The 110,784-nt window shown below is 62.1% G+C and overlaps 10 protein-coding genes across 19 annotated transcripts; 2 read left to right on the forward strand and 8 right to left on the reverse strand.

Annotated features, from left to right (window-relative positions):
• Nucleotides 1–14,261: 14,261 nt before the first annotated feature.
• Nucleotides 14,262–17,304, reverse strand: Arc (activity regulated cytoskeleton associated protein). 2 transcript variants are annotated; one of them, XM_042699963.1, is made up of 3 exons: nt 15,526–17,304; nt 15,198–15,322; nt 14,262–14,980 (listed from the first exon to the last, which is right to left on the reverse strand). In XM_042699963.1, exon 1 carries the CDS (start codon nt 17,302–17,304, stop codon nt 16,114–16,116), a length of 1,191 nt encoding a protein of 396 aa, XP_042555897.1. In that variant the 3' UTR covers nt 14,262–14,980; nt 15,198–15,322; nt 15,526–16,113. The 2 variants fall into 2 exon arrangements, with proteins under 2 accessions (XP_042555897.1, XP_042555896.1); XM_042699962.1 differs by having other exon boundaries at nt 15,526–16,115.
• A 20,549-nt stretch (nt 17,305–37,853) lies between these two features.
• Jrk (Jrk helix-turn-helix protein) lies at nt 37,854–44,896 on the reverse strand. Of its 5 annotated transcripts, XM_042700006.1 has the most exons (6): nt 44,849–44,896; nt 41,366–43,678; nt 41,089–41,198; nt 39,854–40,133; nt 39,055–39,198; nt 37,854–38,198 (listed from the first exon to the last, which is right to left on the reverse strand). In XM_042700006.1, the coding sequence occupies exon 2, from the start codon at nt 43,313–43,315 to the stop codon at nt 41,618–41,620; it is 1,698 nt and encodes a 565-aa protein (XP_042555940.1). In that variant the 5' UTR covers nt 43,316–43,678; nt 44,849–44,896; the 3' UTR covers nt 37,854–38,198; nt 39,055–39,198; nt 39,854–40,133; nt 41,089–41,198; nt 41,366–41,617. The 5 variants fall into 5 exon arrangements, with proteins under 5 accessions (XP_042555940.1, XP_042555939.1, XP_042555938.1 ...); XM_042700005.1 differs by lacking the exon at nt 44,849–44,896 and having other exon boundaries at nt 39,055–39,156; nt 41,366–43,849; XM_042700004.1 differs by lacking the exon at nt 44,849–44,896 and having other exon boundaries at nt 39,854–40,465; nt 41,366–43,849.
• Nucleotides 43,994–53,148, forward strand: Psca (prostate stem cell antigen). Of its 2 annotated transcripts, none has more exons than XM_042700011.1 (3): nt 43,994–44,085; nt 51,566–51,673; nt 52,596–53,148. In XM_042700011.1, the coding sequence occupies exons 1-3, from the start codon at nt 44,082–44,084 to the stop codon at nt 52,805–52,807; spliced, it is 324 nt and encodes a 107-aa protein (XP_042555945.1). In that variant the 5' UTR covers nt 43,994–44,081; the 3' UTR covers nt 52,808–53,148. The 2 variants fall into 2 exon arrangements, with proteins under 2 accessions (XP_042555945.1, XP_042555944.1); XM_042700010.1 differs by lacking the exon at nt 43,994–44,085 and adding an exon at nt 50,594–50,693.
• A 3,108-nt stretch (nt 53,149–56,256) lies between these two features.
• Them6 (thioesterase superfamily member 6) lies at nt 56,257–58,849 on the forward strand. Of its 2 annotated transcripts, none has more exons than XM_042699945.1 (2): nt 56,257–56,784; nt 58,095–58,849. In XM_042699945.1, exons 1-2 carry the CDS (start codon nt 56,272–56,274, stop codon nt 58,206–58,208), a joined length of 627 nt encoding a protein of 208 aa, XP_042555879.1. In that variant the 5' UTR covers nt 56,257–56,271; the 3' UTR covers nt 58,209–58,849. The 2 variants fall into 2 exon arrangements, with proteins under 2 accessions (XP_042555879.1, XP_042555880.1); XM_042699946.1 differs by having other exon boundaries at nt 56,257–56,625.
• A 1,859-nt stretch (nt 58,850–60,708) lies between these two features.
• On the reverse strand, nt 60,709–61,695 carry Slurp1 (secreted LY6/PLAUR domain containing 1). The gene is made up of 3 exons (XM_042699938.1): nt 61,638–61,695; nt 61,214–61,333; nt 60,709–60,908 (listed from the first exon to the last, which is right to left on the reverse strand). Exons 1-3 carry the CDS (start codon nt 61,693–61,695, stop codon nt 60,709–60,711), a joined length of 378 nt encoding a protein of 125 aa, XP_042555872.1.
• A 6,398-nt stretch (nt 61,696–68,093) lies between these two features.
• Lypd2 (LY6/PLAUR domain containing 2) lies at nt 68,094–69,778 on the reverse strand. The gene is made up of 3 exons (XM_042700020.1): nt 69,703–69,778; nt 68,584–68,703; nt 68,094–68,287 (listed from the first exon to the last, which is right to left on the reverse strand). Exons 1-3 carry the CDS (start codon nt 69,776–69,778, stop codon nt 68,094–68,096), a joined length of 390 nt encoding a protein of 129 aa, XP_042555954.1.
• Nucleotides 69,779–77,915: 8,137 nt separating this feature from the next.
• Nucleotides 77,916–81,441, reverse strand: LOC122125305 (secreted Ly-6/uPAR domain-containing protein 2-like). The gene is made up of 3 exons (XM_042699903.1): nt 81,390–81,441; nt 78,223–78,327; nt 77,916–78,052 (listed from the first exon to the last, which is right to left on the reverse strand). The coding sequence occupies exons 1-3, from the start codon at nt 81,439–81,441 to the stop codon at nt 77,916–77,918; spliced, it is 294 nt and encodes a 97-aa protein (XP_042555837.1).
• Nucleotides 81,442–85,026: 3,585 nt separating this feature from the next.
• Nucleotides 85,027–87,430, reverse strand: Lynx1 (Ly6/neurotoxin 1). Of its 2 annotated transcripts, XM_042699974.1 has the most exons (5): nt 87,352–87,430; nt 86,734–86,736; nt 86,409–86,598; nt 86,137–86,238; nt 85,027–86,013 (listed from the first exon to the last, which is right to left on the reverse strand). In XM_042699974.1, the coding sequence occupies exons 3-5, from the start codon at nt 86,458–86,460 to the stop codon at nt 85,817–85,819; spliced, it is 351 nt and encodes a 116-aa protein (XP_042555908.1). In that variant the 5' UTR covers nt 86,461–86,598; nt 86,734–86,736; nt 87,352–87,430; the 3' UTR covers nt 85,027–85,816. The 2 variants fall into 2 exon arrangements, with proteins under 2 accessions (XP_042555908.1, XP_042555907.1); XM_042699973.1 differs by lacking the exon at nt 86,734–86,736 and having other exon boundaries at nt 87,352–87,404.
• Nucleotides 87,431–92,243: 4,813 nt separating this feature from the next.
• On the reverse strand, nt 92,244–93,782 carry Ly6d (lymphocyte antigen 6 family member D). 2 transcript variants are annotated; one of them, XM_042699976.1, is made up of 3 exons: nt 93,679–93,782; nt 92,940–93,038; nt 92,244–92,743 (listed from the first exon to the last, which is right to left on the reverse strand). In XM_042699976.1, exons 1-3 carry the CDS (start codon nt 93,728–93,730, stop codon nt 92,520–92,522), a joined length of 375 nt encoding a protein of 124 aa, XP_042555910.1. In that variant the 5' UTR covers nt 93,731–93,782; the 3' UTR covers nt 92,244–92,519. The 2 variants fall into 2 exon arrangements, with proteins under 2 accessions (XP_042555910.1, XP_042555909.1); XM_042699975.1 differs by lacking the exon at nt 93,679–93,782 and adding an exon at nt 93,416–93,497.
• A 7,301-nt stretch (nt 93,783–101,083) lies between these two features.
• On the reverse strand, nt 101,084–106,897 carry LOC122125331 (lymphocyte antigen 6E-like). Its single transcript, XM_042699939.1, has 3 exons — nt 106,846–106,897; nt 103,612–103,710; nt 101,084–101,295 (listed from the first exon to the last, which is right to left on the reverse strand). The coding sequence occupies exons 1-3, from the start codon at nt 106,895–106,897 to the stop codon at nt 101,084–101,086; spliced, it is 363 nt and encodes a 120-aa protein (XP_042555873.1).
• Nucleotides 106,898–110,784: the final 3,887 nt, after the last annotated feature.

Consider the following 110,784-nt stretch of genomic DNA (forward strand, 5'->3'; position numbering starts at 1 on the left):
GGCCCCCGGCTGCCCCTGTCACGGGACTGCAGGAGTGAGCCTGGGCCTGCGACATGGCCGGCTTGGGGAGGAGGGGGTCTCCCTGTGCTTCAGAGCCCTGTTCGAATGCTGCAGATGTTCATTCATGACCAGCTGTCATCTGCTGACTTTCTAGTGTTTTCTCCTGAGGGACTTGCTTGCCAGACCTCCCCTCTCCCCCACATACACACCACACACCAAGAGCTCTGCTGGGGCAGGGTCTCTTAGGAAGGCGGATGAGCCAAGCTATGGCTCTTCTTATCTCCAGGCAGAGAAAAGCCAGGGTCGGTGAACTGGATAAGCTCCGATGCAGAGCTGTCCCCGGAGAGCAAGGCCAGCCCCTTCCCTGGCCAAGGCTGGGCCAGGCCGGGGCTGGTGGAGGGGTGCCAGAAGAAGAAGTCACTGTGAAGGCTGGGAGCATGGAACGGCCCCTCAAGAAGGCCGTTGGTGGGGTCTCTACTCCCCCAATATCCTCCTCCAAGAAACAGGCCCAGGGTCTGAAGAGAACTGGAGTCTGGGAGTTGAGGGCTTGGGCCCTAAGGAAGTCCTAACAGGAGGACCTGGGCAGCTGGCGTCACTACCCCAGCTCACCGCAAGGGGCCTCTACTCTTGGTGTACTCTAAGGTAATTATGACCTCTACAGAGCAAGATAAGGCATCGAGGCATGGTTAAAGGTGACCAAAAAAATTTTTATTTACACCAGAAAGGAGGCCTGTGACTTCCTTGTCCTGGGCTGGATACCCAGAACCAAGAGCAGCTTCAACCACAAACCTCCAAGCCTCCAATAGGCAACCCTGACTATTAGTTGGTCTTCAAACCTCCAAACCTCAGACCTCCAAAGCTCCAAAGCTCCAAAGTTCCAAAGCTCCAAGTGCCAAGGGGAAGGCTTTTCCTTCTCTTCCCTTCCTCCTTCTCTGCAGCCTCTCCACTCTCCACAGGCCTGCCCTGCTCTGCCCCAGGAGACAACTCTCCACAGGCCTCTCTAGAGGAAGGTCCCAAATGGCCTCTGGAGGAGGCCCCAAATGACCTCTGTCTCTGTCTCTGTCTCTCTCCTCCCCCAGGACTCGGAACTCATAGCCTATATATATAGGCTGCGCCCCTCCCCCACTCCAACAGGACTAATGGTTTCATCTGCCTAATGGTTTCCAACTTCCAACCAACATTCATGACCCTCCCCCAAGCTGCCCACTGTCCAATCACTTCTTGACAGCTCTCCATGGAGCGCAGCACACCCGATGGCATGCCCTGCCCCTCCGGCAGGGCAGCACACCCCATGGGGCAGAGATGCCAGCCTCTCAACACCCCGCCCCCTCTGGTGGCCGGGTGTGCCCAGTGGTGCGGCCAGGCCACGGCCACGCTGGTTATCGGGGCCCCACTGGTTATTACAAGGTCTGCCCCAGAACATGTAGGCCCTGTGCAGATGCCTCCCTACCTCTTGGCTAAGTTTCCGCCCAGTATCTGTTACCTAGGTAACTGGCAGACCTGGGAGCAGTCATCTTCTCCTCTGCTAGGTCACATCCTGGGCCACCTCTGGTCATCCCTCTCATCTGACCCTAGGAGGGTCCCAGACCCTGAGGTCACATCTGGATCCAGTGTGGCCACACCTTTCCCCTGGTCACACCTCTTCCTGTCCCTGGCCTAGATCAGTCCTGGCCCAGGGGTGGGTCGCCCCTTTTCCTTTTCAGCCATGCCTCTCCCCCATGCACGGCAGGGGCAGCAGTTTGGTAAATAAACTTCTTTTCCTTCCTGAATACCACATGGTGTTCTCTTCACCGGCTGCCTAATGAAGCCTACCTATTTAACAAAGTTTATATATGGTGCTGTGACTTGGATGGTGTTTTGGAGCTGGAAATGTTAGGATTTCCTGACCACCCCTTTTCTGCGAACCGAGCTACCTTGAGCCAGACGTGGCGCCACGCCAGAGAGCTCCTACGGCCTTTAGCTGAAAGGCTGGTCATCTCCGAAGGCGAGGACGCTTGGTTTTGGGGGCGTGGCCATTTCTCTCTAGAGGGCTCTGGGGGAAGTGGGGACATCGCTTCTGCCTGGTCAGGTCTCCTTCACTCACCAGACTGACTCTCCTACACATTTAATGGGGTGCTGCGAGTCATGCCCAAGCCGTGAAACCCCTTTGAAATGCCTCCTATGCTCCCTGGATAGCCAGAGCGCCTCATTTTTATGCCATTCTCAGATGTAGACAGTTTTTGCCACTGCAATGGTAAATGGTCAGAAGTCTGTTTACTTTCAGGCTCTCTGTCTGTCTGTCTGTCTGTCTCTGTCTGTCTCTGTCTCTGTCTCTGTCTCTCTCTCTCTCTCTCTCTCTCTGTTTCTGCCAATCATTCCAACTTTCCCTTTCTCTCCATCTTTCTTTTCTCCAACATTTTGACTTGTGCCCTGAAGAGCGCGACTCAGGCTGGTTTCTGGGGACCCTGTCTAGATTCCCTCCCAAAAGCTAGCCACTTTAGGTTTGAAAGTTGTCAGAGTTTCCATATGTTGAGATTTTTTTGCCTAACCACCTCTGCCTCCCAGCCATCTCCTCTAGAAAGGTAACTTTCCTGGTCTTATAGTTCAATCTCTTTTTTTCTATCTTTCCTTCAGAGCACCACACTCTTGTTAGAGGGTGCCCCTTCCTTCCTGCTTCTGTGTCTGCTTGTCTGCTTGCTTGCTTACTCAATAAACCAAGTTTTCTTCCATCATGACTTTTTCAGAAATTCGCCATCTTGGTCACATGGTGGATGAAGGGTTTAGTCTCATCTGACCCTTACCCTTCCATCAAGCTTACTACTCCTCCACCCATTTATTCTAAGGTGCTTTGCTAACAAGTAGCTGCTTCTTTTCACAGGCCCTGGAAACTGAGGCCCAGCTATCTGATGTGCTTTGTTAGCAAAGATGTCTAAACATATTGTCAAAAATTCTGGGTTTTGAGTTTTGTCTTTTTTGCTTGGTGTTGCCTATTCTAGCACTGGCCACATGGTTCTAAAATATTGGGCAAAATAATGTAACCTTACTGCTGGAATTCCAAGAGTCTACGGCCCACTTTGCGTGCTGTAAAACTTAATGTGCACAGTGTGTGTGTGTGTGTGTGTGTGCACAAACGCCTATGTGTGAATGTCTGTATCTATGTAAACTTGTTAGCTGGCCTTGTAATCAAGTTATTTGACTTAAATGGTCTGAGATTCCTGAAGTTTGTTGAGTTTGGACTCGCAGTTCAGTGCCAGCCATCTCTTCCTGTCTAGACCAGCCTGACCACCTCCACCATGGTAAAAGTAGACTGTACGCCACCTTAACTCCATCACATACAGCTGATTCCTGGTGAAGGATCGCTTTGGATTTGCAAAAGCTAAGACTGCGTGACATTCTTTCTGTAATATTAGATTTGGAATCTTACCCAGCCTGACCTGGAAAAGACTGGCTATGTTTTTATGCTAGTGAAACAAGTGTAGGCCAGGAGAGCCTCTTGTGAACTTTGGTTAACTTAGGCATCGCTAGGGTCACCAGAAATCAACACATATCTGTGCTAAAACTCTCATCACATCTAATGAGTTTTGTCATTGCAGAATATTTGTTGGTCAATTCTTGATAAGGAGCAGGTACACTCTACTTATTTCTACTTGGTCTCCTTATTGCTTTAATTGGAAATAATAAAGGGTTTTTGTGGCAAAGCTTGCAGTTCAAAGCGAGCCCGGGCTGAAAAATCCCTGAGACTCCATCTCCTAACTAACCAGCAAAGAGCCAGGCAGGAAGCATTGCTCAAGAGACACTTATCTCTAATTAACCAGCCAAACACCTGAAGTGGTACTGTGATTCAAAGTGGTAGAGCACTAGCCTTGAGCAGAAGTGCTCAGGGACAGTGCCCAGGCCTTGAGTTCAAACCTCCATGAATACCAACTGGGACAAGCCATCCCAGCAACGAGCACCTAGACTCATCCAGTCTGGGGAACAAGGGAACATGGAGAGGAGTAAGAGGAGATGATGTCACATCAGCTACTTTGTGCCTGCCCTTTCAAAATTAACCAGAGCCGGGAGGTCAATAGAAGCTAGACGCCAGCCCATCTAATGTCCATACCTGTCTACCTTTTAACTGGACAGGAATTTATATTCTTGCCTTTGTCACCTGACACTCTTCCCTACCGGATGTCAGAAGTAGCTAGGGATATTTTCCATCAACTCCAGGACAGCCTGGAATGCAGGGGATAAAAACTAGCCATTCTAGCCAAGTCATCCAATTTTTAATTTTCAGCACCAAACCCTTCCTCTTGCCCATTGTTTGCTCTCTGGTTTGTTTGTTTGTTTGTTGCCCAGCCCCTCTCTGCCTCTTGAGGCTTCTTCCAGACTTCATTCAAGGACTACCATGCAGGGACAGCTGCTGCCTGCTGCCTTCTCCCAGAGGGAACCACATCTCAGCCTTTTACCCATACTGTCGACGCCCCTTGCCAGAAAGAATCTTTACCCTTTTTCATAATTATCAAAAGCTGGAATGTAAGGTCTGCACTGGGAGATCTCCCTCCCTCTTGGCTAAGTTTCCGCCCAGTATCTGTTACCTAGGTAACTAGCAGACCTGGGAGCAGTCACCTTCCAGTCCTGCTAGGTCACAACCTGGACCACCTCTGGTCACATGCCTCCCCTCTGACCTTAGGAGGGTCCCAGACCCTGAGGTCACACGTGGATCCAGTGTGGCCACACCTTTCCCCCACCTGGCCATACCTCTTCCTGTCCCTGGTCTGGATCAGTCCTGACCCAGGGGTGGGTCGCCTCTCTACCATGCACCGCCGGAGCAGCAATTAGGTAAATAAACTTCTCAGCTTGTGGTGATCTCTTCACTGGCTAACTAATGAAACCTACCTATTTAATATCCCTTCCAGGGAGTGGGGCTCCCGAGCAGCCTGCCCTCCAACTGCCTCTTCTGGGTGTGGTGAGGACGCTCAAAGCCCTTCCCTCGGTCAGGAGGGAGCCCTGTGGCCTGCAGATTCTTCTTACTCAGGACCACTGGCAAATCTCCCCAACAGTCCTGCAGGGAATTGTATTCATCAGCCAATGGACAAAGAGGGGGAGCTCTGCTGTGTTGTCCTCCTGTCATAGCTTTGGGAGCCTGGGCTGGTAAAAGATTTTATCAAGACAGGAGAATAGACGGGGCTTATTAAGACTCCATTAAACAATGGGAATACATGGTGGGCAGCTAAACAGGAGTATGACCTTGAGGTACGCCCCGAGGCTGCAGCTGGCTTCCCTGTGCAGAGTGCCCACACTGCCACCAAAAAGTCACACCTTTCAGGGCTGTGAGTTGGTAAAAAGAATTTGCTGAAGGAGGGGGAAAACAAAGGAGGAGGCAACAATGCTTGCTAAGAAATGTACTTGTTACCATGCTCATGTAACTGTAACCCCTCTGTACGGTATTTTCGCAATAAAAAACTTCTTAAAAGAAATTTGCGGAAGGAGAAGAGGAAGAGAAGCAGAAGCAGAGGTGTGTGGGAGCTGCCAGGGAGAGACACAGGCCGCCAGACTCAGACGTAGCGGGACAGCGTGCGTGCAGGAGGCTGGGTGTGGGACTGTCTCCGGGGCTGGCACTTTCAGGTGGCTGTGACCTTTTGTGTCCTGATTAATTGATTGTCTTCCTCAGATGGTGAGAAAAATAGTGTCCCTATCTTGTCATCAGTCACCATTGTGTACTGGTATTTCCTGGAACTACTTGCATCTTAACTTCAGAACTATGAACTACCATCCGTGTGGCCAGCTGGGTCAGGGATGCCAGTCCTTATACTGGAGTTAAAGTTGAGGACACTGGCACCCCAGGCCTTGAGTGGGAACTTTCCACTGATGCTTGGAGTGTGTCCTGACTTCCTTAGGTCACCCCTAACGCAGGGAGCCAGGGTAATTGGAATGTGAGCCTGACTCATAAACAGGAGAAGGGACAGCACTGCTTCTGGAGTTTGATAAAAACGGAGCGGCCTGCCCTGCCCAGTGAGCCTGCCTGGCTCTGGGAGAGTGGCTGCCACCCTCTGAGCAGAAGTGATCGCCCTGGTGAGATCTCCTTGTCTGTCCCTCATCTGTCTGTCCTGACACAGGAGGGCCATTTGTTCCCAACAAGCTGGTGGGCTGTGGGAAGGGATTTCTGGGATTTTTTCCATCTCAATTTGGTCAGATCTGACATGGTGCTGGTGGAGGCATCGATCAGGAGCTCAGGTTACGCACAGTGTCAACATGGCAGCACTAGAACCTGAGGGCGTTGGTCCACCGCCTATCAGCAGGTGCCAGCCAAGATGGGCAGCCAAAAGCCCAAGCAAGCAGCTCTGTGAGCACACAGAGCCAGCTGGACAAGCAGTTGGTGATTTGGGCGTCCAGAGGGTGGCAGCCCCGCCGCCCAGCCGAGACGGAGGGCCCACTCAGCCCTGCCCCTACCCTGAGCTTCCTTGCCGGGCCTGGGGCACGATGGGACAGGCTGGGAAACAGAGGAAGGCTGTGCGGCATACAGCAGGTGCTCACTGAGTGTGGAGCAGTCCGCAGCCCCGCTGAGCCGAGGACGGGGGCAAGGCTGCAGACAACTGTAAGCTGCGACCAGGCATGCTGCGTCAGAGGTGCCAGGACCTGTGCCTCCCCCGGCACAGAACTGGTGGAGGCCGGGGTGGGCGGGGGGGGGGGGGCCGGAGCCAGCCCTGGCTCCACAGCCCACCCCTCCCCAGTAAGTGCACCCACCCCCCAGCACAGGCACGGAAGCCGCAAGCCCGGGGCCAGGGCTCTGCACCGCCTAACACATGGCCCTCTAGAAGAGGGAAGCATCTGCCCACGGCTACCCAAAGGTGAGTGGAGGATACAGGTGGGAATCTGGACCCCTTTCCTAGAGGGGTCCTGGTCCTGGGGTCCCAGGGTTGGGGTTGGGTGCCGCAGCCCGCGGTTCTGGGACCCGCATTCTGCAGGGGTGCGGATCCTTCTGCCCCACGGGAGTGGCTGCTCTGCCCACTTCTGCTCTGGGGCTCTGGCTGCGCACAGTGTGGCAGCCCCTGCGCTCCCAGGCCCAGCAGACCACTCACCTCTCCGGAAGACAGCTGCAGTCCACACTGCCTGCCCCGGGAGGTGCGGCCTGTTTCTGTGGTGCGCCTCCCGCTGGCGCCAAAACTGAACAGAGGGAACACAAAGGAGCTGGCCCGTGTGGGCCACGGTGCTTTCCTGGCCGCCGCCTCCCAGAGTGGCCCTGCCCTGCAGGTGGGCCGAGGTTGGGTGGGGGCCTGACTGGGCTCAGTCTTCTGTGTCGACAGGCCCTGGTTGCTATTCAGGGTCAGTGCTGGCCGTGAGCTGTCTGTACAGCAGAGGACGGACTGGACACATCAAGCTCCAGAGTCAGGTGGAACATTCTGGAAGGAGGGCCCCACTGCACCAGTGCCTTAGGGCTTGGGAACCATTCTGGCCATCTGGGGAGCCGGAGGCTGTCTGAGCAGAGCCTTTTCCAGGACGTCGGGGTGGGCCGGGGCCGGGGGAGAGCTGCTTGGACCAGAGGTCAGAAAGTAGCAGCTGGGTGTGCCCAGGACCACTCAGAAAGCCAGGGAGGCCCAGTGTCCAGAGGCCCTCCTGGACCCCATCCAGGGCCTGTGTGTGGGCAGGAGGGCCGGCTCCCATGGCACCCGCCACCAGCCCCGGGTGTCTCAGACTAGGATGAGTGAGTCACTGGCATGACTTAGCATTTTCTAGTGGCCACAGCGAAGGATGTGAAGAGGTGAGATGAATTTCATCACACACTTGATAGAAGCCAGTGCACCATCCCCCCGCTCCCCCTCCCCCCCAGCATTGTGTGTGACCAAGATGGCCCCCCTGGCCCGAGATAGCTGGGGGTGAGAGGCAGCTGGACCTGCCTGAGGGGAGAGGCCCGGCTCCAGCTGGTAGACACAGGACCCTGTCTGCGATGCGACCTGTCCACTTCCTCCCTCCAGCCCCTCTCCACAGACAGCGCCCAGTCCTTCGGCCCCTCCCATGCCGCTGGCCAGGCTGGGAGAGGCAAAGCGGAAGGCTGGCCACAGGAGCCCCCTTCTCCCGGATTCCAGGCACGGAGCCCCAGGGGTGGTGGCGGCGACCAGCAGGGCAGCTGTCAGCAGGAGATGGAGCTCCAGGCTGAGGCACAGAGCCGCTGGCCACGCCCTTCCCTTCGCTTACCTGCAGGGGCCCAGACCATGGACTGGAGAACCCAAAGGCTGTGGGACTTGACCATGGCCCAAATGCCACCACTGCAGAAATGGGGAAATTAAGGCAGGAGGAGGACATGCCAAGGGAATGGTGAGGATTCACCTGAAGGGTCCTCAGGGGCCTGGCCGTCCTCACTGCTCGGGGCTTGTGTGCGGCCATGGCTGGCAGCTCTTACCATCCATTTTATTCCTGGGGGGGCAAAGGCCCAGCAGGGAGAAGCGGCTGAGTAGCCACAGAGGTCAAAGGTCATGCAGTGGGGAGGGAGTTGAGGTCACTGCAGGTGGTGGCCTTGTACAGTGACAGCTGTGAAGGGGCTCACAGCACTGACAGCTGGCATGGCTGTGAGGAAGGGCACCCCGCAGGGACGCTAAGATGCCAGTCTCAGGGCCCATCTCCACCCCAAGCCCCCGGCCCACAGGTGCAGCTACACACACGCACACACACACACACATCCCCGCGGGGGACTGAGGCCATCCACCAGGGATGCCATGGGTACCCCAGCCTGGTTCCCATAGCAACGCCTGGGTGTGGGGGAGGGGAGGAGGTGGAAACACAGAGCTAACCAGTGAAGACTATAGCTTCAGAAATGAGCAATGGGGTGTAGTCACCATAAAGCCATAGGCTGACAATTACGCCCCCCCCCCCGCCTCCCCCACCCGCCGCCTCACCATAGCACACAACCCAGAACAGCCCAGCACAGGCCAGCATGAGGCAGCACAGGTGGGCACAGGCTGGCGCAGGCCAGCACAGGGCAGCATATGTCAGCCTGAGCAGCACAGACCAGCCCAAGCCAGCATGGCCAGTGTTGGCTAGCACGCCACTCATGCAGGGTCTGGGCCTGGGCCCAGTCTCGAGCATCCCCAACTGGCTCCAGGCACATCCTCACTCGCCCAGGGGCTACAGGGTCACCGCCCCAGATGGGTGGGCCTTGCTCTGTCCTCGCCCCCTCTTGCTGCCTCCCTCAGCCCGGGCCTGAGCCAGGTTCGGACATCAGGCCACCTAGACGGTCCACTCTCAAAGTCAGCCACAGCAATGAAACCTCTCTTTTATTATCGTCTTTAAGTATACACTCCCTGAGGCTGCATATGTGTTCAGATATATTTGTAATTTAGATCTGACCATTTCCCCACAAATAATGACATATTATTCTTTCTTCCTGATGGATACACAAAATTCATATATACATATTCTTGATTCATTCATCTACTGCAGGACCTCTGGACTGTCGGTAGAATGTGGCTACGGTGAAGAAGGTAGCAGTGGACACGTATCTTTACTGCCTCGTGACTTGTAATCTTTTGGATTAAGTGGCCCAGAGTGGTATTGGTGACCAGACATCTGATGCTGAACGCCATGCTTGGCAGCCTCCCTCCCCCCCCCCCGCTCCCCTCCCCCCGCTCCCCTCCCCCCCCCCCCCCCCCCCCCCCCCGCCCAGACCCTGCAGGAAGCACCACAACCATGGGCTACGCCTGCCAGACCGTGACCAGAGCAAGTCTTCCCTCCTGTTGTTGCTCTCTTGGGTGTTTTTATTTATTTATTTTTGGTCACAGCTATACAAAGGTAACCCACAGAGCTCCTTACCCAGTCAGGGCTCCTGAGCTTTGTAGGGGTCTGCGGGAACTCTGCCCCTTGCTTTGTGGCAGGATCAAAGTGTTTCTGCTCCCTGAGGTCAGACTTGTCTCAAGAGCCTGGGGAGAAAGGTCCCCAGCCACCCTCCCTCCCTCTGGCCTTCGTGGAGTGAGACCCCATGTCCGGAAGTGGAAAGAAGAGTCCAGAGACAGAGGATGCCCCCACCCCTCACCCACAGCAGCCCTGAGTGCTGAGGGACAGACTGGCATTTTCCAGGAGGACCAGGTGCCAGGGCCAGAGACAAGATAATTACAGGGGATAGCAGAAGCTAAAAATAGGCTTCCTTCGTCTCAGCTGTCTCCGGCAGAAGACACCAGACAAACCAGCCCCGGGGAGGCCCACCTTGCACAGGCTGAATCTGCTTCAGGGTGCTGCCAGCGGAGAGGGGCTCTGGGTCCTGAGAGACAAACGCCAAGTCCAGGGGAAGTGGGGCAGTCCACGGCCCAGGTGGGAGCCTGGCAGGGCAGGGGTGGGGGAGGGGGGATCCTGAGAGGGGAGGGAGGCGCACGGGAGGCTGCACAGGGTGCAGGTCCCCCCAAGAAGTAGGGGGCATCAGGGGCAGCCCTGGGGTCCCCTACTGGCAGGGTCTCGGGATGCCCTTGGGCACGGAGACCAGGTACCCCTGTGCCAGAAGCCAGTCCTGAGGAGCCAGGGCCTGGCCCCTCCCCACCTAGCTCCACAGCCTGAACCTACCAGCCCAGGACACCACCCCGCATCCATGCGGACACCCATACTGGGCCCCTGGCACCGCTGGGTAATGGGCCTGGGGCCTGGCTGCCCCTCGACCCTGGCGTCAGCCTCAGAGGGCAGCGTCCTGCTCCACTCCCAGAAGCTGCCTCCTGTCCCTGGGGACCCCGCCTTCCAGGGACCCCTGTGGTCCTCAATGACAAGTCACTTCACACCCCTGTCTCCATCCTGACAGAGGCACACTGTGTGTGCGCGCGCGGGCGGCGGGGGGGGGGGGGGGGATGCTCCTGGGGCATCTCCCATGGTCCCTGGGGTGGGGTGGGGCAGGGCCTCTCCCATGGTCCCTGGGGTGGGGTGGGGCAGGGCCTCTCCCATGGTCCCTGGGGTGGAGCTGGCTGCCCTTCCCGGCCTGGAGTCCTATGTCCTAGAAGTGCTCAGAGACTGTGGTGAGCCTTTCTTGCCTGACCCACGTCCCGCCCCCGGTTGCCTCCCTCCAGGTGCTGCCCCTGCAGAGGCTTAGCCTTCCTCCTGCGTGGACAGGGCAGGAGGGGTGCTGCATTTGCAATGGCTCTGCTGAGGGCCAGAGGTGGGTCCCAACGGGGCAAAGGTGGAACTCCGCCTGAGACGCCCCTCTTCCTGCTGGCCTTCACCACCCACAGGGCTGTCCTTGGGTGACCCCCTGCTTCCGGCAGTCACTGTGTCCCGACCCCTGGATTGGCCACTCTGGACTCCTCATTCCCGGGGAAGCGCACGGAGGCTCCCGTATGCCTCCCTGCCTTCCGGTGTCCCTGGCTCCCCCAGGCTCTCCCACGCCTGCGTGGAGCTCCCAGCTTGTGTCCCATTTTCTCTTGCACTGGGGCGGCATACATTAGCCCACTTCCTCCAGGAAGGAGGCCAGGTACCTCTTGGCTCCAGGGGCCAGATCCATGCATGGCAGCCATGGGACGGGGGCTGCGCGGCTGACCGCCCGCAGGGGCTGCGCGGCTGACCGCCCGCAGGGGTGTCCAGGAATGGCCACGCCTGTGTGGATGGGGAAACTGAAGCCCAAGAGAGGCAGAAAGTCTCCAGTTGAGCCAGATGCTCTTCTTTGCCATCTGCCAGTCTCTTCTTATCAGTCTGCCTTGCACAACCCAGACTGGCAGCCTCCCTACCCCCTGTGCCTATTCCCACCTGACCCTTAGGCACAGGTACACAGGCTACCTGGGTGTGACCCTGGTGACTTCCTGCAGACCTTGGTAGGGGTGTCCTGACCTGAGGGTGTGGCAGACCCTGGACCGGGGGGTTCCTAGTGGACTCTCCATTAGCTGAACTCCGGTGGAGCCGTGTCCACCAGCCCCACCTAAGGGAGGCTCCACTGAGCTCTCTGCCCCTTCCAGACAGTGCACCGGTGCCAGGACACTTCCATCTTGACTGCCTGGGGAGATGGGGCCAGGCTTGCTCTAGCTTCTCTGCTGTATGGAGCCTGGTCCTGAGTAATGCCATCTTACAGAGCAACAGGGTGACCCAGCTATGGTGCCCTGTGCCCAAGGGCCACGGGAGAAGGACTTCTTGCTTTGTTTAGACAGATCCACAGCCACCTGCCAGCGCTCCTGAAAGCAGCTCATTTATTGATGCTGATAAAGGATTGTACCTGAGATGTGACGGATCACCTTAGACACCCAGGCAGGCTGGGAGCTCCGCCATCAGACGCCGCCCCTCAGCTGGGCTGAGGTGAGGCAGGCACACTGGCCGCCACCTCCCCACGGGCCTTGCCCAGGATTGCCACAGCAAAGGACGCCCACCGTTCTCTGCCTCAGTTCAGGACAATTTGACTGTGACACACAGCCTGCTGCAAACTCTTGAACCGTCCCCCTCAGATCCGCTTTTCACAGCTGTGAAGAGGCTTCCGTGGCATGTGAAGCAGCCCTGCCTGGCCTTCCGCGTGGCCGCGTAGTCCTCCGGCATCTTTTGACTTTTTTAATTTAAATTTTGGTAGTTGTACTAGGGATTAAATTTAGGGCCTTGCACGTGCTTTTGCCTGGCCCTTGGTCTTCCTAGCTCTGCCTCTGGAGTTCTTGGGATTACAGCTGTGCACTGCTGGGCGCCCTCACCCCCCCCCCCCCCACACTCCCCTTAACCCTTTCTTAGCCTCTCTGTAACCTACATACTGTTGTGTGACGTGTAATGTGTGATCTAAGAATTATTGATGTTCCTGATACGATTAGAAGGCCATGACTTCCAGGTGACCTGTGACGCCTGGATGGGCAGGTGTGGCCAGGCTGTTAAGGCCCGCTGTGCGAGGTGTTCTGCAACCAGGCTGTAGGAGCTGGGAGGCCTGGGCTGCTCCACATCCTTCCCCTACACAGCCCCCTGCCTGTTTGCCCGGGATCAGAGACACACAGCTGAGCCCCAAATCTCTTGTGATCAAAGAGCTTGTCAATCACAGCAACATTGAAAGAGAAACAATGTCCGGGCCCCCAGCTTGGTGAGCAGCCGGTATGTGTGCCCGCTGGGCTCCCCGCCCTCCCCCCTCCCCCCCCCCCCCCCCCCCCCCCGCCGCTTGTCAGCTTGTCATTCTTGTCAGCAGTTTCCTTAGTTAAAAGAGACAAAGGGGAGGAAGGAGCAGAGCAGCTTTTCATTGGAGAGTATGGCACTCGCTGGGGCACCCCCGGCCTTGGAGGGTGAGGAGCTTCCTGGCGGCAGGTGGCTCCCTCCACTCCATCTGTGTCCTGCTCCCCGCTCTCCCTCCCCTGGGCAGGTGCAGCACTGCTGTGTCACCAGCAGGTGCAGCTCTGGCTCGGCCCCCCACAGCCATTGCTGCTCCATCCAGGACCCCGCAACCGCAGAACAGCCCCATCAGAGCCCCGTGGGCAGTGGAGGAGCCAGCCCTGCAGCTGGGAGGGATGGGTGTGAGGGTCAGTCAGTCATCCACTCAAATCCTAACTGTGCTGCTTGACACTGCTTTGGAAGTGTGCTGCAAGTCCAGAGTCAGCTGATGGGGAGGATCGCCTTGGGCTGTGTGCATAGGTTGAAGGCTGAGTGCAGGGGTGAGCTCCCCCGCCACACACACACTGGGGGGACACCAATTTTGGCTCAGATCAGGAGTTCCGGCTGCCTCATGGGCCAGGCCTGGCTACAGCAGCCCCATCATTGGGACAACTCCCATGATCTGGCACTCAGTCTCTGCTGCTGCTGCTTCGCCTTGCTGGAAGAGCCCCGTGCAGGCTGCCATGGCCTCCCCCTGGGAACCCAGCAGGAGAAAGGAATTCTGATTTCCCATGGGGCAGCAAATGCCCCTGGCACCTAAGTCCTCCGGCCAGTGCATGTCTAGAGCTAACGCTGGCTCATCTCCTTGGGCAGATGGGGACATAGGCTCAGAGACCAAGCTGGCCTCTGAAGCCAGGACAGACAGGCTGGCTTGAGCAGGCTGAGCAGCCCCAGCCCCAGCAATGGATATTGGCTGGCTCCCCCAAGACCCCTGTCCAGCAGGAGCTATCCTAGGAGATAGGCCCTGGCTCAGTGCAAGCCCCCCCCCAGACTGAGCCAGGCTTGGGGCTGTGGTAATATCCCCTGAGTGAGGGGCTCCAGGGCCCCCAGAACCGCAGCTCAGGTTCCTCTGGGAGGTGACGTGCACCTCACTGTGCCCACAGGTCCTCACCCTCGGGATAGGGGTCCCCCCGCAGCCCCCCCTCAGAGAAACAGCAGGGATGCTCAGAGAAGTTTCAGTGCTTTATTAACAAAATCCTATTTTTAAAAAAGAATCTGAGGTGGCAGGGGCGTGGCAGGGTACACAGTCCGGTCGGGGAGGGAGGGGACAGTGGGCACCTGTGGTCTCGACCCCAGGCCCCCTGCACCTGTGCCAGTTAATGAAGAGGGGTATGGCTTCTGCAAAAATAAATCTGTGGGGCTGGCAGGGGCACAGGGGAGCGTCTGTATGGGTGTCTGCAGAATAAATCCCCAGATTCCAGAGTTCCAGTGGGCAAGGCCTGCTGAGCTGCAGGCATGAGCGGCTTCCAGCCCCCAGGACTGGTGCTGGGGATGGACAGGGCCTGAATGGAGCCTAGCCTGGGCAACAGCAGGGCAGGGCAGGATGCCTGGAACAACCCAGCAGGAGAGACCTGGGGGCCTGCTGGGCTGGGCTGGGACGGCGGGGAAGGGGCAGCGGCCTCAGGGCTGCTGGAGGGCTCTGGCAGGAAGTGAGGACCACACAGCGAGCCGGGGCTCGGGGCCGGGCGGCCAGGCAGGGAACCCCGCTCAGCTGTGGTGGCTCTGGGGGCAAGCATCTGGTGGCCAGCGGGGCCAGCGTGGCAAAAGCCCGGGCCCTCACGCTGGCCTGTCCACTGCCAGCTCTCGGGCTGAGCTGGGTGCTGCCCTCTGCCAGGCCACTGCTTCTCTGCAGCCACACTCTCTCTGCTGCTCCAGGACGTGTGCAGGGAGCTCAGAGAGAGAAGAGGGGACAGCGCCAGGCACAGCAGCAAAGACTCCTCGGAAGCCTTGAGACCTGGGGAGAAGCAGAAGCAGCAGGTCAGTGCAGCCACGTGCCAGCCTCACTCAAACTATCTATCAGGGACGGGTGGACAGGTGGATGGGCTGCCTTCCCCAGGCTGGAGTGCCCGACGCTGGCCGAGCCTCCCAGCTCACCTGGAGGTCAGGGGAGTGGGCCTCATGAGGACAGTGGGCAAGGGGTAGCGTTGGGCAGGAGGGACGGGCTCCATTACCTGGTGTCATTCTCCTGGCTCCGAAAGTGCAGTTTCTTGCCTCAGCCAGCCCTTCTGGGACCCTCTGCCGCTGTGGCTGAGTCATCCGAGCCGATTTCGTCTCCAAACTGCCGTGAATCACTATGCTGGGGCGAGAAAGCACAGGGTCTCTGTGAGCTTGCTCAGCAACCTCCCCCGGCCCAGCCCCCAGCCCAGCCCCTTCTTGAGTCCCTGGAGTATCTGTGTTCCCAGGAGGCCATTTCCACCCTGTCCCTCAGCGGCTCCTCCTGAAAACGAACCTGCTCCCCCTCCCCCCCGCAGCTCTAAGATGTCACTGAGCAGGGCTCACCTGAGGGCCAGGAGACACCGGGACATCAGGTCTACTGCTGAAGCTGCTGGAGCTGTGGTCTCAGCTCGCCCCTGCCAGGGGCGCCATGCTGCCTGAAGCTGGCCGGCTTGTCCCCGGGAGGACACGAGGGTGGCCGCCGGCTCTACTGTGTCTGCCAGGAGCAGGCGGTGTCCCCAGAAGCCGAAGTTCCCTGGGCACTGGTTCTCTGGAGCTTCTGCCCTGGGGTACCCGTGAGCTGGGGAGCCCATTGGCTCTTGCTGTCCGGACCAGAGGGCCGGGGCTTTGGAGCAGAATGAGGAAGCTGGGGGTCTTCTGCAGTGGCCTGAGTGTGAGGACGATGGGACCACTGGCCATGGGGGAGAGGGGACAGGAAGACAGACGAGGGAGGGGCAGGCAGGAGCCTTGCAGGAGAGTAACTCCTTTGCTGTTTTGGTTGCTTGTGTCTGCATCAGGCCAGGGGGCGTGTGGGGGCCCAGCTGGCCAGAGCTCCCCCCGGAGTGGGGGGGAATCAGCCCCAGCTCAAGTCCTGGTTGGCAAAAGCCACAGGCTAGGTGTGGCAGGCAGGCTGGGGGGGCCCTGGGCTGGGCTCTATTCTGTCTGTGTCCGGTCACTCGCCATGGACTCGCTGGTGAGGGCTGGAGTGATGGTCTCGGCCTCATCCTCGGCAGGCAGAGGGGGGCCAGCCGGCTCGGAGGCCTGCTCCAGGCCGTCCTGCACCTCCATGCCCCTCTGGATGAGCTGCTCCAGTGTCTTGGGCAGCGGATGCCTCAGGAAGCGCTTGAGCTTGGGCTGCAGCGTGCCCACCACATACTGGATGATCTCCTCCTCATCGGCGTCCACGTACAGGGTCTGGTACAGGTCGCGCTTGCGCCACAGGAACTGGTCCAGGGGCTCGCCCTGCTTCTGCGGCAGGTCCAGCTCACGCTGGATGGCCTCCCGGGACAGTGTGCCCTCGCTGTACTGCAGGAACTCTTTCTTGAACTCCACCCAGTTCTTGACCGAGCCCTGCTTGAACTCCCACCACTTCTTGGCTGGCCCGTTCATGTGGTTCTGGATCTGAGACAGCCAATACTCCTCAGAACCGCCCACCTGCCGCAGGTACTCCTCCAGGTGGCTCAGGAACTCCCGGGGGTCCTCAAAGATCTGCGTGTCCACGCCCGGGCTGGGCTGCCCGTCCTCGCCTGGCCCCCAGGGCTGGTACGGCTGGGCCTCGGCAGGCTCCTGCCCCGGCAGCTCGCCGGTGGCGGGGGGCGGGGTGATGGCATAGGGGCTGACGGTGTAGTCATAGCCGTCGGCCTCCTGGCAGTAGCCCTCGGGACCCCCCACGCCCACGGAGACGGTGTGGCGGACGGGCTCGCTGCCCACGGGGTACTTGCCGCCCATGGACTCCAGGCGGTCGGCCCACCGCTCCAGGCGGTAGAAGACCTCCCGCCACACGTGCATCTCGCGCTTCACCCAGCGCTCCAGGTTGGCGATGGTCTCCTGGCAGCGGCACAGGCAGGCTTTGATGGACTTCTTCCAGCGCTGCGAGTCGCTGGTGGGCACGTAGCCGTCCAGGTTGCTCTCCAGCTTGCCCACGGACCTGTGCAGCCCCTTCAGCTCGCGCTCCACCTGCTTGGACACCTCGGCCAGCAGGTGCCGGTGGGTCCTGCGCACGTGCTCCAGCATCTCGGCCCGGCACTTACCGATCTGCAGGATCACGTTGGGCTTGGCCGCCGGCCCGCCCCGCGGCCCGGGGTAGGCGTGGAGGCCGCCGGTGGTCATGCGGTCCAGCTCCATCTGCGGCAGGTGGTGGCTCGGGCTCGGGTCGGGCGGGAGGCCGGAGAACTCCTCTGGGTCAGGCGCGGGGCGCGGGGCGCGGGGCGCGGGGCGCGGGGCGCGGGGCGCGGGGCCGGCAGCGGCGGGGCGCGGGGCGCTGCGGTGGGTCGGCCGGGGCAGGCGGGCGCCGCGGCGCGGATCGGCGGATCGGCTGCTCCCTGCAGCTGAGCCCGGGAAAGGCGGCCACCAGCTCTGCGCCGAGCCTCCGCCGCGGGCTCTTTATGCCGCCGGGGCCCGTGGGCGGCCCCTCGCCGAGCGCCGGCTCCCATTGGCCCCGCGCAGGCCCCGCCCGCCGGCGCCCACCCGCGCCCGGGCCCGCGCCGAGGACCCGCCCCCCGCACACCCGGCCTGCGGGAGGTGACTAATGCGCCCCGCGCCGCCCACCCGCTGCGGGGGACCTCGGGGCGCGCGGGGCCGCGGGGGACAGCGGGCCGCGGGACACCTGCCATCCGCCCCGGCCAGGAGGACGTCCTCAGGTCCTCAGCAGCGGCTGGTGCAGTGTGTACACGAGTGTGCCCACACATAAGTGCACAATATATACCTCCACGCCTGTGCGCGCACACACCAGCGCCTGCTAGCCAGGTGCGGCCTGGGCCTGCCCGGGGCCTGGGGGGGGGGGGGGGTGAGCCCAGTGTCATGATTAGATCGGCCCTGGGGAGGTGCAGGCTTCACTTAGGTCTCCGGGGAATCTGGAAGCTGCTGTGTGGGGACCCGTGTGGGGACCCGTGTGGGGACTTGTGTGGAGGGCGAGGAGGGACGCAGGGCCCTGAACACTGCAGGGTGCAGGGCAGAGCCTCTGGCCAGGAGCTCCCAGAGGAGACGGGAGGCTGAAGCTGGGAGGGAGGAGGAAGAGAGGGGAGGAGAGCTGGGAGGGAGGGAGGAAAAGGAGGAAGGAGGAGAAGGTGCTGGCAGCACTCGGCAGCCAGAAGAGGCAGAGGAAAGCAAGGCACCATATAAGGAATGGGGCTCCGGAAGCTGAGATTCCCGCAGAAGGGAGGCCCCTTCCGCTTCCCTGGCAACCGCAGTGGTGCATGGGGGGAGGGGAGGATGCCCTTCTGGACCTCTGAGGCTGGCTGGGCCTGGGTCCAGTCTCCATCCTCTGGTGCTCCCTGGGGGACCGGTGGGTGACACACCACCACCCACTGCAGAGGCCCACAGACGGCATGACAGCAGGGACACGGGACCCCTCTGCCAACGCCCTCTGCCTCTGGCTGGCCACGGGCGTTGTACACTCATATTACCCCACTCGCAGCCATATATACCTATGCCCCCACTCACTCTGCACACTCATGCCCAGCCCTCCTCTGGCTTGTTCAGTCATCCTGGCGCCCTCGCTCCCTGCCCACCCCTCGGAGCCCTCCCCGGTGCTCTGGAGGAGCCTGGGTCCTCTCGGGGCCAGCCTGTCTCTGGTGCTACCCCTGGGCTTCCACCCCTGGGGGAAATGTCTTTCTGGCAAAAAGAAACTCCCCAGAAAGGGCTTTCTTGGCATTTCTAATTAAAGGAGAGTGGGCGGACACAGAAGGGAGGGCCGAGGGGCACCCTTGGGGAGGGGAGCCAGGCAGAGAAGCTACTAGAACAGAGACCAACGGGAGCTTTCCCATGGAGGAATCCCTGGCACCGGAGGCTGCCGGCTGTGTCTGAGCCTTGAGATGCCTGGCTGTCACCAAATGTCTATGCCGTGGGGTCCAGCTGATGAGCCTGTGTGCCAGAGAGGAGCCAGCCCCAGTGGTTTACAGGCCAGCCCTAGGTTCCTGGAGCCCACTCACAGGACAGGCTCTCTGGCCGCTGCCCGCAGGCATGGGAGGCTGTGTGGATGAGTAGGCAAAGGCTGGAGCCGGTGTGGGGCGGTGGACTGGACGGAGGCCAGCATCCTCACCTCTGTCGGGGAGCTAGACCTGGCCAGTTGAGACCCTAACCAGCTGGCAGGGCAAGCGCACCTTAAACCTGTCCCTATGGTGAGGCCCCGAGCCCCCAGCCTGCCACAGCCTGGGCATGGCGGACCCCTCCTCACCCCTGTCTGTCCCAGCTCTCCAGCTGAAGAGCAGAATGAAGGTCGATCCAGCCGGAGGGAAGGGCAGAGAGCATGGGGCGGGGGATGGGGGCTGACACACAGATCCCACCTGCCTTCCGCCCTGCAGGGTCTTGCAGGGCCTGGTGACAGGTGACAGGCCACAGCCACTGCTGCAGCTCTGGGAACATTTAATCGCTGCCCAATTATCGCCCCAGAAGTCCTCAGCAACCCCCGCACTGGAGCCTGGGGCTCTATTCTTCCACCTCTGGAAAAGAGGCCGGGCTGGCTCCCCCTCCCATCAGCAGGCGGGGGGGGGGGGGGGGGGGGGGAGGGGGGAGGGAGGACTGTGCTCCTCCTGCTCCCCCGCCCCCGCCCTCCTCCAGCCTCAGGCAGGTTTAGAGGGGCTAATCCAGGCTGGGGGCTGCAACAGAACAGAGGGGACCACTGCCCGTTTCTTGAAGCCTGGCTGCACCAGAGGGGCTGTGGCGGGGAGGGGGTAGGCCAGGGTGAGCATGGGGTCCGTGCAGCCTTGGACTCAAGCAGCTCCCCCCATCTGGCCTCTGCCCCATGGCCCCAGTCTCCAGTCCCCAAGTCCCCAGGTTTTAGGCAGCTTTTGGAATGTCAGGAGCCCCAAAGCCAGAGGCCCCCCCCACCATGTCCTAGCCCCAGCCCAGGCCCCTCCCCCCCACACCTTGCCTCTGACAGGACTGACAACTGTGAGCCCCCACATGGGGGCTCCTATTCAGCAAGCAGGGGTGGCCCTTCCCCTGCCTCTGCCTTCCATTGCAGGGACACAGCTGTCCCTGCCTCTCTGTAAGGGAGGGGTCCCCCTAGTGGGTCCTCAGTGGGGCACAGCCCCCGCACCCACCTTTGTGCTCTGCCAGCTACTGGGCATATTTTCACAGGCTTGGTTCTGGCCAGTCCCACCTGCTCCTATCCTAGCTCAGCCGGTTCTCCCTGGTGACCTCCCAGGCGGGCAGTCAGCACGGCTCGGCAGAGAGGCTGCAATGTCTCACACACACACACACACACACACACACACACACACACACACTTGCAGGCATGTGCACACACTATGCACCTACACACCCACAAACGTGTGCACACAATGCACAAGCGTGTCTGTGCATCCACGATGCACATGTGTATGCACACATGCACAAACACACTGAGCACTTGTTCCACAGCCCCCGGGGCCCCTTGGGTCTAGGCTGAGCTGGGCTGGGCTGGCATCCAGACGCCAGGGCAGAAGGGGAGGGGCAGTGATCTGGCCCCTTCCGCTCTCACCTGCTGAGGTCCCGCCATCTTTGAGGGTGCACGGGATGGGGGCATAGGCTTCCTGGCCACTGCTGTGGCTGAGCTGTAGGGTTCTTGCCTGGGACCCCTCCGTCCCCACTCCTTGGCCAGCTCGCTGGTGGCCAGCTTCCTGCCCCCTCCCTTTGCATGGGATGTCCTTTGCTGCCCAGGTGCAGGGGTTGCAGCCACACAGCCAGAGACTCAGTCCCTGCTGGCCATGACCTACAGTGACCCACAGCCTGCTCCCCACGCGGGGCTTCCCAAGTGCCCTCCTGGGCCTGTGGCTGACAGAGCAAGGGGTTGAAGAAGGACAAAAGGGTGGACCGCTCCGGCGCTGCTTCAGTCAGGAGTGAGTAGCAGGCTGCTCACCCGAGCCTGCTCTCTCTTGTGTCCCAGAGAGTGAGCAGGCCAGGGCCAGGCTGGGACTGCAGGGAGCCACCTGGAAGAGTTGAGGCAGGGCTGTCTTGCTGGACGCCTTGCATGGGGTCGAGTGTCTAGGACTGTGTCTGGGAGGAGGGGAGGTAGGGGCAAGCTCTGATGCCTCAGGAGAGGGCTCGAGGGGGTTCCTCTCCCGACAAGAGGTGAGGCACTACAGAAGGGGCGGGGGACACCTGGCCTGTCCACCCGCCCCCACACAGAGCCGCCGAGGCCCCCACTGCAGTGCTGGCTAAGATGGGGAAGGACAGCAGGGGAGAAAGAGTCCAGAAGCTGTGAACCAAGGACGGGCCAGGGGGAACACAGAGGGAGGGACAGCAAGACCAAAGAGGATGAAGGAGACCATGAGGACAAGGGGGAGGCAGAGAAAGATGGAGAAGCAGAGCTGCAGCTGCCCCAGCTTTCTCAGGAAGTCATCCTTGCCCAGTTTCCACAGGGGGGGTCTTGAGAGGGGAGAGACCTGCCCAGCCTGCGGACCCAGCAACCAGACTGAGCTTCAGGGCGGAGAGGGAGAGGGGCGGGGGGGGGGGGTGAGAGAGGCAGGGTGATGGACCTGGAGGGGCTCCCAGCTCCCTCCCCTGTAGCCACACCCCTCCCCTAGCGGCAGGAACATTTTCTCCCTCCCTCCCTCCCCCGTTCCTTTCTTTCCTTCCTTCCTTCCTTCCTTCCCCTCCTGGCTTGTGCTGTGTGCTGTATCCTTGTCCCCAGAACAGGCAGCCTGTGCATTTGGAGGGGGGGGGCACCAGACCCTCCTCCCTCCCCCACCTCCTTCCTGCCTCCTCCCTGCAGCTTCCACAGCTCCGGTCCAGCCTCCAAGGGAAGCTTTGTATTTTTCCATGGATCCTGCACAGCCTGTTACCCAGCGAACCCCACACCCCCTTGCGGCCCTGAGGCACAAGAAGCCCAGACCGTGTCCATCTGGCCAGGGTCAAGGACCCACAGGGTTGAGGGCCCAGGGAGTATGAGAGTCCATCTCAAGGGTCATCTGTTCCTCACCAATGCCACCTCCCAGCCATTATTCAGAAGGGGAAACTGAGAGGGTCCGTAACTTGCCTGTCACCAGCAAGGAAGGCCAGGGCGCTGGTAGAGGAGGGCAGGGTGTCTGGGAAGACCTGTGGACATGTTCCCACCCTGCATGGCTGTGGGTAACTCAGACACAGCCCCTTCCCTGGCCTCAGTTTCTCCATGGTAGTCCTCACTCACTTTTGCTCACTGCCTGACCACACCCTCTGCATCCCACCTGCACCCAGGTGACCCTTGCCTGGGCAAAGATGCTTGGGGTTGTGAGCATGCCGGGGGTGAGGAGGGGGCCGGGACTGGCGGGGGCCATCGCTGTCACAGCCAGGCTGCCAGCCAAGAGCCTGGAGTGGTACTGGGGCACGGGGACCTGAGGGAGGTATGGGGACAGGGAAGGGCAGGCAGGGTCTTGGGGGTGGCTATGTTCCACTGGGTGAGACACCCCAGCCATGGGGAGAAGGCTGGGTGTGAGGGCTGCTGTGGGCAGTGAGGTGGGGGGGGTCCCCGGATGGCTGTGTCCAGGGGCCAGTGCAGAGCTAAAGAGCATCCGGCATTGTGGGGAGGGGAGGGGTGTGAGGACGGCTTGCCAAGACGGCTGGGAGCTGGAGTCCCAGGGCCTGGCCCCATCTCTGCCCCACTGGGACCCTAGCCAGGAGAAGCGCCCCAGCAGCCTCCCAGGACTCCCACCCGGGCAGGATCGTGCGGCGGGAGCCCGGGGCGGGGGGCGGGGGGAGGGCTGGCAGGACGGGGGTTTCGCTGCCAGATGGCCGGCGCAGACGCCCCCAGAACAGCAGGTTCTGGCCGCCCGTGCCAGGGATGGGGTGGAGTCCAGGACGTCCCGCCCCCAGCCCCGGCCCCCACCGCGGCGGCTGCCTGGCCTGCCATTCTTGGCAACTCATTTAAATGTCTCAGCGCCAGCCCGGCAGCCTGCTCACTTCCGGAGCCATAAAAGGAGACAGGCTGAGAATAGCTCAGCCCTGACGTGGCCAGGAGCTCCACGCAGGCAGATCCGCAGCACCGCCCAGAGCCTGCCAGCGCCACCCCCCCCCCACCTCGGGCCTGTCCCCACCCTGCCAGAAGTGGGCAACCAGAGGCCTGGGCAGAAAGGCCAGAGGATGGGCACCTTCCAGGCCTCAGCTGCTGTGTGACTGCGGCAGATCCTGCCCTTGGCACCCATCCACGTTCATCCCAAGCTGCTGAACCCTGGGAGGGACTGCCCTGCAGGGTGTGGGGACGCTGCCCCTCCCTGCTCAGAGCCTCCACCCTGCACACCTCCTGGGTCCTGCCGCAGGCTGAGGAACGTGGGGTCTGCGCTGGGCGTGACAAAGGTCAGCACAAGTGTGCCAGGTTGGCACACTCCTCTTTCCCCCCCCCCACTGCTTGTGGGTCACCCATAGGGTGGGAGAGGAGGCACAGAGGCCACAGGAATGGAGCCACAGCCCCAGAAGGCCCCATGTGGGCTTCAAGGCCCAGGAAGATGTCCTGGAGGAGGGTCTGGGGGGCTACTGAGGAGGGCATATGCCAGTCCACAGGAAAAGCCAATTGTATCTCCTCCGGTGTCTCCCCCACCTCCATCCCCACACCAGTCCCCCTGTGCCATGGCCACCTGAGCTGAGGCCTTGGGTTCCAACCCAGGTGTCCTGTGGCTGTCAGCTGCCATGATGCTCCAGGCTTCTTGGAGGACGCCTCCCTGCCCACTGTGTCCACTCAGCCCTGATGCCACACCTGAGCCGCAATCCCCTCCCTCACCCAGAGGACGCGAGCCTCAGACCCGTGGCCGCCAGGTCTGAGCCACCTGGGTCCCCAGGTCCTAGCCCAACCACCACAGGGGCCCAGGGTGTCTTGGTGGTATCTGTCCTGGGGTAGATTGGTCAACCCCCCTTCCTCCCCTGTAGGACCTCCCTCCTCCCCCTCAGGGCTCCCTCCTCCCCCTCAGGGCTCCCTCATCCTGGGTCCTTCTTCTGCCCTCACAGGGCGCTGCTAGATGGAGGCCTGGAGGTCACAGGCTGAGCCCAGAGCAGCTTAATAATGTCCCGGGGGGTGGTGCTCTTCTGGAGAAAAGGCTATGGTTAGCGTCATGCTGGACCCAGTGCCCACACCATCATGACCAGCGCCCTCCTAGCTGCCAGCCCCCCTCCCTCAACGGCCACCGCTGTGATCACGGTCACCACGACAATCACCCTCAGCCAGCTCTCCACAACCCTGTCTCCTCCTGGCCACCGTGAGGGCCTCCGAGGAGCACAGGTCCCAACTGAGAGCCTGGGGGAGCTCTGGAGGGCACCCTGCCCTGGCTCCATGGGCAGCTCCTGGACACACAGCTGGGCATGGAGGACTGGACCATGGATGGGTGTGGAGGAAGTGGTCATGTTCAGCCTCACCCTGGCAGGAGAAAGCACAGCCCTGCTTCTGCACCAAGCTGGGAGGACATTTTGTCACAGAGGAAGACGCTTCTCTCAGGAGCGGCCTCACAAAAGGTGCCGGTGAACTTTGAAGCTTTTCCAGCAACATCTGTGCAGTGTTCTGGGCGTCTGCTCTTTGATCCTTCCCCGCCTGCCCCCCCCCCCCCCCCCCCCCCCCCGTGAACAGCTCAACAGCAAGAAAGAAGCTGACAGCGCTGCCGTCGTCAGGAGCCAGTGCTCGCCCGAGGGTCGGTTCACCAGGCAGCGGCCGGGGAGAAACCCCGCTGGGCACAGGGCACCGGCTCTGTCATCAGGGTGTGGAGCAATGAGGGGCACATGGGGGCTGGGACCACCTCCCTTCCTGGGGTCACTTCTGACTTCCAACAGCTGTCCCTGTGGGGACCTGTGACACAGGGTGCCCCCCACCCTGGACTCTTGTCCCTGACACACCGCCCCCCGGCCAGCTGTCCAGCCATGAAGTGCCTTTCCATCCTGCCTGAGTGGCTGGCGCTGGGAAATGCCCCACGAACGTGGGGAGTCATTTGCTGCCTCCTCCGGAGGCGGTGCAGGTGTCAGGTGCCCGCACTCCCAAGCCCCCACCAGGGCCTCGGTGGCAGATGCCTGCCTCCTTCCAGGATGCTCGCCCTGGCCCATGCCCGGGACCATGGGTGAGCCCCAGACGCCGACCCAGGGCCGCTCCAGCCTCCTGGCTCTCTGATTGGCAAGGGAGCCCGAGAAGGCGGGGCAGCAGGTGGGCAGCAGGTGGGCAGCAGGCGGCGGCAGCCCCACCTCGTGAGGTCCATGCTTCCATGCTTCCTAAGCTGCCCAGGGATGCTTCTTTGTAGTTCATGTTTCCAATTAAAAAGAATTAGTCAGTAGAGTGACACGTCTATGGGGAGTGCCAAGTGGCACTGTAGCCCTGCTTTATTAATAAAGAAGAGGGGGCCAGATTCCCACGCTGCTGGGAACTAGGGCGGCACCAAAGCCAAGCTTGCCTAAATTAACTGATTCCTCACTGGACTTTTCTCTGGCTCCTTCTCTTTCTCCTCCCCTCCCACCTTCTCCTTTTTTTAAAAAAAAAATCTTTGTTGGGCCAGGCTCCCCTCAAAAAAAAAACTAGCACTGTGTGTGAGCACTGGGTTTGATCCCTGTGTATGATCACTGTGTGTGATCATGGTGTGTGAGCACTGTGCATGAGCATTGTGTGTGAGCACTGTGTGTGAGCACTGTGTATGATCCCTGTGTGTGAGCACTGTGTGTGAGCACTGTTTGTGATCCCTGTGCGTGATCATGTGTGTGAGCACTGTGCATGAGCACTGTGTGTGAACACTGTGTATGATCCCTGTGTGTGAGCACTGTGTGTGAGCACTGTTTGTGATCCCTGTGCGTGATCATGTGTGTGAGCACTGTGTGTGAGCACTGTGTATGATCCCTGTGTGTGAGCACTGTGTGTGAGCACTGTGTATGATCCCTGTGTATGAGCACTGTGTGTGATAGCTGTATGTGAGTGCTGTGTATGAGCATTGTGTATGAGCACTGTGTGTGAGCACTGTGTATGAGCACTGTGTGTGAGCACTGTGTATGAGCACTGTGTGTGAGCACTATGTATGAGCACTGTGTATGAGCAGGAGAGGTAGAACCTCTGCCTCTCCTGTCCAGGACAGAGGAGAGGGGGCCCACAGAGTCTAAGGCAGAACTGGACCCGGACCCAGGAGGGGCTGCCACACAGGCAGGCTCAGCCCTTCCTCCCCCCAGCCCTCGTAATGGGAGCATTTACCCACCATGTCTTTCCTACCCTCTCACTGGCCATCTGCCTAGGGGAAGGCAGAGGACATGGTGGACACACAGGAGCAGGACGGAAGCCTCCACCTCCACCTCCACCTCCACCTTCACCTCCACCTCCACCTCTACCTCTACCTCTATCTCCTCCATCTCCATCTCCATCTCCATCTCCACCTACATCTCCATCTCCACCTCCACCTCTGCCTCCACCTTCACCTCCACCTCCACCTCTACCTCTATCTCCTCCATCTCCATCTCCATCTCCACCTCCACCTCCACTTCCACCTCTACCTCTACCTCCTCCTCCTCCTCCATCTCCATCTCCATCTCCATCTCCACCTCCACCTCCACCTCCACCCCACCTCCACCTCCACCTCCACCTTCACCTCCACCTCCACCTCTACCTCTATCTCCTCCATCTCCATCTCCATCTCCACCTACATCTCCATCTCCACCTCCACCTCCACCTCCATCTCCATCTCCACCTCCACTTCCACCTCTACCTCTACCTTCTCCTCCTCCTCCATCTCCATCTCTACTTCCACCTCTATCTCTACCTCCTCCTCCATCTCCATCTTCACCTCTACCTCCACCTCCCCCTCTAACTCTACCCCTTCCTCCTCCATCTCCATCTCCACCTCTATCTCTACCTCCTCCTTCTCCATCTCCATCTTCACCTCCATCTCCACTTCCACCTCCACCTCCACTTCCATCTCCACTTCCACCTCCATCTCCACCTCCACCTCCATCTCCACCTCCACCTCCACCTCCATCTCAACCTCCACCTCCATCTCCACCTCCATCTCCACCTCCATCTCCACTTCCACCTCCATCTCCATCTCCATCTCCACCTCCACCTCCATCTCCACCTCCATCTCCACTTCCACCTCCACCTCCATCTCCATCTCCATCTCCACCTCCACCTCCATCTCCACCTCCATCTCCACCTCCATCTCCATCTCCACCTCCACCTCCATCTCCACTTCCACCTCCATCTCCACTTCCACCTCCATCTCCATCTCCATCTCCATCTCCACCTCCACCTCCATCTCCACCTCCATCTCCACCTCCATCTCCATCTCCACCTCCACCTCCATCTCCACCTCCACCTCCATCTCCACCTCCACCTCCACCTCCACCTCCATCTCCATCTCCACTTCCACCTCCATCTCCATCTCTACCTCCATCTCCATCTCCATCTCCACCTCCATCTCCATCTCCATCTCCACCTCCACCTCCATCTCCACTTCCACCTCCATCTCCATCTCCATCTCCACTTCCACCTCCATCTCCACCTCCATCTCCATCTCCATCTCCATCTCCACCTCCACCTCCATCTCCACTTCCACCTCCATCTCCACTTCCACCTCCATCTCCATCTCCATCTCCATCTCCATCTCCACCTCCACCTCCATCTCCACCTCCATCTCCATCTCCATCTCCATCTCCACCTCCACCTCCATCTCCACCTCCACCTCCATCTCCACCTCCACCTCCATCTCCACCTCCACCTCCATCTCCATCTCCACTTCCACCTCCATCTCCATCTCTACCTCCATCTCCATCTCCACCTCCATCTCCATCTCCATCTCCACCTCCACCTCCATCTCCACTTCCACCTCCATCTCCACCTCCATCTCCACCTCCACCTCTACCTCCACCTCTACCTCCTCTATGTCCATCTCCATCTCCACCTCCACCTCTACCTCCACCTCTACCTCCTCTATGTCCATCTCCATCTCCATCTCCACCACCACCTCCACCTCCACCTCCACCTCCACTTCCATCTCCATCTCCATCTCCATTTCCACCTCCATCTCCACCTCCATCTCCACCTCTACCTCCAGCTCCATCTCTATTTCCACAGTTGCTCTGGGAGGAAGGCAGCAGCACTCTCCTCCAAAATTCCAGGAACAGCAGTGGGGAAGGGATGGAAACCATTTATCCTTGCAGCCCATGCCTGGAATGTGGGCTTGGAGGGCAGGCATCATCCATGCCTGGCTATAGACAGCTGCACCAGTTCTGTCTGGACAGCCCCATTCCACTTAGGACCTCAAAGCCAAACAGTCCACCACCACTGTCATCACCACCACCACCACCATCACCACTGTCATCACCACCACCATCATCAGTAATATCACTACCATCATCAGCATTACCATGATCATTACCACCACCATCATTGACAATAGTACCATCATCACAGTCATCACCACCACCATCCTCATCTAAAGAACACCATGGTGAATATTATTGTCACCATCGCCTCCATTACTGTCATTTATTATGTAACCATTATCACTGCCATTAACAATGCCCCCTGAGTCCTTGAAACCATCACCACCACCACAACCACCACCTCCTCCTTTTCCTCCTCCTTCCCTTCCTCCTCCTCCTCTTCCTCCTTCACCACTGCCATGATCACTTTCCCACCTCCCCTGCATGAACATCAAACTTTTCCATCATATATTTCCTTCACATGGTTATCATACACTACTCTAATCACAATGCTTTGATACTCTCCCATCATGGCTGGACTTGCCATCTGTACAACTTTAACCACATGATCAGGACAATTATTCTCCATCCCCTCAGCTAGTCTACCCTAAGCTAGCCAGCCCCTGCCCAGCCCATCCCCTCACGCACCCACCCTTTGAGGGCAAGAATGGATAGGATGAACTCCAGTCTCCACTGGGCCCTCCATGGCTCCCAAAGTGTGCTCAGGTCTCTAGGCCGGAGGAGGAGCCCATGCTCCTGGGTCTCAGGGGCTATGTCTGGGTGTCAGCTGCAGATGAATGGTATATGGCCGAGCAGGGCCAGCTGTGTGAGGCCAGGAGACTTTGACCATGGAGTGCCTTCCCTGTGCTGGCCAGGGGTAAGAAATGCTGCAGGAAGGACACGGGCACGAGAGCAGAGGCGGGAAGACAGAGATGCCAGGAGTGGAGGTGCCTTACTCAGATCCTTGGCCACAGGTCCAGATTATTTATGGAACGTAGGGGAGACCCACAATGGCATTCACACTCTCTCCAGGGCAGCAGTCACTAGCTGGACATCACCAACCCCAGGACACTGTCACACACGGACCTGGTGCCTCAACAGAGTGGCAACATGACAGAGATCAGGAGTAAGCCAGGGACAGCAGTGGTCGCTGTGGGAGAGTGGCAGGGGGACAGCTCTGGGCCTCTCTGGGTTAGGAACAAAACACAAAGGATGGCCTCTCAGCCCATCAGGGATATCCCAAGATCAGCATCAAGGATCAATGTGGGACAGGGTCAGAGCTTAGTGTGTGAGCAGGGTCAGAGTTCAGGGTGTGAGCAGGGTCAGGACTCAGTGTGAGCAGGGTCAGGCCTTAGAGTGTGAGCAGGATTAGGACTCAGTGTGTGAGCAGGGTCAGGGCTCAGTGTAAGCAGGGTCTGGACTCAGTTTAAGCAGGGTTAGGGCTCAATGTGAGCAGGGTCAGGACTCAGTTTAAGCAGGGCCGGGGCTCAGTGTGAGTAGGGTCAGAGTTCAGTGTGTGAGCAGGGTCAGGACTGTCAGCAGAGTCAGGACTCAGTGTGAGCAGGGGTTAGGGCTCAGTGTGCAAAGAGGGTCAGGATTCAGTGTGACAGTCAGGACTCAGTGTGAGCAGGGTCAGGACTCAGATAGTGAACAGGGTCAGGACTCAGAGTGTGAGCAGGATCAGGTGTCGGCGTGTGAACAGGGTTAGATTTCAGGTTTTGATCAGGGTCAGGGCTCAGTGTGAACAGGTTCAGGACTCAGTGTGTGAGCAGGGTCAGGAATCAGTGTGAGCAGGGTCAGGGCTCCATGTGTGAGCAGGGTCAGGGCTGTTTGAGCAGGGTCAGGACTCATTGTAAGCAGAGTCAGGCCTCAGTGTGTGAGCAGGGTCAGGACTCAAGATGAGCAGGGTCAGAGTTCAGTGTGAGCAGTCAAGACTCAGTGTGTGATCAGGGTCAGGACTCAGAGTGTTAGCAGGGTCAGGGCTCAGTGTTTGAGCAGGTTCAGGACTCATAGTGTGAGGAGTGTAAGGACTCAGTGTGTGAGCAAGATCAATACTCAGTGTGAACAGGGTCAGAACTCAGTGTGTGAGCAAGGTCAGGCCTCAGTGTTAGGGTCAGGGCTCAGTGTGTGAACAGTGGTCAGAGCTCATTGTGTGAGCAGTGTCAGGACACAGAGTATGAGCAAGGTTAGGACTCTGTGTGTGAGCAAGGTCAGGACTCAGTGTGTGAGCATGGTCAGAGCTCAGTGTGAGCAGGGTCAGGGCTCAGTGTGAACAGGGTCAGGGCTCAGTGTGTGAGCATGGTCAGAGCTCAGTGTGAACAGGTGAGCACTCAGTGAGTGAGAAGGGTCAGAGCTCAGTGTGAGCAGGGTCAGGGCTCAGTGTGAACAGGGTCAGGACTCAGTGTGAGCAGGGTCAGGGCTCAGTGTGAACAGGGTCAGGACTCAGTGTGAGCAGGGTCAGAACTCAGTGTGAGCAGGGTCAGGGCTCAGTGTGAACAGGGTCAGAGCTCAGTGTGAGCAGGGTCAGGGCTCAGTGTGAACAGGGTCAGGACTCAGTGTGAGCAGGGTCAGGGCTCAGTGTGAACAGGGTCAGGACTCAGTGTGAGCAGGGTCAGGGCTCAGTGTGAGCTGGGTCAGGGCTCAGTGTGAACAGGGTCAGGGCTCAGTGTGAGCAGGGTCAGGACTCAGTGTGAGCAGGGGTCAGGGCTTAGTGTGAGCAGGGTCAGGACTCAGTGTGTGAGCATGGTCAGAGCTCAGTGTGAGCAGGGTCAGGACTCAGTGTGTGAGCATGGTCAGAGCTCAGTGTGAGCAGGGTCAGGACTCAGAGTGTGAACAGGGTCAGGGCTCAGTGTGAGCAGTGTCAGGCCTCAGTGTGAGCAGGGGTCAGGGCTTAGTGTGTGAGCAGGGTCAGGACTCAGTGTGTGAGCAGTGTCAAGGCTCAGGGTTTGAGCAGGGTCAGGGCTCAGCTCAGTGTGTGAGCAGGGTCAGGTCTCTGAGTGTGAGCAGGGTCAGTGCTCAATATGAGTAGGTCAGGGCTCAGTGTGTGGCTGGGACTGTGTGTCTGGAGCCAGAATCTAGTCTGGTCTGGGACTGGTTTGATCTGAGTCTGCAGCACTCTGTGCTGACAGCATGGACTCTCATGTCATGGCTCCTTATATTTCCAGTGGCCCACACCTGTCTTGATCCCATAGCCAATGCTGGGCCTCTCCTGTTGATGGAGCCCCCATGATCCTCGATGGTCTGACAGAGGGCAACTGCTGCCCATAGTAGGAAGCCCCTTGGTGGGTGAGGAGAAAGGGTGCCACCACCCACAGTGGGTGAACCCAACACCACTACCCTGATCCCCAGAAGAGAAATCTGCCTTGGAGACAGCATCCAGGTGGTGGCGGCCTGTGACCTCAGCCTGGACGGCATGCAGTGAACCCAGATACCCGGAGCTGCCACACTGCTTTCTTCTGTGAGAACTTGAGGGGTGGGAAGCCCCACCCCATGCTGACATCACCGCCACAAGCCACAAGATGGATGTCAAAGGGCAGTTTGGGGGACAGGCCACCAGATATAGTGAGGAGGGGATTCCAGGGAGAGGATATAGAAAGGAAGGTACCGCAAGAGCCACGGGGCAAGGAAGCACTTCCCAGAATGGAGGAATGACTGGGCCGGCATTGGGAGACCTAGGACCACAGAGGGGCCTGAGGAGACCTTGGCCAGGAGAGAGGCCTGAGTGGGAAGGCCCACACAGAGCCGAGAGACCTGCGGAAAAGCCTGTGAAGTGTGGAGAAGCCTGTGAAGAGCCAAGAGGTCTGCGGAAATCACAGAGGCCTGTGGAGAGTTGGAGAGGCCCCTGGAGAGCAGAGAGGCCTGTGGAGACTGGAGAGACCTGTGGAAAGCGGAGAGGCGGCCATGGAAAGGTGGAGAGGCCTGTGGAAAGCGGAGAGGCCTGTGGAGAGGTGGAGAGGCCTGTGGAAAGCGGAGAGGCCTGTGGAGAGGTGGAGAGGCCTGTGGAGAGTAGAGAGGCCTGCAGAGAAGCCCAGAGGCCTGAGGAGAGTGAGAGGCCTGTGGAGAGGCACACAGAGATTTGAGAGACCCAGAGAGAGGTAGAGATTCCTGCGGAGATCAGAGAGGCCTGTGGAGAGGTGGAGAGGTCCATGGAGAGCAGAGAGCCAGAGGCCTGAGGAGAGCAAGAGGCCTGCGGAGAGGTTCACAGAGATCTGAGAGGCCCGCGGAGATCAGAGAAGAACAGAGAGGCCTGCAGAAAGCAGAGAAGCCTGTAGGAAGGAGGAAAAAGTGGGGGAAAAGCTTGCCCCTTGGAGGTTGCAGCTGCTCCTAGTTCTGAGGTAACCCAGGACAGGATTGCAGACTGACTAATAAAACTCCTTTGTCACCTTTAACAATGCCTCTGTGGATTTCTCACTCACAGGTTATCACACTGCCAATGAACCCAGACAGCAGGAGCCACCGCACTGCTTCCTTTGACTGACTGTGCCTCTGCCAACTCCTTTCCCTCTCCCCTCAGTGGAGCTGGCCCTCAGAGAGACTTGTGCCCACAGGGGTCACACCCAACCCCATCGCAGCCTTGCCTAGCAATGGGAACCACTTCTTCTCCCGGGCAGGGCTTGGCAGGGTCCCTGCAGCACTGGCTCTGCCATTGACAGGGAGGAGCTGTAAAAGAGGAAGGCCATGAATGGGAGTGAGGAGTGAATGAAGGAGGAAGGACATGAGAAAGGAGGAGGGAAGGAGGAAGGGGAGGAAATGAATGAATTATGGACAGGGAATAAATGATGGTGGGAATGAATGAATGATAAATGAACAGGGGAATGAGTGATTGATGAATGAACAAGGAAATGGATGAACAGGGAATGAGGGAATCAACAAGGAGGGAAGGGATGAATGAGGAGGGCTCAGCCCTGCAGCCCAGCTCCTTTCCTCCACCTTTTTCTCCTTCTCCCTCCTTCTCTCCCTCCCCCCATTCTTGGTCTTCTCTCGATTTCCTCCCATCCCTCTCTCGCCTCCACCTCGCTCTCTGTACCACACAGGCTCGGCGCTGCCTGCTTCTCTCCACAGGTGCAGCGGCACTGACGCAGGCAGGCAGGCAGTTACTCACCGCCCTCTGCTGACTCACCTCCCAGGTATCCAGGCCTCCTCAGCAGCGGAAAGAGGCTTTTGTGTCTGGGAACCTTGGCGTCAGCCAGAGCAAGAGCAAGAGGCATCCAAACGGAGCCCAGGGACACAGAGCTGCACGCGGGCGTGTGCCCTGAGCCCTTCCCAGGTGTCACAGCTCAGCTGCCTCCTCCACCACCTCTGTGAGCCCCGCCAAGGGCTCTGGGAGGGAGGGAGGAAGTGAATGGGGGCAAGGGAGGGCCAGTGCCAGGCGTACCCAGGACCTCCGGGGCCTGGGAGACAGGTCTGCTGTGGCAAACGAGGCATGCCCAGCAGAGACTGGAGTAAGGTCTCTCTGAGACTCAGCTGCTACCACACCCTCTGCGTCCCCTTTCCCCCTGGAGTACTGGAGAGCAGACCAATACCCCACACCCCATGGCCTGTGAGTCCATCACCAGGCACCACGGTCACCTGGTAAGTTCCAACCAGGACTGAAGGGAGCCAGCCTCAGGCTCCCCAACTGGTTATATGTCCTCCTTCACAGAGCTTTGCTCCTGCTCTGCTTGGGTTGATTCTTGTTAGGCTTCCCCCTCCCCCCGCAGCCCTGTGGCCTTGGGCCACATGTGTTCGGGACCACTCTAAGCCCTGATGGGCACAGCCATGGTTCCAGGAAGCCCCGTCACCAGCAGTTCCCCTTCAGAGGGAGAGGAGAGCAGCCAGAGCCCAGGCGCCACTTCCTCTACCGTGTGGGGAGGCAGGAGGCAAGCGGTGCCGGTGTGGAGAGATGAGCAGACTGCCCAGCCCTTCCTCCCGGGGCCTGTATGTGTCAGGACCTGCTTCAGGCCCTGAAGCAAAGGCAGCAGTAAAATAAACCCTTCCTGGGGAGGCTTTGAGCCCACTGCACGCTGCTTCTCCCTGGGACATTTGTGAAGTCCTTTACTGCCCATCCTGAAGATCCTTCTTTCTTCCTGTGTGAGTCGTTTGGCGGGAGACGGGCCAGTCTGCTGGAAAGCCAGCCTACCGAGCCTGTGGCTAGGGCCTCTGCTTCCCACCATCTAGACCTCTAGGTTCCCACAAGGTGGGAGAAACTCCTAAATAAGGTGGTCCAGCTTGGGGACCAGGGAGCAGGCAGGCACGTCACTTGCTGAGCACACATCCAGGGGACCGTGTCCCGTGCACGCGGCCAAGAGCCCCTGAAGGGTGCCAGTATATGCGGTACACGCTCTATAAATGTTGAGGGTAGAAGTGGAGGGAAACAACGCAGATGGGAGACACCAGGCCCCATCCCCCACGAGGGGTACAGACCGCTGAGCTCTGCAGAGAGGGACCAGAGAACCCGGCAGGAGAGGGCAGGGGAGCGGCAGGGGACCTATCCCCCACGTGTGGTGGCCTTGGGGTGCTAGAATAACAGCAGTGCCCTCAGGGGTCACCGAAGCTCCCCGGGCAGCACTTGGGCACAAAATCCAAGGCGTGAGGACACCAGGATGGAAAGACACCTCCAGGCACCTGTAGAGTGTTCTAGGGGAAGCAAGCAGATGAGCAGGAGCCACGCCAGGAGCCAGGGTGGGCATGTGGCTGGCACCTGGTGCTTTCCTCACTAAAAATCCACCTTCTCTGCTGACTCCAAGGGGCAGTGATGGGCCACAGCGTGACTTGGGAGGCGGGAGCCGGGGTGAGCGGCGTGCCTGCCACAGCCCCTCCTGGCCTCGGGGCCCCGTCTGTGAAGTGGGCTGAGTGAGCTCACTCATAGGCCGCAGTGAGCCCCACACAACCTGTGCCCAGGAGAGCAGCCACATTCCAACAGAGGAACAGGGCTCAGCTTGCCTCCTCCCCTCCACCCCCTTCCAGCCACTCACTTTCCCTCCCGGGGCCTCTGACTACCATCTCTAAGGTGGGAATACCTAGCAGAGGAGTCATGGAATCAGTGGGTGGGGAAGATTCTGGTTCTAAGCATGGAAAGACCTGGCCTCCACAGTCCTCAAGAAGGAAAGAGACCTCATCCAGGAAGCCCCAGGGGGAAACAGTGAGGTGGCTCTGTCCGAAGGACTGACAGATGAAGTGATGGATGGATGGATGGATGGATGGATGGATGGATGGATGGATGGATGGATGGATGGATGGATGGATGGATGGGTGGATGGATGGATGGATGGATGGATGGATGGATGGGTGGGTGGGTGGATGGATGGATGGATGGATGGATGGATGGATGGATGGATGGATGATGGGTGGGTGGGTGGGTGGATGATGGATGGAAGAGGGGATGAGTAGCTGTGTGAATGAGTAGACAGGGAGGGAGGGAGAGAAGTATTTGTAGTGGGAAAGTGATCAGATGATGGATGGATGGGTGGATGGAAGGCTGTGTAGAAGGTTGGGGGGATAGGTGACAGATGGAAAGACAGATGGGTGGATGGGCAGATGGGTGGATGGAGAGGTGGCAGTGAATGAATGAGTGATGTGTGAGGGTGGCCTCACCGGCTGAGCCCAGTGATGTGGACGTGCTGCGGTGTATTTTTAATTTCCTTTCACAGATTCCAGCGGCCTCCCATCTGTGACGAGATAGGACAGAGCCAGCTCCAGCAACGCCGCAGCAATACAGAAGCCGAAGCCTGAGAACTCAGACTCGGTGTTATGGTTTGGATGTGAAGCTCGTGGGTTGAAGGCAGATCCAATCACCCAGAGATGACGATGGAGAGCGCTCAGATCGAACGTGGATCTATGGATTAAATTATGGTACATTTGGAAGGAAACAGGTCACTGAGGACAAGGTCTTAGGGTTAAGACTGTCTCTGTGTCTTTCTCTCCTTCCTAGCCAACACAAGGCGAGCAGTCACCGTGGCCTCCAACCTCTGAAACTATGACCCAAACGAATCTCCCCTGCTGTAAGTTGTTTGTAGCAGGTACTTTGTCACAGTAAGGAAAAGCTGACTGACACACAGACCCCTGCCACCTCTGACCAGCCTGGTCCTGAGCACCATGTCCTTGGCCCTGTCCTCACTCATGGCTGAGACCTATCTTCTGCCGAGCCTGGACCTCTGAGCTCATGGCAAACATGCCAGTGTTAAAGTCCTCTCCTCATTTGCCTCCTTCTGCTCTGGGACACTGTCCCCCGGGCCTGGTTTCTGGGGTTTTCATATAGCAGGTGCTTGATGGGAGGAAGGAAGGGCACTAGGGGGCAGAGTTACCCCTGGGTAGGGTGGCCATCAGCAGGCCTGGGCTGCACAGCATCCTGGAGCCTGGGACTGCACTCCTGGCTCACTGCCCGCTGTGTCCCCGCTGGGCCAAGGACTCTAGGGCTCTGTTGTACCCTGTGGCCCCTTCCTGGTTTTTCCAGACATAAACTCATCCCATGGACTGGCATCCGAGTTTGGCGCACCTAGCCCACCCCACGTGCCCAGTGAACCTTTGCGGATAGCACAACTTAGTCAAAGAGGTCAGTGTCCCCCACCCGGTCCCACCCTCACCCTCCTGCCGGCCCCCCGGGGGGCACCGCCTCTGCTCTTCTAGGAAGGTCCTAGGTCCCAGAGTGACTCGGCCCTGGGCTGCTGAGGGTGCTGCTGGCTCGGGGTGGCTCCAGCCTCTCCTCCTTGAGGACGGGGCTTCCCTGTCCTCACCTCGGAGCTCCAGAGCCCACTCACCATCCGCCCCCCAGGTCAGGCTGCTGGTGGCCTTGGTTCCAATCAGGGAGCTGTGCAGCCACCACCCCCTTCTCCCCAGCAGGCACTGTCCCATGAAACACAGACCCACGCGGGCAGGGCGCCCACGCTGTGCTTTCTCCTCCCCCCCCACCCCGAGTTTTCTGATTTGAGGAACTTCACTGATGTGTGACTCGGTATCACTTCCTCCCGTGGCTGGCTTGTTTCAGTAAGCAGCAACCCCTTTGGGTTCAGCGTGCAAATGGTCTGTGGACACCCTAAGGGAGCTCACAGTGCATGGGGAGAGGAGAGGACGCGGTGCAGGGCAGGTGAGGGCGGTGAGGGAGAGGGCGGCGAGGGGGTCAGCCGTGGGGCAGTGGAGCAGGCCGGCAGGAAGGGGGTGGGTAGAGGTCGTCAGCTGCTGCCGAGACTGGCACAGGATCAAGTACTGGTTGCTGGGGGGTGGGGGACGCAGAGCTTTTAAAAACTCACAGTGACATTTTGATCCCATTTGCCAGCTAGGAAGCGGCCTGTCAGCTCACAGCACACTTAATGTCTGCAAATAAAATCCAATCAATTAGAAACCCAGAAGCCCTCGGTCACAGCAAGGTGTCTGAGGGGGGCTGGCTCCCCTCGAGAGGCAGCACTTAGCAGAATGTGCCCTGGTTGGCCGAGGCAAAGGGCAGAGCCTGGCATTTGTTTTTTTTTTTTTTAATTGTGGGGCTTGAACTCTGGGCCTGGGCGCTGTCCCTCAGCTCTTCAGCTCAAGGTGAGCGCTCTACCACTTGAGCCACAGCGCCCCTTCTGGCTTTTTCTGTGTATGTGGTGCTGAGGAATCGAATCCAGGGCCTCATGCGTGCGAGGCAATCGCTCTGCCACTGAGCCACCTTCCCAGCCCCAGAGCCTGGCACTTGGGTGGCACGGGGTGTGGCGACGCCAGCGTGGGCCATGAGGATGGTACCCAGGGGCCACAGGGGTCCTTCGTCCAGGGGTATTTACTGAGCACCCACTGGGGAGGAGCCCAGGACAGGCAGAGGCTGGGCGGGGTCTGGCAGCCGAGCGGGGGAGTGGGGTGGTCAGATGAGGCTGGCCATCACCAGCACCACGTGAGGTCATCAGTGTCTGGGGACCAGATGGTCCAAGGCTTTCAGGTAGTTTCCAGGATTCTCAGGTTTTCTATTAACTCTGCCAAAACAAAGAAGGGGACACCAGTGCTCATGCCCCTGGCACAAGCCTACTAGGCCTTCAGGAAAGCAGCCCTGGATCCTTTCTAGGGGAGCAGGGTAGATGGCTCAGGCAGGGGTCTGGCCAGGCTGGAGGGGCTGGCGGGAGGGAAGGGTCGCCAGGCTTGGGGCTGGTGGGGTCCTGCAGCCTCCTAGCACACACGTGTACACACATACACTGTCATCTGCATGTGGTCAGCAGCACACACAGGGTTCTGTGGAAGGGCCACTCAGAACCACCAGCACCCATGTGCTCAGAATCACTGCAGGTAAGGAAGGGTCTCCCCCGGGGCGGAATGGCCACCCCAAGGGCTACTGGCCTCGTGTGTGGTGAAAGTGGGGTCCCACGTGTGGACAGCCCTCCCCCAGCAGCCATCTTTCCATTCACCCCACACTCTTTCCCCGCTTGGGGCACCTGTGAAGGCTGACGTGGTTCAGGCCTGCCAAGCTCCACCACACAAAACCACAGCCCAGGCCTCACCGTGACCTGCTGCCCAGGGGGCCTGAGACCGGGGGCACCCAACAGGGAGCCTGTACCCAAGCGCACTGCCTCTCAACACCTCCTGCTGGGGCAAGCCTTCAGCACTTGGGTGACACTTCTGATCTGTGGCCCTGCCACAGACAAGCTGCGTGCGTCACACTCACGCGCGTGCACGCGCGCGCATATACACACACACACACACACACACACACCCATGATCCAATGAGTGAGAGTCCCCAGGATCCAGGCCCAGCACTCATCCCCTCTGCCTGGGCCAGGGGGCAGCGGGATCTGCCCTGACGACCAGTGTCCTTGGGATGGGGCATGTTGTCCTCACCCTGAGCCTGGCCCGTGTCCTTAGGAAGACCAATGGAAGGGTTCTTCTTCTGGTCTGGTTCAGTTTTCAGTCCATATTCGGCTGGCTTCATGGCTCTTAGGCCTGTGGCAAGGCAGAAGCATCCCAAGCATCCTGGTGGAAGGGCTGCTCACCCATGGCAGCCAGGAAGCAGAAAGGAAGCCGAAGGGGCTGGGACAAGGCATTCCCCTCAGAGGCTGTCAGATGACCTCTTTCCTCCAACCCACCAGGTTCATTCAGCTGTGAACTCCTGTGCACATCCCCAAAGGCCCGGCTCCTGAGAGCTGTCAAGGGCAAAAGGATGCACGCAGGCATGCAGGTGTGCAGCACACCCTACCCCCAAGGGACTCCCAGGCCACACTGCTCACAGCTCTGAAGGCACTAAGCCACAAAGGTATGGCAAGAGGGTCCTGTTTGGCCCAGAAGTGCCTGAGCCTCCAAGCCACCCCAGAGAACAGGCTGTCCTTCCAATAAGAAAACTGAGGCTCACCCAAGGATGACCCCACCCACATGCCCCGGGTGGGGCTGATTCCAGAGCCAGCCTGGGCCCCGAAGTGGGCCACGCCGAGCTGGGCAAGGCTCTCGACTCTGGGCCAGCTTCCCCCACTGTCAGGCAGCCCAGCGATCCTGAGCGAGGTGGCACAGGGTCAGGGGGGGGTGGGGAGCGGCTCTCCCTCAGCCAGCCCAGCACAGCCAGCGGCCTCCAAGGACCTGGTCCTGCAACCTCTTCCTGTCTATCCGTCCCTCCCACTACCTGCTAACCCACCCACCAGCCACGGACCTGGGCTGCTGCCTGGGAAGAGCGCGTCTTTGAAAACACGGCAGGCACGTCTGCTCCTCCACGCCAGGCCCTCCTGGGCAGGGTCACCCTTCTCCAGCCAGATGCTGGCCACAGGGGTCTTCCCGCTCTGAAGAGCCTGCACGAGGCCGGCAGTGCAGACCGGGACTGACTGCCTGGCCTCTGCCAGGCGCCGGGGCTGGGATCCTCAGAGCAGTCTTAGAAGACCAAGGAAGCTGCACCTGGAAGCCCCGGTTCCCCGCGTCCAGCAGTACCGTGCGCCCTGACAGTGGACAGAACGTGACTGCAGGCGGGGGGCCTGCCCTCCTCACCCAGACCCTCGGGAAGCAGGGTAAGGGTTGCCAGTCACCTAGGAAGCAGCCTGCAGGGCCCTGAGAGGCGCAGGAGCAGTCCTGGGGCGGGGGAGGGATGGGAGTCAAGCCCGGAGGACAGGCCCTGCCGGTGGGAGGGACCGCCGGGGGGTCCGTGGGAGGACACAGAAGCTGGCCAGCTCAGTGCAGGGGGAGGAGTCGGGTGTTGTGGCACAGCTTGTGATCACGGCATTCAGGAGGCAGAGGCAGGGCTGCGAGCCTGGCTATTCAGCAAACCCCATTACTAAAAAAAGGGGGGGTCAGAGGTGACACTGCTCCCCAGAACCTCAAGAGTCACAGGGGAAGGGAAAGAGAGGTGGCCGCCCAGCACTGTGAGTCGGCCTCAGACTGAGAAGGACAGGCTAACGAGGCTGGTGTGCCCAGAGGCCGCTGGGGGTCCTGGGGGGCACTCAGGATGCAGCGGGGAGGCTGAGGGCTCAGCCAGCCCCCAGCCCGACACTCAGGGCTGAGCAGAGGCTCCGGGCCTCCACAGACCATGCGCACTGAGTCCCCTCTCCACACCTCTGGTGCAGGCCCCGAGGGCTGCCAGCGCTCTGCGGGGAGGAAGGCCGCACAGCCTGGCTTCCTGCTCCTCCCAAGCCCCTCAAGGGCCAAGCTGAAGGCTGTCCACGGCCGCTGGCTTTGCAAAGTGCCAAGCCAGACATCCCAGCATGGCCGGGACAGGAAGGAGCAAGCCATGAGGTCAGTGAGGGCTGGTTTGAGAGTCTGATGAGTATGGACCTGCAGGGGCTCCTCCATGCCCCACCCCCACCCCAGAGGGACCCATCCTCCCCCGGTGTCCCGCACTGATGCTGCCGGCAAAAGGGCAACACCTGACCTCTGACCTCCCGCAGTGCCTCAACCTACCGCAAGTGAACAGTCTCCTTAGTGATCCAGAACTGGCAGGAAGCACAGACGCAGAAGTGGGATGACAGCAATATGCCATGAGCCCCGGGTCCCAAAGAAGCAACACGGGGCTTTTGAAAAATGCCAGGATTTTATCACCTGCACACATGCACTAAGCGAACCCCCCCCCCCCACCACACACACACACAACGCGGGGCTGTGCTGGCAGTGATGCCCTCCGTGCCTGGGCGGGCAGAATGCCAACTGCGCCCAAGACCCCTCCCCCCCCAGCTCTCACCTGGCCCCAGGTCCCCGGTGAGGAGCTGGCAAACCGGGGAATGAGAAGCGCTGCCTCCGCTGCCATGCGGAAGCCCAGCGAGCCGCGGCCGACCAGAAGCACCTGCTTCCCAGAGGCCCCACCTCTGCGGGCCAAGGCCATCCGAGCGTGCCAACCTCCCACCAGCAGGGGGCAGGTAACACAGCAGAAGCTACACTGGCTAGAACACCTGGTGTGACAATTCTAGGAGCCCCACAACTGCGCCCTCTACAGTCACAGAGCCGCGGGGACCGAGGCCAGGTGGGTGCCGGGACGGCCTCCTTTGTCACCGGCTGCGGACGAGCAGGGCAAGGGCGAGTGGGCCGTGGGTGTGCCCGCACCAGGGCGCTCCTGGAAGGCCTCAGGCTTGACCCCGGCCTGGAGAGCGGCCTGCTGCCGCCTCAGCTGCCGCCGCTGGCAGAAGGCTGAGTGCAGCGCCCGCAGCTGCTCCGCCTCCTGCTCAGTGAAGCACGGCTGCTGCTCTGCAAAGCACAGCACGGCCTCAAAGGAGGCAGCCGCCTGCTCCCAGGCGGCCTCGTCCTCCCCGCCGTCCCTCTCAGCCTGCTCTGCCGGCCCAGTGGCCTCGGGCACGGCCTCCCTCCGGGCGCCCCGCCCCCAGGCCTCGCTGTCCTGAGGCCTGCTGCCCCGGCAGGGCGGGCCTGCCTTCAGCCCAAGGATGTGGGCAAAGGCCTTGTGGTGAGGCTTGGCATTGTGGCACTCTGTCACCATCGCCACCACCTCTTCCGAGGAGCTTGTGGCCAGCGCGACCGCCGGCCACAGCTTCCTCCAGGCCCGTCTGAAGACCTGGCTGGGCACGGCCTCCCAGGCGCAGGCCACGCTGAAGATGGTGTCGTTGGCGCTGTGGCGGGCGTGGAAGCCGTGCAGGGTGAGGGGCGGGCTCACGAAGTGCCGCATGAAGTCCCTCCGAATGCCCTGTTCCATGGGCTGCAGCAGGGAGGCCACGCCGGCGGGCAGGAAGATGGTGAAGATGTTGTCAGACACCAGCTCCGACTCAGCTGGGTGGGCCCGGGAGCTGTCCAGCAGGAGGACGGCCTTGCTGCCCGCGGGCAGCCCTATGGTCCGGAAGTGCTCTCTCACGGACGGCACGAAGACGTGGTGGAACCAGTCAGAGAAGATCTCCTTGTCCACCCAGGCGCTGGCCTGGGCCCTGTGGGCCACGGGCAGGTGTTGGATGCCCCTGAAGGCTCTAGGGCCACCCCCCTTCCCGATGGCCAAGGGCTTGATTCTGTGCGAGCCGGTGGCATTGGCACACAACAGGACGGTCAGCCGGTCCTTGCCCGGCTTGAGGCTGGGTACCGTCCCGCCATCTGGGCCGGGGCTGGGCAAACGCCGCCAGAAAAGGCCGGTCTCGTCGGCATTATAAACCTGCTCTGGGGACAGCCTGTGCTCCGCGGCCAAGCTCCTGAAGAAACCGCAGAACTGCTCAGCCACCTGGTGGTCAGTGCCCTGCTTCTCACTGGACGCATCCAACTTCTTAATGCCATGTCTGGCCTTAAAGCGCCAGAGCCACCCTCCAGAGAACACACAGGGCTCGGCCGGCTGCATCTGCTCGTACAAGTCCTTGGCCTTCTCGATGAGCATGGGGCCGGACACCGGCACGCCCTCGGCACGTTTCACCAAAAACCACTCGTACAGCACCCGGTCCAGGTGCTCCAGCTTGGGCGTGTGCAGGGTGCGCCGCTGCTCCAGAGCCTGGTTGGAGTCGGAGTTGGCAAAGAACCGGAGCAGCTGGGCCTTGTGGGCCTTGATGTCATACAGGGTGGACATGCCCACGTTGTACTCCTGCATCAGCGCCTTCCGGCTCTCGCCGCGCTCCAGCCGAGTGCAGATGTCGATCTTCTCCCTCAGTGTCAGCACCACCCGCTTGCGTTTCTCCCCCCTGCCCTGCGCCGCAGCCTGCTTGGAGGCCATGGGGAGGGTGGCCTGACCCACGCCGTGGCCTCCGCTCCCCTCTGCCGTGCCTCCTTATCCTCACAGTCTGCTGAGCCCGGGCGGAGCCCAGAGCCCAGGCGGAGCCCAGCCTCTCCGCCGCCTGCTTCAGCTCCCCGTGATGTCCCCAGCAGTGCACTTGCTGCCCGTCCTCTCTTAGGGGAGATGGCCAGTGTTGACCTGCCCAGGTCTGCTTGGTACGCTGGACCCTCTGGCCTTCTTCGTACTATGCTGGCAGGCTTCTCTCAGACAGGCCTGGGGTTGTGAGTTAATGAAGGGTTGGTGGTATGAGACGGGGTGTTCTCCGAGGCCTACAATGGCGTCTCTCCCACCGCACTTCAGGAACTGCATAGCAGAGGAGAAAACAGACAGTTGCATGGGACATTGCTTAGACTCACCAGAAACTTCTCCTGAAACAAGACTGCTGCTCAGCTTGGATTTGCCACTCCTCAATCCCCTCACTGCTCAGCCTTCAGCCCCCTCTACGCCTTCCCCTGCAGGACAAAGGCCAGAGGCCAAGGCACCACAATCCCATGCTGCAGGAAAAGGCACACAGCCCTCATGACTGATCCCACCCACCTGCCTCCCTCCCAAACCCCACTTCCTCTTGTAACCTTGCACAGCAGGGGAAGGCTACTTAACCTGAGCGGCCTAAAAATGGAACCAAGATGGCCAAACAAGACAAGACATTTATTCCAACGTGGCAGGCACGTTTGAAGATCACACCAGGCTTGTCAGCGGCTGGATCATGGGTGAGCCTGTTCTCAGAGCCTGAGGTGCTGGCCAGGGAGCCAAGGCTACCCTGGAGGGGATCTTCAGTAGGAAGCTGAGGGGCTGGCAAGCTTCCTAGCAGGGGCTTGGAACCCGAAATGGGCTCCATGGCTGTTTCGTGATGCCGAAAACCCTTCCTTCAGAAACGATTATTTTTTCCTTTGTGTGTGTGTGTGTGGGGGGGGGATTTCGGTTGAACTCTGGGCCTGGGCGCTGACCCACTTGAGCCACAGCGCCATTTCCGGCTTTTCTGCATGGTTTATTGGAGATAAGAGTCTCAAGGACTTTCCTGCCTGGGCTGGCTTCGAACCGCGATCCTCAAGTCTCAGCCTCCCGGGCGGCTAGGAGACAGGCGTGGGCCACCGGCGCCGCCTTGCAATGGGGGGCAGGGGAGCGGGCGAGGGTCCCGTGCGGGGCCGGGCGCGCCGCGCCGGGGAGCGGAGCGGGCCGCGGGCCTGCGGGCCCCGATCGGGGCGCAGGGCTCCGGCAGGGGACCCGCGGGGTCCCGGAGGCCGGCGGCCCCGCCGAGGCCTGGCCCCGCCCCGGAGCCGGTCCCGGGACGGCGCTGGCTGGGGGCCGGGGCCGGCGAGTGGTGGGCCCGAGAGGAGCGGCGGCTGCCGGGGTCGCGAGGCAGCGACGGCCGGGCGGGGCCCGCGCTCGCCGCGCTCACCGCGCTCACCGCCGGACGCCCCGCCCCGCCCCGCCCCGCCCCGCCCGCGATCGCGGCCGCCCGGACCCACTCACCGCGGACCCGGAGCCGCCGCCGCCGGCCGGAAGTGCCGGGCCAGCCGCTCCGCTCCGCAGCGCCTCCCCTGGCCACTTCCGGGCCGCTCTGGGCCGGCGGAGGACCCGGCCTCGGTCTCGGTGGCCGCTGGGAGGCCGCGGGGCGCTGATTGACCGCGGGGGCGGGGGCTGACCCTGGAGCGGTACGGGGGCTGACCCTGGGGGCGGGGGCTGACTCTGGGGGCGGGGCGGGGGCTGACTCTGGGGGCGGGGCGCTGGCTGCCTGGGGGCGGGGGCTGACTCTGGGGGCGGAGACTGACTCTGAGGGCGGAGACTGACTCTGAGGGCGGAGACTGACTCTGGGGACGGAGACTGACTCTGAGGGCGGAGACTGACTCTGGGGGCGGAGACTGACTCTGAGGGCGGAGACTGACTCTGAGGGCGGAGACTGACTCTGGGGGCGGAGACTGACTCTGAGGGCGGAGACTGACTCTGAGGGCGGAGACTGACTCTGGGGACGGAGACTGACTCTGAGGGCGGAGACTGACTCTGGGGGCGGAGACTGACTCTGAGGGCGGAGACTGACTCTGAGGGCGGAGACTGACTCTGGGGGCGGAGACTGACTCTGAGGGCGGAGACTGACTCTGGGGGCGGAGACTGACTCTGGGGGCGGAGACTGACTCTGGGGGCGGAGACTGACTCTGGGGGCGGGGCGCTGGCTGCCTGGGGGCGGGGGCTGACCCTGGGGGCGGGGCGCTGGGTGCCTGGGGGCGGGGCTGGTCCTGGGGGCGGGGCGCTGGCTGCCTGGGGGCGGGGCTGACTCTGGGGGCGGGGCGCTGGCTGATGGGGGCGCTGGCTGCCTGGGGGCGGGGCTGACTCTGGGGGCGGGGCGCTGGCTGATGGGGGCGCTGGCTGCCTGGGGGCGGGGCTGACTCTGGGGGCGGGGCGCTGGCTGATGGGGGCGCTGGCTGCCTGGGGGCGGGGCTGACTCTGGGGGCGGGGCGCTGGCTGATGGGGGCGCTGGCTGATGGGGGCGCTGGCTAGCCCGGGGGCGGGGCGCTGGCTGGCCCGGGGGCGAGGCCGACCCCCACCGCCCTGGGGGCCTCTGAGATCTGGGCCCGGCCGAGCCCCCTCTGGGTGGCCGTCAGCGCTCCTCCTGTGGGGCCCGCAGCCCTGGGCGTGGGTCTCACCCCGCTGCAACCGCGGGGCGCCCCCCGCTCCAACCCGGGTTCCGCCGCCCCCCGACAGCGGGGCGGCCTGGTCGGCTCTGGCGCGGCGAGCGCCCCTTCCTGGCCGCGTGCTGGGCCTCGAGGGGGAGAGTCCAAGAGGGAGGTGGACGCGGCCGGAGACTGCAGACTCAGCTTCCATCGGGGCTGCTCTGTCTCACCCGCACCTTAGCGCCAATTCCTGCCGCTTTCTGCAGCTGAGTCCTTGCTCATCCCCGCCCCTTGCTCCCGTCCCCCCCTTGCTCCCGTCCCCGCCTTGCTCCCGTCCCCGCCTTGCTCCCGTCCCCGCCTTGCTCCCGTCCCCCCTTACTACCATCCCCCCTTGCTCCCGTCCTCCCCCCTTGCTCCCGTCCCCCCTTACTACCATCCCTCCTTGCTCCCGTCCTCCCCCTTGCTCCCGTCCTCCCCCTTGCTCCCGTCCCCCCTTACTACCATCCCCCCTTGCTCCCGTCCTCCCCCTTGCTCCCGTCCCTCCCCTTGCTCCCGTCCCCCCCTTGCTCCTGTCCTCTGTGGCCAATGGCACCCGTCTTCCGGCTCACACAGGCCAAATCAGACATCCAGCTGACCGGGAGCTCTGACGGCTTGCCCACAAAGCCCCGGCCTGTCTCCTCTCCACCCGACTGTCGTCGGGAGCCTGGGAGGGAAGCCACTCCAGCTCTCAGTGGCTGGACGATGCTGCGTGTCAGGAGTTGCATGTCAGAGTTGCATGTGTTTGGCCGAGGGAACAGCATACCTGGTCGGCTTGGGACTGATTTCCGGACACAGCCAGGTTCCTTGGGATGGCCCAGCTCAGCCCTGGGCCTGGCTCTCTGCTGCCACCTTGTGGACACACGGTCGCTCCTCCCACATGGGAGTGGGTGCTAGCAGGAGCCCGGCCTGGCATGAAGTGGAGCATTTCTCCAGGACCCTTGGGTCTCCTCAAGGGTCCAGTTCACTCTGGCAGTAGAGAAGGAATTAGAAAGAGAGAACGAAGCCAGGTGCCAGTGGCTCACACCTGTCATCCTAGCTACTCAGGAGGCTGAGAGCTGAGGATTGTGGTTCAAAGCCTGTCCAGGCAGGAAAGTCTGTGAGTTTCTTATCTCTAAGAAACCACCAGAAAACCAGAAGTGGTGCTGTGGCTTAAGTGGTAGTGTGCTTGTCTTGGGCTGAAGAGCTGAGGGACAGCGCCCAGGCCCAGAATTCAAACCCCACGGCCGAGAAGAAAGAAAGAAAGAGAAAGAAAGAAAGAAAGAAAGAGAAAGAGAGAGAGAGGGAGAGAGAGAGAGAAAGGAAGGAAGGAAGGAAGGAAGGAAGGAAGGAAGGAAGGAAAGAAGAGAAAGGAAGGAAGTAGAAGGAAAGAGAGGGAGAGAGAAAGAGACAGAGAAATCTCGAGAGAGAGAGAAAGAAGGAAAGAAAGAAAGAGAGAGAGAAAGGAAGGAAGGAGAGAGAGGGAGAGAGAGACAGAGACAGAGAGAGAGAGAGAGAGAGAGAGAGAAAGAAACAAACAAACAAAGAAATGAATACTGACGTTCCCTGGGGCCTGGCACTGTCTACAGGGTCAAGGCCTTCAAACCACACCTGGCCTGGCCTGGGGCAGAAGCCTCCTCCAGATGGGCCTTGATAGCTTCACTTGGTCAGCGTGGCCGTGGAAAGGGTCAGTCTGGGTTGCCCACTCCCCTCCTGAGTCCGCTCCATCCTGAGCCCCCCATGGTCATGCAGGCTGCTCCGCCCGCTGCCCAGAGCGGCTTATGGGTCTCAGTTCACAGCACTCACACTTGCACAATGCTCACATACAGCACGTGCCCACCTCCTGCGCTGACACTCCCTCATGCACACACAAGCTCCTACATCACACACGTTTCCACACCATCACACCTAGCACGCACACAGCCTGCCTGGGGCGTCTGGCTGCCCAGTGGCCTGGCTGAGCTCGGGGCATGTCCGAGACCTACGGGAGCCTGTCTCCAAAGGACACAACCTGCAGTGGTATAAACAGAAGCTTGTTGTGATTTTTCTGTTCACATACTGTCTTCCATTTCAAAAACTTGCTCTGTGTGAAATGAAAAGCTCACGCCCAGGTGATGTGTGGTCAAGCGGGGACAGTGTGTCCGCTCCGGGGGAAGCCGGAGTCTCTTGGCGAGGCTTCCCCGAGCGTGACCGGCGCCCAGGAGAACAGCTCCTCTGCTATGTGAACGGGCAGGCTTGGGTGCGCAGGCAGGAGCCCCGGGGGGAACAGGAAAAGCTGGAGTCTCAGGAAGTGGCTCAGGCTAAGGGTGAGGCATACCAAGGCCGCACCCGGGGCGCACGCAGGCAGCCACTCCCCTCCGGGATAGACCTCTCCGGGGAGCAGGACCCCCAGAGAACCCAGGCCCTGTCTAGGCTCTGCCTCTGTTCAGTGCATGGTCCAGGCATGAACAGTGAAGGTCGTGGGTCAGGCTGTGATCAAGGTCAGGCCTCACAGTGTTGTCGGAATCAGGGTTCAGGGTATGTCCAGGGGTTGGGGCTTAGCATGTGACCAGGACTCAGCCTGACATCAGGATTAAGACTCAGGGTGTGAGCGGGGTCACGGCCTACATGGGGATCGGGGTCAGAGTTAAGTCTGAGAGAATCTGGACTCCGTGTTGGAGTCCGTGTGTGGCAGGGGTGAGGGCCGTCAGGAAGTCACAGTTGTGGTTTTCCACCCTTGAACTGTGGTCACTAGACGATCTCGGCCATCTTTAGACCTGACCTCCCACCTGGGCACTGCTGGCATTCGGGGCCAGAGGCTCTACAGAGGATGCCCTGTGCACTGCAGGTGTTGTGCAGACCCTGGGCCTGGGCTTACTGCACCCAGCGCCATCAGCACCCCCAAGTGGGGACAGCCCAGCTGCACATCCACCCCCCCCCCCCATGGCTGCGTTTGAGAGCCACTGCCTTAGACAGCTCACTTCATATCAAAGCAATCGGCAAACATTTCCCCACCTGCAAATATTTGGAGAATGAGTGTTCCAGGCCGGTGCTGGGCGCCTGGTGCCTCCAGTGTACAAGCAGATAAGAACGGTTCCTGCCCAGCAGCGACCCGGCTCCTGTGGGCTGGTGGGAGGGTGGGCACCGGCAGGCAGTCACGTGGAAACACCTGCGCCCCAGGCACCTCCATCACCTGAGTGCCACACCCCCTGGCCGTCAAGCCAGGGCTGGAGGGGTTTTCAGAGAACATTCCAGCGGGCAGAAGGGCAGGAAGGCATTCTGGGGAGGCTACACACACACTTAAGCAAGGCCCTGCCCCTCGGAAGCCAAGCTCCTCACCGAACTTCCACGACAAACCCATCAACCAACCAGGGGTGCCAGGGAGCCGGGCAGGGGAGACCTCCAGGGCCGAAGGCAGCGATGCTCACTCCTGGCGGAAGCCCCCGCCGGTGTGTGGGCTCTGCAGGGGGTGGAGCGTCCTGAGCCCCGGGTCATTCTGGCCTTCTGGTGCTGTCTCCCCTCAGGACCTCAGGGCACACCTGCAGCTGGTGTGGGCTGGCTCCACCAGGCTCTCCTTTGCAGCCCTGGAAAGCCAGGGTGCTTCTCAGGAGACAGCCAGTCAGGCACCCTGACCCGAGTGGCAGGTAAGAAGGGGTTCTCGGCCAGCAGGCCCCTAGCTAGAGCCAGAGCTGCCCAGGGGTCACAGGGAGAGCCTGGCGAGGTTGAGACCAACGGAGACCACAAATCCCCCCCCCCCACACACACACACACATGCCAATAATGGCAGGAAGCCCTGAGATCCTCAGAGACAAACCGCAGCCTCAGTGACCAAGGCTGGCAATGGAGGGCTGACCCACAGGGCTTGGGGACTCTGCTAGAGACAGGCAGCCAGGGACATCACACCCAACAGTCAAGGAGCCAGAGGGAAAGGTGGCCTGACCCTTGGCCTGACCTCTGTCCCTCCATTCTGCCCAGGAAGGCCATATTGGTCAGTCAGGACCCAGGGTGGGTTACAGAGCAGGTCCAGTGTGCTGTGAGCTACATATTTCCTGACTCCCTTGCAGCTAAGGTTCCAAGGGTGGAGGGGGAGGGAGGTAAGGGGCTTAAATAAGATCTTGAGGGTAAAGCCCGGGACCCAGGGCCCAGCACACTCTGGAGGAAAGGCCCGGGACCCAGGGCCCAGCCTGTAGCGATCCAAGCTCTGACTGACCTCCAGGTCCCTCCCTCAGGGAAGGCAGTCCCCTGCATGGCCCCTGTCTGCTGACACTCTAGTGATGGGATACTCGGGTCAGCACCCATCACCCCAAGGACCACAGAGCCCAGGGAGGCAGCACTGCTTCTATACAGAGCACAGGGCCCTAGGATGTGCCCTTGTCCCTAACCAGAAGATCTAGGGCACGGGTGGCCTCCCCGTTCTGGCCTTCCCCTGTGGGGGGCTTGGTGGGGATGCCTGGGAACTCCATCCAGGTCCTCCTGCAGGGAGCACGGTCTCGCCCTGGGGCCCCACCCTCCAGGGGCTGAAGGCAAGGCGTGGGGAGTGGGAGGGGCCGCTGGGAGGACCGGAGATGGAAATCACCGGCCCAGGCCCTCGCGGGCCCAGGGAGCCTCCCCTGCCAGCTCTGGTCATATAAGGCTTCCTGCAGCCTGCTCCCCAGTCCTCACCATGAAGGCTGTCCTCCTCGTTCTGGTGGCCGCTGGCGTGGCTCTGCAGCCAGGTGAGACTTTAGGCCACCACAGGGGAAGAGCCAGTGAGGGAGGCTAGAAGGGACCAGAGGAACAGAGCAGGGAGGAGGCAGGGGGCGGAGGAGGACGGGGAAGGATTGGGGCCAGAGGAGGAAGGGAGCTTCTGGCTTCCTAGAACAAGGCCCCCGCTGCTAACCTAGCCTGTGAGAGGCAGACGTGGAAGGCAGATGAGGCCACTGTGCCTGGCTCCCAGAGAGGCAGGCAGACGCACTGACGGACAGCCTGCCGCCAATGCCCTTGGAAGCCCAGGGCAAAAAAACACAAGGTAAGAAGCGGAGAAGGAAGGCATGAGGACAGCGGGGTGTTCTGAGAGAGGACCCCAGCCCTGGGTTGCTGCCCCCGCAGGGCGGGGCGGGGCGCTGCAGGGTCCTGCCCCAAGTGCTCCTGGGAGTTCACCCTCTCAGAGCCTCAGTTTCTGTTTCAGGTTAGTGGGGTTCCACCAGAGAATCAAACAGGGCAGTGTTTGGGGTACCAGTGTGGGGCTGGGGTGTGCTTGGCACCCAGCTCGGTTGCTCTATGGGGAGACTTCGTCCAGACGCCCTAGGAGCTGGGGCCCTCAGCCCAGACAGCAGAACACAGCCCAGGGGCCCGCAGTGGACACCAGGGAGACCCGGTTGGGGCAGAGGGGCGGGCTGACCTTCGACCAGGACCTGGGTCCCTGTGCCCAGGGGCACAGGGGAGTCAGGGAGGGGTCTCCCTGCCACCTGCACCCCTGCAGCCTCCTCTGCTCTGGGTGTGGGGGGAGGCCCGAGAGCCTGCCCGGTGCCTCCTCCCTGCGCCTGCTGCCCGGTGTCTTTCGGCACACACAGGCTGGGCAGCCTCTGAGTCCCTGCCTTGCCCACAGGTGCTGCCCTACAGTGCTACTCATGCACGGCCCAGGTGAGCAACCAGGACTGCTTGAATGTGAAGAACTGCACCCAGGGCCAGACCCAATGCTGGACGTCCCGCGTGCGTGAGTGCCCGGCGCCACCTCCCCTCCCCCTTCAGCAGAGACCAGAGACCCAGGCTCCCCCAGCAGAGACCTGAGACCCAGGCTCCCCCCCAGCAGAGACTAGAGACCCAGGCTCCCCCAGCAGAGACCTGAGACCCAGGCTCCCCCAGCAGAGACCTGAGACCCAGGCTCCCCCCTCCCCGAACAGAGACCTGAGACCCCGACTCCCCCACCCCACCCCTGGCCAGCAGGGACCCAAGACCCTAGCTCCCCCTCGCCAGCAGAGACCCGAGACTCCGGCTCCCCCCCCCCAGCAGAGACCTGAGACCCCAGCTCCCCCTCCAGCAGAGACCTGAGACCCTGGCTCCCCCCCCCCAGCAGAGACCTGAGACCCCGACTCCCCCCCAGCAGAGACCAGAGACCCTGATTTCCCCCCCCCAGCAGAGACCTGAGACCCTGGCTCCCCCCCCCAGCAGAGACCTGAGACTCTGGCTCCCTCCCTAGCAGAGACCAGAGACCCTGGCTTCCCCCCCCCAGCAGAGACCTGAGACCCCCAACTCCTCCCCCAGCAGAGACCCGAGACCCCAGCTCCCCTCCCCAGCAGAGACCTGAGACCCCAGCTCCCCCCCCCCAGCAGAGACCTGAGACCCCGGCTCCCCCCCAGCAGAGACCTGAGACCCCGACTCCCTCACCCCACCCCTGGCCAGCAGGGACGCGAGACCCCAGACTTTGGTCCCTCCTTCTGTTCTTGCTCTGTCCATCTATCCACACTGACCTCAGCCTCCCACCCATCCGCCCATAACCACGCATCCCCACCAGACACCCAGCTGTGCTCGCTCACACTCTGAGCACTTCTGGAGGGCCCCAGCCTAGGTCTCCCACTCTCCCGGGACAGTGGGCCGGGCAGGGGGCAGGCGGTTAGCGTGTCCCCGCGTCCCGCCAGGTGCCATCGGGCTGGTGACGCTCATCAGCAAGGGCTGCACCTCCGAATGTGTGGACGATGCGGAAAACTACTACGTGGGCAAGAAGAACATCACCTGCTGTTCCACCGACCTGTGCAACACCAGCGGGGCCCACGCTCTGCAGCCGGCCACCGCACTGGCGCTGCTCACCATGCTGGGCAGCCTGCTGCTGTGCGGCACGGGCCGGCTGTAGGCTCTGGGGCCCCCGCTGCGGCCCATACGTACTGGGCGAGGAGACCAGGGCTTGCTCACACACCCCAGGCCCAGTGAGGGGGGCCTTTCCCAGTTCCTGAGGGCACCTGGTCCCAGGGGTCTGGCCTGGCCCCTTTCCCTGCCCCTCCTGAGGTCCCCTCCAGACTTCAGCCCAGAGCCCACCAGAAGCCAGGAAGGCTGGCTTCTACAGACACAGAATGGCTGGCAGCCAGCTGCAGGCTCAGGCTGCAGCCTGACAGTCCCGTATCTGACCTGGCTGTCACCTCTGTTCAGGCACCGTTGCTTCCCGGACGCCTTCCCTCTCCCCGCCCCCCGCCCCCCCCCCCCTGCACCCAGAGCTGAGCCAGATCCCCATGGGCAGCTCTCAGAGAGGCCCAGAGAAGGCTGAGCTAAGATGGACTGAGCAGAACGGGTCTGAGCGGGGCTGTGAGGTCCTGAAGGTGCTGGAGAGGAGGTCGGAAGGGAGGAGCAGCTCTCACGGCAGGTCCTTAATAAATGCCTGTGGGTGAGTCCACTGAGCCTCTGTCCCTACACACTCCTCCGAGCCCAGCTGCTCCTGGGCCTTGCCCGGGGCAGCGGATTGTCCTTGAGCACCACACACAGCTCCGGACGCAGAAGGGAATGTGTGGCCATTGGCAGGAGGTAGGATGGCGTCTCAAGACTGCCCGCCTTGCTGTGCAGCCACAAGCATGCTGCCTTGGTCTCTGAGTCCTGGGAGCTCCTGTCTCCTCTGCAGTGAGGCAGGGACCCGTGCTCTGGGAGCTGGAAGCCTGCACTGAATGCTCAAAGGCCACAAGGGGCCCCAGTGACTAGGCCAGCGGCCCCCACCCCACCCAAAGCCCAGCCTCCACTCCAGAGGCTCACAAAACGGGAGAGAGAGGTTACGTCCTGAGCTGGAGGCTGGAACCCTGGGGCAGCCCAGCTGCCAGTGGGGCAGAGGTCGTCCTGCGGAGAAGCCGGCAGATGCCCACCCCGTGTGGCCTGAGGGGCCGGCCGTGACGACACATCTTCCCCAGGCCAGCATCTGAGTGGCCATAATTGCTGGCTGTCCCCCTCTCCGGCATCCCCCTCCAGTTCTGTCCCAGGACCCCTGTGGGAAGCTCTGGGTCCCAGTCTCCCTCAGATCAAGGAGCCTACAAGACAGTGGGCAAGTCTAGCCAGCTAGTGAGAAGGGCTGAGAGAGCAAAATAAAGTCAGAGAAGAGGATCTGAGGCCGGGCCGAGTCCCCTGTAGTCCCAGCGGCCTCCTGGGGCAGGACTCCGTCCATAGAAGGGCCCCAGCCTCCGCCTCTCTCCAGCGGAGCGGTTCTTCCTCCCCAGAGCTGGGCATGCGCAGGACTGGTGCCCCCAGGGGTCTGCAGGCCAGAGTCGAGCCAGAGTCACACACATGCTGAGACTTCCTCACAATGAACGGTTCTAGCCTGGGTGAGGGGAAGAGGGGAAGGCCTGACTGACAGGTGCGGGGCCTTCCTGGGCTAGGCTAGAAATTCCCTGAGATGGGCAAGCCACCAGGATTCCCAGCCGCTCGCCTGGTGGGGTGGAGCCAAGGCAGGATGGGGAGAAGCCAGTCGGAGGCAGGCTGCCAGGGCAGGCCAGTCCTGAGGACTGTGGCTGCTAGAACTGCTCTTGGCATTTGGTTGGGCAGCTCCCAGTCAGAGCATCTTCTAGCTGTGGAGCCTTGAACCCAAGCAGTGGCCCCTAGAACTTAGGCTGTCGGCCTTATTCTGCGGGCAACGCTGGGCTCTTCTGTGAGCATGACCCCCCACCTAACGTCCTGCACCCCACCTGGTTCCCCTGGAGCTGAGGGAATCAGTGGGCTCAGGACCTAGAGGGCCCCACCTGACCACTGGGACTGTTACAGTCCCCCAATAAACTGCCACGACCCACCCCAAGCTGCTCGGGCCTTTGTGAGGGACAGGGTAGAGGGAGGGGAGGCCTGCCTTTACTGCCTGTGGGATCTGGTGGCCAACGAGGCTGATAGGCCCTAGCCCCAGGGTCCAGCGGGGAGACAGGCACCCCTACTTCTGTAACGGCGAGGCGCATGCTAGGCTCCCCTCACAGGGAGGGCTTGTGGGAGGGAGCAGACACTGGGTGCGCCCTGGCGCCGGGAGGCCCGGAAGGTGGAACAAGTGGTGTTAGCTCCCCACCTTCCTTATCTCCAGGGCCATGGTCTCCTAGCACGGTGGGACACAGAGGACAGCATTATCAGGGCAGTGGCCAATGGGCTCGAAGGACGTGTCCTCAGTCCCCTATCCTGAGGACACAGTGGGTTTTTACAGGGAAGCATGTGAGCAATGTGTGGAGAGGACAATTAGGGTTCTCGGGGTGACTCTGAGAAGCCAAGCCTGTCCAAGCTGATCCCAGGGACCCCAGATGCTCAGATCCCACCCTGATGCTCGGGGGGGGGGGGGGGGGGCTCACTGCAGAAGCAAAGACCCTGCCTGGTGCAGCACAAGTTCAGCGCTGTGCAGCCCTGCATGGCGCAGGAAGAGGCCTGGCCCCCCACAGCTCCCTGGAGGGCGGTCAGGCCCACTGCAGCCTGCAGGCCCGGCACATATAGGCGAGGGGGGGGGGGGGAGCCAGTGGCAGGTCCAGAACCTTCCGGAAGGCAGCAGGACTCCGGAACCCCTCCAGTCCTCGCAGGTCTAAGAGGCTGGCCTTGCGGGTCACTGGATGACGGGGCCACGGGAGAGCCCTACAGGGCAGGGATGGCGGAGGGTGCCAGCGAGACCTTGGAGGGGGGGCAGCCTGCCGTTCTGGGCCGGCGTGCTGCAGCCCCGAGGCCGACCCGGGCCGGGGGTCACCCCCTCCTCCCCCTCCCACCCCCCCTATCCCCCCCACCCCCGCCGCTGGGTCATTCCCGCCCCTGACTTGAGTTGCTCCCGTTTCGGTTTCGAGAGAGGCAAAGGTCAGGAAAGCGTCTCTGATGTGTGAAGGGCGAGGGCTGGGGCCAAGTCCTCGGGTGGAGACCGCAGCGTGCACGGGCGGGGACCTGCGGGGTAGGGGTGCGGGGACCCCAGCAGCTGCGGCCTGCAGCCCTGGGCCCGCGCCGGCAGGGGGCGGGACCCCCGAGCCCGCTCCTGCGGCGGCGGGCGCGGCCGCCAGGGGCCGCTGTGGAGCTGCGCGCGCCACGCCCGGCCCCACCCGGGGAGGAGCGGCGCGGCGCCGGAGGGCGGGGCGCGGGAGGAACCATCGAGGACGCGGGGAGGGGGGACTTCCTGCGCCCGGGCCTGCGGCCTGCGGCCCGGCGCGCCTGTCCCCCCCGCGCCGGCCTGGCCAGGTGGTACGCTCCGCCCGCCCGCCCCGCCCCGCGCCGCAGCCGGCTGCCGGCGGACTCCGCGGCCGGCCGGCTACCGGCCGCCCTTCCTCCGCCGCCCCGCCGCGCCCCGCCGCGCCCCGCCCCGGCGCGCCCCGCCGCCGCGGGCCCCGCGCCCACGCCGCCGCGATGGTGGAGCTGCCGGTGGCCGCGCTGGTCCTCGCGCTCGCCTTCTTCGCGCTGCTGGACGGCTGGTACCTGGTGCGCGTGCCCTGCGCCGCGCTGCGCGCGCGCCTGCTGCAGCCGCGCGTCCGCGACCTGCTGGCCGAGCAGCGCTACGGCAGCCGCGTGCTGCCCTCCGACCTGGACCTGCTGCTGCACATGAACAACGCGCGCTACCTGCGCGAGGCGGACGTGGCGCGCGCCGCGCACCTGGCGCGCTGCGGCGTGCTGGGCGCGCTGGGCCGTCTGGGCGCGCGCGGCGTGCTGGCCGCCTCGTGCGCGCGCTACCGCCGCCCGCTCCGCCTGTTCGAGCCCTTCGAGGTGCGCACCCGCCTGCTGGGCTGGGACGACCGCGCCTTCTACCTGGAGGCCCGCTTCGTCAGCCTGCGCGACGGCTTCGTGTGCGCCCTGCTGCGCTCCCGCCAGCACGTGGTGGGCGCCTCGCCGGACCGCGTGGTGCAGCACCTGTGCCAGCGAAGGGTGAGCGGCCGGCCCGGCGCGCGCCGCCGCCCCGGGGGCCCGGGCTTTCACCCACCGGCGCCCCGGGACCTCTGAACCCGGCTCGTGGGGTGCCCCCTCCCTCCCCCCTTCCCTCTTCCAGGACCGGGGTCTCCCCCCAGGAGATCTGAGTCATGGTGTGGTGTGGCCTGGAGGGCCCAGCCACCCTCTCTGGGCTCCAGTTCCCAGCGTGGGGTGCAGCCGGGGCGCAGTTTGCAGTGGTGGCTACAAGTCCTGGGGACACACTTTGGAGCGGACCGGAGCGCGCGGTCTGACCACCCCAGAGGCCCGCAGGCCTTTGTCCTTAGGGAGAAAGTTCTGCTGGGCACCAGCCGGGCCCCGAGGGCCCTCCCCTGGGCTGCCCCAGCCGCTGCGGTATGGCAACCATGGCCCTGGGGAGGACCAGGTGGCGGTGGTTGCCACGGCAGGCTCTCTGGAAGATGCCAGGCGTGCCCAGCCGCCAGTCCACCCTGTGGCCCCAGGTGCAGCCTCGCAGCAGTCACCAAGGCTCACGGTCGAGGGGGACAAGGCCCCGAGGTGATGGGCCCTGGGTGGAGACCTGCTCTGGTCCCCTGGCGGAGGGGGCGGGGGGGGGGGGGGGGGGGGGTGGAACAACAGAGCTAGGAGCGGAGATTCCTACCCTCTGCTGCATGGCCGGGAGTCACCCCAGCCCAGTGTCAAGGAGGTCATGGAAGCGAGGCTGGCCTGGGGAGGGCCCGGTGGCCCTGGGCGTGGAGGGGTCGGCATGAGTGTGCAGCACAGCCCTGTGAGCCTGGCCGTCCCTCCCGTCCCGGCCTGGTGTCCGCCCACTTGTCTGAGGTGCCTCCCCCATCACGAAGGCCTGAGTGGGGGAGGGGTGCAGAGGACCTGCTCCCAGCTGACTTGGGAGCCCAGGCCTCCTGGTGCAGGAGAGGAGGAGAAGGGCTCAGACAGCTCCATGCAGCGCCTCGCTGGAGGCGGGGCTCCCTGGCCAGACCTCGGTCTCTGCTTCCTCCCCTTCCGGGCAGCAAGTTCCCTGGGCCTTCTGTAGCCACCAGCCCCTCGGGCTCTTGCCTGGTTATAGGAGAAGGGGGGGGCGGGGGGGGGGGGGTAAGCCTGGTACCAGCAGGTTGCATGGAGAGAGGAAGGTGGTAATAGGAGTTGTGCTGGGGAGGGACAGTGGGCATGGGGTAGGGCTCTTCGTGGGCCGGGGGGGCAGGAGAGCAGCTCGGGCAGAGACACAGCAGTGGGGGAAATGAAGCCTCCTTACCACAGGGCGCGAGCTTGCCGGGCCTCACCCCTCCCCTCTGCAGGTGGAGCCCCCTGACCTCCCGGAGGACCTGCAGCACTGGATCGCCTACAATGAGGCCAGTAGCCAGCTGCTCCGCGCCGAGAGTGGACTCGGAGACGCCACCAAGGACCAGTGACGCTGCCTCTGCACGCCAGCTCCCCTGACAGCAGGCCTGGCGGGCTTCTGGCTGGACCGGCCTCGAGACCAACCCAGGTCCCCTCGCCCGCTTGACGCCCTGTGCCAGGTCCCACGCTGGTAGCTGATGAGATGGCATTGGTACCCCGGCTCCCTCTGCGGGGGTCGGAGGGCACAGGGCCCTGGCCGTCCCTGTAGTGAGGCCCCGGGGGAGGAGGAGCCTGGAGTCAGTTGTGTGTGTGTGTGTGTGTGGCCAGGGCAGGCCTGGCACGCGCTGGGTCTCTGCCCCTGAGTCGGAGATAGTGATACCCAGGAAAGGGCCACCTTAGAGCCAGGGACGCTGAGGCCTGGAGTGCCCAGAGCCTCTGAGAACACGGAGCCAAATGGGAGCTGGGCCCGCTTGACAGTAAGAGCACTGAGGCACAGCCCGGGCGTGGGGCTCCCCTGCCTGTGCCCGACACCCGCTCTGTCATCCAGGGAGGGACGGCATCTGGAAGCTGCCTCCTTGCTGTCCCGCTGGGAACTGGAGCGTCCCTCACCTGCACCCCTCTCCATGCCGCTCTTCTCACCCTAGTGCTAAGGGAGCTGCTGCTGTTCTCTTTTATTTATGGAAAGCACACAAGTAAAGAGTTTTAAAGCGTGTGGGCTTGGACTTGGGGGAGTTTTTGTTTCTGAAGCTGTGGCCCCCCAGAGACCCATCCCCCCAGAGAGTGTTGTGGTGACCAGGTTTGTCCCCATTCTGCACATGACCGATGCCCCAGGGAGGGGTGCCCCAGGGCCCCACCGGCCTTCCTGCCCTGCCCTGTCCCCAGCACCTGAATCTCACACTTTCTGCTTCCTTCCTTGAATCTGGCATGGCTCTGGGAGGTGAGGGTCCCAGGCCCCCAACGTCATGGGACAAGGTGGGGGGGGGGGGTGGAGGCCAGCCCACAGGTTCTCAGGGTGGAGGAAAAAGGACCCCCAAGTTGAGGCAGGTTGTGGGAACAGGGGTCAGAGGCAATGTGGCACAGGGCCTAGCCCTGTGGCCCTGTGGGGTAGGAGGGGCAGAGGGGGGGCAGGAGGGGCAGAGGGGGGGCAGGGAGCCAGTGGGGGTGAGAGACAAGGGCGGAGTGGAGGGTGTGGTTGGGCCCTGCCTAGTGCTGTGCGGCCAGATAAACCCAAGTGTCTTCACTGGTTGGGGGCTGCAGGGTGGGGTTCCCAGTGGGACCTGCACAAGGGAGTTAAGGGAGGGGTACACTCTTACGGCCAACTGTGGGACAGCCTCAGCTCCCTGCTCCCCCTGGGGTCCTCGGGACCCCTCAGCCTCACATGGGAGGGGGGGGGCAGGAGGCAGCCCAGCTCGGGATGAAGCTTTGGACTGGAAAGGCTGCAGCCTGGGAGAGCTCCTCCAAGCAGGCTCCGGCGCGCCCTCTGCCGGCCACGCTGGCCTCCCCGCCTCCCCGCGGAAGGAGGTGGTGGCCTAGGCTGTTCCTGTTGGCTGGCCGGGCGGGGACTCAGCATCATGGTACAGGGCCTCCCTCTGGAAGGCCGGGCTGGGGAGTCACAGGCTCCCGTGCAGCCCCCAGGCCAAGTTGGCAGCTCTTCTTCCCCAGGGAGCTGGTTCCCTGCCCAGGTGTGTGTGCCCCCAGAGACAGCTCTATGGAGGGGGGCCAGGAGCCACAGCCCCCACCCCAGTCACCGCCCAGGGCTATGGCCTCTATGTGGTTTGATCCAAGACCTAGTTGGGCAGAGAGTGCCCAGCTCGGAGGACAAGGGCAGCTGGCTGGAGCCGCTCTGGCTCATGGCTGTCCAGTGCCCCGTCTGAGCCCTGCGAGGGGACAGTGCGGAGCCAGCCCTGCATGGGTCTGAGGGGAAGCTGGCAGTGCCTGCAGGCCTGTCTAGTCCCCTCTGTCCCCAGGGGACAGTGGACCACTGTCGGTGAGGCCCATAAAGACACCCCAGGAAGACCCACGCAGGAGTGGCTGCCGCCGGGCTTTCTCATCCCCCCCCCCCCCGCAGTGCCAGTGGGCACTATCCCCAAGTTTTTGTGCTCAAAAGCTGATGCTGTGCCACGTGAGCCACAGCTCCACTTCCGGATTTTTGGTGGTTAATTGGAGGTAAGAGTCTTAACTGGCTTCCTGGCCTGGGCTGACTTTGAACTTCAGTCTCCTGAGTAGCTGGGGTTACAGGCGGGAGCCCCTGGCGCCCGCCCTTCCCCCTCTTGCTGTGAAGTAAGACTGTCTGGTGGGGCTGGCACCACCATCCCTCTAGAAAGGAATCAGACGCCGACCCAGGGTGAGGTGCTCAGGCTGGAGGGGAGGGCGTGTTTGCGGGGCTGGTTTGCACAAAGGGTGCCCAGACCGTGCAGCACTGAGGCCGGCTCTGCAGGCTTGGATGCCTGGGAAGGATGGGGTGGTCTTATTTATTTTTTCCAAGGTTGAGGGGCCAAGCGAGTTGGCTGCAGGCCTGGCCAGCCCCACTCGCAGAGACCAGAGCAGAGGTGTGCGGGAAGGTCAGCCATGTCAGAGGAGGAGGCGGCTGAGGAGCGAGGCTCCCAGCAGGGCCAGAGCCCCCGGGCCCGGCCTGATCACCCCCACGGCGTTGCAGAGGTCACGGAAGCAGCAGAAGACGGGGTGCGCCAGCCCGATGCTGTCGGGGTCCGTGGCCAGGCAGGATGTGGAGCAGGAGCGCGTCACCATGGGGCTCTGGTTGAAGGGGTACTCTGCGGAGCGGGGGGGCATCAGCCTCACGCCGGCCAGACCTGCGCACCCCGTGCTCCGCACCTAGGCGCCCCCTCCCCAGCCCCACCTGCCAGCCTCGCCCCAAGCCTCCCAGCCCACCCCACCCCTGTGAGCTCACGCAGCACCTGCCTGAGATGGGGCCTGTCCCGTGCCTGCCAGCGCTGTGACGTCCTCGTCGGAGCAGCAGGGTGGAAGCCCACCTGGGTTTGGCCTCCACCCCCCCTCTCTGCCCGTGCCCACGCCTGTGCCCTGCGCTGTCTCCAGACCCCCCCCCCCAGCCCCTTACCCGATTCCACAGTCTCCAGGGTGGTCTTGCAGGCCGTGTCTTCCTGCTTGCACTGGGTGATGTTCTTGCACGAGTGAATGGGCGTGGGCTGTAGGCAGGTGTAGCACCTGAAGGCCTCACCTGGGCAAGGGGTGGGGGCAGAGCCTCATCACCGGCCACCTGGCCACCCTGTCCCGGAGCCAGGAGGAGCGGGCTGGAGGAGACCTGCTGAGATCCTTCAAGGCCCAGTTGGCTGAATGCAGGCCTCAGTGTCCCTTCCTGTGGGGCGATAACTTGACCCCAGTCCCCAGGGAAGCCGGGCCCTAAGCCAGGAGACTCACGGGAGCCACAGAGACCCCGGCAACCTCACCTTTCCCTCCCTGAGAGGTGGGCAGACAGGCCCAGGGCAGCGCCTCCCACCGGCTGAGCCCGGCCCAGCACTCACCACAGCCCATGCTCCAGGCTGCCATGAGCAGCAGTGAGGTGGCCCAGTGGGAGCCCATCCCTGGGTGCTGAGGAGCTGGGAGCCTGGCCGGCCCCATGGTGAGCATTTATACGGGCTGGCCCCTCCAGCTCCGCTTCTGGGCGGCGTCGGAGCCTGCCGTGACTCAGTAGGGCGGCACGGCTGCCGGCTGCCATGGGGAGGGCTGGAGCCGGGGCGGGCAGCAGCCACTGTCACTCACCTCCCCGGGGGCGGGCCCTCTTCAGACTGGAACGCCCAGCCTGGGGACCCTAACCCTGCCCTAGGCTGGCACAGCCCCAAGCACTGGCCACTTGTCCCGGCCATCCTGGACAGCTCTGACTGCCCGCTAATGGACCCTGAAATCCTGGGTCAGGCACCTTAGGGGTTCACAAAGGCCACCAGGCTCCAGGTAGGAGCATCCTCAGGGCCCAGTGGCAGGGTGGCCTCAACCCTGCCTGGGGCAGGGCCATGGCGGGCCTGGGGCTGCTCTCCCAGCCCCCCCCCACCTGGCGCACAGCTGGTACCCCTAGTCACATGCAGAGGCCAAGCCAGTGTGGGAAAGGAAAGTGCTGGGGAGCGGCAGGTGGCCCGGGTGCCATCGCCAACCAGACCCTCTGCGGGCAGCTCCCCACCACTGCCAGACCCTGCCCACGGTGCTCTTAGGGAACCCAACCCCTGGGCCCTCAGCCTGACAGCAGCAGCCCTACCACCCTGTGGCCTCCTGGTCTAGCAATCTCCTGACCACCATGGCACACTGACCGTGGCCACACCATCCTGTGCCCACACCGCTTCCTGTTCCAAATCTCTCACCTGTGACACACCATCTCCCATCCCATACCTTGAAGCCACTCCGTGTCAGAAAATCCATCCGGTGTTTGTCGTCTATAGCTCTGATTAGACTCTGGGTTTTTGGTTTTAGTTTTCTGATTTCCATAATGGGTAGTTTATGAGTGGGTAGATGAATGACTGGAGGACAGATGGATGGATGGATGGATGGATGGATGGATGGATGGGGGTAGATGGATGGGTGGGGGTGGATGGATGGATGGATGGATGGGGGTGGATGGATGGGTGGGGGGTGGATGGGTGGGGGTGGATGGATGGGTGGGGGGGTGGGTGGGGGGGTGGATGGGTGGGGGTGGATGGATGGGTGGGGGGTGGATGGGTGGGGGGGTGGATGGATGGGTGAGGGGGTGGATGGGGGGTGGATGGATGGGTGGGGGGGTGGATGGGTGGGGGTGGATGGATGGGTGGGGGGTGGATGGGTGGGGGGGTGGATGGATGGGTGGGGGTAGATGGATGGGTGGGGGGGTGGATGGGTGGGGGTGGATGGATGGGTGGGGGGGTGGATGGGTGGGGGTGGATGGATGGGTGGGGGGGTGGATGGGTGGGGTGGATGGATGGGTGGGGGGTGGATGGGTGGGGGGGTTGATGGACGGGTGGGGGTGGATGGATGGGGGGGTAGATGGGTGGGGGGGTGGGGGGGGTGGGGGTAGATAGATGGAGGATGGATGGATGGGTGGATGGATGGGTGGGTGGGTGGAATGGTGGAGGATGGGTGGATGGATGAGTGGGGGTGGATAGAGGATGGATGTGTGGGTAGATGGGTGGGGGGTGGATGGATGGGTGGGTGTATGGATGGATGGAGGGTGCATAGATGGGTGGATGGGTGGTTAGATGGATGCAGGATGGTTGGATGGTTTGGAAGATGAATGAGTGGACAGATAGGCAGCTGAATGGAGGGGGAGTAAGGATTAGCTATAAAATGGGGGTAGAGCAATGGATAGCTGCGTGTGGCTGTGTGGACATCTGGAGGCGGGCCCTGCTGTGGCTCAGAGGGCTCACACTCTGATCTTGAGGTAGGGTGGGAAGCGCCCAGAGCTGGCGCCCGGGAGGCATGAGTTCTTCTCTTAGCCTTGCAGTGTTTCCCATGCACAGCCTCAAGGTGGCCCCTTGTCCATCTAGCCTTTGGCTTTCTGTATGTAGGTGCTAGCACAGAGTGAGCTGACACTGGGCTGAAGCCAGCTGCACAGGACTGTAAGAAACCAAAGGAGGGCGTGGTTTGCCAAGGGAGAGACCGTGGTTACTGTTGATCAAACACCAAGGCCCACATGTGGGAGATCAGCCCTTGCCCAGAGATTGAGCAAAGAGCCAGGGCATGTCTGGCTCTGGAGCCTGGCAGACTGAAACCGGTCCTGGTGCTCCCTGGCCTCGCTGGGATCCAGGCCAGCCTCCTTCAGAGGCACTCGTGCGGCCTCGTTGCATTCCTCCCCAAACTGGGCAGAGGGACAGCTGCCCCATCGTGAAACCCAGCAAGCGCTCCGCGCGGACGGGCTGGCTCTGTGGTGCTGTGAGCTCCCTGCAGGTTGTGGGATAGAGGAGACGCTGCAGAAACGTCAACCGAGACCGCCCGGGGCACTCACCCTGGCTGTGACGAGGAGGGAAGGCCTCAGAAGCCATGGCAGGGCACTGCTGGGGTGGGTGGCAGTTTGGAGAGTTGCCCACACGCCCTTCCTATGGGCAGGTACCACTTTGGCCTGTCTCCGAGCCCAGCACTCAATTGGCAGGTGGAAAAGTGATGCGGTGTGTGTCTGGCCAGACACCAGTGGGAAGGGCAGATTTATGTCCTAGTTTGGCAGCCTCTTCGAGAGTCCACGCCTCCCCCACTGGCCTCAAATGTAGAACCAGAAGACCAGGTCTGCACCCAGCAAGGCTGGTGTGCGTCAGGGAGAGGCAGCTCACGCCCCAGAGCCTGGGACACTGCCGTGCAGTACGCAGCCCTGCCAGGCACCGGCGGTGTAGCCACTGGCAGGCCATGTCTCCTTCCTAAGTCTGTCTAATCTTTATAAATCGGAACAGTGTGTTCCTAGCACTCAGGGCGTCTGGAAAGCTGGACTGAGGGGATGTGTGTCAAATCTGCTCAGACCATGCAGCACCGCCAGGGGGAGCTGGCACGGGCTCTGATGGCTGCACTGCTAAGCAGCATTTGTTGGAGGGGTGAGGTGGGTAGATGAATGGGCAAAGGGAGAAGGGATGTATGGATGGTGAGTAGATGGATGAGTGGGTTGAGGATGGGTGGCATAGATGGGTGGGTAATAGAATGAACGGATGGATGGATGGGTGGAGGATGGATGTAGAAAAGGATGGATAGAGAGGATGATGGATAAAAGGATGGAGGATGGATGGAATGGGCAGGCAGATGGCTAGAGGGATGTGGGTGGATGGATGGATAGACGGACAGATGGATGGGGTATAGTGGGAAGATGGAGGGATGAATAACAGTGGAGGATGGATGGGACAGATGGATGGGTGGAGGGCAGACAGGTGGCAGCAAAGGGTGCAGACGGATGGGTGAAAGGCTGAGGTTTCGTGGGGAGGCTAGGCTCAGGGACAAGTGCGGTAGGTGGGGGCCGGGTGGAGGCATGGAGGGTGGATAATGGGACTGGTGAGTAGGTGAAGTCAAGGAGGACTGGGCTGGTGCTACCTGTGGCAGGTCTGGACCTGCGGTGGGCCACGCTGTATCTCCCTGGCCACAGATACCCTGGGGCTGAGCTTAGGCAGCACAGGCTAATGACCCCTGGGGTTGGGAGGCTCTCAGGACAGCCCCTGTGCCTCTAGGACAGACTTGTCTCCACCTTCTGGAGCCCCTCACCTTGGGCCTGGCCCCTGGTCTAGGCTGCAGAGCCAGCCACACCTCCGACACACTTCCAGGACTTGACCCCGGGGAGCCAGGGGCTGAGTGACCCTCCAAGGTCCAGAGAGGAAGCAGGGGAGGGGAGGGGCCCTCCGGGGCCACCCAAGGAAACCAGCTGGCCATGGACGCAAGGGACACAAAAAGGGGAGGAAGAGTTCTGCAGCATTGCCGCTGCTGAGGCCTAGCACTGGCCGAGCCAGAAAGCCACACAGCCATCTTCCCGTGGAGATGGCCGTCCAGCCCGCCACTGGCAGCAGCCTCACCCTGGCTCAGGGCTGGGTGTCCGCAGGGCCGTTGCCAGCCGCTGAGGCCCAGGCGTCCTGGCGCTGGGCTGCTCATCCGGTGTGGCACAGGAGGCCCGGGGAGGCCCGGGGAGGCCCCTCTGCTGGTCAGGGAGCACCACGCAGTGCTCCCATTATCCCTGACCTCAGGCCAGAGGCGCTGGGCAGCAGAACGCAGCCTGCGCCCGGCTCGTTAGATGGTCTGCGCCTACGGGCTCCTCTTCCCCACGAAGCCTTATCTCGCCTACGGGCTGTGAACCGCTAGGGCCACCACACTTGTAGGACCCTCGGTCGGGCTGGACCCTGGAGGAAGTTTGCCTCCCCCACCAATGACTGGGGCAGGGCGGGGCTGAAGACTGGGGCGGGGCTGAGGACTAGGGAGGGGCGGGGCTGAGGAGTGGGGGCGGGGCTGAAGACTGGGGCGGGGCTGAGGACTAGGGAGGGGCAGGGCTGAGGAGTGAGGGTGGGGCTGAGGACTAGGGAGGGGCGGGGCTGAGGAGTGGGGGCGGGGCTGAAGACTGGGGCGGGGCTGAGGACTAGGGAGGGGTGGGGCTGAGGACTGGGGCGGGGCTGAGGACTGGGGCGGGGCTGAGGACTAGGGAGGGGCGGGGCTGAGGACTGGGGAGAGGCGGGGCTGAGGACTAGGGAGGGGCTGAGGACTAGGGAGGGGCGGGGCTAAGGGCTGGGTGGAGCGGGGCTGAAGAGTGGGGCGGGCCCAGGACTGGGAAGGGGTGGGGCTGAAGGCTGGGGAGAGGTGGGGCTGAGGACTAGGGAGGGGCGGAGCTGAAGGGTGGGGCGGGGCTGAGGACTAGGGAGGGGCGGGGCTAAGGGCTGGGTGGAGCGGGGCTGAGGAGTGGGGGCGGGGCTTAGGACTGGGGCGGGGCTGAGGACTAGGGAGGGGCGGGCCCAGGACTGGGAAGGGGTGGGGCTGAAGACTGGGGAGAGATGGGGCTGAGGACTAGGGCGGGGCGGAGCTGAAGGGTGGGGCGGGGCTGAGGACTGAGAAGGGGCGGGGCTGAGGACTAGGGAGGGACGGGGCTGAGAAGTGGGGGCGGGGCTGAGGACTGGGGCGGGGCTGAGGACTAGGGAGGGGCGGGGCTGAGGAGTGGGGGCGGGGCTGAGGACTGGGGCGGGGCTGAGGACTAGGGAGGGGCGGGGCTGAGGACTGGGGCGGGGCTGAGGACTAGGGAGGGGCGGGGCTGAGGACTGGGGAGAGGTGGGGCTGAGGACTGGGGGCGGGGTCCCAGGACAGAGTCAAGTCCCCCAAAGTCAGGTTCACAACTAAGGTTGAGGCCAAAGGTAAGGTAAGGTTCTAAGGCTTCACACGCTCTGTGTCTGGACCTCTCTGTTCCTATGGTTTCCCTGCGAACCTTGACAGGGGTCGAAGCTCCAACCTGAGCCTTGTTCCCTTGTCAGTCTGAACCCTAACCTCTGGTCACCGATGGGCCTTTTCCCCTGTCTCTGGGGGTCTCTGGGATGCGGGAGTGTCTACAGGTCATGCGTGTTGACACAGGAAAGCCAAAGAGGGTGTGAGGTGCCATGTCTCCCATCGACAAGGTCAAAGCTCAGCGTCACAGCCCTGGATAGAGGCACCCCGCTGACGCCAGACCCCCAGCTTCCAGTCACCCCTTCTGCTGCTCTTGTCCTCCTCCCCAGAGGCCTCCTGACAGAGGGTGATTGGGGTAGCTGTGCCCCAGAGCTGCTGGTGGGGCTCCTGGGATGTCCCAAACCCCATGGGAGACAGGTGGCCTTGTCCACAAGAGACAGGAATAGGGAGCTCCTGGGTCCCTGAGAGGAGAGGTTTCCTGGACCGCTGTGTTCTGTGCCAGACACGGGGCTGGCCCAGCAGCACCAGGTCATGAGACCTCACTCGGGTGGAGCGTCTTCACCCAGGAGCAAGATAATGGTGTGGGCTGGGCACAGTGTGGGAAAGAAGGCCCGGAAGCCCATCATAGCTTGGCTGAGATGCATGGGCTTTGGGACCCATCAGGGGCTGGCAGCAGGGAGGGCGAGTGGGATTGGGCCACGGGGTTCTGCAGGTCAGGAGAGGCAGGTGCAAGGGTGGCCATGCCAGCTTTTCCATCTCTAGTCCAGCCTCTGCCCACCTTGGTCAGGTCCCCCGGAACCCCCAAGTGCCCAAAGGGCAGCGATCTGCCTGGTGGGAGCGTGCCCAGGCCCAGTGATCTGCCTGGTGGGAGCGTGCCTGGGCCTGGCTGTCCTTGCTTGTGGGATGGGCTTCAACCCACCACAGGAGACAAGAATGACACAGAGACAGCGACAGGCTCTGAGATCCGCGGGGAGGCCCTCTCCCTGGCCTGGACGACAGCTCTGCCTGGAAATGAGACTCAGGAGGCTGGGTGCAGGTGGCCGCTACACTTCTTGGAGGCTTCTAGGCATGACTGGGGAGGCAGTGGGGGAGGTTGGAGCAGGGGGAGCAGTTGGGGCTGGGGTGGGGACAGGACTCTAGAGCACCAGGTGCACCAGTGGGGCCAGCGCCAGGGCCAGGGCCAGGCTGGGGACGGGCGCTCCGTCCACGTTGCAGAGCTCAGAGTTGCAGCAGGACACAGGCCGGGTTTGGCCAATGCCCTCCACATCTGAAGGCTCACACTTGCTGGCGCAGGACTTGGTCACCGTGGAGTCTCCCAGGAAGGGGAACACTGTGGGGGACAAGAAGTGTCCACCACTCTGCCCCCCTCAAGCCAGCTGCCGCCCGCTCTGGGGTCCCCCAACCCAGGGCTCTCAGCACCCTTCTTCTCCACCTCTTGGTGAAGAGCCAGAGATAAAGGAGGAAGATGAGGTCCTCAGCCACCTCGCCCCGGGGAGGAAAGGAGAGAGGCCACACTTAGGACAGGAGCAGTGGGGTGACTACTGCTGGTTACACAGGGCACAGCTGGCCGGGTGGCAGGGAAGAGGGCCGGTGACCCTGGCCCCCAGCCCCGTCCCACCCACTCACCAATCTCCCGGGAGTAGAGCGTGGTCTTGCACATGGTTTCGTTGGCACGGCAGGTGGTGACGGTGGTGCAGCTGGACGTGGTCGTGGGTTCCCCACAGGTGAAGCACCGTAAAGCCTCCGCTGGGAGAGAAGCAATAAAGGCCAGGTCAGGCTGGCCCGCCCCTCCAGCCCCAGAGACAGCTTGCGGATGGGCCCGGCCTGCCTGAGGCCGGGGTCTGAGGGGCCCAAGAACATGAGCCGAGGGCCTGGGAAGCGCTGTCAGCACTGGACTTTGGTCTGCTTGTGACACAGGTTCAGGTCACAAGGCAGACTGCACCCTTGGGGGAGACTGTCAGCCTGGGGGCCAGGGTGGGGTCAGGAGGCACCGGGAGACGGAGGCCTGGGCATTGCCACAGCAGGAACGCCAGAAGGGTGCGAGGCTCAGGGTGGGCACGTTGGAGCAGCCCTCCCGTCCCCTGCAGAGACAGGGAGGGAGCCAGCTGTGCCTGGGAGCTGGAGGGGTATGGGTAGATGGGGTCCACTGAGCGGGAGGGGGTGTCCCTGCACCGCCCCCGCCAGGCCCCCCTGTGCTGCCCCCCAGGCTGACTCCAGCTGCTCCACGCAGCCCCTGGGTCGCCTCTGTGTGACCCAGATAGGGCCTCTGTCCTTGGCCAGCCTCAATTTCTCCCTCCAGAAAATGGACAGTCACCTGGCTGAGGCCCACGCCTGCCATGGAGTGCACAGGAGATGCAGGCCCGTCGTCCTCTCCCTGGACGGACGTGTCTGGGTTTCCCTTCCCCTGCTCCCCACCCCTGGCCTGCCCCAGCTCCTCCTGTACCTTCCCTAGCCTCCCTTCCCCACGCCAGCTCAAACCTTCCACAGTCCAAGGCCCCCATCAGGCAGCCCCCCAGCAGGTACCCAGGGCTTGGACACTGACCCCTGCCTACCTGGCCAGCCCCCCACCTAGCCCAGACTCCCTGCCTTTCCCCATTTGCAGCCCAGCCTTCCTTGCTTCTTCCCCTCTTTGGACCCTGCCCCCCCACCTCTGTCCATCCCCCATGCAGAAGCTGGCAGGCAGTGTCCCGGGGTGTGCAGACCCCACTGCCCACATCGCCCAGACCCTGGTTCTTCACCCCTCACCGAGCTCCCTGCAGGTGGCTAGGGTCAGCACCAGCAGGGCCAGCCGGGCCCCCTGCGTGGCTCTGGTCCCCCGCATGGCTCTGGTCCTGGTTGCACACTGGCCTGGCCAGAAGCCTGGTGGGGATGCCAAGTGTGGTGGTCCAACCGGTCTGGTCCGCTAAGCGGATTACTGAGATCAGGTTTCAGGAGGGCGGAGTATCAGAGACCCCGCCTCTGCCCAGACCTTCCCCCCTCCCCCCCTTCAGACACTTCATTCCTAGGGTGTCTCTAGGCTCACCCTTCGGGTCTCAGTCCCTCCACACCACAGCCTGGCGCTCCCCCTCCATCCTGCCTCCCGCTTCTTGCCCCCTGCCCTGGGGCCTTCACCACCTCCCTGTAACTTCCTGCCTGGAGCCCCCTGCCCGGGATGCCGGGGGGGGGGGGGGGGGGAGGAGGGGGAGAGGGGGGAGTGGGGGGGCGGGGGGACGGGGCGGGGGAGGGAAGCTCTCCAACAGACTGCCGCCAGGAGGACCTCTGCACATGGCTCCTTCTCCAGGGCAGACTGGTGACCTCGGGCTGCAGGATGACCTTGGAGGGTCAGGCTGGGGTGCAGTGCGGGGCAGCTGGGAGGTTGGGAGGTTGAGGGAGGCCCTTGCCCAGCCTCAGACAGGAGAGAGCCGAATCTGGGTTTACACAACTCTGCCAGACACAGACCTGTAGCGCTCCCCTCCAGGACACCCTGCCACCCCTGCCAACACCCACAGCCTGGGGGCAGGGAGCCATGACTGCCATGACTTAGTAGTTAAGACTGCAGTCTTCCAGGCCCGGGGTGTGGACAGGGCCTCCTGGGTGGGACAACAGGCTATCCAAACCTCAGTCTCTTCCTGTGCTTTGACCCTGTGTTCCACTGCAACCTCCCCCCCCCCCCAGCCCCCTGTGGTTGAAATTCTCTGTCCCCTCCCCCTGCCCCCCATCCCAGGGTCCTTGTGTAGTCCCTGGGCTGTCGTGCCTGGTCAGCTCCCCACTGGGGATCTGGGGACTCCTTAGCCTGGGGACCCATGCCTTCATGAGCACCGGGCAGAGCCAGTGTGCCAGTGCGTGGCCCCAGGCCTCACGCACCCCATGTGAGTCACACACTTCACTCATGGCAGCTGCAGAGCTACCCCATGCTAATTAATTTTAGCTCTGAGAAGCTAATTGATCTAGGCAAGGTCACTTAGCAGCCCACACAGAGCCCAGCCCGTCCGATTTGGCCACCAGTCACCTGGAAACCAAGTGCAATCAGCAAGGGTGCTGCAGCCATAGCTTAAGTGGATGACACACCCCGCTACACACAGCCCAGCACCGCCAAGGTCCAAGCAGTCCCTCTGCTGCACCCCACCTTTCCTCAGGCCTCAGGCCCGGGGGCACCTCCTGTGTCTTCCAAGGAGTGCATGCCCGGCCCCCAGGCACCAGCTCCAGAACTTTCCATCTGACCGTCAGGGAGACCCTGACGACTCCCAGGTGATATTTCCCCACAGGGCAGCTGCTGATTGGGTGGGGAGGAATGTGGCCTGGCCAGTCAAGGGTGAGGCTGTCTGCAGGCCTCTGTGCTAAGAGGGGACACCCCCTTCAGTTCCTCCCAGAACCTCTTAGGCTGGATTTAGACTGTGAGCAGGGTCAGGACTCAGTGTGAGCAGGGAAAGGAATCAATGTGAGCAGGAAAGGAATCAGTGTGAGCAGGGTCAGAAATCAGTGTGAACAGGGTCAGGACTCAGTGTGAGCAGGGAAAGGAATCAGAGTGTGAACAGGGTCAGGACTCAGTGTGTGAGCAGGGTCAGAACTCAGTGTGAGCAGGGAAAGGAATCAGAGTGTGAGCAGTATCAGGTCTCAGTGTGAGCAGCATCAGGACTCAGTGTGTGATCAGGGTCAGGGCTCAGTGTGTGAGGGGTCAGGACTCAGTGCATGAGCAGGGTGAGGGCTCTGGTGTGATTAGGTCAGGACTTGGTGTGAACAGGGTCAGGGCTCCGTGTGTGATGAGGGTCAGGACTCAGTGTGTGAGCAGGGTCAGGGTTCAGTTGTGAGCAGGGTCAGGGTTCAGTGTGTGAGCAAGGTCAGGACTCAGTCTGAGCAGGACCAGGACTCAGTGTGAGCAGGTTAGGACTCAGGTGTGAGCAGGGTCAGGGCTCAGTGTCAGCAGGATCAGGACTCAGTGTGTGAGGAGGATCAGGATTCAGTGTGATCACAGTCAGGACTCAGTGTGAGCAGGGTCAGATCTCAGTGTAAGCAGCATCAGGATTCTGTGAGTAGAGTCAGGACCCAGAGTATGAGTAGGACTCAGTGTGAGCAGGTCAGGACTCAGAGTGTTAGCAGGGTCAGGGTTCAGTGTGTGAGCAGGGTTAGGACTCAGTGTGTGAGCAGGGTCAGGGTTCAGTGTGTGAGCAGGGTCAGGGTTCAGTGTGTGAGCAGGGTCAGGACTCAGTGTGTGAGCAGGGTCAGGGTTCAGTGTGTGAGCAGGGTCAGGGTTCAGTGTGTGAGCAGGGTCAGGGTTCAGTTGTGAGCACGGTCAGGGTTTGGTGTGAGCAGGGTCAGGGCTCGGTGTGAGCAGGGAGGCTGATCAGCTGATCCCTGTGCGTGGGACTCTGGAGCGCTGGGCCTGTGATGTCAGCTGGTTTCCCTCTTCTGCTGCTTTGTCTCTTTAGTGGGCACCACACTGGGTGTGGCAGCCCTCTCTAGACCTCGTGCAGACCCTCCCCTCCCAGTCAGGGTGAAGGTTGAGCTCTCGGGTGGGGAGGTGGCCGAGGGGTGATGGGGGGCGTGCCCGTGGTTTGTGGCCCCTCACTGATAGGCCAGTGGCAGTAGCTCAGTGGGCACAGTGCCGCGTGTGACATGGCCACAAGCGTGGTCTCACATGTCTGGTTCTTCCTAGTGAGCTAAGGGAGTTGGTCAGGCAGTGTCCATGCGTACTGGTGTTATCAAGTCCTATGTCAGAGTGTCACCTGCACGGATTGTTTCCCCTCTGTGAGGCCCGGGCAGTGGCTAACCAGGTCATCCCCAGGCTCCACTAGGAAAGCTCCTTCCCAGCTCCTGGCCAGTCTTCCCCCGCAGGGCTGCTGGCCGCTGCATTCCCAGGCCGCTGGCCGCTGGCCGCTGCATTCCCAGGCCGCTGGCCGCTGGCCGCTGGCCGCTGCATTCCCAGGCCGCTGGCCACTGGCCGCTGGCCGCTGCATTCCCAGGCCACTGGCCACTGGCCGCTGGCCGCTGCATTCCCAGGCCGCTGGCCACTGGCCGCTGGCCGCTGCATTCCCAGGCCACTGGCCACTGGCCGCTGGCCGCTGCATTCCCAGGCCACTGGCCACTGGCCGCTGGCCGCTGCATTCCCAGGCCGCTGGCCACTGGCCGCTGGCCGCTGCATTCCCAGGCCACTGGCTTCCCCACACCCAGTCACCAAACCCTTTCATCTCCTCTCCTTTCCTTTTCTTTTTTTTTTCTTTCTGTGCTGGTCCTGGGGCCTGAACTGGGGGCCTGGGTGCTATCTCAGGGTTTGTTTGTCTGTTTCTTGAGGGCTAGTGCTCTTGAGCCCCAGCTCTACTTCTGGCTTCTCCCTCCCTCTCCCTCTCCCCCCTCCAACTCTCCCTCCCTCTCCCTCCCCCACCCCGACTCTGGAAGTTTTTTATTGGCGGTATGAAAGTCTCATGGACTTTCCCATCCAGGCTAGCTTTGAACTGTGACCCTCAGATCTGAGTAGCTAGGATAACAGATGTAGGCCACCCGTGTGCAGCTAAAACTCGGCTCTTTTTGGCTCTATGGCTCCACGCTCAGGATCTGACAGGCCAAAATCGGGATGTGTTCTGTACTGGACTCTTCCGCCAGGAACCTGCATCTGAACTGGCTCAGGTCCCCTGCTGTGCCTGTCACCCCTTGCTGGTCCTGCCCTCCAGGAGGCCCAGAGCCTTACCCATAAACCCCTGACAAGCCAGCCAGGGGCCGTCCCTTCTCTGACCTTAGTGACTGTCTCCGTTTTCCAGAAGACAGCACTTCTTGGCCATTCCTCACTCTCTCCCGGAGGGCACTGTGTGTCGCTGGCCCTCAGCCCTGCCCCCTCGCACCGGCCTGCTGCTGCAGTGCACATGCATTCGCCCTTCGTGGCAAATCTGGGCCGTTGCTTTTGTCCTTGTGTGCAGCAAATACCGCTGTCTCAGGCCGATGGGGGGTGGGGGCACCCAGACCGCCGGAGTCCTGATCATCTGTCTCAGGCCGATGTGGGGGAGCACCCAGACCGCCGGAGTCCTGATCATCTGTCTCAGGCTGATGTGGGGGAGCACCAGACCGCCGGAGTCCTGATCGTCTGTCTCAGGCCGATTGGGGGGGGGGGCACCCAGACCGCCGGAGTCCTGATCGTCAGGTTCAGCTGCAGGTGGCCCCTTCTGAGACACAGCAGCAGCCACGGCAGCGGCCGCCCTGGAGCTGGGTCTCCCAGTGCGGTCCACGGCAGGGGCTTTCTCCAGCCTCTGCCTCTTGCACTCAAGATCAGGTGATGCCTTGCGAGGCGGCCGCTGCACCTCATGTCTCCAGGAAGATAGGCGGTCGCGCCCATGATCCTAGTGACTCAGGAGGCTGAGATCTGAGGATCACCGCTTGAAGCCAACCAGGGCAGAAAAGTCCCTATGAGACTCTTATCTCCAAATAATCATTCCAAAAAGAGAACAAAAATGTGGAGCTGCGGCTCAAAGTGACACAGCGCTAGACTCTGTCTAGCATAAAGAACTCAGGGACAGCACCCAGGCCCTGAGTTCTCATGACCAACCACCCACCCCCCAAAAGGAACATGTTATTATGATTATTGCCCACAATAGGAAGATGCCCACACGTGGTTCCCCTGGCTTTAGACTCCTAGGCCGCACCTTTGCCCAGTCCTTGCCAGCCTCCCACTGACTTCCCAGTCCCAGAAAAGGCATCTTTCTTGACACTGGTGGCAGATTTCCTACCTTGTCTTCTACTTTGGGTGTTGCTCATGGTATTGTGTGTGTGTGTGTGTGTGTGTGTGTGTGTGTGTGTGTGTGTGCGTGTGTCCCCTCTGTTTTTCTCTGTAGAACTGGGGTTTGAACTCAGGGCCTATGCTTGCTAAGCAGATGCTCTATCACTTGAACCATGGCTCTAGCCCTTTTTGTTTTAGTTTTCAGAACAAAAATCCTTCTACATAGGATCATAGACACATACCACTGGGCCTAACTGATTGTGTGGGGTGGGGTTCTTGCTAGCTTTTTGCTCAGGTTGGTCCTGAAGCTTGATCTCCTGACCCCTTAGCCTCCTGAGTGGCTGGAACTACAAGAGTATGTCATTGTGGGAGGCCTTAACAATATTTCCTGTAGCCTTTTGTGCATCTTTCTAAACCTGTACTGTGTTCATCTTTCTTTTCTAAAATAAAAAAAGTTAACAGCTTTATTAAGTGCACCTGCCACATTGTGCAGTTTGACCATTTGTGGAACAAAATTGGCCATCAGTATATTCACAGACCTGTGCAAACCTCACTCATCATGGCTCAGAGAGAAGCTTGGTGCCTTTAGCCATTACCCGCCCTCCATTCCTGCGCAGTTATGAAACACATGCTTGGTCTTCATCCTGGCTTCTTGGCACACAGGCCGAAATCGTTGGGACTCTCTGAAGCAATGTTAATGTCTTTTGAAAGCTGATGACTGACTGGCTGGCAGAAGGGCTCCAGGTGGCTGTTGGGCAGGGCTGGCCCCCCTTTTCCCCCTCCTCCCCCCTACACTGGGAACTGAGTAATTTGAGGGCAGAGACTTCCAGCCCCACCCCTGCCTCCTCGGGAGACGGGCCTGAAGGTTGAGCTGGTCACCAATGTCATGGTCCACCACATTCATGTAGCAAACCTCCGGAAACCCCCAAGGTCAGGATTTGCCTTGCCACGTGGGGGCTACAGAGGATGGGGCCCTGGGAAGGGTACGGGGACCCCGTGTCCGCCCAGCACCTCCGTCTCTCCCTCTGTCTCTGCATCTGGTGTTCACTGGTGTCCTCCATCACTTCCCGGGTGACAGATAAGATGACGTGAGGGAAAAGTGTTTCCTCAGTGCTGCCAGCTGCTGTCCCTGAAGGAAACTGAGCATGTAGCCACGCCCGGGGAGCTCACGTCTTTCTGGGACAAGAAATACTTTTCGGGGGTACCCCAAGAGCCCCACGGGAGATTCCCTGTCTACAGACCCCACGTCTTGCACACCCGGCACATACTTGCATACACACCACGCGCACATACCATTCGCTAGTGAGCTGATCTTTCAGACTCTGCAAAGACTGCTCGGTCCAGACAGGAGGCCTGGGCAGACAGCAAAGGCGCCTCCCCAGCCTCCACCCACGGCGGCCACCGGGTCCGGCCTCAGGGACCCGAGACCAAGGGACTTGCATCCAAGCAGCCCACCGACGGCGTCTCCACTTTTACCCTTGGGACCTTCCCCATGCCTCAGTCTCCTGGAATGTGCCCCGAGCTTACCCCGGTGCGGGAGCGCCTGTCACCACACCTCAGGGGTCCCCAGTACATGCCTCCATTCTCTGAAGGTAATGCCATGCTCTGTTGTTTAGATCGACAAGAAAAATGCCTGCACACTTAGGCAGCCAGAGGAAAAATACTGAATGGTGAGAGGGTCAGAAACATGTCTGGGCCTCCCTCCCCCAGGTCTTAGCAATCTTTCCTTCATCACATGCAACAAGGAATGGCCTTGGTGGCTTTAGGTTTCCCTCTCCTGCCAGGTCATGGATTCGCTGTCATTGTGTGTCTGGCTTCTTTTACTGAGTAGAACATTTTCCAGGATCACCCACATTGTAGTGCAGGGCCCTATCACCCTCTGGATGTTAAATAGACCGGTTTTCACTTATCCGTTCATCAGTTGCTGGACATCAGGTTGTTTCATTGTGTGGCTGCATGGATGAACAGCTCTGTACTGGGAGTCTTTGTGGGGAGTTTCTATGGACGTTTTTCACTTCTCTTGGTGTGGTGGTGGTGGTGCGTGTGTATACCACCGCGGGCTCACGTGATAACTCAGAGTCTACTCTCTGGTTCACTATTTGTAAACCCAAGTGTGAGGAGCTTTTCTCCCGGGTTTCTGAATGATCTCTTTCTCCTCACATTTAAAGCCTTCGGTTGGATTGGATGGGGACCTCTGACAAAGCTGGAGGAGGTGAGACCCAGGTTTTCTCATTGTCCACCAGGGACGCCGCACCCTAGCGGTGATGCCGGGGCCTGGGCCCCCTGGCGGCCCCCGGGGTCTGGGCGCGCTGTGGGCTGCCTGCGCTTGGAGCCTCCCCTCTCTCCTCCGGACTCAGCTTCGCACTAACGGGTTTTCGTGAGACCAGTGCCCAGGAGATGGCCAGACAGCCAGGGCAAGGCCCCTGCCCTTCCCCGAGGCTTGCCTGAAACCAGCAGTTGAAACTTGAGCCCTGGGCTTGGTGATTAAATGTTTGCCAAGTGAGTAACTTCCTCAAACATCGGGTGTTGGGTCCTGTGTCTGCCCTGAGGTGATTGGCCAGGGCGGATCTGGTCTCCCTCCTGCTCTGCCAGCAGGGCTGTGGGAGGGGACCCACGGCCAAGGGAGCTGGAGGCAAGGCTTGGCTGAGGAGTGGGGAGCGGGGAGCACCCGCAGGCCAGGACGCTCCAGGGACCCCAGGCCAAGGTGGCGCTTCACCAGGAGCAGCTGGTGAAGGCGTGTGCAGGAGGTGCCCCCCGCCCCCGCCCACCCCCGTGCCCCCTCTGCACATCCTGTCCTGGAGGCCAGAGGCCCGGAAGGAGGACCCCCACCCCACTCCCCAGGCCGCACAGAGTTAGGACTGCAGGGATGTCCACACCCTTCTTGGCACCCCAGCCCTGGGCTGGGGGTGCTCCTCAGCGCCCCGCCTCATTTTCCCCACCCAGCTGGCTTAGGGCCCTGAGCCATCTGCAGCCTCCTGCTTTTCAGTGCCTGCGTCTGGGTGGAGGTGGAGGCGCTTTCTGAGGGGGGAAGGTTGGTGGAGGCTGAGGGGTTGAGGAGGCCATGACCAGAAAGAGAGGGAGAGGCACTGTCCCCGCCCCACACCCGCACAGGACTCTGCTCCTCCGACAGCACAGCATCAGGATTCAGCTCCTTTTATTGGGGGCTGCTGGCATTGGGGGGCCAGAGGAGAGTCAGCCCACCCAGGGCTTCCTGAGGAAGAGCGGTCAGGCCCGGTGGGCGTGGCGTGGCCCCGTGGCGCTCCAGCGGAAGGAGGCGTCAGTCATGGTTGCAGAGGCTGTACTGGCAGCAGGCGATGGACACGTGAGGCCCCATGTCCAGGCTGCTGACGCTGGGGCAGCCGCTGTAGCACATCTTGGTGACCAAGGGCAGGTCGTTGAAGCTGATGGGTGCCCCTGGGGGTGGGAGGAGAACCAGGGGCGGCCCCTGAGCCGAGCGGCCTAAGCCCATGTCTCACCGGAGCACACCAGGCATGGGTGTCCCCACGCTTCCCCACTCCATCCCCCCCTGAGCTGTGTCCCCCCAAGAGAGGGGGGTGTGGCTGGCCACCCGGCGCCCCACTCACGGGTGGCAATGATGACGCAGTGGGTGGAGCCCCTCGGGCAGCTGGACGCGTGGGAGCACCCGCCAAAGCCCTTGCAGCGGTGACATCGCAGGCCCTGTGCGGCGGCTGCAGGAAGAGGCACAGGCCGGTGACCGGCAGGCAGCCCGGCCGCCCCGCTTCCTCCCCGGGCACAGGGCACCGGGCTCCGCGAGGCACTGGGCGGGGCGAGCTCTTGGTGCCAGCCTCAGCCGAGGCTCAGCCTGCCAAGGTGACCCTGCGACCGTCCGCCCAGGCCAGAGCACCCCTGGGACGGATGGAGCCTGTGGGGTGTGGGAGCCTGGGCTTCTGGGGAGCTTGGGGAGTGGGCGGGGAAGAAGCACAGGGCCTGAGACTTCCACCTTCCACCTTCAGGGGCCTGAACAGGACCCTGGACGCGGGTCAGGACCTCAATTCTGGAGCTTCTCTTAGTGGAAACCTAGGGAAGGCCAACCAGAGGAAGGCAGGGCGGGAGGGTCCTGGGCTGGCAGGGGGGTCCTGGGCTGGCCCTGTTTTCTCTGTCCTGTGTCCCTCGGCCTCCACCCGCTCCTCCCTCATCCTCTCCACCTCCATTCCTCTGCCTCAGTCCTCAGGGCATCCTGTCCCCCATCTTCTCCTTGGCTCACATATAGAGGTGAGTCCTCCCTGGCCTGCAGGTGGCCAGGTCCTTACCAAGTGCCCTGCGCACACACGCATGCACCTCAGGCCTCGGGGGATCCCAGCTGTCCTCAGGAAGCTGAGCCGGGAAGCTGGGCAAGGCCAGGCTGGCAGCCTTGTGGCCCTGAGGGTCAGCCCCAGCCCCAGCTCAGCTCCCACCACAGCCACGCCTCCACCACCCTCGGCACGCAGAGATCTGGACTCAGCCAGGGCCTGGGGACCGTCCTCTGGCCTGTGTCTTTGAAGCAGGGGACACACAGGAAGTCCCACCTGCTTCAAGGTCCCCATGACCCTGGGCAGTCCACAGCCCTGCAGGACAGCCGAGACCCCACCTCCCGCAAGAAGTAGCGAGGAAGCCCATCCACCCCAATGAAGACACCCAGCGGCCATCCCAAGTCTAAGGTGCTTGAGGTCTGCATCCTCCCTGGACACAGGAGGGCCGAGTGGGGGCAGATGGAGGGGGACGAGTGGTCAGGACACCACGAGGGATGGAGGGGGAGCTGTGGAGAACCCAACTTCTCCTATCTCCACCGTGTGCATTCTTCCCTGGGCCCCCCAGCGTTGCCTGTGCTATCCCTCCACCCCAGCTCAGGGCCGCCTCCCCCAAGAAGCCCTCCTGGGTGTCCAGGGCCTCTTTGTCAGCTGCACCCACCCAGGGCTGCACTGCCCCAGTCCCACTCCCATCAGAGAAGAGGGCTTTCGTGGGCATGGGGCTGCCGGCCTCTGTGCGCCCATCCCCCTCCCGCCCCTCCTCCACGCCGGGTGAGGCTCGGGTTTGTGGAACAAATGAGTGAATCAGGGCTGGGAAGGGAAGGAGGGAGGGATCCTCAGGAGAAAGAACTCTTCTTCCTTGTTCAGCAATGAGACAAAGATGTTTCAGCTCCTAACAGGACCGAGGGTGGGGGACACAGGGACCGGGCCCCCATCCACACTTGCCACTCAGAGAGGCAGCTCTGAAGAAGACAGGGAGGGGCAGCGGGATGTGCGCAGGGGCGGCAGACTGGGTTAGCGGCCTGCCCCGCTTCCCCGCACGCAGCCACGGCGGTTACCTCCCTCTGATTCGGTCTGCTCCAGCTAAAGCAGGAACAGGGTGTAGTGGCCCCTCCCACCAGCCACAAGCCCCGGAGAGAGGTGCTGCCCATGAGAAGTGGCGGTGGCACGGAGCACGGGCACCCCGAGACAGGCTCACGCAGCCCCAGGCCCCCCGTCCTCTTGCAACGGGAAGAGTCTGGAGCAGGCCAGGGCTTGTCCCTTGGGACAACTGGGTTTCCATAGAGGGGGACTGGCATGTTCTCTCATGGAAGAGATGGTCTCGGGGTCAGAGGTGCCTGGGGTGTGCCAGCCGTGGCTGAGAGGGTGGGAGGGCTGCTCTGCGCCCATGGAGATGCTGCTGGCCCATGACTGCTGGCTGGCTGTGCCCCCTGGAGCCCCAGGCCTGACAGGGGCAGAGGCCGCCCATCTGAGCTCGGGTCCTTGGCGCCAGAGGGTCTTGGTCTTCAAGGTGGAGATAATCTTCCTGATGACTGTGGACAGCGGTCCAGCCACTTAGGACAGAGGGCCCAAGGGGCCAGGACCCTGGACAGCGGCCCAGCCTCTCAGGACAGAGGATCTCTAGGGGACCAGGACCCTGGACAGCGGTCCAGCTTCTCAGGACAGAGGATCTCTAGGGGGCCAGGACACTGGACAGCGGCCCAGCCTCTCAGGACAGAGGGTCTCTAGGGGGCCAGGACCCTGGACAGCAGCCTAGCCTCTCAGGACAGAGGGTTTCTAGGGGGCCAGGACCCTGGACAGCGGCCCAGCCTCTCAGGACAGAGGGTTTCTAGGGGGCCAGGACCCTGGACAGCGGCCCAGCCTCTCAGGACAGAGGGTCCCTAATGGGCCAGATTGGGAGGGATGCCTCTGGGGAGAGACTTGTGACCAGTGTTAAGGATGCCCCTCTCAGGTGGGCAGGAGGCAGAGGCTTTGCCAGGGAGGCTGGAGTGTGGAGGGAGAAGAGCTGGTGGGTGACAGGACAGCTACCAACAAGGGCTGGGGACACGCTAGAGCTCTGCTGGGAGGTGGAGGCCAGGCCGGGACAGGGAAGTTTGGGGTGCCGTGAGGAGCCCTCAGGCGGCACTGGGATAAAGCACCTGAGCCCAGGGCAAGGGGGCTGGCCTGGGGGTGGGGTGGGGTGAAGGTTCAGTCAGAGGCAGCTGAGGATGGGGGTGGGCAGGGGGTGGGGTATCAGGAAAGGGGGCTCCAGGAGGTGACAGCAAGGGCGGAGGGAGAGGCATTTCGTGTTGAGTACTGGGTAGTGAGGGTCCGCAAGAAGTCTGGCCTGAGGGGACTCGGGGCTCTGAGGCATGGGGTGAGGAGGAACTGCTGAGTTCTCCAAGCAGGCTGGTGCACAGGAAGGGGACAGTGCCAGGGAGAGGGGAAGGGGCAGGAAAGGGCTCCCCCAGAGGGACAGGGGTAGACAGGAGCAATGGGGGAGGTGGCTGAATCCCCGGACTCACCCAGGTCCAGGGTCAAGATCATGGTGAGCAGGAGCTTGAAGAGAAGCCTCATGTTCCTGGGATGAGCAGGAGCCTGAGCCTGCCGCCCCTTATACCTGGGCTGCTCCTACCCCACCCTTGCCTCCCTGCTGCCACTAGCTCCCAGTGAGTCACCAGAAGCCTGGCTCAGCTGGGAGCTGGGCAGGACCCACTTGGCCCAGAGCTGGCCAGGTGGCCAGCCCCACCTGGCAAGCCTGGCCTGGTTCCATGAGCTCGTTCCCTGGTCTGTTGAGCAGAGGGGGCCAGGTTGCCAGGCCTCAGGCTCCAATGCCCAACGTACAGACAGCTCTACAGGCAACTGGCCGGCTGCCCCTAACCCTGCCAGTTGCAGATGGAGATGAGACCCTGCGTGGGCCCGGCTGCCCTAGATGGAGCTCTCAAAGTACACCTCCTTGGCAGAGGCTGAACTTCCACCTGCCAAGTCACTCCAGCCCATCCCGCCTCTCCCAGAGCTGGAGGCGTGGAGAGGAGCCGGGAAAGCGCAGCTGTGCACTTCGACTCCAGGGTGAGGGATCGTCCTGGCACGGGATCCAAGGCCTCCCTGTGGTGCTGGTCCAGGAGCAGCAGGAGGGGCAGCAAGGCCCTGCCCCAAGAGGGTAAGAGCAGAAGGGGCATCTGTGGGGCAGGGGTTGTTCAGCCCAACACCTGGGGTTCTGAACTGGGGCCATGCAGGGGTGTGACCACGGGTCAGGGACCCTCCTGTGTCTCTGTGCCTTGCCAGTGGCTCTGGCCTGGCCCTCTGCCCGGGGGGCTTCCTAAGCCTGGGCTGCAGAGGTCCAAAGGGAAGGAGACCCTCTTTCTTGGGCGAGTCATGAGAATGGAGTCAGGAACCAGAAACCAGGTGAAGGGTGGGTGCTGGGGCAGGTGCTGGGCCCCATCTCCCTCCCTCCCTCCCTCCCCGCCTCCCTCCCTCCCTCCCTCCCTCCTTCCATCCAGCCTGCTGTCCCTCTCAGGGCGGGAGGGTTTATTTCCCGAAAATCCTGCTTGCCCGCCCCCTGCCAGCAGCCAGAGAAGTGGGAAGAACCTTGGCGAGCAGGAACTCAGGGCCCACGCAGCAGCCCAGCAGCCCGGGAAGACCCACAAGGCAGACAGGCAAGGCCTGAGGTCAGGCAGGAGGGGAGGAGAGAGGGGCAGACACAGGTGTCCATCGTCTTTTATTCATTCTGTGAGGGAAGCTGCTAGACCTCACCTAGGAACTGAGTACACAGTGCTGGGGGTGGGGGAGGGACTAGGCTGGCACTCTAGTCTGACACGGTCCGGGGAAGCGTCTGGACCCCAGGATGGCAGATAGGATAGGGCCTGCTGCGACCCTGCCCTGGACGCTGGCACCGCAAGTACCTGGGCGTGAGATCCCTCGTGTCACCAGGAAGAGGGTCAGGGTGTGGAGAGGCCCGAGAGGCCCGGGACGTGCAGAGCAGCAGGTCCCCGTAACAAGCGTTGGGGAGAAAGAAGCAGAGGACAGAGGGGCATGCCGCTTCCTCCTGTGCTTCTAGAACTTCAGGTTGCGACAACAGCACAGGTCACCACAACCACTCGGACACGGCAGAGGGAAGCAAGCAGCAGCGGACCCAGCGTCTGGTTCAGGAAAGCCAGCCTCAGAGTGGGGCAGATCGCTCTACCCTGACTGGCACCTCTCCGCAGACCAGGTGGCCTCCGGGCTCCTTAGTCACTTTCCTGCTCGTGACACAGAGGCAGCCCCGGGTCTCGGGTCAGGGCTGGGCTCCGCGGCTCCGTGGCACCCCACGGCAGGCGTACTGCTCCACCAGCCCCCGCGCGGTGGATGGCGCCTCTGCAGAGCTCCGGGCTGCGTCCAGACCCTGACTCCAGAGTGAGCTGCAGCCCACAGACCTGAGTGCCCACCCAGGTCGGGGACTTGAGTCCCACTGCTCTGCCTGCAGCCCCAGCCTCGGTAGCCGCCCATGCAGATGGTCAGCCCTGTGTGCCTGGCGCCCTCGGTCCTCTCTGCCTTGCCAGCCACGCCTGGCATCCAGCCCTGACTCCACACTCGAGCCCACAGCTCCTCAACCCTCACTCCCCGCTTTCTCTTCAAAGCCCCTGGATCCTGAGCCCCTGTAGTAATAACCATGCCAAGGGTCTCTGATGTTTATGAGCACGTCATCACCCTGGGATGTGGAGCCCAGGGCACCCTGGCCAGTAGGGAGGCGGGGCCAGGGGTGGTCAGGCCAGCTGGCCTTGGGGACATAAACCCTGACTGTGTCTCCATTTCCTTATCTGTCCAAGGGGTACAGTGGTGGCCCCCATGCAGCAAAGCCGCAGTGGGGCTAGACAGATGTCACCACACCACCCTGGAAGGGATAGGGAAGGATAGGCCAGTGGGCACCACTCTTCCCGTTTCTCTAATCTGCAACAACCACTCCCTTGCCAAGCTTAGCCCTGCTTCCCCTGAGCACCATCTTTACGCGCTGAGCCAGGTGCCTAGGACAGGACCGCCAGGCAGGGCCCTGTCACAGGGGAGGGGCAGCATGGTCCCGGGCCGTGTGGTCCTGTGGGGCTTGGATGGAGTCGTGTGGCAGGCCACGGGGTGATGCAGGAGAGAAGACCCCAGCACCGTACCCATCACAGCCTCTTGGGAGCCCACAGGTGACCAGGCTTTTCCCATCATCCTCTGCCACGAGAGGGAGCACTGTGGCTCAGGCCTCTCCCAGCTCTGGCCCAGGCTGCAGCTGGATTGGTGACAGTGGCCTCACGCAAGTGAGGTAGTGGCAACTTCCAGGCCCTTCCCGTCGAGCCAGGCCCACGCGTACCCTTCCCAGCCAGCGCCCCGAGGGCGGTCTGGTTCACTGGTCACTTGCTAATGGGGGGGGACAGAGGGGGTGTCCTGGAGGAGCACAAGGGCAGCACCGGCCTCCCTGCTCCCCAGGGAGGGGCTCATGCCCAACTGGCCCCAAGGAAACAATTGCCATGTCTGGTTCTGCACTGGACCCATGGCTACTCATGCATGTGTGCACACATGTCCTCTATGTGGCCTCCTTCCTGCCTCCCGGGAGGCCCATCCTATTGGAAGTCAATGGCCCTCATCCTCAGGCCCCTCCCCATGTCCCCTTTGCAAGAGGGCCGCCATGCCTCCTCCCTCCCCTAGCATCCTGTCTTCCAGAAGGTGAGGCAGAATGGAGCCTGCAGTGGCCCAGAGGGGACCCCACCTCCCGGGCTCTGTGGGTGGACAGTCCCGGCCACTCAGGATGCAGCAGTCTCTGACATGGGCGCTGCCACCACCCCACCTCCTGGGCCCGGCCAGCTTGAGAGTCTCCTGGGCAGCACCTGGGCCTGGGCACCGATCAGTGAAGAGATCCGAGCCCATCTGGCCTCACTGGTCCACTGGCATTGGTGTGGCAGGGCTGGACAGACTGGTGTCTCTCAAATCTAGGCTGTGGTGTGGTGGCCAGCACTATCTGTGGTGGCTGCTGCCGACGTGGCCTGGCTTCTTGCGCATCTGTCCAGCTGGGGTCTCCTGAGGGATGGGGGCGGGGACTACAGGAGTTGCCAAGGGACCTGAGCGACCATGAGCACTCTGCAGGGTGGTGGCCTCATCTCCCCCTCCCCCCCCCCCGCCAGCTTGCCCCACCCCCTTCCACCCTACCCAGAATAGCGCTGGCCCTGGCCAGCAGGCAGGCCAGACTGAATATAGCACAGCCTGTCCACCCCCACGTCCCCGATCCCTGCCAGCCTCAGGATACTGGGCCTCATACCAGGGTGGGGAGAGAGGAGGATGGGAAGGTGAAGGGGTCTAGCTGCGCCCTGGGCGCATACGCCTCCCAGTGCCCCAGACAGCCTCGAGCACTGGAGGGACAGCAGGCCTGGTGAGGTGCACTGCCCACTCCCCTGGCCAAGCGCTCTAGGACTCTAAACTTGGCAGAGCTCCAGGAGCAGCTGGCAGTGACAAAGGCCTTCCTCCCCTTGGCTCACTCCATCCTGCCCTGGGCAAGAAGCCCTGCTGGGTCCTGCACGGCCCCTAGCTGGCTCCTGATCTTCCCTCCTTCCACCCAGCACCTACCACGCTGAGTGGGAGCTTTCTGCATGGAAGGTGGGGGTTTGGCTGCTGCCCCCATGAAATCAGTGATCCTGAACTGCCTGGACTCCCTCCGGCTACAAACAGCACTCTGGCCCCTTCCCCCCACAGAGGAGGGCCCGGCACCCTGGAGGTTCAGGGTCACACAGCAGCCGTTTGAGAAGTGACTGTCATGGCCCTGAAGCGAGGTTCTATGGGAAGCTGGAGCTCAGCAGTCCTCCCTGACAGCCCTGGGCCTGGGGACGGCTGGCGGGAGTCTCAGGAGAGTAGGAAGTGGGGTTGAGTGGGGTGCAGTATAAGAGGGTACAAGAGTCTCTTGAGAGCTTTGCTTTTGAGTTGGTCTTCCCTGGGAGCCAGGGCCTCACAGCAGACCCCAAAGGGTGGACAGGAGAATGGGGGCCAAGGCCAGGAGGGCTGGGGTGGCAAAGCCAGCCCCATTGCAGAGGTCATACTGGCAGCAGGAGGTGGTGGATGCGTGCTTGGAGTAGCCATCGTATACCGTCTCAAAGCAGCTGGGTACACAGGACTTGCTCACCTTCATCCGGTACGGGGTGTAGTCTGCAGTGGGCAGGAGGCAAGAAGCATCCCTGAGAGAGGCAGGACCCCCCGCACACAGGGCCAATCAGGTCCCAGGAAGGGCGCAGGGAGGGCGGGAGCCTCTGTCCCCACCACCGGACTCACAGGTGCGCGTGGTCATGCAGTACGAGACCATGGCGGGGCAGCGCATAGGGTTGAAGCAGTTGTCTCCGTTGTAGGCACACACATGGCAGTCCAGAGCCTGGGCTGGGGGCGGGAGGTGGGAGTCACAGAACCCGGAGAAACCCCACTCTGGCCATCAGAGGGCACCCCGCGCCCCCACTGCCAGGACAAGTCTGGGAATTCCGCCCCCCCCCCCCTTAGGCTGCCCGTCCCACATTCCAGGCTGTACATCTTTCTGTCCTTGCCCACCTTACCCAGAGGCAGGCCCACCAGGGCCACCAGCAGCAGGCCGAGCAGGGGTGCCATGACCGGAGGCCAGGGGACAGCGTGGGAGCGGGAAGGCAAGCAGCAGCTGGTCCTGGCTCCACTGGGCCGGTGGCAGGGGCAGGGCACAGGGGGTGCAGGCAGGCTCTTCCGGCCTGACGCTGGTACACCAGCCCTGCACTGAAGTTGGCAGAGACGTGTGGTCAGTGCTGGGCCTGGGCAGTCACCGGGTGTCCGTCAGGGAAGGGTCCCTGGGCAGGGCCGGGGCATTCCAACCAGAGGCCAGTCCCCACCCACGCCCAAGCTGGCACGTACATCCTGCAGGGTCGGGGCAGAGCAAGATGGGGTGGCAGTGTGAGGAGAGGCTGCAGCGGCCGGATATGAACCCCAGATTTCACTCTGGGTACGTTTGCTGCAGGACGCTTGGAGAGCGAGCACGCAGACCCTGGGGCCCGGGGTGCAGGGGCCGCCAGGACGGGCTGGGGTCCCTGCTCTCTACCCACCGCTCCACCTCCCGCCTCCAGGGGTCCCCTGTGTGGGTTCCACTTGTAAGGAAGGCCACGCGGGACAGCGGGGCTGGGGGGCCACGCCCGGCTGGGACAGGGCGCTGGGGCTGCCCCAGAAGCGCTGGGGGACACGGGACGAGGCGCCCCCCGTCTGGCCTGGGGTCTGGGGCCGCGTCCGCCCTCACCCCGCCTCGACACTTGGTTCCCATTCCCGCCCGGGGGACAGAACCGGCGTCCCAAATCCGCTTCCCTGGCGCCCCGCCGGGTGCCCAGGGCCTGCCCGGGGCTGGGCCGCGGCTCCCCCACCCCGGCGCCGAGCTCCGCCCCGGAGACTGCGGGCCCGGCTGCGGCGGGGCCGGGAGGCTCCCACGGCTCTCCTCGTCCCCGGCCTCCGCCAGCGCGGGTCCCCGCCGGGCCCAGCACTCACCGGCGGCTCCCAGGTCCCCCTCGGGGTGAGCGCGCGGCCCCGCGAGCCGTCCTTCCCGCAGCACCCCGCCGCACAGCGCGCACCCGGCGCCTGCCCGCCTCGCCCGCCCGCGCGCCCGCCTCCGGCCGGCCCCGCTCCGCCCTTCCCCGCCTCGGCCCGCCCAGGCCGCACCGCACGCTCCGCCCCTTCCCCGCGTCTCCCAGGGCGCACCGCACGCTCCGCCCCTTCCCCCGCGTCTCCCAGGGCGCCCCGCACGCCCCGCCCCTTCCCCGCGTCTCCCCGCCCAGGGCGCCCCGCACGCCCCGCCCCTTCCCCGCCTCGGCCCGCCCAGGGCGCACCGCACGCTCCGCCCCTGCCCCGCGTCTCCCCGCCTCGATGCCCCTTCCGCCCCCCCCTCCGCGTCTCCCCCCCCAGGGCGCACCGCACGCTCCGCCCCTTCCCCCGCGTCTCCCCGGGCGCACTGCACGCTCCGACCCTGCCCCGCGTCTCCCCGCCTCGATGCCCCTTTCCCCCCCCCCCCCCCCCGCGTCTCCCCGGGCGCACCGCACGCTCCGACCCTCCCCCCCCCCCCCCCCCCCCCCCGCGCGTCTCCCTGCCTGGGCCCTGCCCAGGGCACATCGCAGGCTTCCACGCAAGTCCATCCTGCACCAGAGCAGGAGCGCACAGCAGCCTCTCCCCGCCGGTCCCCAGATCTCGGCACCAGCCCCACCCCATGAGCTCACGGCGGGGCTCGCGCTCTGGGGCCCTAGTGGGCTCCCAGGTTACACGCGTGGGAGCCCGACAGAGGCCATGAGTCAGGATGCGCACAATCCCTAGTGACACCTTTGCGACCTTGGGGCACCGCTGGGAGTCTCTCCGCACCCGGGGCCTTAGCCCACCCTCTTGCCCTCCCTCACAAGTGTCCTCAGGAGGGGCCCGCTGACCACCGGAAGGGAGTTACTGTCCCCAGCCTCTCTGGGTCTTGCTTTCCAGGTGGGGTGCACTTGGGGCTCACAACCTCAGAATCACCTTATGGTCTGCACCAACCCCCATCATGATCCTGGTGTTAGGGAGCTATTTTTCATAGCCTTAAGTACTTCATTTTAAGTGAAATTTAATCGGTTTCCATGGCCCAAGATGTCTGTCTGTCTGTCTGTCTGTCTGTCTGTCTGTCTGTCTGTCTGTCTCTCTCTCTCTCTCTCTCTCTCTCTCTCTCTCTTTCTGTTGAGAGAAAAAGACACTCCTCTGACCTAACCGCCCTGGCATCTGGATAGGTCTGTTCCGGTTCTGGATAAACTGAGTTGGTCATGTGACGCTCTCTCTGCCAAATGGTCACTTGTCAAATGTGTCAGGAGTTGGGGACACCACGGGGACTAGAAACCCACCCGTGTTCTCAAATACTCTGCCCACATGGAGCTCACAGGGCCCCTGCTCAGGAGGCCATAGAGGAAACATGGATGGGGAACCCCCCGGAGCCGGAGCCAAGTGCGCCCCGAGCTCCAACACCCACTGTGAAGGAGTCGTCAGGCCCTGGACCCCTACCCTGTTTTAAAAAACAAAAACAAAACAAGACAACATATACAGAATGTGACTGACCGGGGGTCTTGGTTACAGGCCACACCTGGCCCAGGGTGACCTTGCAGGTTCTCTTGAATTCTTTTCCAGCACACTGTAAACAGAAGGACCTGCCAGGGCAAGTGCCGAGGCTCTGAGGCCTGAATTCAGCTCGCAGCATCCCTGGCATCCTCCACCTTGGCTTTATATAAACCGTCGCAGTCTGGCCAGGAAGAGTCGCTTTTGTCCTATTATGTACCCGTTTCTCCTGACCCAACTTGTGGAATCTACGAGTCTTGCTGTTGCTCAGGACCACAATTCCAGGCTGGGAATGTGGCTCAGTGTAGAGTGCTTGTCTAGCATGCGTGAAGCCCTGGGTTTGATTCCTTACTACCACATAAACAGAAAAAGCTGAAGTGGTACTGTGATTCAAATGGCAGAGTGCTAGCCTTGAGCACAGAGAGGCTCGGGGACAGTGCCTGGACCCTGAGTTGAAGCCCCAAGACTGGCAAAACAAACAACGAGGGTCTGGGAAGGTGGCTCAATGGTAGAGCGCTTGCCTTGCATGCATAAGGCCCTGGGTTCGATTCCTCAGCACCACATAAGCAAAAAGAAATAAGCTGGAAGTGGCACTGTGGTAGAGCACTAGCCTTGAGCTGAAGAGCTGAGGGACAGAGCCCAGGCCCAGAGCTCAGGCCCCACGACCAGACCCCCCCCGAAACACACACACACACACACACACTTCCATCAGTGAGTTCTCAGTGAACTGTACCTTGTGTGATCCCAGTGTTATATCCCAGCTCCCGGAGCTGGTGGGACTCAAACACACAATTGGCAAAAGGAGTCACCAGCACTCAGTCAAACTGGCTGGAAGCCTTTTATTAGCCACATGGCGTCTGTCCCCAGCTCGCAGGGCTTCGGAGAACAGCCCTATTTGCTTTTCATGGGGGATTTTTATAGGAAAGGGTTCACATCGGTGATGTTTCCCAGAGCAAGCAAGCAAGGTTACAGGTGCAAAACAGCCTTGAGTCACAAGAGCATAGGCAAACCATAATCTTGACTTGGGCAGCATGATCGATACTATTGATATTGACATTATTAGACAAAGTCAAAACAACCCTTAGCTTACAGAAGTCAAAACTTAACCTTGGGAAGAAATAGTATATTTTAAATCTCAAAACATTAGAAACTCATTCCCATGCGTGGGGGGTGCACTGAAATTTCCCTTACAGAAATGATGTTTATTGTAAGCTCCTGGCTAATGCAGCAACAGCTGGTGAGAAGCTCCAAGGTTGTCGGTGGCTTCAGCAATGTTTGTGATAAACTGCAAAGCTGCCAGCCTGGGAAACCTGAGAGGGGGAGAGATGTTATGCTTTTTAGCAAGGATGGAAAGGGACTAAGGCTGACTGTTGGCCATTTAACCTGGAGTCTCTCTCTACAGAGGAGTTCTGCCTTTAATATTTGGCCCTATTTTTAATCATCAATAATTTTGTTCTGTTTTCTGACTTTACATGTTACACCAGGTCTGTCTGCCTCCTATCTATCTATCTATCTATCTATCTATCTATCTATCTATCTATCGCCGACACTGGAGCTTGAACTCAGGTTGGAGCACTGTCCCTGAACCTTTTTGCCCAAGGCTAGCGTGCTAGTGTCTCTGCGTCTGGCCTTTTGGTGGTTAATTGGAGACCAGAGTCTTACGGACTGTGCTGCCTTTTAGCTGATTCTCGGAGCTCAGCTTTCTGAGTAGCCAGGATGCGGACGCGAGTGTGCCCCCAGCCTCTGGCCTGTTTGTCCCTTTCTCACCTCATGGCACACAAGCCTGGGTTGTTCTGACTGGCACACTGGCTCCCAAGTGAGGAAGAGAAAGGAGCCAAGAAGATAGGCACAGAAGTCTCCGGAATCTTCCGCTGAGTCAGGGTTCATGCTCAGGTTTGAGGAGTCTACCTGAAGGGAGCTGTGCAGGAGAGAGCATCCAGGAGAGAGCAGACAAGTCCCAGAGCAGGTTCCGGGCCACCAGAGCTCTGTGACGTTCTAGTGGCCACTGGAGGGTGCTCTGGCACCAGGCCTGGCTCTGGCCACCCAAGCCACAGCCCTACGGGCACAGCTCCACTGCAGCAGGACCCTGGGTAGGGCTGGGGTCCCTGGAGGTCCATATCCTGCTATGGCTAAGAGACAGGGCAAGGGCTCTTCAGCAGACCCTGGCCCCCATGAACATGAGTGAAGTGTTGAGTCTAAGTGTAGGAAACTGAGGCCCTAGGAGATCCAGCACCATGCCTGGGATCAAGAGGTAAGGACCAGGAGTGATCAGGAACAGAACTCAGGGCTGAGGTGGAGATGTGGGGCTCTCAGAGCAGAGGCAGGGGTAAAGCTATGGGGCTCACAGAGCAGGGGCAGGGTGGAGAAGAGGCAGGGGTGGAGATGTGGGGTTTGCAGAGCAGAATACAGCTCTGAGTGGTGGTGCCTTGGCTTGGGTGCAAGGGCCCTACAGTGGCCTGGGGTCTCAGGGGAGCAGGGTGGCCTCACAATTAAGCAACACACCCTACCTCTCCAGCCCTGCAAAAGCTGGGGCTGAAGAAGGCTTCTTCCAGGGCAGAGAGGGGAGGACTTGTGCCTAGGACCCCTCCCCACCGCCACGCCCCCACTACCTGCTGGGACAGGGTTCTCCAGACACGGTTTGAGGGTGCCAGTAGGCTACAAGTCAGAGCCTTGTGCCTCAGTGGCAGCTATCCAGCCTGGGGGAGCATGGCTGCTGTCATGTGGGGCCACCCGTGCCCCGGGACAGAGAAGACCGCTCGCTTGGCACCCACTCTTTGACTCAGCCTTACAGGGAATGGACACACCCAGTCTCTGGAGCCTCCCCCATCCCTCCTCTTGCCTCTGGGTCCCGGGGTTGTTGAGTCACACCCTCCCCGCTTCCCACTGGGTGTTTTTGGGTGACGTTCTTCCCTGGCAGCTGGGGTTGCCTTGAGCTGTGGTGTGATCAGAGCTCTCCCAGCTCTAAGCTGTGGTGTGATCAGAGCTCTCCCAGCTCTGAGCTGTGGTGTGATCAGAGCTCTCCCAGCTCTGAGGCTTGCGACCTTTCTGCACCTCCAGGGCCAAAAGCTCAGGTCCGTGGATCTGGTGTCCCTTGTCCCAGAGCCAGCAGTGGGAGAGGCCATCAATCCTGGTCTGCCCGGCTCCCTCAGGCCCCTCCCCAACTGGGGGGGGGACTGCAGGAGGGCCAGCAGGGCCCTCCCAGGGTGGGGACCGAGGGAAGGGCCTGCCCTTCCCAGGATGAGATGGGACCTCACCTACAAGACTGGGAGATTTGGAAAGCACCTGCCCGACCCAGCCTAGCAGCCTAGCCACAGCCACGCTGGTCTTAAATCATTTATTTTCATGCAGAGGTTTGAGTAGAAAAATAAAGGAGTACAAAATCAGAAGGGATGGGAGCTGGGTCTGTTTTCTGCCTTCCATACTGCTACTGTGCAGCTGCCCGCCTCTTCTGGCCCTGGGCACCGGTCATCTGCCCTCCGTGCCCACCAGGAGGTCAGCTCCAGCCTCAGCATCCAGCACTCCCTTCATGGCCATGGAGGAGGCTAGGGGAACCCCGGGAGCAGGAGGGGCAGGGGCGCGGGTCCTTCCCAGGAGAGTCACAGGCGAGGGCCCAGGATGAGGAGCAGGAGGCCCAGGCCCAGCACGGGGCCCAGGGAGGAGCTGGTGCGCGGGGAGCTGGCGGACAAGGCGCTGTTGCACAGGTCACCCTGGCAGCACTCGGTGGTGACGCTGCCGCTGCTCACCTGGCCCGGCTGGATGCTGCTGGGGGTGCACCAGTCTACACAGTCCTTCCTGACCAGGTTTCCCGACAGAGGCTCCACTGCGGAACGGCGGGGGGGGGGGGGGGGAGCGGTCAGGACTGCCCATTGTCCAGCTCAGCTTTTATACACCCGTCCCCCTCCCACTTCTGGGCACAGTTGCCTGACTATGACTGAAGGGTTGTTATCTTTGTGCAGGGGAGGAGGGGGGAGGGCGAAGGGGGAGCTCCCGCCTGAGGGTCCCGGCCCACCACTCACCTGTGGTGATGGTCCTGCAAAATTTGGAGCTGGCCGGGCAGGACTGGGGTTCCTTGCAGTTGGTCGAGCTGTTGCACACGTGACAGCGGAGTGCCTGGGCTGGTGGGGGAAGGTGGTGAGGCTCAGGTCCGGGTCGGCTCCGCCAGGCGGAGCACTGCACCTCCGCCACAGGCAGTGGCCGCCCCTGGCCATCCCTGGCCCCCTCAGAGCTCCGCCCGGGCCCAGCTCAGGAGGCCCTTGCCCTGCCCCCCGCCCTGGAGAAGGCCTCTAGTGCTAGACCACATCAGGGAGAGGCCAGGCCGGCCTGGCAAGGAGAGCCAGGGCCTCCCCGGGCCTCAGGGCACCCTGCACGCTGCCTAGAGCAGCTCCTGGGACACAATGGCCCCACACCCCAAGAGGCTGTGCCGGGCCCCACTGCCAGCTGGCTGCCTGTGGCGGGGAGCACGGGCTGGGGCAGGGAACCACTCCAGAACCACCTTTCTGAGGGTCTCCAGTGCTACTGGTCCAGTCTAATCCTTTGATTCTTAGGTATTGTAAGCCCGCCATTTGTTGGGTTAAGATAGAGGTCCATTTTGTTTTAAATGCCAAGAGTAGAGCATCCCATGTGCCAGTATTCTCGGCTCCTCGGCTTCAGGCTTCCTTCCTGTCAGGACCAGTCTGGCTAAGCCAGGGCTGCCCACCCTGCCCTGCCCCAGCCCAGCCCTGCCCACTCTGCCAGGCCCCAGGCCCGGCCTCTCACCTGGACCCATGGCCACAGCCAGGGCCGTGAGGAGCAGCAGGACTGTCTTCATCCTGGTCTGGGTCTGGGAGCAGTAGCGGCTCCTCCTTCCCCGGCCTTATAGCTGGGACAGTGGTATGGGAGGGGCAGGGAGGGGCCCCAGCAAGCGGGTGGCACGCCACCAGGCTTGCTTCACCCTGCCGGGCCCACACGCACCACCCCAGCACATGCTGGGCGTCTGCCAGCGGGAGGGTCCATGGCCCCCGGCCCCCTCCCAGGGCCAGGTCTGCCCTCTGGGGCTGCGCAGGGCCAGTTCTGGGCAGGGGCCCCGAGTCTCCCTCTGTCTGCCATCTCTGTCTCTGCCAGCTGGGTTTCCGTTCTCATTCCATCCGCCAGTCCCTGGGTCGTGTCACCGACCGCCCGCCCCCGTCACCTCCGGCCCCTTGGTCCTCTCCTCCACCCCCTTGTACAGCCCCTTCCAGGCACAGTCTGTGCTCGGTGCCCCGAGGGGCCCCACCGGCAGGGAGGTGCTACGCCAGGCCCAGTGCAGCCCTGGAGCACAGAACCGCAGAGATGCAAACTGATGGCCTGTGGGAGGCAGAGGAGAGAGCAGTGTGGGGGAGAGAGAGCACACTGGGGGCAAAGACCCCAGGCCTTGGGGTCCCAGCCATCACAAGTGCTGGGGAACTCTGGGCTGGAGCAGGGTTGATGGGAATGGAGGGGGAGGGTCCAGCTGCAGAGGACAAGATTTCTTGTTGGGAAGATACAAGTCCTCTCCAGCCTTCTCTTTCCCCCAGACCCTGCCCTTCTCAGGCCTCAAGACCCTCCCCAGTCCCGCGCCCTGGGACACACCTAGAGACGCAGCATCTCAGTGGGCCTCCTGGTTTGTAACACTCCCAATCTCTGCGCCGGCTCCAAAACCAGAGAACTGAGAACCCAGAGTTCCCAAGTCCCGGAGGCCATGGTCCAGGCCCTGGGGCAGCACTGGGCCAGGTCCCCTGCGGGGTAGGCAGAGCCTCTCCTTCACACTCTGTTCACAGGGGGGAGGACTCGAGTCTGGCGGACTGTTCCCACTGTGCCCTGGGAGGGCCGGGCAGACACCGGGCCTGCTTGGTACAGATAGAGATCGGCCATAGGCCTGTCCTCATGCATCCTGTGTAGCCAAGGAACATGTACCAACAAGGACCGGAAGGTCAGGACAGTGGCATTGGGCCAGGCTGAGGCTCTAGGACTCGGTGGACCTGTGCTCCAGTGGCCCAGACCCCTTCCTGGCCTCCTGCCCTGGACCGGCCAGCTCCTGTTCTGGGTGAGGTAAAGGCTACGGTCATTTGCTGGAGGCTCCAGGTGACATTGGCTGAGAGATGTCCCAGGACTCCCCTTCACCAGTTCCTGGGTCCTAAGGGGTGCGGCAGCTGGTGCCTTCAGGGTCCCCGGAGGGGCTCAAGTAGGACCCCGCCCCTCGTCAGCCTGGCCTTGCTGGTAACATGGGTCCCATGTGCGCCAGATCCCCCTGCCACCCGGACTTTCTGCCTGCACGTACCAGGCACAGGGCTGCGTTGTGGGGGGAGGGAGCGTGTTTGCAGGCCTTGGGAACAGATCCCAGGGCTGGGTAACAGGGTGGGACTCAGGTGATGGCAGACTGAGTGACTCACCGTTGCCCCAGAGGGAAGGCTGGAGAAACGGGTTTGGAGTTCTTTCTGGGCCTGGCTGAGCTGGAGGATCCACAGATGATGGGCAGACCCAGTAGGTGTCTTCGTCCAAGGCCTCGGGCAGTGGAGCGGAGGCCCCAGCACACCCGGCCCGCCCCCAGGGCCTCAGGCTTCGTGGTGGCCACGTGCTCTGGAGCAGGACAGCAAGGCTGTGGATCTGAGGGAGGGAGGGAGGCCTTTGTCTCTGGAAGGGCTGCCTGTCCCAGGTGGTTCCCGGGAATAGTGTGATTGGCTCCGAAGTCATGTGTTTTTGGTGTTAGGAACCAGGGACTTGTGGGGCAGTGTGGCCAGGGCAGTGGTGGGCCGGGCCTGGGAGGTGGCTTGGGGTGCAGTGCAGTGTGGCCAGGGCAGCGGTGGGCCGGGCCTGGGAGGTGGCTTGGGGTGCAGTGCAGTGTGGCCAGGGCAGCGGTGGGCCGGGCCTGGGAGGTGGCTTGGGGTGCAGTGCAGTGTGGCCAGGGCAGCGGTGGGCCGGGCCTGGGAGGTGGCTTGGGGTGCAGTGCAGTGTGGCCAGGGCAGCGGTGGGCCGGGCCTGGGAGGTGGCTTGGGGTGCAGTGCAGTGTGGCCAGGGCAGCGGTGGGCCGGGCCTGGGAGGTGGCTTGGGGTGCAGTGCAGTGTGGCCAGGGCAGCGGTGGGCCGGGCCTGGGAGGTGGCTTGGGGTGCAGTGCAGTGTGGCCAGGGCAGCGGTGGGCCGGGCCTGGGAGGTGGCTTGGGGTGCAGTGCAGTGTGGCCAGGGCAGCGGTGGGCTGGGCCTGGGAGGTGGCTTGGGGTGCAGTGGGCAAAGAAGCCCACTCACCCTCACATTCGTCCCTCAGAAGGGACGGCCTCTTTGGAGCTGGGCCTTCCCATCCACCCACCCATCAGGCCCAGCCTCTGGGCCTGACGTATACCACAACTGGCGCCTGGTGCGCAGGTGGTGTGACAGGGTGAAGTGACAGGCAGGCGGGCGGGCGGGAGGGACAGCCTGGACCTGGGTCCGAAGCGGGCTCCCCTCCTTCACCGTGGCACATAGGCCACGGAGCTCACCAGGGGATGGGGGCTCAGAGAGGGGGGCACTCAGCTCAGGGCAGCCCAGCATGAAACTCCAGGCCTTCTAGAAGCCCTGAGTCCTCCCCTGGCCGGAGGCAGACGCCCCAGGTAGCCAGGTCAGACCTCTGAAGGCCTCCAGACAGAGAGAGGGGGCCACACCTCAGGAGTCCCGAGTGCTTCCTCCAACCTCAGGTCACATCACTCATCCGTCCATTCCACAGCGTTTTATAAGGGTCGGCATATGTCAGCCACAGCGTGAGTGGGACCTTTGGAGCTGGGGGCTGGCAGAGGACCTGCCCTGTGGGTCCAGCTAAGCTGACAGGTGGCGGCAGGGCCAGGCTTCCGGGGGCCCACGCCACACCCTTCTTCGTTCCCTTTCCAGGAATGCTCGGAGTCAGACGATGAGTGGGGCCCTGTCCCTCCCAGTAGCACACCTGCACACGCAGGTACCTCGGATGACACAGAAGAGCAGGGCCTCCCTCGCTCCCCCCGCCCCATGAGTCAGTGCGGGTGCCATCTGAGAAGGACCCCAGGGCGGAGCTTCAGCCAGCCCAGGTCTGGAGAGGCTTTGTCCACAGCCAGGGGAGGGGTGCTCCTTGGAGATGCCTGTCTTCCCACTCGCTCCTCCCGCTCTTCAGTGGGGGACCGCAGTCACCCCGAGGCCCCATCTGGCTGCAGCCTCTGAGGCCTTCCGGTCCGCAGCTGTGGCAGCAGCTCTGAGGCCTGCAGCACTCAGACTTCAGACACGCTCGATTTGGAACGTAGGACATGGGGGCCAGGCAGGAACGCTGGGAGACAAGCCCAGGGGAGGCTGGGAGGCCCAGGCCTGGCCCTGACACCAAGCACAGTCCCACAATCCTAAGGGTTTAAGAGATTAACGGGTGTGTCACCGGTATCCACTTACGCAAGAGGAGAGACAGTATGGGAGCGTCTTTTGGGACAGGATGTGGGTGGCCAGAAGAGAGGAACACCCTGCTTGGGGACCGCAGGGCTGGCACACGGGGCACAGAAAAGGGCCAGTTTGTCCTACCACTTCTGCTGGATGCCACGGCGGGTCTAAACACGGAGCTAGCCCTCTGGTTCTGGTCCTGTGAGCTCCGCTTTGCCTCCCCAGGGCACTTCCGGAGCCGGTGCCTCCACAGGTTCCCCTCCTGTGTCAAGCCCTCCTCCTACCCACGCAGCAGAAGGCAGGCCCAGGCCCCAAAGAAGCCCGTCCCCACCCTTCCTGAGCCCTGGGGGTCCCCCTCCCGCCCCCCCATCACCCAGCTCCAACTGGCTGGAGAGGCGGAACTACGGCCACCCATTCCAGCTCCGCCTCTCCCCACCTCTGCTCCTTTCCTGGACCCGGATGCATGTGTTACCATCTAGGGTTTGTGTTTACCGTTACAATCTGGCCAAGAATTGAAGGACAGGACACAAGGTGCTGGGGTGCGAAGGTGGGAGCTTTATCACAGAGCTAAAGTAATTGAAAGCAAATAGAACGGGGGGGGGGGGGGGTGCTCCAGCTAGAGAACTACAGGGCAAGGAAAGTGGGGGAAGAGGCAGCGTTTATTTATGTGCAAGGAAGAGTTGGACACCAGGGGAAAAGCCTCTTAGCTATTGGTGGGTTGGTATAAATCCTGGAGCTGGACTCCCACTGGAAGGGCTGCTTTACCTCCTATAGGCTCTGACCCTCCCGCTTCCCAGGCATGGAGGAAGAGGAGAATTCAGACTTTGCAGTTGAAGAGAGACCCAAAGCAGTAGACCCATAGTAGGCTCAAGGATCCCCCTTTTTGTGCTGGTCTTAGGGCTCAGTCCCTGAGCTTCTTTTGCTCAAGGCTAGTACTCTACCACTTGAGCCACAGCACCCCTTCTGGCTTTTTCTGAATAGTTTATTGGAGATAAGAGTCTCATGGACTTTCCCACCTGGGCTGGCTTTGAACCGTGACCCTCAGATCTCAGCCTCCTGAGTAGCTAGGATGACAGGTGTGAGCCACCAGCATTCAGCAAGGGTCCCTTTATGGTCATGCTTGGCTGCTCTGGCATGTGGTTGAGTTACTGCCCACCCCACCCAAGGGGAGGGCACTGTCCCCTGCAGGAGTCTGGTGGGGGGGGGGGGTGGTCAAGGTCTTTGCTTTCTCCCATCTGTGATCTGGACCTCCCTAGAGGAGGGGGCTCAGCAGCTGGGCCTAGGAAGGATGGGGTTGTGAGGAGCATCGCCGGACAGGACCACCTATAGGAGCTGCACCCTTCCAAGCAGCCAGCTCCCACCCTGCAAGTCCCAGTCCAGGCCCAGGACAATCCAACCTCCCCCCACACAGGGGCCTCCCCATCCTTCCTAGGTCCCCAGGGCGGTGGCCAGCACTCAGCCAGGCGAGGAAGGTGGCTGAGTCAGGGCTCTGAGGGTGGAGGGGCTCTGGGGGAGGGCAGGTGAAGGGAACTGGGGTAATGGGGAGCCCTCAGCTCTCTTGCTGCCGGGAGGCCTAGCAGGTGATCAAGCAGGTGATCAGCATGGGGAGGCAGAGGGAAGGAGGGGGGAGGGGCTGTGCACCGGTTCCCAGATTCCCACCAAGGAGGTAAACACCCAGGCCGTGGGCAGAGAGGTGAGGGATAAGAAAGGAGGGACAGGGGAAGGATTCTGGGCCCCCAAAGGGCAGAAGAGCAGGGCCTGGGCGGGAAACCTAGGGACCCTGGGCTCCCAGACCTGGGTAGTCTTCTGAGGAAAGGCCTCATGCCTGTCCCCACGAGAGGCCTGGTCGGTTGCGGGGACTCTGGCCTTGGCCCCCAAGGTGAGTCCTGGGGGGATTCGGGGCCCTGGGAAGCCTCAGTCCTGTGCCTGTCCAGACAGGTAAAGGGGCCAGTGTCCGAGCAGGGTGTGGGCCTGGGGCCTGGGGCCACTGCCCAGAGGGGACACCAAAGCTCAGGGGGCTCCCTGGAAGGAACGTGAGAACAACCTCCTTATGGTCAGCTGCTGCGAGCTCCCACAGTCCTGGCCAGGGGGCTCCACACAGACACCACAGCTCAGGTGCACGGCAAGTGCACCTCATCCCGCACACCTGAGCCACCCATCCCCCGTGCCTGGCCCACCCATCCCCTGTGCCTGGGCCACCCATCCCCCGTGCCTGGCCCACCCATCCCCCGTGTCTGGGCCACCCATCCCCCGTGCCTGGCCCACCCATCCCCCGTGCCTGTCCCACCCATCCCCCGTGCCTGGCCCACCCATCCCCCGTGCCTGGCCCACCCATCCTCCCTGCCTGGGCCTACCCATCCCCCCTGCCTGGGCCACCCATCCCCCCTGCCTGGCCCACCCATCCCCCGTGCCTGCACCACCCATCCCCCGTGCCTGGGCCACCCATCCCCCCTGCCTGCACCACCCATCCCCCGTGCCTGGGCCATCCATCCCCCATGCCTGGCCCACCCATACCCCGTGCCTGGGTCCACCCATCCCCCGTGCCTGGCCCACCCATACCCCGTGCCTGGGCCACCCATCCCCCGTGCCTAGGTCACTCATTCCCCATGCCTGGGCCACCCATCCCCCCTGCCTGGGCCACCCATCCCCCCTGCCTGGGCCACCCATCCCCCCTGCCTGCACCACCCATCCCCCGTGCCTGGACCCACCCATCATCCGTGCCTGGGTCACCCATTCCCCGTGCCTGGGTCACCCATCCCCCGTGCCTGGGCCACCCATCCCTCGTGCCTGGGCCACCCATCCCCCGTGCCTGGGCCCACCCATCAGGGGTGTCCAGCCCTGGCTAAAGGCCCCGCCCACCTCTGAGGGCAAGCGTGACCAAGGACCAGGACCCCAGATTGTACATATTGGACTAAGCAGATCTCAGCTTTATTATCTTCCAGGACAGCAAGTAGGGCTGGCAAAAGGTGCTGCAGGGAGTTAGGACAGTCCCCCACCCCACGCATTGAAGGTGGGCCCCCAGTCCCAAGCCCCAGGAGGGCCTGCCTCACCCCCACAGCGGGCAGCCAGGGCTTGCTAAGAAGGCCTGTGTTTCCTTAGCCATTAGGTATCAGGGATCTCTAGGCTTGGCATGGTGACCACCACCCCCTGCCCCCCAGGAGGCCCTGGTCCATGAGCTCAGGGGAGGCCATGGGAGGTCATGGGGAGAGGGGTGGAGGCTGGGCAGGCAGCAGGATCAGCGGCCCCGTGGGTGACGGGTTCATGAGTAGGTGGCTGGGGTGGGAGCCAAGGCAGCTTTGGAGTGCAGGCGGCCCAAGGGCCTGGTGCCCAAACCGTACACTCCTGCGCCCACACTGCCACCTGCAGCTGGGGTCCCAGGGGCGTAAGCACAGGGCCTGCCAGGCAAGGCTGGGGGGGGGGAGGAGCACCAAGCCCCAAAGCCTGGGGCTGCTTCCCCTCGAGTGGGGTAGGGGGTACCGGGGAGTGCTGAGGGTGGCAAGGACGGCCGCGGGCCCCAGGACCCAGCCAAGCGCTGAAGTCTCCTGGAGCAAAGTAAGAATCTTCAGCGCACCCCATCAGGTGGTTCCCTCAGGCGGGAAGAGAGCTGCCCTGGGGGGCGGGGGAGCAGCCGCCCTGTGTGGGGGTGGGGGGTCACGGGGCTGTGGTCCCTCCTCTCTCTGCAGGAGGATGGCTGGGGGGGCTGGGTGTGTCCCCAAAGAAGCAGGGAAGCGAGGGGGCGGAGGGGGCGGGCTGTGGGTGCTGCTCAGGTGGCAGACAGACCCTCATCAGCAGGGCCCAGCGCTCACCAGGCAGCGCGGAGCAGGGCACACAGCAGGCTGGCGGACACGCCGGCCCACAGCGCCCCGAGGCTGCCTGCCAGGCCCGAGGCCGCGTTCCGGTTACACTGACTGCCCTGGCAGCAGGAGACGGAGAGGGCGCGGCCGTCGGACGACACCGTGCTGTTGGGGCAGAGGGGGGCGCAGGACTTCATGACCAGGATGCCACCAGGGTTGGCTGTGGAGACAGGAGACGTATCTGTGGGCATTGTGAGCCCCCCACTCAACCCTGGAGGACCCCCCCCCGACTGCCAGCACAGCCTACTTTTCTGGGCGGAGGGGAGTGTCCTAGGACCTCAGTGCCGGCAAAGGCTTGAGGGGTGCATGGCAGGCATCTCCAGAAAACCGTGCGTGGTGGAGCCCTTCCTCCATGCCAGCGGGGGGCTGCCTCCCCTCCAACCAGCTCCCTTGTAGCATGTGGGTTAGAGAGTGACATGGTGGCCCTTCCTGTGCCCATCTGTGGTGTCCTCCCTGCTTCCTTTTTCCAATCTAGGACGTCTAGGAGCTCCCCGCCCTCCCCTTGGCTTCTCCTACTTCTGCACTGGGAAGCCTGGGACGGCAGCAAGGATCCACGAAGCCCGCACAGCCCGCACCCGGCCTTCCGTGAGGGAGGCAAGCCGGACCTCACAGGGCCCAGGGGAGGGGGCGTCTCGGGCAGCCCCTGGCCCTGTGGGAGACTGGCGGGTGTGTGTGCAGGCACACAGTGGGTCCGACGGGGCTCTGGGGCGGGAGGGCTGTGCTGAGCTGCCTCCCCGGCCCTGACAGCTGTGCCCTGGACCCTGGGCGCCTCTCCCGCTGTCTTTGCCCTGGCGTGGGGCCACACAGTGCTGGTGTGTGAGGACGGCGGCATGTATTAATCTTTGGCGCCGTGTCAGTGTCGAGGTAGAGCTGAGCGCCAGTAGACTTGGCCCTTGCCCAGCCTGGCCGCTGCCGCGGGGGAGGGGCTGTGTCTGGGTAGAGCCGTGCGGCTCCCGGACAGGGCAGAGGCCTCTGTCCACCCCCTGGACTCTCGCCAGCGTGCTCATCCTCCAGCCCTGTGCTGCTCCAGGAGGGGGTGACCCTGCTGCCTCTTGGGAGAGCAACCCCGCCCTTTGGCACATGGTAACAGTTGTGATCTCTGAGGACCCATCCAGCAGGGGAACTCAGAGAGATGGACAGACAGACAGACATATCCAGTGAGGGGCAAATGGGAAGAAGGCACGGATGGGAACAGGTGCCCTGGGGAGCTTGAAAGAGCCTCAGGGCACCCAGCGCTGTACAGTGACAGGCTGGGTTTCCGGAGAGAGCAGTCAGGGCAGTGCTGGGCCCGCTGGAAAGAAGAGCATGTTTGGGCCGCGGCCCTGCCTGGTCTGGCCTCACAGGGCACCTGGGCTGTGTGCGTGGCTTTCACGCCCCCTGCAGGACAAGGCTCGGGTGTTCCCAGCTCCTGCCCTGAGCCCCGTTGGACTGGTGGGCCCCTGGACCCTCTCCTTGCTCACAGCTCAGCCAAGGAGCAGCTTCCCACCCTCTGCCCCTCCCCGGCACCCAGTGTGCCAGCGGGAGGGGCAGAGCAGGCGCCTCTGGGCAGGGTCTCCTCTGCTGGGTGGGGAGGGTCCTAGAGGCTGTGGAGGGAAATGTGCTTTTCCTGCCTTCTGGGTAGGATTCCAGGGCTGGCCGGGGTGTGGGCAGGGATCTGGGCATTGTGTATTTAGGGGACTTGGAGGACTACCTCTTTTCTGTAAAACGGGTGGCTCCAAGTTTAAGTTAGACAGAGTCACCATGGGGTGTTAGTAAGAAACTGAGGCCCAGGGGGGGGCCCAGGGCTGCACAGCCTGGCTGCCTGTCTTCCTGCTCGCTGCACAGAGAACCCAAGGCACACAGATGCATGTACACGCACAGACACATACACACACACAGATGCACACACAGGTGCACGCACATGTGCTCAGATGCGTGCATGCACGCACACAGATGTATGCTCGCATGCACACAGATGCACGCACTCACACAGATGCACACATGCACATGCACAGATGCCCACACATGTGCATAGATGCACACATGCACACAGATGCACAATGCACATAGAGATGCACACACACGCACAGATGCATGCACACATACACAAATGCATGCTGGCGGGGCTGAGGAAGGGGAGACCCTGTCGGGGAACCTTCTCAGTGAGGATGTCTGCTATGACATGGCTCAGGGAGAGGGTACTCAGGGCAGAGCTGCAGATCAGCTGATTGGAGACTGGGAGCCGGAGAGCATCAGAGAGGCCCAGAGGGTGCCTGGGAGGCCGGCTCTGGTACTGGCCAACAGCTTCTAGACATCAGCTTCCACATGCCCTTCTTCAGTCTGTGAACCAGAGGGCAGTGTTGTCCCTGGGGATTGGGGGGGGCGGGGGCTGAGGGCTGCCTGGTGGGTGTGAGGGTGAGAGGAGGCGGGGCAGGGTAGGAGCGTGGTGGTGCGGTGCTGGCAGGGCAGGACAGGGCGGCGTGGCCCGAGTACTCACTGGCCCGCGTGATCACACAGTACTTGTCCGTCAGGGCACACTCCACTAGAGACTCGCAGTTCTCATGCCCGCAACACACGTGGCAGTGCAGGGCCCGGGCTGGGGGGAAGCACAGGCCATCAGTCCGGGCTAGGGCTGGGGCTGGGGCCGAGGGCCAGGCCGCCCACCTGCCTACCGGCCTTCTTAGTGTCACCCTCTCTGATCCTCCCCACTCCTGAGGGATTTGGGGTGTTGACATGGTGCTTCTGGCACTCTCCCTGAACCCCCGTCCCCAGGCTCTTCTGGTCCCACGGGTGCCAGAGCCAGGCTGTGAGGGCTCTGGCAGGTGGCAGGAATGGGTGTGGTGAGGGGAGGCAGGCTCAGGCCCGGCCCGTCTCCCCACAGCTTCTAAACTCCTAGGATTTGCGCATGTGTCTGCCTTGCCTTTCAGCTGCCTCAGGAGAGGGGACTGAGCACGTGGAGAAGGTATCTGAGCCCCATCAGCTAACCCAGGACAGATGAGACATGTGTGTAGGTCGATGGGCAGCTGGGTGGATGGGTGGGTGGTGAGTATGTAGATGGATAGATGGCTGGGTGGGTGGGTGGGTGGGTGGTGAATGTGTGGATGGATAGATGGCTGGGTGGATGGGTGGGTGGTGAGTGTGTGGATGGATAGATGGCTGGGTGGATGGGTGGGTGGATAGATGGCTGGGTGGGTGGGTGGATGGATGGATGAGTGTGTGGATGGATAGATGGCTGGGTGGGTGGGTGGGTGGGTGGATGGATAGATGGCTGGGTGGGTGGGTGGGTGGGTGGATGGATAGATGGCTGGGTGGGTGGGTGGATGGATGGATGGGTGTGTGGATGGATAGATGGCTGGGTGGGTGGGTGGGTGGGTGGAAGTGTGGGTGGATGGGTGAGTGACCGGATAGAAAGAGGGCGTCAGTGTCAGAAGGGACGGGGAAGCAGCATGCAGCTCTACGAGAGTTGCCTTCAAAGGAGGTGTGGGTTCTTCTTACTACCCTTGTCCCTGCCTTGTCTGAGACATGGAGGAGGGACGGGGGGGGGGGGGGGCGGGTTGGGATGCCCTTGGTGTCCTCGGAAGATAAAGCACGTGGCTCCAGTCTCTCCTGCCTTGGCGGAGGGAGGGCTGCCCAGCAGTACTCCAGGGCTGGGACGCGCCTGGAAGCCAGAGACACCTACTCTGCCTGGCCAGGGAAGCAGTGCCCAGTCCACCCTGAAGGCTGTTAGAGGAAATAGCCAGTCCCTGCCCCATGTGCCCCTGGCTGCGCAGAGGCCCTGGTCCAGGCTCCCAGGGGGAGGGAGCGGGCAGGCCCCACGTGGGGGCCCTGTCCCAGCCACGGGGGTGCGGGGGAGGCTGGGGCAGGAGGGACAACGGTGGCTCTTGGTGACACCTGCTAATGTGTTTTGGAAGAGGGCAGGCGGTGGGAACCTTCCTGGAGTGAGCAGCTCTGCTCTGGGGCGGCTTCCCCCAGGAGCTGAGGAGCAATGCTGAGACACGGAGACATCAACCGAAGCAGGCGGTGTGTCGGGGTGGGGCGGGAGGCCTCCACAGCTGTGCCAGGTGATGGCGGCCCGGGAGGCGGGAGCAGCCAGGCGGGAGCAGCCCTGGCGCGGGAGCAGCCAGGCGGGAGCCGGGGCGTCAGGAAAGGCCGCTGTGCGGGGGTGGGAGGCCATCCCGAAGGAGCGCTCTCTAGAGGGACGCCCGCGGGGTGTGGTGTGTGCATGTGTGGGGAGTGTCCTGTGCGGGGGTCCAGCAGGGAACCTGTGGGTAACTTCTGGAAGGGGGCTCTGTACGGCTGCGCAGCCGCCCTGTCCTGTGGGTGTTCTATATGGGGCTCCCATGTGGCTGTTGCACCACAGAGATGTTTTGTGAGGGTGTCCTAGCGGGGCGTCCAGGGGTTTCCTGTAGGGCTGTTCATAGGGTGTCCTGTGCAGGGCGACATAGAAGGGGTCCCCTGTAGGAATGGCCTAGGCCCCACGCCCTCTCCACCTCAGCTTCATGGGGGGTGAGAGTGTGGGTCCACACAAGGCCAGCAATGCCCAGGCCTCTGTGTCACGTGGAGACAAAGAACAGTGCCCAAACCCGGTCCTGGGGCCAGGGCGGTCACACCCAGACCCTCAGGACACCCCTTCTGGGCTGAGAGCATGTTCCCTAGGTCGGGCTCTGGAACCCCCTAGATGAAGAGGTCTCCGTATGAGAAGATGCTGGGCAGCTGCAGACCCTCCGTCTGTAACCAGTGCCCAGTCCCGTTAAGGGAGGGAACGTGCCCAGGGCCCACTGCACAAGCACCCTCCCTGCTTCCATTTCGCCGTGGGGTCTCCTTTGCCTGAGGCAAGCATTGTGAGGGTCCCCTGCCATTCACCAGCAGCTCCCCCTCCTCAGCTGTCAGGAATGAGGGGTGTGCACTCAACTCCCCAGGGAAGCCGCATTCTGAGGACAAAGGTGTCCCTGCCAACCAGGCCCCAGCCTTTGGCACAACGCTGACAACTTCTTCTCCCCGAGCCCGGGGCTGGGTGACCTGAGCAGGGCCCTGGCCTGGGCCTCCCAGTTCCTTTCTCTTTAAGTTTCCCATGATGACCCCAGCCTGACCTGGGGGCCAGCCTCTGGCCCTCAGCTAATGAGCCTCTACCTGTGTGTCCAGTCTCTGGCTGGACCACTCAAGGCCACCCCCTCCTCCTTCCCACGCCCAAACGAAGCTGATGGGGCTAATTACCCTTGAGATGATAATTACTTAGCTGATAATCACCGGCTGCTGTGCATGCCTCCCACCCCCAGCCTCATTCCTGTCCCCAAACCAGGTCACCGGGGTCAGGGCAGAGCAGGCCGGGACGGGTCAGCCCAGGTGTTCTATCTTGCCTAGATCCTTCCTTTTAAGCCCCAAAGAGACCTAAACCAGTGTCCCGGAACCAATTCCCCCTCCATCACCCCTCTCCCACCCAGTCCTGGACAACGAAGGGTCAGCTGGCTGTGCCAGTGCTCGGTCAGGGGCTCCGTGCCTCCCCTCGGCCTAGCTTTTTACCTCCTTATGAGGCAGAAAGATGCTAGGCATTACGCCCAAAGGGCTGGGGCCTGGTGTCTGGCCGGGCATGAGCCTCCAAATGGCGCAGCTACACTCCTGCAGCCCCCACCCAGACCAGTGCCCTGGGTGCCCCCTCCCTCCCCGCTCCTCCGGCCAGAGCTGCCCTGCCCAGGGCCTGCCCGCTGCCCGCGTGGCCCAGCAGCGGCCTTACCCAGGGTGGCACACACGGCAGCCAGGAGCAGCAGCACCAGGAGCAGCCTCATCATGGACATCCACCACGACTGGAAACCACGGGCTCAAGGGCTCCTATATAAGGCCACCGAGGGGGCCGGGGCAAACCTGGTAATTTGGCTTGAAGAGAAGCTTGGGATGGTAGGGCTGGCCTGACTCATGCCCGCAGGCTCCCTCCTCCTGCTCCGTGGTCCCTGAGCCAGTGGGGTCCACACCTCCAGCAGTTACCACGGGGCCTGGTTGGGCCAGGGAGATGGAAGGTGGTCTGCCAGGCAGCCCTGCCCTTGGGGGGGCTCCGAGGTACCCCTCCTGTCCCCTCTGCCATTGTCCTGTGCCAGGCAGGCAGAGAGGCGCCGAACCCATTTTAATAGGGACAGTGAGCCACCGTGGGATGAAAGCTGGCTTTGACCAGTGCTCCTTTGTCTGAAGTGGGCATACTGTCACCTGGGACCTGCCTATCGGGCCCATTCTGACCTGGAGACCCTCAGGGCCAAGGCTGTGCGTTCCTAAGGGCTCCTGGGCTGCTGTAGAGACCAAGGAGCCTGGGCCGTGGCCCTGCACTGCGCCCGGCAGCCTGGCCTGTGCCATATTCCTGGTCTGGCCGCCAGCCCGCAGGGCAGCAGGGGGATGACCAGGGTACTGTGGGGAAGTGCCCTCCGCTTGGCACTGCCTTGAGGTCTTGCTGTGGTCTCAGAGGCTGGAGGGCTGGGGAGTATCATGCTCTCTGGTATCTCTCCAGTCCCCTGGTCTCTCCTAGCCTCCCTCCGTGCCATGTCCCATCCCTCCCCTCTGCTCCTCCCCCCTCCCCTCCCTTCTAGGGGGGCGCAGAGCAGACCACCCCTCCACCTCCAGGCCCTCACACAGGCCTAGCCTCGAGCCTAGAAGCTCCCATCCCAGAAGAGTCCTCCTGTCTGGAGCTCTCTTGGCATGCTACCCGGCCCGTGCCCAGAAGGCCCCACAGGGAGCCTCTCCAGACCACCTCTGGGGACGAGGGGCCCAAGGCCTGTCCCCCCCCCCACCTTTCAGGGTGGACTGAGCTGAAGAGGGGTCCCTGCTCTCAGGTGGGTGGAGGGCGGGAGTAGAGCTGGATGTGGGGGGCGGGGGAGCTGTGGGAATTGGGAGGGGGCAGGGTGGGGTCTGGGAAGGCCAGAGTGGGCAAAGTGAAATCACATCCAGTGCTGGGGGTGGGCGGAAGGGCTCTGCCGGAATATTCATCATCAGCAGCGTTTACTTTGTTCCTTAGATTCTTCTAGAACTATCAGGGTTTTGGAAATGTTGCATGTCCAAAACGGCAAGGAGGGGCCCACCCCATCTGCAGCCCCGGCCCAAGCCATGGGGACCTGGCTCTGATCACCTCCCCTGAGACCAGGAACCTCTGTGCTCCGCGGAGGACCAGCGGCAGCTGAGAAAGCCTGCCCAGCCCACGTCATGTTTCCTCTGGGTTCAAGGCCTCCCGGCCACGGGCAGGAGGATGTGTGAGCCCCCAGCAGCCACCGCAGGACCCAGAGGCTGCTGCTGCAAGTTGGCTGGGAACAGGGCTAGACCTTCCCTGGGACCTTGGCCTGGGTACCCGTGCGAGGCTGGCATGGGGCTGGAAGCTGGTGGGTTGAGTGGACCAAGCCTGTCAAGGCTGGCACAGGCAGTGCACGGGCCTGGACACAGCCCCACAGGGGGAGGAGGGAGGCCCAGGCAGAGCTCCAGGGTGCATCTCCTACCAGCGGGCCCCAAGCAGCTGCCTCAGGACAGAAAATATTTCTGCCCCGGAGTGAAGGGTCACACACAACCTGCCCGGGACTGAGGGGTCACAGGTCACCTGCTGTTGCTGCCTGTGTGGCTTGATTTGAACAAACCCCTCCTGGTTCTCCCCCTCCCTCCCTCCTGTGCCAGGTCTCCAGCCCCTGGTGCTGTGTGAGAGGGCAAATGGTACATGGGTGAGGGAGAGGCCATGGGGAGGGCAGAGGCCTGCCTGGTGCTGCCCGGGACAGCGACCCTGTCAGTGCCAGGCTGGGGACTCTGACCTGTACTGTGGGGAGCAGGGACTGGAAGGGGCGACGTGGGCACATGCTGGGACTTGTGTCCACAGAGGCAACGCAGTCTGGTGCCAGCGGCCCTGCCAGGAGGCCGGAGAAGGTGCCAGCAGCTACCTGTGGGAGTATGAACCCAATCTTGCAAGCCGAGGACACACGCCCACATAGCAGAGCGGGCAAGCCGGGGCTGGCTGGAGTGGCAGGCCTCCACCCTGGCTGGATTCCCTGGAGGTGATAAGGGTTCACAATCGGGGATCAGGGAGGGGAATCTTGTTTTTTCCTCCAGGCCTTGGAAGTAGGATATCTGAACCCACTCAATCTCAAAGGCCATTTTTGGGGCAGAGATCTGCGGCTCCCAGGTCCAGAACCCCAAGCAAGAGGCCGCAGGGTGGGGGTGGGGCGGGCTGTTGACGGCCGTACCTGGCTGTGCCCACCCCTCGTTAAGCTAGTGAGGCTCTAGGAGCTTACTCTGTACATGCTGCGGTGTGCCAGTTCCAGCCCAGGCTCTCTCAACGAGACCATCATTACAATGCAGCCTCCCCAGCCCCCGCAGCGTGCCCGCAGGGGCCCGGCCGCAGCCCCAGGAATGCACAGGGCAGGCATGAAGGAAGGATCGGGCATGGAGGAGGTGCAGCTGCAGGGATCAGCCATCTAGATGCCCAGACAGCTCACACCCAGTGCCAAGAAGGACCCTTACCACCCCAAGACTCCCAGGGAGCCGGAGGCCAAGGCCTGCCCCTGCCCTCCACCACCTGAGGCCCTGCCTTCTGCCCACCCTTCCACCTGGGCTGGAGTTGGGGGAGGAGGGGGCTTCCCATGTGCGTGTCCAGGAGTCCGCATCCTGTCCTTGGAGGTTCCACTTCCTTCCACACCACCCTGGGCCTTAAATCATCTAGTTATTGTAATTCCTGATACAGTGTAGAGGCTGTGGAAAAATGTATATCAGCACTATGTCTTGTAGGGATAAATGACAAGTACAGAACTTGTGTGTGGTCAGATACTTTTGGTCCAATATTAGTTGGCTCTGCCAGGTGCCAGGGCTTCACGCCTGTAATCCTGGCTGAAGCAGAGGTCTGAGGATCTTCGTTCAAAGCCCACCTGGGCAGGAAAGCTCATGAGATTCTTATCTCATGGCAAGTGACAGAGTGCTAACCTGACATTAAAAAAAATGTCCTCATTTTCACAATAAAAAAAGACATACTTCATAATTGGAAATAAATCTATATTCCAATGGTATATGTAAAATTAAAAAAAAAGAAATGTACTCATTTCCTTGCTCATGTGGTTGTAACCCCTCTACAGTATTTTCACAATAAAAAACTCATTAAAAAATTAAAAAAAAAAAAATGTCCTCAAGGACAGTGCCTAGGTCCCGAGTTCAAGCTCTACAACCGGAAAAGAAAGAAATTAGTTGGATCCATAGATATCAAGGGCCAGCTACACCCTATAAATCAGAGCTCGGGCCCACGACCCCACCACCTGCCCCCTGCTGGGCCCCCGGCGCCCTGAGACCTCCCAGCGTTCTTGTATCCTCAGGGCCCTCTCCGTGGTGGACAGTGAGCCAGTGGGGAGAAAGTGGGCACCCAGCAGGGTGTGCCTGCTAGTGAAAGACCCTCAGGCTCAGCACAACCTGGTTCCCCTCAGGGAAACTGAGTCTGGGCCTGGGGCAGTAGGCAGACCTGGACAGGACTGTGCCTGGGCTGCAGACTGCGGGGCCGGGGCTCACATCATGGGCTCCACAGAGGACCCAGGGCTGGGGTCAGCACAGTAGCCTTAGAGTCCGGGGCCTGCGCTGGGTCACCAGAGGGAGGGGGGAGAATCCTCAGGAGGTGTGCCTAGCAGTCACTTCCGGCTTCTCCTCCCTCCAGCCCTGGAAACCCACAAGCCGTTCT

The sequence above is a fragment of the Dipodomys spectabilis genome, unplaced genomic scaffold, assembly GCF_019054845.1.
Source record: "Dipodomys spectabilis isolate Male_0828 unplaced genomic scaffold, ASM1905484v1 ptg000264l, whole genome shotgun sequence".
NCBI classification, from domain to species: domain Eukaryota; kingdom Metazoa; phylum Chordata; class Mammalia; order Rodentia; family Heteromyidae; genus Dipodomys; species Dipodomys spectabilis.

What these genes read in the sequence shown, in the direction of transcription:
- Arc (XM_042699962.1), bottom strand. Translation starts at nt 15,974, where the DNA reads ATGCAGACACAAGCAACCAAAACAGCAAAGGAGTTACTCTCCTGCAAG. An exon ending in CGGTGTCTCCTGGCCCTCAG is followed by an intron (nt 15,323 to 15,525) that starts GTGAGCCCTGCT and finishes TTCTCGCCCCAG; the next exon opens with CATAGTGATTCACGGCAGTT. An exon ending in AGCCAGGAGAATGACACCAG is followed by an intron (nt 14,981 to 15,197) that starts GTAATGGAGCCC and finishes GCTTCTCCCCAG; the next exon opens with GTCTCAAGGCTTCCGAGGAG.
- Jrk (XM_042700006.1), bottom strand. Translation starts at nt 43,315, where the DNA reads ATGGCCTCCAAGCAGGCTGCGGCGCAGGGCAGGGGGGAGAAACGCAAG.
- Psca (XM_042700010.1), top strand. Translation starts at nt 50,642, where the DNA reads ATGAAGGCTGTCCTCCTCGTTCTGGTGGCCGCTGGCGTGGCTCTGCAG. An exon ending in TGGCGTGGCTCTGCAGCCAG is followed by an intron (nt 50,694 to 51,565) that starts GTGAGACTTTAG and finishes CCTTGCCCACAG; the next exon opens with GTGCTGCCCTACAGTGCTAC. An exon ending in ATGCTGGACGTCCCGCGTGC is followed by an intron (nt 51,674 to 52,595) that starts GTGAGTGCCCGG and finishes GCGTCCCGCCAG; the next exon opens with GTGCCATCGGGCTGGTGACG.
- Them6 (XM_042699945.1), top strand. Translation starts at nt 56,272, where the DNA reads ATGGTGGAGCTGCCGGTGGCCGCGCTGGTCCTCGCGCTCGCCTTCTTC. An exon ending in AGCACCTGTGCCAGCGAAGG is followed by an intron (nt 56,785 to 58,094) that starts GTGAGCGGCCGG and finishes TCCCCTCTGCAG; the next exon opens with GTGGAGCCCCCTGACCTCCC.
- Slurp1 (XM_042699938.1), bottom strand. Translation starts at nt 61,695, where the DNA reads ATGGGCTCCCACTGGGCCACCTCACTGCTGCTCATGGCAGCCTGGAGC. An exon ending in AGCCTGGAGCATGGGCTGTG is followed by an intron (nt 61,334 to 61,637) that starts GTGAGTGCTGGG and finishes CCCCTTGCCCAG; the next exon opens with GTGAGGCCTTCAGGTGCTAC. An exon ending in CCTGGAGACTGTGGAATCGG is followed by an intron (nt 60,909 to 61,213) that starts GTAAGGGGCTGG and finishes CCCGCTCCGCAG; the next exon opens with AGTACCCCTTCAACCAGAGC.
- Lypd2 (XM_042700020.1), bottom strand. Translation starts at nt 69,778, where the DNA reads ATGCGGGGGACCAGAGCCACGCAGGGGGCCCGGCTGGCCCTGCTGGTG. An exon ending in AGCCACCTGCAGGGAGCTCG is followed by an intron (nt 68,704 to 69,702) that starts GTGAGGGGTGAA and finishes CTTCTCTCCCAG; the next exon opens with CGGAGGCTTTACGGTGCTTC. An exon ending in GCTCTACTCCCGGGAGATTG is followed by an intron (nt 68,288 to 68,583) that starts GTGAGTGGGTGG and finishes TGTCCCCCACAG; the next exon opens with TGTTCCCCTTCCTGGGAGAC.
- LOC122125305 (XM_042699903.1), bottom strand. Translation starts at nt 81,441, where the DNA reads ATGAGGCTTCTCTTCAAGCTCCTGCTCACCATGATCTTGACCCTGGAC. An exon ending in GATCTTGACCCTGGACCTGG is followed by an intron (nt 78,328 to 81,389) that starts GTGAGTCCGGGG and finishes CTCTTCCTGCAG; the next exon opens with CCGCCGCACAGGGCCTGCGA. An exon ending in CTGCGTCATCATTGCCACCC is followed by an intron (nt 78,053 to 78,222) that starts GTGAGTGGGGCG and finishes TCCCACCCCCAG; the next exon opens with GGGCACCCATCAGCTTCAAC.
- Lynx1 (XM_042699974.1), bottom strand. Translation starts at nt 86,460, where the DNA reads ATGGCACCCCTGCTCGGCCTGCTGCTGGTGGCCCTGGTGGGCCTGCCT. An exon ending in CCTGGTGGGCCTGCCTCTGG is followed by an intron (nt 86,239 to 86,408) that starts GTAAGGTGGGCA and finishes TCCCGCCCCCAG; the next exon opens with CCCAGGCTCTGGACTGCCAT. An exon ending in CTGCATGACCACGCGCACCT is followed by an intron (nt 86,014 to 86,136) that starts GTGAGTCCGGTG and finishes TGCCCACTGCAG; the next exon opens with ACTACACCCCGTACCGGATG.
- Ly6d (XM_042699975.1), bottom strand. Translation starts at nt 93,485, where the DNA reads ATGGCGGGCTTACAATACCTAAGAATCAAAGGATTAGACTGGACCAGT. An exon ending in CACTGGAGACCCTCAGAAAG is followed by an intron (nt 93,039 to 93,415) that starts GTGGTTCTGGAG and finishes TTCCCCCACCAG; the next exon opens with CCCAGGCACTCCGCTGTCAC. An exon ending in TTGCAGGACCATCACCACAG is followed by an intron (nt 92,744 to 92,939) that starts GTGAGTGGTGGG and finishes GCCGTTCCGCAG; the next exon opens with TGGAGCCTCTGTCGGGAAAC.
- LOC122125331 (XM_042699939.1), bottom strand. Translation starts at nt 106,897, where the DNA reads ATGAGGCTGCTCCTGGTGCTGCTGCTCCTGGCTGCCGTGTGTGCCACC. An exon ending in TGCCGTGTGTGCCACCCTGG is followed by an intron (nt 103,711 to 106,845) that starts GTAAGGCCGCTG and finishes GCTTCCCCCCAG; the next exon opens with CCCGGGCCCTGCACTGCCAC. An exon ending in CTGTGTGATCACGCGGGCCA is followed by an intron (nt 101,296 to 103,611) that starts GTGAGTACTCGG and finishes CTGTCTCCACAG; the next exon opens with CCAACCCTGGTGGCATCCTG.